Source organism: Rosa chinensis, chromosome 2 (assembly GCF_002994745.2).
Source record: "Rosa chinensis cultivar Old Blush chromosome 2, RchiOBHm-V2, whole genome shotgun sequence".
In the NCBI taxonomy this organism is placed as follows: domain Eukaryota; kingdom Viridiplantae; phylum Streptophyta; class Magnoliopsida; order Rosales; family Rosaceae; genus Rosa; species Rosa chinensis.
The window spans coordinates 13,898,311-14,042,409 of NC_037089.1; the positions used below are offsets into that span (position 1 = coordinate 13,898,311).

At 39.2% G+C, this 144,099-nt stretch overlaps 8 protein-coding genes and 6 long non-coding RNA genes across 22 annotated transcripts in view; 7 read left to right on the forward strand and 7 right to left on the reverse strand.

Annotated features, from left to right (window-relative positions):
- The window catches only part of LOC121051135, a 3,324-nt gene extending 1,189 nt beyond the window's left edge, over positions 1–2,135 (reverse strand). The window contains exons 1-2 of one of the 2 annotated variants that reach the window (XM_040513152.1): positions 869–2,135; positions 1–736 (exon numbers count right to left, since the gene is read on the reverse strand). The exon at positions 1–736 is cut by the window's left edge and continues 154 nt beyond it. In XM_040513152.1, coding sequence (XP_040369086.1) covers positions 1–736; positions 869–1,997 — 1,865 coding nt within the window. In that variant the 5' untranslated portion in view covers positions 1,998–2,135. The other variant, XM_040513151.1, reaches the window with a different exon arrangement.
- An 18,527-nt stretch (positions 2,136–20,662) lies between these two features.
- LOC112183735 lies at positions 20,663–21,325 on the reverse strand. Its single transcript, XM_024322074.1, has one exon. The coding sequence runs from the start codon at positions 21,323–21,325 to the stop codon at positions 20,663–20,665; it is 663 nt and encodes a 220-aa protein (XP_024177842.1).
- Positions 21,326–39,130: 17,805 nt separating this feature from the next.
- Positions 39,131–42,927, reverse strand: LOC112185855. Its single transcript, XR_005805647.1, has 7 exons — positions 42,662–42,927; positions 42,492–42,546; positions 42,300–42,379; positions 42,131–42,180; positions 41,365–41,508; positions 40,653–40,721; positions 39,131–39,417 (listed from the first exon to the last, which is right to left on the reverse strand). It is a non-coding gene; the product is annotated as an uncharacterized LOC112185855 (long non-coding RNA).
- Positions 42,928–51,122: 8,195 nt separating this feature from the next.
- Positions 51,123–54,089, forward strand: LOC112187912 (probable serine/threonine-protein kinase ifkB). The gene is made up of 7 exons (XM_024326878.2): positions 51,123–51,253; positions 51,684–51,757; positions 51,845–51,899; positions 52,000–52,117; positions 52,208–52,378; positions 52,966–53,144; positions 53,249–54,089. Exons 1-7 carry the CDS (start codon positions 51,226–51,228, stop codon positions 53,701–53,703), a joined length of 1,080 nt encoding a protein of 359 aa, XP_024182646.1. The 5' UTR covers positions 51,123–51,225; the 3' UTR covers positions 53,704–54,089.
- Positions 54,090–79,666: 25,577 nt separating this feature from the next.
- On the forward strand, positions 79,667–80,752 carry LOC121051622 (eukaryotic translation initiation factor 2-alpha kinase 3-like). Its single transcript, XM_040514307.1, has 4 exons — positions 79,667–79,850; positions 80,254–80,327; positions 80,419–80,473; positions 80,600–80,752. Exons 1-4 carry the CDS (start codon positions 79,820–79,822, stop codon positions 80,731–80,733), a joined length of 294 nt encoding a protein of 97 aa, XP_040370241.1. The 5' UTR covers positions 79,667–79,819; the 3' UTR covers positions 80,734–80,752.
- Positions 80,753–87,719: 6,967 nt separating this feature from the next.
- LOC121051624 lies at positions 87,720–89,697 on the forward strand. Its single transcript, XR_005806272.1, has 2 exons — positions 87,720–87,998; positions 89,530–89,697. It is a non-coding gene; the product is annotated as an uncharacterized LOC121051624 (long non-coding RNA).
- A 3,431-nt stretch (positions 89,698–93,128) lies between these two features.
- Positions 93,129–95,249, reverse strand: LOC112187914. Its single transcript, XR_002931251.2, has 2 exons — positions 94,902–95,249; positions 93,129–93,604 (listed from the first exon to the last, which is right to left on the reverse strand). It is a non-coding gene; the product is annotated as an uncharacterized LOC112187914 (long non-coding RNA).
- Positions 95,250–95,910: 661 nt separating this feature from the next.
- Positions 95,911–97,005, reverse strand: LOC121051621. Of its 2 annotated transcripts, none has more exons than XR_005806270.1 (2): positions 96,610–97,005; positions 95,911–96,310 (listed from the first exon to the last, which is right to left on the reverse strand). XR_005806270.1 is itself a non-coding variant. In XM_040514306.1 (2 exons), exons 1-2 carry the CDS (start codon positions 96,869–96,871, stop codon positions 96,241–96,243), a joined length of 531 nt encoding a protein of 176 aa, XP_040370240.1. In that variant the 5' UTR covers positions 96,872–97,005; the 3' UTR covers positions 95,911–96,240. The 2 variants fall into 2 exon arrangements, 1 of the variants encoding a protein (XP_040370240.1); XM_040514306.1 differs by having other exon boundaries at positions 96,411–97,005.
- Positions 97,006–112,542: 15,537 nt separating this feature from the next.
- On the forward strand, positions 112,543–115,940 carry LOC112187913 (eukaryotic translation initiation factor 2-alpha kinase 3-like). The gene is made up of 7 exons (XM_024326879.2): positions 112,543–112,667; positions 113,098–113,171; positions 113,259–113,313; positions 113,414–113,531; positions 113,622–113,792; positions 114,379–114,557; positions 114,662–115,940. The coding sequence occupies exons 1-7, from the start codon at positions 112,640–112,642 to the stop codon at positions 115,114–115,116; spliced, it is 1,080 nt and encodes a 359-aa protein (XP_024182647.1). The 5' UTR covers positions 112,543–112,639; the 3' UTR covers positions 115,117–115,940.
- On the reverse strand, positions 113,816–116,838 carry LOC121051623. The gene is made up of 4 exons (XR_005806271.1): positions 116,580–116,838; positions 115,936–116,046; positions 114,415–114,457; positions 113,816–114,204 (listed from the first exon to the last, which is right to left on the reverse strand). It is a non-coding gene; the product is annotated as an uncharacterized LOC121051623 (long non-coding RNA).
- Positions 116,839–117,657: 819 nt separating this feature from the next.
- On the forward strand, positions 117,658–120,865 carry LOC112189665 (eukaryotic translation initiation factor 2-alpha kinase 3). 2 transcript variants are annotated; one of them, XM_024329013.2, is made up of 8 exons: positions 117,658–117,794; positions 118,215–118,288; positions 118,374–118,428; positions 118,559–118,688; positions 118,775–118,829; positions 118,951–119,048; positions 119,405–119,583; positions 119,718–120,865. In XM_024329013.2, the coding sequence occupies exons 1-8, from the start codon at positions 117,764–117,766 to the stop codon at positions 120,056–120,058; spliced, it is 963 nt and encodes a 320-aa protein (XP_024184781.1). In that variant the 5' UTR covers positions 117,658–117,763; the 3' UTR covers positions 120,059–120,865. The 2 variants fall into 2 exon arrangements, with proteins under 2 accessions (XP_024184781.1, XP_024184782.1); XM_024329014.2 differs by lacking the exons at positions 118,215–118,288; positions 118,374–118,428 and having other exon boundaries at positions 117,664–117,794.
- LOC112189666 lies at positions 119,045–123,679 on the reverse strand. Its single transcript, XR_002932031.2, has 5 exons — positions 123,457–123,679; positions 122,501–122,643; positions 120,873–120,931; positions 119,626–119,965; positions 119,045–119,225 (listed from the first exon to the last, which is right to left on the reverse strand). It is a non-coding gene; the product is annotated as an uncharacterized LOC112189666 (long non-coding RNA).
- Positions 123,680–126,446: 2,767 nt separating this feature from the next.
- On the forward strand, positions 126,447–128,275 carry LOC112189188. Of its 6 annotated transcripts, XR_002931769.2 has the most exons (4): positions 126,451–126,996; positions 127,498–127,584; positions 127,738–127,904; positions 128,001–128,275. It is a non-coding gene; the product is annotated as an uncharacterized LOC112189188 (long non-coding RNA). The 6 variants fall into 6 exon arrangements; XR_005807202.1 differs by having other exon boundaries at positions 126,447–127,655; XR_002931766.2 differs by having other exon boundaries at positions 126,450–126,996; positions 127,498–127,904.
- Positions 128,276–136,836: 8,561 nt separating this feature from the next.
- LOC121051177 (secreted RxLR effector protein 161-like) lies at positions 136,837–137,598 on the forward strand. The gene has a single exon (XM_040513266.1). It carries the CDS (start codon positions 136,837–136,839, stop codon positions 137,596–137,598), a length of 762 nt encoding a protein of 253 aa, XP_040369200.1.
- The last annotated feature ends 6,501 nt before the right edge of the window (positions 137,599–144,099 follow it).

Consider the following 144,099-nt stretch of genomic DNA (forward strand, 5'->3'; position numbering starts at 1 on the left):
CTGCTTCCACTACGCCTTCTTTCTTTGATGACAGGTTTTTTCAGCTTAAGTGGACGGATGAAAGCGACGTGAGAATCTAAAGAGTCTCCATCATCCTCTAGAATGTCGACTGGATGAGCCTGACGGTCCTTATCTGGGAGCGAAGCCCTATCAGGAAGCGCAGGGACATTGGTGCTACATTCGACTTCACAAGCAATCACATTCTGGCGACGAGGCGCAGCGCGGTTGACGTCCTTGTCTTCTTTTGCTTTCAGAGGCTTGTGCAGGGCTCTACTAGTAGGCGCTACTCTCGTCATCTTCACTGGTGTAGAATGATACACTTTAGACCACCAATCAACATAGTCTCGGGTAACCATATACTCCGTGATAGCACTCTGGATCGGCAACGTTACCTCACAGTTAGTGTCCATTCTAGTGCAAGAATCCCAATGCAAATAAATCAAAGCTAGTACGCTGGTGCGAATGTCATTCTTAAGGCTGCCAGGAATGTCTTGGACATAACCAAACTGTCGACTAAACCGATGTGGACTGTATGGCTGAACGACTCGTCGGTTATCCTGCCTTAGAGAAAGGTACCCGGATCGAAGGCTGATAAGATATATCAAGTCTAAATGGGAGATGTTACTGCGGTTGATAATCACTCTGCTCTCTGAAAATACCCTGGCAAATACACCCATCTTCACATTATCACATGTGTCGAACAAAGAAAGAGCCTGTGAGTCTCCAAAATGCCTAGCTGAAAGTTCTCCGGAGAAGCGAACCATACGGGGCCTTAGGTCGTTGGGAAGTGGAGACTGAAAGTGGGTGCCGAAGTACTCTGCTAGCCATGCATAAATATAATGAAAAGGAAGAGCAGCCGAGCAATTACCTGGATCGCTGGAAACAGAAAGCTCGTTCAAACCCTGATAGATGCTGGCCAGCACTGGTACCGCTAGGCAAAACTGTACACCCTGTGACATTTTGCTGGCGACTTTGAATACTCCTGGACGAATCAAGCCGGTGTTGTCTCCAGGTAAAACAAACAGGCACAACCAACAAGCAAGAAAAGCGGCCAAGTAGGTGGACTCTATATCTTCACCTTCTACGCCTAAGTCCTCAAAGACTGCGAGGTCTGCAGAAGTACGTTGTCGGATTTCATGGATCCTGCCAGATGGATTAAATACATTCGGGGGCGGATCTCTTTTGTTCCTGGTGCTTTTGTTTGGAGGCCTCTTGTAGCGCAAAGCTCCTCTATACCAATATCGTATCCAGGAAGTTATTTTCACCTTCTGCCCTTGGCTTTCTTTGCAGAGCTTATGGTAGGCGAGAAACAAATAACGGCAGCTCTGTTGACTCCCTTTGCTCGTTGCAGAAAGCTCTTCAGCAGCTGGGACAACCTCATCATAGAATCGTCCGGCAATGGGTAAACCTCCAAGTTGGTCCAAATCCCAGAGGGAGATAGACATTTCCCCGTTAGAAGTGTGGAGGGTATTCGTCACGGGACACCAGTACTCGCAGAAGGCTCGTATGACAGCTGCAACACGGTCATAGCTGAATAGTGAGGCGAATATAGCTCGATAGAGGCCAGTCTCCCGGGTAAGCTTGCCATTCCTGCTTAAGATATCTTCTACCCATTCCCAGTAGAACTCTGTGTAAGAGAAGCCTCCATTTGCGCGAAATGCATTGCTCCACTTCACTGAACCGTTGCGTACACGATCGCTGAGAAGCTTGAATGGGGTCTGAGGAGTGTTCTGATCATGATGCGAAGACTTCAGCAACAGTACATGCGAGTTTTGTTGGTCTCTTCCAGATCTCGGTTGTCGGAACATAGCCAGCTGGCGAGGCACTACATGAGTCCACTGGATGATGTGAGCTGAAGGGTCATAAGGAGGGACATCGATCGCTTGAGGCCCAGTCAACGATGGGTGCACTTGCAGAGTAGTTCCATCATTTTGAGCATCCTCCGGATCCTCGAGGATGGTGATTGTCCCTTTCTTGAAGCACTTGAAGAAAGCCATGGCCACGAAAGGACAGAAATCGCGATCGCAAGTGTCTGACGATGTACGCGAAGCCTAACCGCTTTTGGTGGATCCTACCACGCACAAAGGTGGAGGAATCCAAGCGTTTAGGACGTCCACGTTCTTCTCCTTGATGTCGATAGACGTCCGCGTTCTTCTCTCTGTGAGCCGCCAAATACGCGAAGCCTAACCGCTTTTGGTGGACCCTACCACGCACAAAGGTGGAGGGATCCAAGCGTTTAGGACGTCCACGTTCTTCTCCTTGATGTCGATAAACACGCAAAGCCTAATTGCTTTTGGCGGACCCTGCCACGCACAAGAGTGGAGGAATCCAAGCGCTTAGGTCGTCTGCGTTCTTCAATGATCGCCAAAACCCTACAAAAAAGAAGCAATATATATATTGACATACATATGAAGCTTTGCGACATTAAAAGGGGTGATGCCATGAAAAAGGAAAAAAATATATATATACATATATATATATATATATATATAATCATGCAAGAAGAAGAAAAGAATATGTCATGGAATTATATTTTGATTAGGTCAAGGCAGGTTATGACAATAATAAAAAAGGGACATAAGGCCAGACCTCAGCTTGATGACTTGCGGAACTGAAGGCAAGAAATTAGCAACAAGAAGCAGCAAATAAAGAAGCAAGTTGGCGTTCTACAATTGTCACCACAATTCTGAAAAAAAATTTAAGTAATTGTTAGAGTACACATATACTGTGCGAGGTAAAAAAAAAATTCCTTCTGTGAACATGAATGAGCAATTAATCATGCCACTGCAAGTTTACATGTGTGATGTGAAGAGAAATTCCAGGGGCTGCAGTGTTGCACATGCATAAATATGAGTGTGTGATCAAGTGCATAAATATGAGTCTGCACGTGCAAGCTTCCAATTATATATGTTCATGTCAGAAAGAAGGAAACATGGAATCATGATATTATGAATCTGGCAGTATATATGCATGTACGGTGCCGGAAAAAAAAAAAAAAAAAAAAAAAAAAAAGGGTTGATATCATGAGAAAATATGTGGGGGCAGGTGATAAAGAATGATTAAGAGTAGGAATGAGTCATGGCATCATGGTTTGCACATATCTTGTTTGTATGTTCAGACCATACAAGGAGGAACATGGATAATTGAATGACGTCAGGGCATGTATGACAAGACGATAATCAAAATATTGATTAAAAGAGGCGAGCAATGGACGTACAACTAGTTACCTTTCCCACTACCAATAAGTCGCGCAAACTCAAGGTTCGAGGTTGAGAAGCAGCACGTCAGTAGCAGCAAGTTCCTGTCAGGAAAAAAAAAAAAACAGAGAAAAGAAAAAAAGTTAGCACAGACTGTATCGATTAACTCGGTTATTAACAAAAAAAATTGAGTGAAGACAAATCACCTTAATTGCTCGATGATCTTCTGCAACACCAAAGACAAAAAGCAAGAAAGCAAGGAACGTGAGAATTGATAGTCGATTCCAAGAGTTGCTGTTGCTGAAGAAGACGGGTTAGAAAAGTAGGTGTGAGGAGGCCGTCCTTTTATGTTGAAAGTCTAGGGTTTTTCACTTCATTAATTTCCTAGTTGAGACTAGAAAAATATGGCAGAAATCCTAAATTTTCTGTTATATATGGCAATAATGTTTTGAGTGCAGAAATTTTGTGAGTAAATATTTTATTCTGAAAAAATCAAAGATTTATTCAGTAAATATTCTTATATTATGGGATTTGTCACATGCCCATTTGAAGTCCTTGCCATATTTACAAAATTAAATCCTGATTGCGAGAGAATCCCTACAAAAAAAAAATTTCGAGAGAATCTCTAAGAAATTAAATCGAGATTCCAAAGGAATCTCTACAACTTTGGAGTTCTACAAGCCAGCTCCATTAAAGCAAAGCATTGCGACAAGCTAAAATGGAAAAGCCGTCAAAGTCAAGGTGACAAAAAAAAAAAAAAAAAAAAAAAAAAAAGTCAAAATTCAAACTTCAAGTCACACTTCCAACACGTGACAACCACATGTTTACAGCGCACCTTGAAGTGGGGGCATTTGTAGACACCAAAAATTTAATGAAAATAAATTCATTAAATAATTCGGTCAACACTCAAAATTATGACTGAACAAATTTAGTCGGCATGTGGGTCCCACAAAATGTCCACGTGGCTTGTGAGTCAGCAAAATCACACAGACTCAGAGAATGACACTTGGCGACACATGAAAGGCCCGACGGCAATAAATGAATTTGCTCCGGCTAAATCAATTGATATTAAAACGGATCAATCAAATTAAATAAATTGATTCCAAGTCAAATCAAGTATTAAATCTTGTCTGCTGATTAGATATCAATTTGTAATCAGGACGACAATCAGTCATCAAATTAATTGGCTGATTCCTTAAATAGTCGTGATTAAACCAGCTAATTAACGCTGATTGGTTTGATTATGTTATTAAGGAAAATGTGATTAAAATCAGTCATTAAATTGGTTGGCTAATTCCTTAATGATCGTGATTAAATTAGTTAATTGACGTTGATTAATTTGATTACGTAATTAAGGAAAATACAATTAATTACGTGTCATCATGTCATTCCAAATTGGAAGAGACGCCGACACTATAAATACCCCTTCTCAAATCAAGAGAAGGACTTCAGCCAGAAAAGAGAAGAAAATACTCTCAAAATTCCTGAAGCCTCCCAAGCTCGTGTGAAGAACCCTCAAGCTGCCAAATAGCCGGTTCATCACCAACCTCAAGCCAAAGCACTCGTCACGTGTCGACTCTCGTGACCATCTTCCAACTCAAGATCAAGCGTCAAGCCCTTGAGTGAAATTCATCGTCGGAGATCGAATCAGAGGATTACCATCGGAGATCGAATCAGAGGATTACCAAAGATTGTAACCCGCACTTGAATTAATAAAATATATTATTTTTGTACACGTGTCTGTATCTTGTTTGCTTTCAGATTTTCGTGTTTACAACAATATCTTCATGATCTATATAGTCATAGCCAATATTAAAATCAGTAAATAATAATGAGCCATGGTTGTTGTTTTGCACACGCACGAAGAGAATGATGATGATGTATTCATGTATCCAAGATATATTTGATGGTTTTATAACCTCTTTCGATATGCTTTAACCAATTTGGTTGCTTGCTAATTCTTCAGGTGGACTACAATTATTTCATCTGTCATTGACGTTCACATATGATATTGAAGAGAGGTCGATTGTATCTTGAGGTGAAGAGAAATTTAACCTATAAGAATATTTAATTAACAATTTCATATAGAAAGCATTTAATTCTTATTTTATTTTTGTAAAATCTTCTTTATTTTTACTTTTATTTATTTATTAATGAGGGATATAGATGAAAGTTTGATGACAAAAAAAATATAAGAGGTGTGCAGTATATAAAACTTTTCGAATGAAAATCATGGTTTTTCATGTATTTTTTTTTTTAAATATTATACTATTTTTTCAACTCACCATTACATCCGGACTTCATAGACCTCCAATTTGTTATCATGTTATCTACACCTCTCTAATTTTCCCAAGTTGCCCATCGTCTAATAAAATCAATGAATGCCTTTTTTAGGAGGTTTTATTCATAGCTCCAACATTGGTAGTTGGACCTCCTTCAATTCTTGAACATAGTGCAGTATCTTTCAACTTCCAGAAAAAGAAAAAGAAAAAAAAGAATAATTGAAATAGAGAAACAAAGTAAGAGTTAGAAAACTTGGGAATAGAAGGCTACAGGAGATTTATGAACATTACGATCATACATTTCAAATGCTGCACAAAGCCTATGATTAGGCATTATAGTTAGATTATCAAAACAAACAGTACTCAACATAATCTGCATCACCTTCAATTTCCAGACAAAATGAAAAACAAGAATTATATAGGGAAACAATATAAGAGATAGAAAGCTTGAGAAAAGAGGAGCACAGGAGGCTATGAGCATTATGATCATACATTTCAAATGACGCACAAAGACTATGGTCAGACAATATAATCAGATTACCAGAACAAACAATAATCGTTATTGTTTGCAGCATCTTTAAACTTCCAGACAAGATGAAAGAAACTACATATACACAATATAAAAGGTAGAAGCTTGGGAGAAAAAGTGTTAAAGAATAAGCACCTGAACATTCACAACAAGAATAGATGGGACGTAGAATACATAAAAAAAGTCTCCAGGGTAGTCATCTCTCTCCATGTTGTTTTTATGTGTGTGTGTAAAGGGCCCTTCCACTAAGGGATCACTTTCTTTGGCCATTTTAAGGGATCCCTTGTGGGATCCATTTTTCAATTATATATCGGCATCTCAACCGTCCACTTCTTAAGACTTCATGAATAGATCACTTATGCAAAGTTTCAGCCGAATCGATGATCATTAAGGCATTTATAATTGCAATTTACAATTCTAAACATGAACGGTTCAGTTTGACAAATTTGGTTCGTCCATTAATTTGATATAATTCTATATTTTAATGGCTATCAATTTGGCTGAAAACTTGTAGAAGTGATCTACTCATATACAGGTAAGAACTAAACGGTCGAGATCCCAATATATGATCTAAAAGTGATAAGCGATCCCTTAAAATGGCCAAAAAAATGGATCACTCACCAGAAGGGCTTGTATGTGTGTGTGTGTGTGTGTGTGTATACATATATATATATATATATATATAGCTTATTAGACCCATTTTTCGGCTACGCATCGACATCTCTATCATTCAATCTTTAGGCCTACATGAGTAGATCACCTCTGTAAATTTTCAGCCAAATTGATAATCGTTAAGACATTCATAACAGTGTGTTGATACCCAAATTTCCACAAGTTCAAATTTAAGGAGTGACAAGCAAAGGGGATGAGTGATCAACCTCGTGACCTAATTAGGCCTTCAAGCAAGCCCACTTCATGTCAAAAGGAGGCCCTCTAGTTAGCAAGAGATACGACAAGCCAGAACATTCAAATGACTAACATGCATTTTTAAAGAAGCTTACACGCTTATTTACCATACGATGCACGTAGACCCAAGCTACGTTTTGGGGCTTATACGTACGGAAGGGTGTGGTGTGGAAGGTAACAGATTCTGTGAGGCCTGTTGTTAAGATAAGGACCATCAACAATTTTGGGCTTGGGGGCCAAAAATTCATGCTTGAGGGGTTCAAATCTTAACAAAGGCTAGTAGAGAGATGAAAGCAGGCCCAGTAAAATACAAAGCCCATTAGAATTATCTCCTTACCGAAAGCCCATTACAACGGTCTCTAGCCCGAGCCCGTTGAAACCATCTTCTTCCCCAAACTAGAATGTCGTTCTATCAAAATTATTGCTGGGATTAGTGCTTCACCATTTCTGGCAAGAACCTAGAATCTATGGAGAAGCTTTCTGATTCATATACCCAGCAATCCCGTTTCAATTTCCAATAGCCTTCAAATTTTGTGATCATAGTTTACAATAGCATAAAATAAGGGATTAGAATCCCTCAAAGATCACAGCAGTGCATAATCTAGGATCTTCACCACCCTATGCCTATACCACCGACCTTCACCCTCATAGTCACCCTTTTGGTTTCATGGAGAAAACAAAATTTGAGAGCTTTAGGATTATCCCACCAAAACTAAGAATACCACTTCAAAACCCTCGGTTCTTAGCATGAATCTTCCCCGCCTATCTCCGCTATAAAAAGCGAGTTCACTGCCGTTGGAAACCAGACCATACCAACCCAAAAACATCAAGCAAGAGATCAAGCTTCATCTCTGAATCCCTAACCATCAATTCGCCCAATCTACCCAAAACCTAGAACCATGCCATTGTTGGAACTCTCTCTGCTAAACTCTCAGGCATCTAGCTCCCACAACATATCCACCTATAAGCTCTGTTCCTATGAAACTAACTCCAATCGATGTTGTTATCATCTAATTGAATTGTTGTTGTTATCATCTAATCCAATCGCTGCTGTTATTATCTAGTCCAATCGCTGCTGTTATTTTCTAGCTGGTCACAACGAAGTTGTTCTCAGGTCCAACCTTTAATCAATTTTGGGCCTCGTCAAGCTTAATCAAGAGGGCCCTGCTGCAAAAGATCCAAAACACAAAATTGCCCTCACATTTTGGCGACTCCGCTGGGGACTAGGCTGTGACTCTAGCTGGTGGTTTCTTCCTCACTGCAACGTATCTCAAGCTACAATATTTTAACAGCAGTAGATCCCAATCTATCCCTAAGGCTCTGTTCATGGGATCAAGAACCATTGCGGAAAATAATTTTGCAAACACACACCCCCCAGTCATTGCAAACATCAATGCATTACACATTCTAACCTAATTCTTTACCATATCACCCTTGTCAAGCTTGTTTACAAAACCTACTCCTTTAGTAAACCTTACCAGCAACATGGAAAAATCTCAATCTTTATTTGCTAACACTCGCAATATATCTTACATTCTAGAAATCATTTACCTTTTGCAGCTTCTCATCACTACAAACACATTTACTTTTTAAATAAAGGCTTAAGTTAGCTCAGCATACTCATTCTTAAGCCATCTGTTAATGTTAGTGATCCGTGGGATCTCAAGTTAGCTTTAGAGAGAGAGAGAGAGTGACACGAGATGTATAGTGGTTCATCTCCCGCCTTAGCGGGAAACTACGTCCACTTGAATGTCACACTAGTGTGTTGAGCCTTGCGCCCAAGGGGATTACAAAAGATGCAATGGGATGTGTTGAGTTGTGGGAGGAGTCTCCTTTTATAGGGGAAGGAGGCTCCTCATTTACATTTTCTTAGATGTGGGACTCAAAGTTACTATTCTAGTCTAGAGAAGCATATTGTGGAGGCAACTTGGCAAGGCCGGGAAGGTGGCTTCCCAGCGACGGATTTGCCACTTCCGGATACCGTAGCGTAGCTTGAACATAGGGCTACAAGATACATGTCTCGGTTGGGCCTCACCATGGCTTGTGGGTGTCCCAAAGAGGGTGTTACTTATGCTTGGTGAGATAGCAAACTAGTGTCACTAGTAGAGGTATGTACAAGTCCCCGAAGTCCCCAAGTAAGAGGAGCTTTTTGGTTGGGGAGTTATAATCATGAAGTCATCAAGCATAAGTAACCGGGCGGCACGGAGCCCTTACAAGTCCCCAAACTCTGTAAGCAAGAAGGGACTCGTTAACCTGCACAAGAAAGACAAAAAAACACAGGCATATGTAGAATGCTCGTTGCATTAGGCAACAAATGTGAGTTGCATTGATATGCGTTGTCATATATGAACGTATAGGGTCTGTGATACATGTTGATGTATACACGCGAATGGTGCCGAGTACGATCGATTATGACGTACAAACTCGAGAACGCGTATGGTCGTGTGAGCATATGGATTTCATATGATAAATGTAAGTTGCATGAGCGCTGCGAAGGTAAACGTTTGTAATTCGTGAATGATGAATACGTGAACGCTTGTGTTTGTTTGGTTGTCGCTCGCATTAATGGAAAGCGAAAAGAATTCAATTTGTCGCAAGCGACAAATGGTAGAAGAATTCAATGTTCCATTAACGTGTGGTGTGTCGAGTAGGCATGTGTAAAGCTCGAGGATTGTCGGGAAGGCATGAGCGGCGAGCTCGGGGGTGCCGGGAAGGCATGAGCGGCGAGCTCGGGGGTGCCGGGAAGGCATGAGCGGGAGATCGATAGTTGCCGGGAAGGCATGAGCGGTAAGCTCGAGGGTACCGGGAAGGCATGAGCGGAAGCTCGGGGGTGCCGGGAAGGCATGAGCGGAAGCTCAGGGGTGCCGGGAAGGCATGAGCGGTAACTCGGGGGTTCCGGGAAGGCATGAGCGGAAGCTCGGGGTTGCCGGGAAGGCATAAGAGGTAAGCTCGGGGGTACCGGGAAGGCATGAGCGGAAGCTCGGGGGTGCCGGGAAGGCATGAGCGAAAGCTCGTTGGTTGACGGGAAGGCATGAGCGGTAAGCTCGAGGGTGCCGGGAAGGCATGAGCGGAAGCTCGGGGTTCCCGGGAAGGCATGAGCGAAAGCTCGTTGGTTGCCGGGAAGGCAGGAGCGGTAAGCTCGAGGGTGCCGGGAAGGCTTGAGCGGAAGCTCGGGGGTGCCGGGAAGGCATGAGCGGAAGCTCGAGGGTGCCGGGAAGGCATGAGCGGAAGCTCGGGGTTGCCGGGAAGGCATGAGCGGAAGCTCGGGGTTGCCGGGAAGGCATGAGCAGTAAGCTCAGGGGTGCCGGGAAGGCATGAGCGGAAACTCAAGGGTGCCGCGAAGGCATGAGAGGTAAGCTCGTGAGCGGAAGCTCATGGTGCCAGGAAGGCATGAGCGGAAGGTCGTGAGCTTGAAGCTCAAGGGTGCCGCGAAGGTATGAGCGGTAAGCTTGTGAGCGGAAGCTCGGGGGTTGCCGGGAAGGCATGAGCGGAAGCTCGTGAGCGTGAAGCTCAAGGGTGCCGCGAAGGCATGAGCGGTAGCTTGTGGTGCCGGGAAGGCATGAGAGCGGAAGCTCGGGGATGCCGCTGGGGCGAGAGCAGGACAGCTAGTGGATGCAGCTGAGGTGAGAGCTCGAGGATGCCGCTGAGGCGAGAGCAAGACAGCTCGGTGGTACCGCTGCGGCGAGAGCGTGAGAGCTCGTGGATGCCGCTGAGCCGAGAGCACGATAGCTCGGCCACCGCTGCGGCGAGAGCGTGAGAGCTCGTGGATGCCGCTGAGCCGAGAGCACGATAGCTCGGCGGTACCGCTGCGGCGAGAGCGTGAGAGCTCGAGGATGCCGCTGAACCGAGGGTACGACAGCTCGGCGGTACCGCTGAGGTGAGAGCGTGAGAGCTCGAGGATGCTGCTGAGGTGAGAGCGTGAGAGCTCGAGGATGCCATTGAGGTGAGAGCACGACAGCTCGGCGGTACCGCTGCAGCGAGAGCGTGAGAGCTCGTGGATGCCGTTGAGTCGAGAGCACGATAGCTCAGCGGTACCGCTGTGGCGAGAGCGTGAGAGCTCGAGGATGCTGCTGATCCGAGAGTACGACAGCTTGGCGGTACCGCTGCAGCGAGAGTGTGAGAGCTCGAGGATGCCGCTGAGGTGAGAGCGTGAGATCTCAAGGATGCCACTGAGGCTAGAGTACGACAGATCGGCGGTACCGCTGCGGCGAGAGCGTGAGAGCTTGAGGATGCCGCTGAGGCTTTAACGGGTAGCTCGAATGTGATGCCCTGAGGCATGAGCGTGACCGTTGCTAATTATGCTGGGCTGTATGTACAAGTCCCCGAAGTCCCCAGTCAAGGAGGGTGTTCTTGCGGGTTGATACCAAAGCGTAGCTTTGTGCCATATATCAAGCATAATTAGTGCGAGTGCGTCGTCCATCTAGAATTGGTTGGAGCGAACGCTTTTGCCCTTTCGGGTGGGCCCCTGCTAGGCCCGCCAGGGAGTCCCCCACTCCCCAGCCACGACGGACCTCCGGATGGTCAGTAAATTGTTTGTTGAGGGGGAGCTGCACGGAGCAGAGGGTGTTGGGTAGCAAGCCCAATCTTTGGTACCCAAGTGTAGGGGTTAACTGCCGGATCAATGGCTGCCGTGGGCTGTGTTAACTAGTCCCATTACTATTTCTCAGAGGAGAAACTTGACTGCAATGCTGCGTAGCGGTCATTGTCATTATGAGTCATTGCCTTACCGCCTGGCGGTGACCACAGACTCGTAAAGTTTGTACTTGTATGAAACATGACAAACAAATAGAGCAAGTAATAAAATTTTGTTTGAGTGACCCATACTTATTTAATTGAGTTGCAATTAAAATAGAAGCATGGCACATGTGTATAGCATGTACTTGTAGTAAAGTTGCTAATAACATTTTATATTTGTTGTAAACATGCTTTAGAGATCATTAAGATCGATATTTGAAGCATGGCATATCTAGCATGTAAGGCCTAGAAAGTGTTGCCAAATGTAAGAAATGTTGTAGGCATGCTTTTAAAAGTAATAAAAGCATAGCCATGGCTCTAATTGCAAGAGCGTAAAAGATAAGATAGAGTTACTTATCTTATGCCGATTTGGAGGCTAGCGGAGTTGGCCGAGCGTGACGGTCCATTGTTCCGACGAAACATCATAGTAGAAGGCTAATGATTTCGCTGACTGAAATGGTGCTTGTGCCTCCTTAACATAAGAGAAATGATTAGTAATCAATCCGTGTAATTTAATTGATTAAACATGTGTATATGTAGCCTCATGTTACGATGTTAAAAATGCTGCAACTCTAATTGCTATCTCACATATACGCACAACGTTAATTTACAGTTACACGCTTTGAATGTCATAAGCATGGCCATGTGCAAGTTTTGTAAGTAAGGCCATGTCCATGAGGTCAATAAAATATGGCGGCAAGTCTTGGCTAAAATGGCAGATCATGCACACAAAGCTTGTAAGTGTGTGATGTTATTTAGTATCGTACCATGCTGGAAGGTGTAAAAGAGCACAAATGAGAAGCAGGCACATACTTTAGATGTTTAATGCTAGTTGAAGCATGAATAATGAGCTAATCTTTGATGCATGCACAACAGCTATTCGCTAGAAGAGGACAAAAGAGTGGCCACTGATGCTTTGTGCTTAATTTGAAAGCAAAAAATAAAAAAATATATGGCGTGATCTGTGCATCAGAGTATAGCAAGCTAAACACGTTAACCTCATGATATTGAAGTTTTATAATGCCCGGAAAATATATGTCGTTACTTGCAATGTGCACGGGTGTATGCACATAATAGTTACTGAGAGAGTAGCTGATGCCTTTAGTAAAGAGTATTCATTCTGTCAGTGGGCACATGGGGTGAAAAGACTTGACAGACTAAGAGAGTGTGCATGAGAAGTCAATTATGCTTTTTTGTTAATGATGCATGCAGACACATGCATGGATATCCAGAGGCATGGTGAGTACTCCCTTCTGATAGCTTGGACATATATATATATATATAAATGTCCAGAGACATGTATGAATGCCATACCGCACCGCTAACACAGGCATATATGTATAATTTATGTGCTTCTGCCATATGCATGTTTGGTATAAAAGTTCTGACACACAACTATTCACTTGATGTGTATGTATCCATAGCTGATGGAAATGGCACATGTGTGCAATCATATAAACATAAATATATGTGAGGTGTGTGTGTGGACAGGTGTCCCATGTGGTAAGTGTATGTGTGCACAAATAGGGATATAACAGAAGCATGTGGTGCTTGTGGGTGTATGACGCAGAAAAACTTAGCATTTTTCTTTTATCATGAGCTGCTGCCGTCTGTGGGCAGTCGACGAAGCAAGATCGAATTTGATCTCTCCGATGAGAAGGCCGGTGCTAATGAGAGATGGCCCTGGGGTTGACCGGAGGAGTAGAGCTTTGCTCACATCGGAGGTGGAAGGCCAGCGGAGGAAGCTCGTCCAGTAGGCCCGGAGTTCGGCGGAGCTCGGGTTCGGCGGTGCTTGAGCTCAACGGAGGAAGAAGGCCGGCGGAACTTCGCAGCAGGCCCGGAGTTCGGTGGTGCTTGAGCTCAGCGGAGGTTTTTCGCTGGTCAGCGGAGGAAGAAGACCGGCGGAACTCAGCTAGCGGAGCTCGTAGTGGTGTTGTGGCTGGTGGTGCCTTTAGTCAGCTGGAGCAGTTTTGTCAAGCGGTGGAGCTTGTCAACGGTTCTCTTGGCCAGCAGAGGAGCAGTGATGCCCAGCGGAGGAGTTGGAGCTTTGGATCATCAACGGAGCATGAACGGTAGAGCTCGTTGATGGAGCTAGTGGGTTGTCCGGCTGAGAGGCTCGCTGGAGGTGCCTAGCAGAGGTTTTGCCGCTGGTTGTGGTTGGCGGTGAGGCCTGGCTGGCGGTGTTTTTTAGCCAGCGGCGGAGCGAAGCGTTTGGCCAACGGAGCTATTCATCAGTGGTTAAGCGGAACTTTTGGCCGGCGGAGGATTAGCCGCTGGCTGTGGTCAGCAGGGCTTTGGCAGAGATGGTTCTTCGGTAGAGAACTCTCGGTGGTGGCTCCTTAGCTAGCAGTTGCTCCTAGCGGTGGACATCAGCGGATCATGGACGGCGGAGCTCTTGGCCAGCGGTAATGATTGGCTAGAGATGTTTGTTGAACTTTGTTCGTGGTGGAGCTTTGTTTTAGCAGTTGCCGCCGATGACACCCAGCAGCAAAAGCCTTGGTTGGCTGTGTTTTCTTGAAGTTCGGCGGCGCCGCTGATTGAAGCGAGGCTGGTGTGGCTGCAAGGCCGCTAGACATGACCAAAAATGGAGGCTAGGTGTCCAAAGCAAATCTCTGGGTGTCCAGAGATGATTTGACCTCAAATATATATATTTTTTTTTAAATTACCGCCGAAGATGGGTAATATTTGCCACTGGGGCAGTGTGCCGCTGATCTTGGCATAGGGGCTTGACATCCAAGTTTTTTTTTTTTTTTGAGTTCAGCGTTGATTGTTGTTGACCACGTTTGTTCGACGTTGACCGAACTTGTTCAGCCCTGAAGGGCGTAGACCGGCTCAAGTTATGAGTGGGTGTAGTGTTGACTTTTCTTTAACTTGAAACGTTGCACTGGGAACAAATTTATGTTGAAAAAATTTTGTTACCGCCAAGGATGGGGCTGGGTGCAATGCTTGCCAGCAGTTTATATAATAATTCAAAGGGGAAAAAAAAGAAAATGGCAGTGAGCAATTTTGATAACTCAAAGAAGAGAAGAAAGAACTCTTTTGAGCTTCGTTAAGATGACTTAACTCAATGGTAAGTGACGAAGCCTTTGTGTTGGCTTCCCACAGACGGCGCCAATGTTAACGTTAGTGATCCGTGGGATCTCTAGTTAGCTTTAGAGAGAGAGAGATAGAGTGACAAGAGATGTATAGTGGTTTATTTCCCGCCTTAGCGAGAAATTACGTCCACTTGAATGTCACACTAGTGTGTTGAGCCTTGCGGCCCAAGGGGATTACAAAAGATGTAATGGGATGTGTTGAGTTGTGGGAGGAGTCTCCTTTTATAGGGGAAGGAGGCTCCCTCATTTACATTTTCTTAGATGTGGGACTCAAAGTTACTATTCTAGTCTAGAGAAGCATATTGTAGAAGCATTTGCGACTTCCGGATACCGTAGAGTAGCTTGAACATAGGGCTACAAGATGCATGTCTCGTTTGGGCCTCACCATGGCTTGTGGATGTCCCAAAGAGGGTGTTACTTATGCTTGGTGAGATAGCAAACTAGTGTCACTAGTAGAGGTATGTACACCATCCTCCACTGTGAAAGTAATTGGAAGCCTAGAATAAAAGAGCATACATTCAAGCATCATGCAAACTTGGGGGTTTTGCTTAATGAAGTTAAAAAAACATGCTGTGATTTTACCACGGCTTCCTCAATTTCACAGCAATGTACCATGATACAAACAAACAAAAAATTCATGCTGTTGTTCCATGATAAGATGAGAGTTTGCTTCAAACATCCAAGCTTTTGATGTCACAACACTGCCAGCTATACACCAAGCAGAATATCAATTTAGTTAAAAATGATGCAAACAAGCTTAGTCAGGAAATACTTTATTTTATTCTCACTTTAAAAAACTTGGATTCATTTTTTCCGCTCTTTTACCCTCTTATGAGCTCTGATATACACTAGAAAAATATATTAGTACAAGAGTGGTTTATTTTCTCCAAGAGCTAAGATTTGGGTATTGAAAAAAAAATCACATCTTTTCATGTTCCTTCTATGGAACTAGGCTGTGACTCATGCAAACTCCGTCTTCCAATTGCAACGTCCCTATCAAAGTCACAATATTCAGAAGCTGTGACTTTGATTAAGAAGCAAAACTTCTATTTAAAATATACACAAAAGACAAGCACAGTCCTCTTGGTGTCAAACGGAGAGAACATCCAATCATGCTAAGATGCCATGCATGTCAATATGCATGGGGCAGATAGTTGCTGATGTAACTGACAGAACCCGACCCAAGTTTCACCCCGAAACCAGGATAAGAGCCTGTGGGGCCCACTTTAAGTGAAATCCTACCGAAAAATCAACAGAACCTCCCCTAAAATGGGCTACCCAAAATTTTACAAAACCTGGACATGCTTAAAACTAAACTCACACTCCTAGATACATTCCAATATTTACATTCCAAGTGAAAATGTTACATTCCGATAGTACAAGTGTCACCTTAACATCACTACGATAATAGATTCTCAAACATTAACATTCTCCAAAGTAAACTGGTTATCAGAACAGACATACACAACTAAGCCGATATCATACAAGGTAGGTTAAGTAATAACCTACGGACAAAACGGAAGCGCTAATTCCTATGCCTCAAGTTCCTGGACGCGATCTCAGTAAATCTGAAATCTAGGCATTTGAAAAACGAAGGGCCCAGGGGAAAACATTTAAAATATGTTAGAGTGAGTGGACGAAACTAAAATAAATTATGAAATTAATGCTTGAATGCGTTCCCATTTTCTCGTTAACAAAAACGAACATGCAGCGAGATTTATAAAACAATTCCAACTCATTCCTTTGAAAACCATCCTTTCAGGAAACATCGTTCGATGACTAGAAAGGACTGCTATCTAGTCATCTCATGCCATCTGGAGGGGACTGCCGCCCAGATGACGCAACAAAGGGGACTGCCGACCGGATTTAGGAGGCGGTGGTTAGAGGGGATGTTGAGGAAAAATTGCACACTGTGAGCGTAAATGTCACCCAACATAATTTCACTCGTATTCATTTAGTGAATAGAGTTTTTATTATTTTGGGTTCGACCCATTCAAAACAGAATGTGTCTCTTAATTACAATCCCTTGTTACAGGGAAACACCCTTTGATTCCATTTATGAAGAAACCAATATGTGTTTGTTTGTTTTTGCGGCTGCACCCGGATATTTGAATGGGTTGCCTACGTACCCTTGGAGAGGGATCAAGCCACTCGTAGTTCAAGAGTTCCGATGAGTGGATGACTCATTAGAGGGCTTTGATTTTGGAATTAGAATAGTGTTTGGGACGAATTTGGTTTAAGTGGACCAGGTATTCGATTTTGTGTTTAGCTCGCGGTTGTATCTAGATTAGTTTGTTTCTAGATTGCCTACATACCCTTTGCGGGATCAAACCACATGTAGTTCCGGCTTTTGAGATTTAAATGGGTAGATGACCCATTTATCTTGAATTTGTGTTTGGGGAAGGGTTTAAAGCCCTTGAATTTGGTTTGGACTTTATTTGTGTGATTTGGCATGGATTTGATTTTTGTGGTGTTGGGAGAATTTGACTGGAGTCAGTGATTCATTTGGGATTAGTTGAATTTGACTGGTGGAGTCAGGGATTTTGTTTGGAGTTGCGGTTGCATCTAGTGGGTCACTAGAATGCCTACATACCCTATGAAGGGATCAAACCACTGTAGTTCAATAGTTCCGATGAGTGGATGACTCATTAGAGGGCTTTGATTTTGGAATTAGAGTAGTGTTTGGGACGAATTTGGTTTAAGTGGACCAGGGATTCGATTTTGTGTTTAGCTCGCGGTTGTATCTAGATTAGTTTGTTTCTAGATTGCCTACATACCCTTTGCGGGATCAAACCACATGTAGTTCCGGCTTTTGAGATTTAAATGGGTAGATGACCCATTTATCTTGAATTTGTGTTTGGGGAAGGGTTTAAAGCCCTTGAATTTGGTTTGGACTTTATTTGTGTGATTTAGGAATGAATTTGATGCAGGTGGAGCCGTAGCTTGGCGTTGAAGCCCTGCACAGGGATCACTTTGGAGCAGCTTCCCCACTGTTGTGAACTCAGGAACTTTGCAGGACCGTACTTGACGTGAACTGGCAGCCACCAAGCATTCACCTGACATACTCATTTTTGCCACCCATATGCAGGACGCACCGCGATACAGGCATCAAAAACAAGTATGGTGAACCCCTTTGAACTTGAAGCTTGCTTCCGCCACCTATACGCAGGACGCACCGCAGTATAGGCATCGAAAGCAAGTGCAGCATGGAGTGACACCACGGCTGTGAATGAGGGCTTGATGTCGACTTTGTGTCTTGCCCGGAAGCTGTTGCTGAGATTTGTGAGGGTGACAGCAACGAGGGACTCTTAGAGAGAGGATAGACCATCAACTTCTTGTTTGGAGTGCTCATAGTCTTACATGATCATCTATTTAGCTTTCTGTAATCATATAATGTAGAACAAAGAGAACACTTGAGTGAAAATGATAATTGACAGCATATAGAAAAAATTATACCCACTGCTCTATGTTTATAGCTTCTCGTGGTCTATTCTTAGCTTTGACTTATTCTTCTCTTCTTCCCTTCCTCTTCTTTCTCTGCTCCTGCGTTTTTCCCCTCTGCTCTCTCTCTCTCTCTCTTTTTTCTTCTTTCGTTGCCTCTCTGCCCTCTCTTTTTGTTTTTCTGCTCTCTAGTCCCCCATTTTATAGGGACTTGGGATCAGCTAGAGATAAGCTTCGAGCATATCCAAACTTTGAATTCGAATGGATTCCATAAACTTTGAATTTCAAATATGCTATCCTGAGCTCCGTTGAGGTTGTTAGTTTCTTTCATTTCAACGTGGCTAATTTGTGAGCTGCCATAATTGCATTTGAATCTCCAAGCGGTGCAGTCAATCCCATTTTGTGGATAAGTCAATCTGATTTTGCATGACCAGACTTGCTTTTGAAACACCATCCTCTTTCTTTCCAACGTGGGGTTGATTCCATGCTTATCCCTTAGCGATTATTTCCTTGGAATGTCTAACAAAACTAGAGTCCATTTATGATGAACCCACTAGGAGTTAAAACTCTTCAGATAAGAAGAGTTGAACACTTTTGTTTTAAAAGCTTCGTGCTTCTGCTCAACACGTGAGCTACAAACTGCTGATCATCATCCCTTTTTTTTAAAAAAAAAAAATTTTAAATTTTGTTTGCAATAAACTCCATCAACTGCAAGTACCATTTGAATTCCCAAGATAGCGTGATAATATCATCACAAGAAATGTGGAGTAAATCCAGCTCTCCCAAACTTGGACGTCACTCTCATGCGTTGTGTTTGCCTTTTTTTTTTTTTTTTCAACAGGGGACTCCCGACTAACCACAGGTAGTTAGAGGGGACTGCCAACTAACTACCTCATATCATCTGGAGGGGACTGCCGACCAGATGACTCATCGGAGGGGACTGCCGACCAGGATATAGTCTGGAGGGGACTGCCGACTAAACTATTACCTAGAGGGGACTGCCGACTAGGTACTGTACGCATGTGCCGAAACTAGTCTCCTTGCCAACTCCTTTCTTTAAATTCTTTTCTTTTCACAAAAATCACATTTACTCAAATAATAATCCATTATAAATTTAATACTGTGCTGCATGCATTATTTAAATAGAACAAAAGTCCACTCACTGGTGAGTCTCGCAGCTAACCCTGCTGCCTGCCTGTGTCCTCTTCGCTCGAGGGATCAGTACCTCCTTAGCAAATGGACAGGATATAGTTAACCTCAATAAGGAATTAATCTGAGAAACAATGCTTAATCCTTCGGAAATTAATACTCATTACATATAATTCTTCTAACGACCAAATTCTCCAATTTAGGATTCAATTCTCAATTTCAGAATTTTCTTAATGATTTCCACGTCCTCAATGAAACTTTAACCTTCACAAGGATCGATTCGGTAACTAGTCAATTTAATTCCAAATTCTCCAATTTCTCCACCAACAATTAGCCAACAAGGTTACAACAAAACATTTTCTTCCAAATTCCCAATTTCTCTTTTGACATTTGAAACCCATTTTACTTCTCCAACCTCTCAACAATCTCAACTCATCACTAAAAATATGACAACAAGTTTTCAACCCAAGATTAAAATCTTAACACCCTTAGAACCACTCCCAACATCAAAACTCCAAGGAAACTCACTATCCAAATAACCTTAAATCTAACACAAAATTCATAGATTAAATCTAACAGTTTCTATACCTGCAACAACAACCAAATTCAAGTAGAAATGTCCGGAAAAATCAAACAAGAACCCATGAATGCGACAGTTACTGTTCACAGTCTCAAACACCTTCAAATCTTCCTCCACCGATCAAAACGAGCAGCAACAAGGTTAGGAACATGTTCAGCACTTCCCCAACAACCAAAACCCCAAAGAATCCGGCCGGAAATCGCAGGAAACCAGAGATCAAAGCAAAAATCCAATTTTTCCCATTTCTGGAAATTCCTCTTCAAACTCAAAAATCCATGGTACCCAAAAGGAAAAACTTACATGACTAGGTAGAGAAGGAGGAGAGGATCACGCCATGCCAAACGGTTCGTCCTGGGGTGGCCAGACGGCGACGAAATCGCCGGAAAACCAAAAACGGCGAAAAGGAGAAGAAAGGAGGAGGGGGAGGTCAGGTCTGTCCCGATTTGGCAGCTTGACTTCTCTCTCCTCAATCCCAAAATGGAATTCTTTAAAAAAAAACCACTATGAATAGTAACTTCCCTTTTTGGTCACAACTTTCCCGATAAAACTCCGATTTAAACAAACTACGTGCGCACAAACTCGATTTTTCGTATACTACGGCATTCACAAAGAAATTCCCTAATTTACCGAACTCAAGAAAAAGTCACTCCTCGGTCAATAATGGTAAAAATGTAACTAGTAAAAATTTTAAGGTACAGAGCATTACAATCTCCCCTCCTTATAAAATTTCGTCCTCGAAATTGTACCTGTCATGGAAAAAGATGTGGGTACTGCTTCCTCATTTGCTCCTCTGGTTCCCAAGTAGCTTCTTCAATAAGATGATTCCTCCACAATACCTTAACCAAAGGTATAACCTTACTTCGGAGTACCTGCTCACGACGATCAAGGATCTGCACTAGTTCTTCTTCATATGATAGATCTTCTCTAAGTGTAATGGGTTGAGTTGGTAACACATGTGAAGGATCAGCTATGTACTTGCGGAGCATGGATACATGGAAGACATCATGTAATCTAGATAGTTGTGGGGGTAAGGCCAAGCGATAAGCAACAAGACCAACTCGTTCCTCAATTTCATAGGGACCAATATACCTTAGACTTAGTTTCCCACGTTTACCAAACCTTACCACACCCTTCCAAGGAGATAACTTCAAAAATACCCAATCACCAACTTGGAATTCAAGAATCTTCCTGCGGTTATCAGCATAGTTATTTTGTCTACTTTGAGCCATCTTGAGCCTCTCTCTAATCACCTTAATTTTATCTGTTGTGATTTTAATAATTTCAGGACCAATAAGTTGTCTTTCTCCCACTTCATCCCAACACAAGGAGGTCCTACACTGTTTCCCATATAAAGCTTCATAGGGAGCCATACCAATGCTCGAGTGGTAACTGTTGTTATACGCAAACTTCATCAAAGCCAGGTGCTTATCCCAACTTCCTTTAAATTGTAGAGCACAAGCCCTCAACATGTCTTCCAAAGTCTGTATAGTTCACTCAGATTGCCCATAAGTTTGAGGGTGGAAAGCGGTGCTAAATTGTAGTTTTGTCCCCAAAAGTTTGTGAACCTTCCTCCAAAACTTTGATGTGAAGCGAGCATCGCGATCGAAAACAATGGACTCGGGCACACCGTGAAGCTTTATAATCTCATCCACATACAGCTTTGCTAATTTGTCCATACTAAAGGTTTCCTTAACCGCCAGAAAATGCGCGGATTTGGTGAGTCGATCCACAATCACCCAAATACCATCATTTCCATCCTGAGTACGAGGTAACTTATAAATGAAGTCCATTGTGAGATGTTCCCTTTTCCATTCCAGAATTGGCAAAGGTTGTAACAAACCCGACGGCTTCTGCCTTTCCGCCTTCACTTGTTGACACACTAAGCATTTACTCACAAAGGCTGCAATTTCTCTTTTCATGTTTGGCCACCAATAATATTCCTTGAGAGTTCGGTACATTTTTGTACCACCAGGATGTAGAGCATATGCGGAATTATGAGCTTCATTAAGTATTTCTTGTTTAAGCGGTTCAACATTAGGAACACAGAGTCTTTTTCCATACATTAAAGTCCCATCTCTTCGAATAGAGAAATCAGGCTGCCAACCGCCACGAACACCTTCTTTGATTCCCTCAATTCTTGGGTCAAGAGACTGTGCTTCCCGTATTTTATCAATGAATACTGGTTTCACATGAAAACTAGCCACCAGAGTACCAACCTCATCAACCGATAACACAACCCCAGTAGACCTCAACTCTGACAATAGGGGTACTCGAGTGGCCCTTAAAATGACAAAGTCACAGAGAGGTTTCTACTGACTGCATCCGCCTTACCGGGATGATACTCGATGGTACAATCATAGTCTTCAATCAATTCCATCCATCTTCGTTGTCTTAAATTTAAATTTGGTTGTGCAAACACATATTTGAGGCTTTTATGGTCTGTGAAAATCTGACATCTGGCTCCATACAGATAATGCCTCCACAACTTAAGAGCAAACACAATAGCTGCCAACTCTAAATCATGGATTGGGTAATTCAACTCATGCGGCTTCAATTGCCTAGAAGCATAAGTAATTACGTTACCATGCTGCATTAAGACACATCCCAAACCTTGTCTAGAGGCATCACTGTAAATTACATACTCCCCACAATCATCAGGCAAGGCTAGAATTGGAGCACTAGTCAAACGAGTCTTGAGTTCTTGAAAGCTCCACTCACAATTTTCAGACCAAATAAATCTGACTCCCTTTCTAGTTAACTTGGTAAGAGGAGCGGCGATTCTAGAAAAATTTTGCACAAAACGTCGATAATAACCAGCAAGACCCAAGAAACTACAAATTTCCGTCACACTGGTAGGTCATTCCCAATTCAACACCACCTTAACTTTTTGTGGATCAACGCTAATACCTGCAGCTGAAATAACATAACCCAAGAATGTCACATGGTCGAGCCAAAACTCACACTTACTAAATTTAGCATACAATTGGTGTATCCTCAGAGTCTCTAACACAATACTCAAATGCTCAGCATGTAACTCCTCAATCTTAGAGTAAACCAAAATGTCATCAATAAACACTATCACAAAGCGATCAAGGTACGGGTGAAACACCCTGTTCATAAGATCCATAAAAGCAGCAGGTGCATTTGTCAACCCAAAAGGCATAACAAGGAACTCATAATGACCATTACGTGATTGAAAAGCAGTTTTGGCTACATCCTCCTCCTTAATTCGTAACTGATGATATCCAGACCTCAAATCAATCTTTGAGAATACTTTAGCATGCCTCAACTGGTCAAACAAATCATCAACGCAGGGCAAGGGATATTTATTCCTTATAGTCACCCTGTTTAGTTTCCGATAATCAATACAAAGCCTTAATGTACCATCTTTTTTCTTCACAAACAACACAGGTGCACCCCAGGGTGATACCCGTATAAACCCTTTATTAGTTAACTCCTGTAACTGTATGTACAACTCCTTCAGTTCCGCCGGTGCCATTCTATAAGGTGCTTGAGAGATGGGTGTTGTACCTGGAAGTAAATCAATGGTAAAGTCTATCTCTCGCACCGGGGGCAAACCAGACAATTCATCTGGAAATACATCTGGATAGTCACCAACAATCGGAATTTGGCTAAGATCCATAACTTGTGCATCTGTATTCACCAAATGTGCCAAATAAGCTTGGCAACCCTTACTCAACATCTTCGTAGCAGTTAAAGCTGAGATTATGCAAGATGGGAGAACCTCCTGTTCACCATAAAAGGTGACAATTGGCTTATCCAGACTCCGAAACAACACCGTACTACAAAAACAATCCACTAAGGCGTGATGCATCCGAAGGAAATCCATCCCCAGGATTACGTCGAACTCCACTAACTCAAATGGAATCAAATCCGCCTCTAAGGAAACTCCTACAAACACTCCACAAAAACGATATTCCCATTCAATTCTATGAATTTCTCCTGATGGTAAAACAACATGCCATTCTTCAAGAAGAAGAGATGAGGGCACATTAGCAAAGAAAGCAAACCTCCTAGACATAAAAGAATGAGAGGCTCCAGGGTCAATCAAAATGAAAGCCGGTTGGCCAAAAATAATTTACGTACCCATAATGACGTTCAGTGCAGTGCGACCCTCCTGTTGGGTCATAGCATGAAGACGACCACGGGTCACTGGACGCCCTCTCTGTCCTCGACCCGGCTGTGTGCTGCTCCTGCTTGACAAACTGCCACTAGAACCTGTACTAGCAGCACCCACAGTGGTCTGACCCACAGTCTGATCAGATGTAGTGAGGACTCCCTGGGTTAACTGAGGGCAATCCCTCCTTTAGTGGCCCCACTGGCCACACTGGTAACAAGTTCCCACACCTGACTGACACTGGCCCATATGGTACCTACCACAAGTGGCACACTGGGGATAGTCTCTCAGAATCGGCTGTCTACTAGAAACTCCACTGGGACCAGCAGTGCCACCCCTAGACTGCCTTCTACCAAACTGTCCAGGCCTCCTAAAGCGTCCCCTGAATTGCTGTCAAGAGCTAGAGTATGAACTATTCAGTCTACTGCTCAATCTACTGCCTGATGACGATGTAGAACCCAAACTAGATGCAATTCTCTTGGATGGCCCCTGGCTGGGACCGCCACTCTCCAAAGGTCAGGAACTGTCTAGGTATCTGGCCTCACATCTCATAGCAGCCTCCACAGCTAGTTTAAAAGTCAGGAAATCGTGAGGCGCCAACCAATCTCGATAAATAGGTAGGAGACCATTAATAAACTGCTCAACCTTCAACTTTTCTGTCTCCACTAACTCAGGTGCATACCGAGATAAAGCAATGAAATGCTCCTGATACTGAAGCATGGTCATCTCTTTAGTCTGCTTTAACTGCATGAAACTAAGTCGTAGATGATGCTGGGATGCCTGATTATAATATCGATTCGAGAACTCCACCTTGAACTCTTCCCAAGTCATGGCAGTTGGGTCAAAACCCATATTCTTGGTACCCTGCTACCACATCCATGCATCCCTGTCTAAGAGATCAATAGCCAAAGGAACCCTCCTAACAGCTGGACAACCCAAGGACTCGAATACTCTCTCCATCCGAGTAATCCAATCTCCTTCTACAGACTTCGTACGAGCATTGGAAAAAGTATACGCCCTATGGCGTCTGGCACGCTCCACTGTATAGTCAGTACTAGGATTAGGGAGTGCCGTTGTAAAATGCTCAAAAAACCGCTCCACGGTCCGTATCAATCCATGAGGGACCTGCTCATCATCACCCTCACCAGCAGGTGAAGGGTCCCTACCAGCACGAGATCTACGTCCACATCTCATTCCACCTGAAATTATCCACGATTTAATTGCACCAAAGGTATTTACACCAATAACAATCATCTTACACACTTCATATGTACATCAGCAGCGAAGAGTATATGATGGGGAACCGCTGCAGTCGGGCCATCACTCGGGAGGTATTGAATACAATCAAGTATGTAAGAAACTATAACAAGATATCGGCCACAGAATCCAATAACCTAGTGCTCTGATACCAACTGACAGAACCCGACCCAAGTTTCACCCCGAAACCCGGATAAGAGCCTGTGGGACCCACTTTAAGTGAAATTCTACTGAAAAATCAACAGAACCTCCCCTAAAATGGGCTACCCAAAATTTTACAAAACCTGGACATGCTAAAAACTAAACTCACACTCTTAGATACATTCCAATATTTACATTCCAAGTGAAAATGTTACATTCCGATAGCACAAGTGTCACCTTAACTTCACTACGATAATAGATTCTCAAACATTTACATTCTCCAAAGTAAACTGGTTATCAGAGCAAACATACACAGCTAAGCCGATATCATACAAGGTAGGTTAAGTAATAACCTACGGACAAAACAGAAGCGCTAATTCCTATGCCTCAAGTTCCCGGACGCGAACTCGGTAAATCTGAAATCTGGGCATTTGAAAAATAAAGGGCCCAGGGGAAAACATTTAAAATATGTTAGAGTGAGTGGACGAAACTAAAATAAATTATGAAATTAATGCTTGAATGCGTTCCCATTTTCTCGTTAACAAAAACGAACATGCAGCGAGATTTATAAAACAATTCCAACTCATTCCTTTGAAAACCATGCTTTCAAGAAACATCATTCGATGACTAGAGAGGACTGCTGTCTAGTCATCTCATGCCATCTGGAGGGGACTGCCGCCTAGATGACGCAACGGAGGGGACTGCCGACCGGATTTAGGAGGTGGTGGTTAGAGGGGACTGCTGACTAACCACAGGTAGTTAGAGGGGACTGCCGACTAACTACCTCATATCATCTGGAGGGGACTGCTGACCAGATGACTCACCGGAGGGGACTGCCGACCGGGATATAGTCTGGAGGGGACTGCCAACCAGACTATTACCTAGAGGGGACTGCCAACTAGGTATTGTACGCATGCGCCAAAACTAGCCTCCTTGCCAACTCTTTTCTTTAAATTCTTTTCTTTTCACAAAAATCACATTTACTCAAATAATAATCCATTTTAAATTTAATACTGTGCTGCATGCATTATTTAAATAGAACAAAAGTCCACTCACTGGTGAGTCTTGCAACTAACCCTGCTGCCTGCCTGTGTCCTCTTCGCTCGAGGGATCAGTACGTCTTGTAGCAAATGGACAGAATATAGTTAACCTCAATAAGGAATTAATCTGAGAAACAATGCTTAATCCTTCGGAAATTAATACTCATTACACATAATTCTTCTAACGACCAAATTCTCCAATTTAGGATTCAATTCTCTATGTCAGAATTTTCTTAATGATTTCCACTTCCTCAATGAAACTTTAACCTTCACAAGGATTGATTTGGTAACTAGTGAATTTAATTCCAACTCCTTAACTATACTTAACCACCAAATTATAAAATTATTCCCTTTTCAAAATTTCCAAATTCTTTCTCCAATTTCTCCACCAACAATTAGCCAACAAGGTTACAACAAAACATTTTCTTCCAAATTCCCAATTTCTCTTTTGACATTTGAAACCCATTTTACTTCTCCAACCTCTCAACAATCTCAACTCATCACTAAAAATATGACAACAAGTTCTCAACCCAAGATTAAAATCTTAACACCCTTAGAACCACACCCAACATCAAAACTCCAAGGAAACTCACTATCCAAACAACCTTAAATCTAACACAAAATTCATAGATTAAATCTAACAGTTTCTATACCTGCAACAACAACCAAATTCAAGTAGAAATGTCCGGAAAAATCAAACAAGAACCCATGAATGCGACAGTTACTGTTCACAGTCTCAAACACCTTCAAATCTTCCTCCACCGATCAAAACGAGCAGCAACAAGGTTAGGAACACGTTCAGCACTTCCCCAACAACCAAAACCCCAAAGATTCCGGCCAGAAATCGCCGGAAACCAGAGATCAAAGCAAAAATCCAATTTTTCCCATTTCTGGAAATTCCTCTTCAAACTCAAAAATCCATGGTACCCAAAATGAAAAACTTACATGACTAGGTAGAGAAGGAGGAGAGGATCACGCCATGCCAAACGGTTCGTCCTGGGGTGGCTGGACGGCCACGAAATCACCGGAAAACCAAAAACGGCAAAAAGGAGAAGAAAAGAGGAGGGGGAGGTCGGGTCTGTCCCGATTTGGCAGCTTGACTTCTCTCTCCTCAATCCCAAAATGGAATTCTTTAAAAAAAAACCACTATGAATAGTAACTTTCCTTTTTTGTCACAACTTTCCCGATAAAACTTCGATTTAAACAAACTACGTGTCCACAAACTCGATTTTTTGTATACTACGGCATTCACAAAGAAATTCCCTAATTTACCGAACTCAAGAAAAATTCACTCCTCAATCAATAATGGTAAAAATGTAACTAGTAAAAATTTTAAGGTATGGGGCCTTACAGTAACTTGTATCCACTAATGAAGTTGACATTTCATCTTCAATGGAATACTGATCCAATCTGAGGTAAGATCATGAACCAGTTACAAAGGAGATTCTGAAAAGCTGGAAAAGACATTCATGATGCAGTAATATATATATATATATTGACAAATAATTATTCAAGTATGCCCCAAGCCTTCAGATGCTGTAGTTTAATTACTCAAGCAAACAGGCACATTCCTAAGATCAATCTTCAAGCCATCATTGTTACAACACAAGTAGGTTGCATGCCTTTTTTGTAATCAAGCACTCAACACCATTAGCTTCATTAAGTAAAAAGCTTCTCAGTATAAAAACCAAAATGCACAAAACCAAATTCCAAAATTTCCATCATTAGGAACCATTTACCCTCATTTGTTATATAGTCAGCGTTAACATAAAAGCTCCTCAATAATCATGCTGACATAGTCATACCCATTTTTACCTACCCATGCTTATCTTTTCTTCTTATTAGCATTCAAGGTCCATATGCTAGACATCCTGATAACCACTACTGAGATCTTGCCAGCCTTAGTATTAGAATCTTTTATTATTGTGTATATATTAAGGCTACACATTGAGCACAGAGTAAAACAAGCACAGCAACAAACCAACATGCAAGGAAAATATATCATCCGAAACTAAGTCCTCATTCCATATAAATTCACTTTTTAATGCCATACCCTTAACTAGGCATTATTTCACCGATGAGTTAGAACTAAGTTTCATCTTTATTATCACCGTTTTCCTAAATCAACTAAAAGATCATAATTAGAAGTATCCTTTTCGAGCAAGCTAACAAGCCAACAAGCAAAGCCTTATGCCATTGTTAAAGGTGGTTGTGTTCCATTTAAATCAGTAGTCATGCTTAAGAATATTTAAAAGAGCTGTCATTACCAAATCACATATCCAAGGCTGAAGATTCTCAAATTCTCCAGGTTAACAATTATATCATTCTCATGCCAATTCGAATGACTTGATAATGACAAAGCAAGCGAGCTTCTTTTAGGGGGATTAATGCGAATCAAAGAAAGTTAGCATCTGTACTATACATTCTTACCTGGGGGCTGAGTTGCTGGAATTTATTGCCAGAATGAAGCTTTGTTTTCCAGTTTTCAATTATTGATGCTCCTATAAAAGAAAACCAAAAGAAGTGTGCCATGGTCATTTAATCAACAACTTAGCCGCTATAAAAACAAAGTGATCAAGATGTGAAATTAAAGGTACTTCTTCAAAGTGAAGCCAAGCCAAGTTAGTTAAGACCCATGCCGAATATTGGATCAAACTTCAAAAGAATCATAAGGGTATGCAAAGAATATTCAATCATGCCAAAGCCAAGAAAATAAAGGGGTCATCGGTAGACACACAAAAAAGAGTTACCAAGAGCTAATGAAACTCCTGAGTCATCTATTCATGCTCTTTCCTAAGAAATGCTGTCTCAAGCCATGCCTATGCCAAATATCAAGCTAGCTTACAAAAATATGAGCTACTGTGAACTTTCTTTAAACCCAAAACCATAGTCAAACACACAAATCTTAGTAAACCTACTCTAGCTAACACTTGATCTCCTAGCCATGTTATTGCACCACCATGAATTCTTTCAAACTAGTAGATTTCATAGCCAAAATTTGAGCTGCTGTTAACATTCCCTTAGTTACTGCTAGTAATTTAGTACTATACATGGCACCAAGGTCCTCCATTCAAGCCTGAAAATAAGTACCAAGAGTTAGTTTAGCACTTAAGCTTTTATTCATGCTCTTTCCCAAGGTATACTGTCTCAAGCCAAGCCAACTCCAAATATCAACCAACTTGTAGAGTTATGAGCTGCTGTAAACTTTTCCTAAACTATTATCAGTTATTCAATATTATAACACTAAGATTTTCCATTAAGCCTAAAATCATGTACCAAGAGCTAATCAATCTATTCATGCTCTTTTAGGAGAGTTCCTCTCTCAAGACATTTTTCTGCCAAATATGAAACTAGCTTATAGAATTATAGTAGAAAAATCATGTATATAATAAGCAATAAAGCCAAGCAACATGCAAAGCAACAGCTATCAAATTTCAAGACTTTATTGCTCATATCACAGCATGCTTTTTCCAACCACCAATTGAGTGCTACAACTACCCTCCTCATTTTTGAAGAACCTAAACCAATTTGAACTTATTCCTAAGCCTCCTGACTTGATACACATTTACGCAAGCATACATATCATTGTCAAGATAGAGAAATATTATGTCCAAAGTTATCGTACCACGGGGATTAGTGGCTAACCCATAATCCTCGGGTGGTTGGAACTAAAGTCACTAAGCAAACAAAAGCAAAAGAAAAAGAAAATAAATAAAAATGCTATTCTAAGGCACCAAGCCTTAACAATGCTCGTCTTTGGTTTTCACCAAAGCCTAATCAAAACTAAGAGCCTAGTGATGGCTATTTACAATGAGATAGAAATTGTCATTCAAAATTGTGATTTTAATTTTCTAAAAGACTAAGTCAAAAACTAAATTAACAACAACAATTAAAAACAAAGAAAAAATAAAAATAAAAGAGAGATAGATTTGGGTACTAGGGATCACTCTATAACAATTTCAATGCAACGAACACATTTCAAGCAAACAAATAATATATCTTCATGAGAAGCAAATCCCATACTTAATGCCGGTCAAGGCCACTAAGCCGAATTTCCTTAAGTGTATTCACATTTTTGGTTAGGACAAATATGAACTCTCTAACTCAGGAATTAGTACCTTATCAGGGCTACCAAAACATGAACTAAGGCGTAGAGCTCTAGAAATTAGGGATTTAAGCATGCAATAGTTACAACCTAAAATGTAACGATTACTTAGTTCTCTACCTAATGCCGGTTAAGGCCACTAAGTCAATTTCTCTAATTTGGTATCCATTCTTCTGACTAAGGCAAGAATGAACTCTCTAACCCTAATCATTATGCCTTGTTATGGCCACAATGTGTAGGATTAAAAGCGAAGGGCACAAGAAAATAGAAACTTAGGCAATCATTCATTCTCGATTAAGCAACTACTTGACACACCACACTAATTACATGAAGCTAGTGAACAAAAGAACCACTAATTGTATCACACAACAAAAATCTCAAAACATAACAAAGAGAATGGTCAATTCCCTAAAATTTATGCATCAAGAATCAATTAACATAGTAATTATAGTGCACCCATATGAAAATACATTATTTACCACTTGAAAATATGTTCATTACATCAAAATTGAGCTAGAGTTAGAAACCCTAGCTCCCAAAAGTAATTACTCACAACCCATATTAACGAACATCAAAATTACAAAATTCAAATAGCAAAGAGTAGAGAAGTGTAGGAGAAAACAAAGATATTCACAAATAGCTATGAAGTTAGCATGACTAGCCTTGATTTACAACCCCACAAAATATCCAAATCTTGAATCTTGTAGAGATTGAGCTCCTTGATAGATCCTTGAAGCTTTGTCTGAGTAGGTATTCAAATCTCAAAATAAAATAGAAAGAAAAGAGGAAAAATTGAGGAGAAGGATGGGAAAGAGAGCAGCCCAAAGGGATGCCTCTGTTTTTGGTGTGGCTACTGTTCGTCTCCCCCCTAGTGAATAGGCTTGGTCCTCTATATATATGGGGTTGTGGTGATGCGATCTAAAGGCTGAGAAAAGAGGATTAGAATGGATCGGTGGCTATAAATGCAAGAGAAACAAAATGGAATAGGCTAGCTGCACGTGTCGAGAGAGTAAGGACATAAATGAATAATTGGTCAAAGAAAACAAAACTGCATGCTACACGTGGGTGGTAGTGCAATGTTAGCTTGATTAATTAAGTTATTAATCATTTGATGAATTAATTAACTAAGCAACATTTGTTTTCCTCTTTTCTTCATTTTTTGTTTGTTTTCTTTTTCACGTCCCACAATCTCAAGACGCCTCAGTTGACTGCAGTTGACCGGTGTCACCAATTTCGTCCTTGTGTTGAAAGTTCCGATTTGCACAATTTTGCACCATTTCCACTTGATTTCTGCAACTCCGCTTATTTTCTACAAAATAAATAAAAATAAATTAATTACATGTTAATTAACTTAAGGATTAGCTTAATTCATGTATTTTGAATGCAATTACGTGCATATAAATGCATATAATCACCTCCCTATTTCAAAATGGCATCTCAAATCTTTGCAAAGACACTTAGGGGCTGAGTGATTAAGACCTTGCTCATGGTTACTATAGTTACTGCTGTGCTTGAGGTTGTTATATGATGTTTTCTATCTCCTTCATTGCCAAAGTGAAGTTGCTATCAGCAAATGCTCCATATTCAGATCAAGGCATGGCAATCTCATCCAAAAAAAAGAGAAAATTCTTATAGGAAAGTTTAAAGAATATTTGAAGAAGTCACAATAAATGCAGGCATCATTACTCCAAAATACCTTCAAGCCTCACTTCTATACCATAGTGATTAAGGTCCTCATTGACCAAGCAAAGCTCAAGTTTACAAATGCAATCAAGATATTCAAAAAAAAAAAAAAACAAATCAAAGACAATACATGCATATATAAATTCAGGAACCGTCACATGCTATGATTTCAATATCAGGCTTATACCTACTCTTAACTCAAATTCATGCCAACTCCATGCTAATTCCAAGCTTGTGCTCATGCCACCCAAACATCATGCCAAGTACATGCCCATGCCAAGCTCATGCTCAAGCCAAGCAGATCCACGACCAAAAGGAACATACCAAGCCTTTAAGCAAGTTTCATGCGAGGCAAAAAAAAAAAAATCCAAGCAAGCATGATACTATGCATATAAGCATCAAACATACATGCAAAGTCATGCCAAGCTCCTCCCTAAGGTCGTGCATCTCCCACAGAACATATGAGGGTCATGCCAAGCAATTATGCTCATTCTTTTCAATATCTAATCGCTCTCAATTGATCACTCAAAATACTTAAGGTAGCCACAAGATCAAGCTACCAAAGCACATGCCCAAGCTACCAAAGCACATGCCCAAGCAAAGCTACTACATGCTTAAATAACTCTAAGCAGGCAAAATAAAGAAATCAAAACCAAGCAAAGAAGACTTTACATGCCAAGCTACATGCATTTTAATTTGTAGATTACAACATGAATGCGAGCCTCATCTAGCAAACTGTGACTAGCATTAACAAACATACCAAATTTATCTAGTAAAAACACATTCCCTCAAGTAAAATAAGCATTTCTCTCTATTTTATTATAAGCAACAGCAAGTTTAGATCTCTCATCATCACCCAAATTCTTTTACTAATAATCTCTTCATTGTCTTTTGCAGTGTTCTAAAAAACGGCTGCCTACGCGTTGGGCGGCGAGAGACCGAGGCGAGTATTGGCTAAATGGAGCTCCTAGGCGGAATGGATTTAGGCGGCCGCCTGGACGTCCATCTGGGTAGCTGTGCGGCTGGGCGAGTTTCAATTTCTTTTTCTTTCTTTTTTTGCGACACCGAAACCCCAAATCGACCAGACCTAATATGCTGAACACCTAAACCATTCGATCCCCACAACTCGTATTCGCTCTCCCCACCAAGCCACCACATCTCTGCACAACTCCTCCACCGCAGCTCCACCGAGCCTCTGCTCCCCCGCTTTATCTCAGCCTCAAACTCCCTCTGCTCCCCTCAAGCTATCACAGCTTTCCCCCAAGCCACCCCCAACTTCCCTTTAAATCAAGATCTTCAAATCTGAGAATTGAAACCTTGTTTTTGTGAAGTTATTCACGAGGTGATTGAACAATGAGAAGAAATATGAGACTGGAGGGTGGTGGCTACTGGTTTTGCGCAAGAGAGGAAGCAAAGATGACAATGAACATTGCTGAGAGAGAGAGAGAGAGAGAGAGAGAGAGAGAGAGAGAGAGAGAGAGAGAGAGAGGGATGGCTGCTCTTTGTCGAGAGAGAGAGAATGAGAGAGAGAGAGAGAGGATAGATGTGCAAGTGGCTGCATAATTAGAAGCATAATTGAATATGTTTGAAACTTTGAATATGTCAGGCGGCGTGTAAGGCTTCCATGTTTCCCATACTAATTATATTAATATTCAATGGAGAATGGAGATAGAGAGGAAGAGTTGGAGGGACAGAGATAACTTTTGTCTTTCATGTATTCTTTTTTTGACGGAGAATATAATAAATGAATTGTCTTCCCCTCTTCCCTATGTTCCCTCTTTTAATTCATTGGTTTTGTTTGTGGGCAAGGAAACTTGGAATAGAATATAATTTTATAGAATATCTTATTATTTATAAGTTATAATAAGTATTCATATATTAGGCTATATCACTCATATATATATATATATATATATATATATATGATATAAAAATATAAAAAAAATATAAAAATACAAAACCGCCTAAGCGCCGCCTAGACTCCCGCCTAGGTGCTTGGGCGCTCCTCCCCAGCCCACCGCCCGACTAATGCCTAGCGATTTTTAGAACCTTGGTCTTGTGGTATTTGTTTGCATCTAGTTATTCTTTTCGATTTTAGCTTGAGCTCTTGTACCCAACACATTTCGATCTTAATTAGCTAGCTTTTCACAACTTGTTTCCTTTATTTCTCATTCTACCAATTGACAACCCTTGATCTATAAGGACTCCTGCACAAGCCTCAGTTACTTACCCACAATTGTTTGGACAAAAACAAGTCAAAATATACCAAAACAAAGCCATGGAAATCAAGCAAAACAGTTCAAGCAAAGCTATGACATAGTATTAGCTTAGTAGATAATACCAAATGCTTCAGCAATTATTCCCATATCTTATTTCGTTCAAGCAAAGTTTCCAAGCAGTCTTTGTTCACTCTTAAGCAACAACTATCAAAATCGTCAACTGAAGCCAAGCAAGAAGATCAATGCTAGAATGGTTTAAATACCAAAAGTATCGCTCTACTCCAACTACTACCATGCTAAGATCAAGACTGCTATTTTGTCAAACAAAAAAAAAACAAGAGCATATAAGTTTGAAATTGGTGGAGCTTCACGATGAGCAATCCGAATGCAATATCAAGAGTCATTCACATTCAGTCAGTTGTTCAAATTGTTGAGCACATTCAAATCCCAGCGGTAAATACAGAAGAAACTTATCGGTACCATCAAACATCAGAAACGGTCAATTTGAAGACAATTGGGAATTCTGACAGATTCAAATACCACGCCAAGCAAAATACTATAGATCGCATATGCTGATGCCTATCATGATTATCATGATGCATTGTGCTGCTAAAATAATCAGGAGAGTAAGGAAAAGAACACGTGGCTTACAGATTGTGAGGCTTCAAATTCAATCACAGCAACTAACAAGACAGGAGACAATCACGGCAGCAAACCAATATACATTGAAATAACAACGAGCAGTCAATGAATTTTAAGGGATATGGCGACAACAGCTACAACACAGAAAATCCTAACCAGACCTGCTGAAGCACCAATGTTGATCCATACTCCAATATCAACATAAGAAAGAGGAGATTTTGACTAGCTACTAATGTTTCAATTCAGAAAAGACGAGACAAGCCAAGCAAACTCTGTTATACTTTACACTTAGCAATTGGGCCTCAATTTCAGAATTTGATTATATGGCCCATTACAAAGTTCTTCATGGCCCATATAATCAAGGGGGCTAATGTTGATACCCAAATTTCCACAAGTTCAAATTTAACGAGTGACAAGCAAAGGGGACGAGTCATCAACCTCGTGACCTAATTAGGCCTTCAAGCAAGCCCACTTCATGTCAAAAGGAGGCCCTCTAGTTAGCAAGAGATACGACAAGCCAGAACATTCAAATGTCTAACATGCATTTTTAAAGAAGCTGACACGCTTATTTACAGTGCGATGCACGTAGACCCAAGCTACATTTTGGGGCTTATACGGAAGGGTGTGGTGTGGAAGGTAACGGATTTTGTGAGGCCTGTTGTTAAGATAAGGCCCATCAACAATTTTGGGCTTAGGGGCCAAAATTCATGCTTGAGGGGTTAAAATCTTAACAAAGGCTTGTAGAGAGATGAAAGTAGGCCCAGCAAAACTCAAAGCCCATTAGAATTATCTCCTTACCAAAAGCCCATTACAACAGTCTGTAGCCCAAGCCCGTTGAAACCATCTTCTTCCCCAAACTAGAATGTCGTTCTATCAAAATTGCTACTGGGATTAGTGCTCCACCATTTCTGGTAAGAACCCAGAATCTATGGAGAAGCTTTTTGATTCATATACCCAGCAATCTCGTTTCAATTTCCAATAGCCCTCAAACTTTGTGATCACATTTACAATAGCAAAAAATAAGGGATTAGAATCCCTAAAAGATCACAGCAGCACATAATTTGGGATCTTCACCGCCCTATGCCTATACCACCGACCTTTACCCTCATAGTCAGAATCAGCTTTCACCCTTTTGGTTTCATGGAGAAAACAAAAGTTGAGAGCTTTAGGATTATCCCACCAAAACTAAGAATACCACTTCGAAACTCCCGGTTCTTAGCACGAATCTTCCCCGCCCATCTCTGCTATAAAAAGTGAGTTCGCTGCCGTTGGAAACCAGACCATACCAACCCAAAAACATCAAGCAAGAGATCAAGCTTCATCTCTGAATCCCTAACCATCAATTCCCCCAATCTACCCAAAACCCAGAACCATGCCATTGCTGGAACTCTCTCTGCTAAACTTCCAGGCATCTAGCTCCCACACCATATCCACCTATAAGCTCTGTTCCTGTGCAACTAACTCCAATCACTGATGTTATCATCTAATCCAATCGTTGTTGTTATCATCTAACCCAATCGCTGCTGTTATTATCTAGTCCAATCACTCATGTTATTTTCTAGCTGGTCACAACGTAGTTGTTCTCAGGTCCAACCTTTGATCAATTTTGGGCCTAGTCTCGCTTAATCAAGAGGGCCCTGCTACAAAAGATCTAAAACAAAAAATTGCGCTTACATAGTGATATACAATTATAAACATGAACAGTTAAGGTTGGACAAATTTAGTTCGTCCATTGACTTAATCTAGTTCAATACCTTAACGATCATCAATTTGGCTAAAAATTTTCAGAAATGATCTATACATTATGACCAAGAAACTGAACAGTCGAGATACCAAAATGCGATCGAAAAGTGGGAGGATCAAGAGAGGACATCCTTATTTTAAGAATTTGAGGATTTTTACAATTTTACACTAGTTTATGATCTAATTCAATGATTTCAACCATTGATCCTTTAGATTCCTATGCAAGAATTATGTCTACAAAAAATCAACCAAATCCATAATCATTTGGTCACTCAAAATTGTGTAAACAAATATAGTTCGTTAGATAAAATTAAAACGATAATTGTGCTAATCAAACCGTTAAAAATTTTCCTATTTGGCTAATTTTTTGTATGATTCATATATTTTTGTATTAAAATACATCCTAAAACTAAAAACGTCCTCACTTTAAGAGTTTAAGGACTTCCTCTCTTGATCCTCCCTATATGTATCTGATATTGAATATCTAAATTGAAATTGAGCTAAATATTGGTTTCCAACCCTATAGTTTAGATCTGAAATCAATTCAAACCTTGAACTTTCAATTTCACAAAAAAAAACTCTGCGTTATCATTGTTGTAAATTGCCGTTTTGAATTCCTTAATGATCATCAATTTAGCTGAAATTTTGCATAGATGATCTATAAATTAGGACTTGAAAACTAAACGGTTAAGATGTAAATGTATGATTGAAAACTGGGGAAAAAATGGAAATCCGTACCTTTTTCTTAGGTACGGACGTTCACACCTGAGAATGGCTGTATATATATATATATATATATATATAGAGAGAGAGAGAGAGAGAAAGAGAGAGAGCCTTTCAGAAGCGGACGTTAGCAACCCAGAAAAAGTGCTGACGTCGCTCCTCCTGGCTGCATCAGCACCAACAGGCCAAGCCACGATGTCAACCCTCTTCTTGCTGCTGGACTCGTCGATGAAGGGTACGAAATCAACCTTGATGGTGCTTCCATTGTTTCAAGCGAGCTTGCCGCGCATCGCTGAGAATCCGATCACCTTCACCTTCGTGTTGATGGTTATGCCGTCTGAGATGTCCAGAGCCTTCATCCGGCAGAAAAAATGCCGCCATCGACACCTGATCGAGGTCAGAGGAGCGACGTCGGCACTTTTTCTGGGTTGCGGACGTCTGCTTCTGATCGGTCCTGTATGTGTGTGTGCTCACCTTCTATTATTTATAGAATTAAAGGGATTCAAAGCTGGTTGGGATTAAAGGGATTCAAACACTATGCCAAAAAAGCTATCAAACGACAGAGGAGATCTGTCGTCTGATTAAAAAAATTTCTGTTGTCTAGTACAGTGCCGTCTCTTGGGGCATCAAACGACAGATTTCCTCTGTCGTCTTATTTATCAGACGACAAAAATTTGTTAGGTCTTCTGTTGTCTGATGAAATCGAGACATGAGGCTAGTGAATTCAAACGACAGATAAATGTCGTGTGATCTAGAAACAAATAACAGTTCCTTAGAATTTCTGTGGTCTGAATGGACTTATAATAATAGTTAAGTGTTGTTTTATTCCAGTTCAATAACAGTTAACTGTCATTCTTATTCAGTTTAGAATACAATTATCTATCGTCTTTAGTCACCTACGATAACATTTATATGTTGTTTTATATGCATTATAGTCACAGATAAGTGTACATTGAACTTAGTTAATACTACATTTATTTACCGTTTGAGTTTAGTCACATATGACAGTTAAATGACGTTTAAAGGGAATATAAATAATAGTTGTCTGTGGTTTTTATTAACTTATAGTAATAGTTATCTGTTGTGGCATATATCTTGGAATTACAATTAAGTGTGGTTTAAAAGTTGGTAAGGTTACATTTATCTATTATTGTGGTTTATACTCTACAACAATTAGCTGAAGGTTGAAGAGCACAGACAGGACAATTATTTGTTGCTTGAAGCTAATTTGAGCGACAGTTAAATGTTGTTTCATTTTCGACTCTGTCTTTGTTTTGACATGAAGACGACAATTATCTGTTGTTTGAGTGTCCAAATATGAACACATTTTTTCTTGTTTCTGTTGTTCTTTGACGCGTCCAACAACATCATTTTGTTGTTGCTTTCTATTCCAGATGTCATACTCGTATCCCTGTTGTGCCATAATCATGTAAATCTGGGAACAACACAATGCATTCATCAATATTTGATCATCAATCTGTTCCTGCAGCTATATATACATACATCCATCCATCATGGAGCTAAACTTAATAAACATCAGTTCAATAACCCATAGCAATTGGCATGATCAACAAATGTAACCCAAAAAACACTGATATCTCATACTACTGATCATAAACTGTACTTGCAGGCCAAAAATAGATACTTAGACCAACTGCATAACTAGTTAATATGGGTTATAGTGATGCATGTCCAAAATTAGAATCTTCTCGACACACTAGCTTTGTTGAAATTGGCTGACATACTTTGCCCACTCGGCCCGGACCTGATCAATGTCTTTTTGTGTGTAGAAGTGATTTGCTTTCCTTTCCCACTGCAAGTATTAAACAAAAAAAATACAAGTTAATGTGAATGGATGTGTTTCACAACAGTAATCAGAATTGGAAGGAGTTGATATTTATATATATATATATATATATACCAGAAATACTACCCGCGCTTTGCTGCGGAATTTGTTCTTGTGAGTAAATTAGAAAAATAACATACAAAAGGAAAATCATCACATTTCATTCAAATAGTGAAAACAGTTTTCATACATCTTAGATTTTAGCTGCAGTCTATTCGAAAGGAGATGATGCAAACATGCTAGCTGCATAAAAAGGCTAGCTATTCTAGTTGCAGCTTTACAAAAAGGATATAAGAGATAGATTAATCTATCAAAAGGAGCTGCTGGAGTGTATTTAAGGAGACAAAGTACTCCAGTTGGTTGTTTCAGTTGCAGCTTTGTAAAATGCTGGTGTTGGTTAAAAAAAGTGACTGCTCCGATTGGAGTTGTAGTTGCATCTGCACGAAATTGATTAGTCTAGTAAAAGCTATAACATAGCTATTTCAATTCAATTGTTTTTGTGTTTTAGCAGCTGACAATGGTGATGATGATGATGATGTAGTTCCATGTTTTTCTGCTTGCCTGTCACTTTAAAACAAAGTTGATTCTTCAAAGTGAACAAACAGTAGATGAACCATAACTTTAATTAATTCTGGATACAAAAACAGTCGGTCTAAATTTGTAACCAGAAATAGTCGGTCTAAATTTGTAACCGGTAGTGCAGATTCAAAGAAACTATTAATGTATATTAGTTTTAATGTTTAACCAAAATTGATCATTTCACTGAAACATGCTACATAGAGTTCACAGACTATTAATATGGATTAGTTTCACTCTGTTCTTCTCTTTTGAAGGAGAGATCATGATAAGGGAAACCGCTTTAAAGCAACAAATGCAAATCTTCTCTTAGATTTATTTCATTTATGCCCTGGACCCAAAAAAAAAAACATATGTACAGAAGTACAGAACTCAAACATTTGCACATCAAATAACACATGAATAGCTTTGGCATATGATACCAACAGATCGAGAGAGAGAAATTGGTAAATAGGTAGCAAGTAAAAGAAGCGAAAATTAACAAAGTTTATATGCACACTCATAGTCAACAGCTTTAAGCACTTCATACATTGCTGTCTTTATTTATCACAAATAATCCTAAAGATACAACAAAAACTCTGGAGGCATGCTTTTAATTTGACCAAGTAAAAGTTATTATCAATTACCTGAAATAACTTGGGCAAAATCCATCCACTTTCAAGGTCAATCTCCAATATCTTCATGACCTCCATAACCTGTCAGAGAGAGACTTATAGGATACTTTGGAAAACAATAATGGAACATAAAGGGATTAATAGATTTGTTAAATGGTGAGAAGTAGACTGAAACCAGAGACCTAATAACAAACTCTACTGCATGTTTTATGAATGAAAAGAAAAAAAAATTAAAACTTCATCATTATAGTATACTAAAGAGCAGTTCATGAATCAAAAATGTATGTCATTATGAAAAACACATACTAGTATGATCATAAAAGCAAAAAAAAAAACCAAAAAAAAAAATCAAAAGCTTGAAACTCAGATTAAGGAAACATAAAAATCAAATAAAAAAGATGCAAAGATGAAATCAATGTTTAAAAACCGAGTAACACCTTTGAAAAGCAAACAATTATCCACATTATACATGAAAATCATCAGAGAAAAGCTATCACTTGGAAGAGCAAAAGTTATTACCTTTAATTAAAGAAAAGTTAACAATCATTTGCTTGTAGAACCATTCTAATACTATTCTGATATATCACCAATACACCAAATTCACCTATTCTAATACTATTTTGATATATCATCATTTACTTTTTCTTTTTCAAAAAGAAAAAGTACAGTGTCGAAACATTGATTTCTTATTCCTTAAGAAGCTAAAATGTAAGAATGTACATACATATAAGGATTGGAACTTCCACTGCGGTTTCTCATCCTTGATGCCAATAAATCAGCCATCTGCTCTATCTCGGGAAGAAATTTAAGACCGTGATAGTTCACCCCGCACCTCAGCCTGTTGATTTCTTGAGGAACATTGACATACCTGAAACAAAAAAGGCATGATATTGTAAGGTTAAATATAGTTGAGTCATTCCCTAATAGCTTAAGCTTATATCTAGAAAAAATATTACAGCTTTACCAAATCAAAAATCAGATTTCATAATAGAAAAGCAGCATGTAAATCTTTTTTTTCTTTGAACCAAAATGCAGCTACAATAATACAAATAGATACTTTAGAAGAGATTAATAAATACTGTCACTATAATTTACTGAGATTTAAAGAGTGTTATTTAGGACTTCTATTTGCACAGAAGAAGTACAATGTAATGACAATTACAGATCATTATAGAGATTAAAACATGAAATTTGCAAAAATTGAGCAGCACCTATCTATAGAGAAACATCAACTCATATCACCTAAAGCTCTCATATATAAAATTAATGGACACAGAGAAGAACACAAAGAACTATGGCTTATATGTAGACCACATCTAACCTCAGTTTACAGATTATATAGTTGATTTCTAATGTTTAACATGCTTTATTTATTTGATCGGTCCTTTCCATAACCATATGAATGATGTCCGCATCATTCCAATCTTTTACCTCTATTTAAACAACCAGTTTCTACATGAATTAAAATAAAAAATAAAAAATAAAATTACCAAGTTCATTCGTTCTGATGACAAAAACCGATTCAATCTTTTGACTATAGCTGCAAATACATACAATAAATTTATCACTTAAAGAATCAAAACTACACAATCAAACATGAAACAAACCATACCCAAAACTTAATTTGACCAAAAAACAACACAATCAAAAACACACAACCACGAAACCCTCAACTTCCATCCACAGATCAGAGCTTTAAAGAAAACCCAGACAATATTCTTATACAGCTGCAATCGGACCTGAGAATCACGCGAGAAATTAATCATATAGTTTTATTTATATTAGAAACCGATTGAAACAGTAAGTACCATCTCATTTCGAATAGATAAAGTAAACTGCAGATTATTATACCAGTCCTTATTGTGGTGTAGTATGCTTCTAGAAAAGATCCTTGGATTGCCTCGTTCTGTGTAAGAGAAATGGGACATAAAAAGTATCTGTTAGCTGAATGATGGTAATTATTGAGGTATGATAATGAGTTGCTGCTATAATTAGATTGTGAAGGGAATGGTAGCTATTACCTTCTCATTAACTAAAACAAACTGAAGACCATTGTTTCTAGGAACAGGTCTGTATTTCTTCACTCTCCACACCCTGCAGACTCGCCCTTTGATTTGTAGGTCAGTTTGTAAAGGCTGGATATCTCGTATTCAAATGATTGCCATTGTGGGTATCACCTGTCAATAATGAATAATAATGCAAGTAAGTAGTTATTAGAGAAAGCAAAAGAAAAAAAAAAAAAGGAAGAGGAAACAGGTGCTGAATATGTTATAAAAGAAATAATATTTTGAAACCAATTCAGTATAGTGACAACTATAGAATGGAATTTAAAGTTACGTGCAATAGAGAATAACAAATCTAGTAGTACCAAAAATTTTACAAAAGCAAACACACAATTCAAATGTGATCGTACCCTTACTTGCAATGGCATCATGCTGATCATACACAAAACTAAACTAAAATGCACCCAATACTTTAAGCTATGCTCGAGGAGTATCAATTGATTAGCTCTTTTTGTGGCATTCTAATTATTTTATGCTGCAATCTAATCTATATAGTCACAAATAACAAAGATCTTAGAAAAGTAAAGGTTTTTTTTTTTTTTTTTGTGAACCAAGGTCTTGAATGAAAACAAAATTGCACTTCAAATCATTATAGGTGGAAAAACCCTGGATTACTGAGTAGCAGCAAAAAATGGAAAAAAGCAAGAACAAAAGTGATGAGATTTCTTGTTGCTTGTTACTTGTGCTGAATATATGAAGCTACCAAGCATGGAATGCTTAATTTCTTTTCTTGCACTGTTATTCACCATTTTCCTCATTCACCTTTCCTCTGTCCCATTGAAGTTATAGTCACATTACTTTCCTTGACAATCACACAAAATTTCTGATCCTATGAATATTACTGGTCTTTCAATCCAAACACTGACACCCACATCGAAAAGATCAATCAAGTGGCACAAACAAATCAAATAAACACTATGATCATACTCACAATACTTGGTTTCACACCATATAAACAAATTGAGTGTAATACCTTCAATGTTTCGGCACATATATATTGCACATGTATTTCAGATATGACGCAATGCAAAACAACTAACACATTAACATGTGTTGGCATTCTAACAGATATAAGATTTAAAGAAGCTAAAGAAATAAGTCAGTAAACAAGCAAGTTCTCCAAATTGAATGATAATAGCAAAGTGACTAGAAGAAGCACGATTGAAGAATATGACAGAATACCAATTCAGTTATTCCAAACAATATTACAAATGAAATCTCCCACATTGAAATTCCAAATGAAAAAATATAAACCTGTCAAAGATAGTAGCAGAATGCTAATTTCATTGGCAAATGATGCCTTTTTCCTTTTGCAGTAATATAGGATATAAAAATATATAAAGTCCTACTAACCTTCTTCAGAAACCCGGCTATTGCTACCGTTCAACAATTCTGGTGTCATCCATGGAAGCTTTCCTCGCACATCACCAGATACCAAAGTATTGTGATTGATTCTTGATAATCCACAATCTCCAACCTAAAGAGTAAATAATTCCAAGTACAGGTTAAGAACTCCTTTGAATCAATAATTCCAAGTATAGGTCAGTAACAACTAACAACAACACATGACAGCGTCCAAATTGAATTCATAGAATTGAGGTAAGAATGCACAAAAGAATAAGAATGTTTTGTCTTTTGGCTCTCTCAAGCTACTGCCTAGATGGCACATAAGAGGGTCTGTGCTGCATTTATATATAATGCCAGTGCTTTTGGAACATTGACTAAAGTTAATGCATGTTGTTTTATTATCTGCAGCTACATGATTGCTTTATGCAAGTAAAAGATTACAAAGAAAGACTTAAAAGAAGTGAAGATAAACTTTGGGTTGGTGATTTTGTTCCTCTTAAGATTAATGTACAGGAAAAGATCAATTTGAGAGGGGGGAAAAAAAAGGTATCATTTTAGAAAATGTAATGGTGAAGAATAATAATAATTTTTTTTTTTACAAATATCCACAAGCTGAAGTAAAAACTATCTAGAATTTTGGTCAACTTCTTTTGAACCGACCGGTTTTGAATATCAAGTTCTTTTGTACCTTAAAATGAACGCGGAGATCGCTGCCTCTTGCTTTGCAGGCTGATTCATCATTGCAAAACAATAAAAACCATTAGATTTTCAAAAACACTCAAACTCATACTAATAAGCCCACGAAAACAACACATTGGTTAAACTACAAATTACTTACACTTGGTATTGTTGTCCGGCTCTTGCGAATACTTCACCTGCAAAAAACCCAGTAACCCAATCTCATAAGAATTTGAACCCACCAACACAAAACCACAGATTCAATGACCCATACATTTTGATTTTGGACTAAAAACATATAAAACATGCTTCATTTTCACTGCTTCTGAAACCCAGAAAACCAAAACTATCTAGAATTTTGGTCAACTTCTGAGTCAAAGAAGCTATCAAATTCCTGTTTCAGTAATAGAACAACTAGGGTTTATATTTGGTCATTTGGATGCCTAAAACACAAACATGCTATCAGATTGGTATCAATTATGCTATCCTAATTATGCTATCAGATTCACAGCAAAACACAAGCATCCTATCCTAATTGCAAACGGCATTAAATCCTAATTGCAATTATATCATTTTGAGTCTTTTGATTGTCTGCAATTATACCATCAACATCAAATGCAAATCCGAAATCGAACCCATTACCCATTACCCATTTCAATTTTTCAACTATACCATTATGGCATTACCTTAGTTAAAAACCAACAAGAATACAAGATCAAATGGAAATCGATTATTTACTGATTGGAAATTGATTATTTACAAGAATACAAGATTAGAAATCGATTATTTACAGATCAAGAGGAGGATCGGAGGAGCCTTCGGACATCACAGAGGAGGAGAAGAAAACGGAGAGGGAGAGAGAGATGGTGAGATACCTGGAGGCGGAGCCGCGGAGACGGGTTGCTGGTGGGGATTGAAAGACTGGAGGTGGTGGCCAGTGGGGCTTGAAAGGCTGGAGGCCCAGATCGGAGGCCGGAGATGGGTTGCCGAGTTGGGAGAACTCCAAGTCTCCAATCGAGTTGGCGAGTTCAGTGATGGGGGAGCAGAGATGTGTCGCTGCCCGTCAAATGGAAATCGATTATTTACTGATTGGAAATTGATTATTTACAAGAATACAAGATTAGAAATCGATTATTTACAGATCAAGAGGAGGATCGGATGAGCCTTCGGCCGTCACGGAGGAGGAGAAGAAAACGGAGAGGGAGAAAGATGGTGAGATACCTGGAGGCGGAGCCGCGGAGATGGGTTGCTGGTGGGGATTGAAAGACTGGAGGCGATGGCCAGTGTGTAACGTCCTGGACCTAAATTTTACCGTTTACTAGTCATTTGGAAGGGAAACGATAATTTCTTTCACTTTTTACTTGTTTAGATACTTTTAGTTGCCCTAAAAGTTGACTTTTCGTTCTGGTCAAAATTTGATGAAACTTCCTTCATGAAAATTGTAGAGGACGTTAAACCGAGCGCGTGCATATGTGGTGCGTAAAAATGGGAGTTCGTATGTGAAAGTTATAAGCGAAAGATTAAAGTTACTGTTTACGGTTACTGTTCATGAGTTTCTATAAATAGCCGAGTTACTGTGGTAAGTTTCCATTTTTGGAAACCTACCCGGCTCTTTCTCTCTCCTCTCCCCCGACCCCTTCTTCCCTTCTGTCCGGTTTCTTCTTCCTCTGATATCTCCCTTCTCCGGCCGACCCACGACGGAATCTGGGCACCGGCAAGCTCGTCTCCTCCTCCTTGTCACGCCTGTGGTGGTGTTTTGCGGCGGCTCGACCGGAGGAGCTCGAAATTGAGCTGCGAAGATTACGGTAGCCGAACGGAGGTTTCATCGATTTCCGGCGATTCCGGCCACCAAACTGGCGTCGAAGGATCGGTTTTTGCCAAGGATCATTTCGCCCCTATCCTCGAGTCAAGATTTTCAGTGTGGAGTACGAATCGAAGATTTCAAATCCTAGGGTTCTTGGGATTTTCTGGAAAAATTTCACCAGCCGGTTTCGACTGTTTAAAGGTAAAATTGATCAGTGTGTTGAGTAGGTGCTACTGTCAAAATATGGTGGCCATCGGAGGTAGTGGCCGCCGGCGCGTGAGGCCCACGTGCTGCCACTGTTGGCGGCGCGTGGAGGCGTGTGTGGGCAGTGTTTTAATTTCAGTTTTTAGCCCTTTAAATTGTATAAATGTTGTGGAGCTTGTATGTGAAGTTTGGTGAATTTTGGAAGAGTTTGGATATGTTTGTGAATTCCCAAAGTTTGGAAGTTTTGGTTGTCGAATTGTGGGAATCCGACCTTCGGGTTTCCTTTGTTCCGATATGGAATACTTTAATCGACGAAGATAGATTAATGGTGAAGTTTGGATTGAATCCGGAAAGAAATGGAGATGTGGGATTTCGTAGGGTTTTGGGATTCAGTATAGAATCGTACTTGTTTATCGAATTATTGTTTACGGAATATAATTGTGTACAGGACGAGGTACTGACCCATCGCTTGACGAGGATCCTTACGCTTGGGTACCACGTTAGCCGCATACTGTGAGTGGACTTTTATTTTTCAAAGAATGATGCATGCATTTATTTAATTGGTTCCAAGGTTATAATTTGTTTATCATATTACTTTTCCGAGCATATGGTTATTTTTCAGAAATGGTTTTGGTTATTTGAGTATTTGAAGATTTTATGGCGTGCGGGGTCACGTCATTGGATTATGCTTATCTTCTCTTATTTATTTATTTCCGATGTGATTTCCGGATTTATACTATTTATATTATATTTATATTCGGCGATTTGAGATTTTCGAAATGAGATTTCGATGGAGTTAGTCTTTATATTTATTTATCTCCTATTTATTTTTGAACTTGAGATTATCTTGGCGTGTGGGACACGTCGTTGGAAATTCATTTACGAGAGTTGGGGAAGTTTTATGGATTTATGAGGTTTTTGGATTTTCTTTTGCCATACTTTGGGTGACTTATCATTGCTAACTTTGATCTTCTGCCTTTGTGGCAGGTGATGGGATCACAGAAGCCCTCCGCCTTTGTGGTGCTGATTACTGTCTCTGTGACAGTAATTCTGAAGCCCAGTATCCTATCGCTACACTTAGTGGCGTAAGGATATATTGCGGGAGTAATGGGAGTACTTTAGCCCGGGAGGCTATCACCCGAGCCTGGGTGGCTCACTCGTATGGCTATCGTCTTCCCCTACTCATTATACTATTTTCGACTAGCGGGGCTAGTCCGATTTATTTTAGCCAGCGGGGCTGGTTTTATTTCCTTGAGTATCAGAGTTTTAACCTTTTCTTTTAATCGTTTGTGACTAGCGGGGCTAGTCGGTTTTCATGAGCGGAACTCCTCTTGTTTTATTTTCGTTAATCATTGCATGCATCGGGAACTTTTTAAAGAAATAAATATGGGAAAGTATAAAATTCCTTTTGTTTGAAATTGTTTATTTTTCTCCACTCACGCTAACGTTCTTTTATGTACTTTCCCCTGGGCCCTTCAGTTTCAAATGCCCAGTTCGCAGTGTAGCTGTTCGGCTTTAGGAGTTGAGGCTTAGCACCACCGCTGTCATCTATCCCTCGTAGGTTACTTGCTAACCTACTATGTGTATCGTTGTTTTTTTGGTTCTAGACTGCTCTGATAACCTTGAGATTTTTTTGTATTAATATTGTAACCTATGACTTGGTTGTAATTTGAGTTAATTGGATAATTTGATACTCTAAATTGTGGAGTTGTGCGGTTTTGGGAGCAGGGTGGCTCCAGGAGTTTTGGGAGGGTTGTTTAGAAGTGAAATTGAAATTCTACTGGTTTTGGATTGCCCATTTTTAAGGGAGGTTATGCCGAAATTTTTGGTAAACCTTCTTTAAAGGTAGGTCCCGCAGGGCCACTTCGGATTCCAGGGTGGAATTCGGGGCGGACCCTGTCACAGTGGGTCTTGAAAGGCTGGAGGCCCAGATCGGAGGCCGGAGATGGATTGCTGGTTCTAGCCTTGCACTCTTGCAAGTTGCCGAGTCGGGAGAACTCCAAGTCTCCAATCGAGTTGGCGAGGTCAGCGATGGGGGAGCAGAGATGTGTAGCTGCCCGTCTTGCAACCGCCGTCGATCATCGATTCATCAAGGAGATTAGGAGAGAAATCTGGGTGAGAGAGGACTGGGTTTCAGAAATTAGATTTGATTTGAGAGATGGCCGATTTTTGAGAGGTATAGAGTTTCTGGTTGGTAAGAGAGTTTAGACAGAGAGGTAATGTTTGTGGGAATATTGAAAAACACGAAGCTGCTAGGTTTTGTGTTATGTCAAAACAGACTTCAAATAAAAAAAGTCAAACTCACCTTATTCAAACAATAGAATTTCTTAGCTCTGTTGTCTGAATAGTTTTACATTCACTGGTCATCGATAGGGTTTGGGCATTTAGGAGGGAAAAGACTTATTCTTGTTGGAGGGAAATCTAAACGTTTTGCTAAGAAAATTTTCATTTTTTCAGACGACATTTAAGTGTCGTCTGAGTCTGACCATATCTTCAAAATGAAACAAGCATGGCTTCTCATTGTATTCAGACAACACATTTAATTTATGTGTCGTCTGAGTTTAGTCTGAAACACTCAGACGACAGAAAATGACTATTCTGTCGTCTGAACTCTGTTGTCTGATAGCTTTTTTGGCATAGTGAAAGCTGGTTGTGGTTTGAGTCGGGTTTTAGAATGTGTTTCTGGTTTAGGGATTCTAGCTTGGATTGATTGGAAGAAATGCTTCATCTTGAAGAAGAAGAATTCAAAGTAGGTTCTAGGTTTTGAGAATCCATGGCAGAACTAGTAGAGTAGGATTCAAATCTTTGTTTTTAGAATTGTGTGTGGGCTTAAGCTAAACACTAAACTGGGTGGCTTTATTATCCAATTTAATTAGAAGGAGGATGTGATAATTAGCCAATTTTAAGTTATGTGGTGAAATTGAGTTAGAGGCTTGGTGATGTGTTCTGAGGTGATTAGTGGCGGAGATGAGTGATGGAGCTAAGCTGGATAATTGGACTGTTGTGATGGAATGATAATATGTTATTTTCTATCAAATCAATGACTAGTTCTTGAATGACAGTTTCAATTTTTCTTGATTTGGGATTGTGTTACGGGATAATGTCGTGAAATGGGAGGTGTAATTGGGTTTCTGGGTTAGAATAGGGGCAGGCGCAATTTTAGAATTTTTCCTGGTAGGTGGGGCCCACATGATCTGACATGGCATGCCTCATCAACGAGTTAACGACTCCAATTGACGGATGGTTGACGAAATGATTTATTAGACGAGATTTGATAACACATGGGTGTTTTTGATGAAATTGAAAGTTCAGGGACTGAATTGATTTCAGACCTCAACTACAGGGTAGTAACCAGTATTTAACCCATTGAAATTTACGGTATAATTTGGAAATGTAATACTGAAATTCAAAGACACAAGGGGTTTACGTTGGAGGAGAAGGTTTTCTCCAAGTTGAAGACTATGTACTACTGTTCGTGAAGGTAAGATGATTTTTGGGGGAACTTTTGTGTCCGTGTTGGTAATTTGACATGAGTTGACAGAGTCAACTATAACTTAAAAAAAAAAAAAAATCCAAATATCAATTTTAGAGGTATGAACAATGTTCAAAAAATCGGCCTAGGGCCGCCTAGGAGGCGCCTAGGCGCTAGGCGGCAAGGAACAGCTCCGATTTTGGCCTAGGCGTTTCCCTTAGGCGCTGGGCGCCTAGGCGGGCTAGGCGGGGACTAGGCGGGCTAGGCGGTGGTGCTAGGCGGTGCTAGGCGGGGACTAGGCGGTGCTAGGCGGAGCCTAGGCGGTCATAAACCCTAATTTATTCTATATTTTGACTATTTTTATATTTATAATTAATTTTTAGACTTTAAATATTATCATTTATATTATTATATGTCATTAAAATAATTTAAAAATTAAATAAAAAAAACCGCCTGGTCCCCGCCTAGGCGCTAGTCCCTGGGTCACCGCCCGACTAGCGCCTAGCATTTTTTAGAACCTTGGGTATGAATGACCTTCCCTTTACATTTTGGATGGACTAAGTAAAAAACCGAGCATCTGATTATGTTGCGTAACTATGCAAACGATTAGTATAGTTTATTTTTCATTTAAAACTACAATGTAGTCATGAATATATTATGAATGCAATTTGCAATCCCATTTTGTTCGGATAAACATTGAGTAGAGGTTTTTCAAATTCTAAAGACGTCTGAAGTCCAAGATCATTTAATGCGTAAGAAATGTGATCTATGGTAAAGAAAACAATGGTAACTTTACCAAAATAAAACTACACGTGTGCCACCCAATTTGGATGCGGACCCGGAGCAAAAAAGTAACCCGACCCGATCGTGAGGCTTTATAAACCTGCCTCCTCATTTTCAAAATTGAGCCAAACAGTAAAGCCAGAGCCAAAACACTCCTCTCTCTCCCTCTCGCCGTGATTTGAAATTAGGTTTTTTTTTTTCTCAGTGAGCTCAGTTCTAGAAGCAAGATTCACAATGGAAGTCGAAAATTCACAGATTTTAAGTATGTTTTCTCGATTTCGAAATTATGATTTTTGCCTCTGTTTTTGATTGTGGTGCATGTAGATCGTTCATTCAATCAAATTGTGAATTGAAACGTTTGAAACTTGGATCAATTTATGATTTCTTTCTTTTTGTTCGATTTCGAGGAATTTACAGTTGAAGTGTGCTTTGGATCTCAATTTTGCTTCATAATCTATAGTGTGATTTCATGTTTAATTGGAATTTGTTGCTTTGAGATCTAGTGAATTCGTAGTGTTTCTGGATAGTTCTGGTTTATATTTACGGGCGGTTCACGAAATCCATAATTTGAGATCAATGATTTTCTATTTAGCTGAGAAGAAGCACTTGAATTTATCAGGTCTATGTTGGTGAATTGGTACATTTGTTCATAATTTGAATATTTCACACTAATTTGCTACTGCTTTGCGTAGATCTCCCTGCTGAAATCAAATGTCTAGAGTCTGATGTAGTAATTCACAGCTACCAAATGTCTACAGTGGATGAGGTAATTAACTCCTTAATCATCATATACTTGCTAATGACGTCCATTGTTAAATGGTTTTATGGATTCTTTTGGTAATTTTGGATGCAGAATGTATACTCTAGGTTCAGTTCCGACTACGATTTGGACACCGAAGAATATCTTGGTAATCAAATTACAATTTAGTTCGGTTTCGAAAACTTTGTTTGAAATTGCTTCGTAAGATTAAACTGAGGCTTACTATTTCCACTTCTATTCATTTTAAGGAAGTGGAGCAAATGGAGTTGTAGTTTGCTGCAAGAACCGGTTGGATGAAAAAACGTATGCTATAAAGAAAATCTCAGTATTCGTTGATGAGGATTTCCCATTTGATGAACTCATGAGGTACTAAACTTAAGCCTAAGATTCGTTTGTAATATGACAATTTCTGATTTGTATTCAGTGATATTTACATAAATTGCTTAATTTTTTTAGGGAGGCTGTCATTTTATCCAAGTTCAATAACCCTGCAATTGTCCGATACCATTCGGTATGGATTGAACCTACTTTTGTTGGCATAACTGGAGATCCTCAAATACCAACGGAAGAGCATCCAGTTGAGACAGACCAACCATGCCTGTACATTCAGCAGGAGCTATGTGACTGGTAATTATCACTCCTCAGTTAAAGCAACAGATTCATATCTATCACTCATTTACTAATCTATTCTGCACATTTATCATTGATACATTTTTCATCTAAGCAACAAGTAACTTTGGTTTTATCAGAAAATGAATTCCACTGATAACTTTCAATCACCTTATAACGAATAGGATAGCAATGGGCCTTGTCAGAACATTGCTCGGTAATTCCGAGTGAGCGGCAAAAAGAGTACCCCATCGTAAAAACTTTGAAAATGAAACTACATACTATCCTCCATTTCTCCCTACCACTCTTAAGATAAAGGGAGGGAGAGAATGATTTCATTTCAAGCAACTAATTTCTAAAACCTTTTTGCACCCAAGATAACTTACTACTTCAGTCTACAGACAAACGATTTTGACTTAGTCTTTTGTTCCTGCAAGCAAAATAATGCAGTTATTAGACAAATAAAAAAATTGCATGAGATTCACATTATTGTGAGTAATAGCATAGTTCAATTGAAGGTGCAATTGCCTGCACTGGTAACCTTTTATCTTGAAATTTACATAAATTTATGGAGTTAACACTCTGCTGTTGTTGTGCTAATGAAGCACGGTAGAGCAAAAGATGAAGGCTGGAGCACTTACGCCGGAAGAATGTGCACACATTTTCTTGGAAACCGCAAAAGGCCTGAAACACATTCATGGTCACAATATCATGCATGGAGACATTAAGAAGGCAAATATATTCTTCAGCAACGGCCTGCTGAAAATTGGAGATTTTGGCCTCGGTGAGTTCACTTTTGGTTTTACATTGAATAGAACCAAGACTTAACAAGAGACGCCAGGTATCATTGGGACCTAATTAACACTTCTACTACTTACTGTTCTGCAGCCCAGGAAATAGGCGATGGTACAAATGAGATTAAAACCAAACCTCCATACTCAGCACCTGATGAACTGGTTAATGCAAAAGCTGATGTGTTTAGTTTGGGTATTCTGCTGGTTGAGATGCTACTTAACAGTACTGGAGGACATAAAGCATCTGAGGTAATTCGTATGCTGACAAAACGAGGAAAAGCAGAGCTTCCTGACAGCTGGCCTGATGGCTTACTAAAGACATGGGTGATGAGGATGCTAAAAAAGGAACCATCACAGAGACCTTCATCATCAAGGATAATGAAGAAGAAAGTAGAAATAGAGGATGCTATTCTCAAGTTTCATCTGAAAAAGAAGCAGAAGGTACATGCCACTGCCGAAAAGCAGATTGAAGGTATGCAGCACAAACACAGGAAGCCTAAGAATGTCAAAGGTAAAGTTCAAAGACACAGAAGGCATAGTCTACTGTAATTGTCAGTTGCTGTCATTCTTCTTCAACAAAAACATACGGTAAAAGTTCAAAGTACTTGATAGGGTAAACATCAAATGATTTAACAGTTTCATGCACGAGGGTTTCTATGGACGAGATCTATGTTTTGGTTCTATTGGAGAACTTTAAATACAATCGATAATGGTCACAAATGGAGGATGTACTGATGTAGGGGAATCAAGAAATTATGTTAGACAATATATTGGTTTATTACAATGTAAGCTTTGAATTCTGACTGCCTTTATTCTAATTTTCAAATATTGGTATATATCCTATAGGTATATTCACTCTATTGACATAATGGTGTATGTGGAATCCGAAGTTTTACTGTTAAGACTCATTATATTCTTATTTTCCGAGTAACAATGATGACTACATATTAAGCTTTTCGCTCTCATGTTTTGTCTCCTCCTTTTCTTTCCCTAACAGTGGTTTAACCATTTTAAGATACAATGTGAGCATCCTAATAGGTTGTGCTACCACAGATTTTATCAACTGATTATTCTGAACTCTGAAATGCTTTAAGCTAACATGACATATGGCATAATAACTTGAGCTAACAACAAAACATGCAATCTATTTCAGTTCTTTTTGTGAGGATAATGGAAAGTAAATATAGAAAGTCTGTGGTTACCTACTCTAGAGAGCCATACCATTGCTATTAAATGTAAATTTTCAATTTGTTGACAAAATTTCTTTATCACAAAGTAGAGTGGAGGAGCTAATTTATCAATAGAATGGGAAAGAAGAAATCACTTACCATCCGAAAGAGCTTCAACGACCTCATCTCTTGCTACATTCAGCGCTCTTAACAGTATACCTATGTTCGTGACTTCTTTGGGCTTGATCCCTGAGCAGCAGAGTAAGCTGGCTTCATCCACAAAATAAGGCAGAGCAAACCGCTATGTTATCTACATGTTTCAGATACTATTTTCATCTAAGCTACGAGGCACCATTCTAATTTGCAATTTGGAACTAAAAAGTACTCTGATTTGCAATTTAAAGAGAACTTGGGATATCTAGAAGCTTGTAGTCTTTCCCTACAAGCTAGAAAGTGTTGGAGGATTATAAAATTTTTTTTGACTCTTTTAGGGTCCAAGCCTCGACAGTATAGCTAAACAGTTTAAGAAGATTGACAAAAAAGGATCAAATTTTCTTTGGAGATTACTGACTTATGATCTGCCCAGTTTGCTAATATATTCGGGAACAATTAACCCCATATGCCCCAGATGCAATGAATATGGAGAACCAGTAGAACACTAACAGCTTCTTTGCGCTTGGGTGGGTTATAAAAAGAAAACATCACTGCAAATGAAAACTGGGATTTACTGAGATTCCATATATTTAATGAATAAGGAGAAAATAATTACCTCTATTAGACTGGTTATGGTTGGCTGCGGATCTGAAGCTGGAAAAAGTGAAACCCATCATCATCATCTTGGAGAGTCAATCGTCAAGAGTTTTTGGTGCTCATCAAAGAATTGGGTCTTCAAGCGATGCCTTCTCTGAACAAGGAGTTTCTCATTTGTTGTTCTGGGCGATCTTGGGGCTTCCCTATGGGCCAGTAGCGTCTAAACAATATTGTTTGTCCAATTCCTCCCGTATCCCTGCAAAAAATGAAGAATTGTTATCCAATTGACCAATTTTCAAGTCCATTATGAAGGTATTAATTGTGCACCATTACCTCTATGCGATGTTAGGGAAGGACTAGATTAGTCATCAAAAAGGGGAAGTGACAAATTTGACAATTTTCTCAACATTATAAACTCGAACACAGTCACGATTTTTATTTTTATTTTTATTTTTTTTAAGAATAAGGGATTAGTGTTAAAGTAAAATGATAATTGGAATTGGTCTACTCATTTCATTTCATAGTTCCTTTATATAGGGATAGAATTACAACGGAAATATTGATTACATTAATGATACTAAATGCTGATTGATCCGTAATTGTGCTGATTGATGGTAATTACCGATTCCTTGATTCTCTCTCCATCAGTTGCTTTGACGAAGGCACACAATATGTTTTTCCTTTAACACTCCCCCTTGTGCCAAGTCAAAGATGAAATGGTGCATGAGTTGTTGCCTCACTAAAAACCTTGTCAAGTAACAATAAAAACCCTGTGGGACAAAAATAAACCTTGGTTGAAGGAAAAGAGCACAACGCACCTTCTACATTTGAGGCTGACATGTGTGTGTTAGACTTCTCCTGACGTCTACACCTCCCCCTGATACTTGCATTAATCAAGGGAGTTTGGAAAGACTTCGCATTCCTATGTTTTTCACATGTTTCTCAAATGTGGCCTTGGGCAATGATTTGGTGAACAAATTTGCCACATTCTTCTCAGACCTTACTTGATTTATTTGAATCTTGAGGAGAGCCTGTTGTTGCTGATTATAGAACAACTTTGGCGATATGTGTTTTGTGTTATCACCCTTAATATAACCTAACTTCATCTGTTCGATGCAAGCTGCATTGTGTTCATAAATGCAAGTAGGCTCTTCAGTGGTAAAACTCAAACCACTAGTCCTCCGAATATGTGTAATGATAGTTCTTAACCATACACACTCACGAACCACCTCATGTAGAGCAATGATCTCAGAGTGGTTCGAGGAGGTAGCCACAATGGTTTGCTTGGTTGATCTCCAAGATATCGCCTTGTTCCCATTGGTAAATACATAACTAGTTTGGGAACGACCTTTATGTGGGTCAAAGAGGTACCCAGCATCAGCAAAACCAACCAAAACTTCATTTGGCATTTCGGTGTAGTGAGTGGCGTTTTCGCCATAAACATTTCCTTTAGGGATTGCAGTTCCATTTGCGGTCTCTCTTGTCTCTCTGTAGGAGAAGAACAGTCCCAAGTCAATGGTTTCTTTTAGGTATCGGAAAATGTTCTTGATACCATTCTAGTGACGCTGCGGTGGCGCTGAGCTAAATCTAGCTAACAAGTTCATTGAGAATGCAATGTCTGGTCGAGTACATTGGGCTAAGTACAATAATGCGCCTATTGCACTTAGATAGGGAATTTCAGCTCTCAACACCTCTTCGTCATCTTCCTTTGGACGAAATGGATCTTTCTTTGCATCCAATCTTCGACCGATCATGGGAGTGCTAGCAGGATGCGCTTTGTCCATGTTAAATTGCCTGCCTTTTGGACATATGCAGACTGGTGGATTAGTATTCCACAAACTAGGTGTTCTAGTTCAAGGCCTAGACAGAATCAAGTTTTCCCAAGATCCTTCATCTCAAATTCGGATTTCAAGTAGCTCGCGGTTTCTCTGATTTCATCAAGAGTACCTATTATGTTCATATCATCGACATATGCTGCTACAATTGCAAATCCGGAACTTGTTTTCTTTATGAATACGCAGGGGCATAATTCATCGTTCTTATATTCCTTCCCAATCAAGTAGTCACTTAGACGGGTATACCACATCCGCCAGGATTGTTTCAATCTGTAAAGTGAGCGTTTCAACCTCATTGCAAACGCACTCCGTGGTTTAGAGTCACTTGACTTGGGTAATGTAAGACCATCAGGCACTTTCATATATATCTCTGAATCTATATCCCCATAGAGATATGCAGTAACCACATCTATAAGCTGCATTTCCAGTTCTTTGGAAACTACTAAGCTAACTAAGTAGCGGAATGTTATAATGTCCATTTTGGGAGAGAATGTCTCCTCGTAGTCAATTCCAGGGTGTTGTGAGAAACCTTGTGCCACAAGGCGAGCCTTGTACCTTAGGACTTCATTCTTCTCATTACGCTTTCTGATAAAGGTCCATTTATGTCCTACAAGCTTTACACTTGGTGGGGTTAGCACTACCGGACCAAATACCTGTCTCTTTGTCAGAGAATCTAATTCTGCCTGGATTGCTTCTTTCCATTTAGGCCAATCTGCTCTTTGTTGACATTTTGCAACAGGGCGTGATTCGATATCATCGTGCTCTATGATTCCTTGAGCAACAGTATATATCATCAATGTGTATGGAAGATCTTTCTATCAACTCAAACGCACTCTAATATCTTCTGAGATTTCTTTGTTCTCTGGAATCATTTTTAACATCGGAGCGTCCTCTACTATTGATTCATGGACATTACTATAATCAGAGACAATCTCATGAGAGGGATTCTATACATTGATGATTGGTTTGTGCCTTACTCATCCTCTTCTTCCTTGGGTGAGTGTCAATCGAACCAAGTGACCTCCCCCTCTTCCTTGGGGAGCCATGACCTCAACCACACCTCCACTAAGTGAGGTTGCAATGCCTCTATCTATGGCACCGTGCCCCTTGTTGGGGACTTCTAACCTTGCAGGCACATTTGCAGCTGGTATATGTGATCTCGTCACTTTTGCAATATCAGTAAACGCATCAGGCATCGAATCTGATACGTTCTGAAGATCTATTATTCTTTTCACTTCATTGTCACTTTGTGAAGTGTGAGGATCAAAATGAGACAGAGTGGGGACAAACCACGACAATTCCTATCGTTCCCTTGGAAAATCCTTTTTCCTATCTCCCCCTAACGACGGGAAGACTGTCTCATCAAAGTGACAATCCGCAAATCTAGCGGTAAAGAGATCGCCTGTCAAGGGTTCCAAATAGCAGATAATCGTTGGAGATTCGTATCCAACATAAATACTTTATCGTCTCTGAGGACCCATTTTGATGCGCTGTGGGGGTGCAATAGGCACATATACTACTCAACCAAATATGCGTAAGTCAGGCTCATATCCAGTTACCAACTGGTACGCAGAAAATGGTTGGCTAGCAATGGGTCTGAAACGAATAAGTAAAGCTGCATGCAATATTGCATAACCCCAGGCAGATATAGGTAGCTTGGTGCGCATAACCAATGCTCTAGCCACCATCTGTAGCCTTTTGATGGTGGCTTCTGCGATACCGTTTTGTGTATGCACATGGGGTACATGATGCTCTACATCGATCCCAATAGGCATGCAATATTCATCAAATGCTTTTGATGTAAACTCTCTAATGTTATCAAGCCTTATAGACTTGATAGGGTGATCAGGGTGGTGAGCCCTTAAACGTATAATCTGTGTTAGGAGTTTTACAGCATTTCTTGTGGACAATAAAGCGACATGTGACCAGTGTGTCGAAGCATCCACTAGAACCATAAAGTACTTGAATGGTCCGCATTCTGGATGGATAGGTCCACAGATATGTCCTTGTATCCTTTGTAAGAATTGAATGTTTTATGTTATATCTTTAGCATAGGGAGGTCTCGATCCTGTTTTTGCTAAAGAGCAGGCTTTGCAAAACGAGTGATGTGCCTTTGAAATAGTCAATGAGGCATAATGGGAGAGTGGTAGTGCTTCTGGTACTTCAGAAGGCAATGACTACATTTGAGCAGTACTAGAACCGACACCGTGCAGTGTGAAGGATTTTTGTCCCATTTTATTTTTCACTCAAAAGAAGGGATGTCCTTATGAGTTCGTTAAAATACGGATCATCATGTCAAGACCGGGGTACCCTAGGTGGTCATGCCAAAGCCTGTATGAGTCAGTGTCCCACATTTCACTGTTGGTGACAGTGTAGGATTCAATGATCTGAATCGTAGTGAGGTACAGTTGACTAGATTGACTCATAAGTTTCTCTAAAATGCGTTTCCTTCCACATTCATTAGAGGTAATATAAATGTATTCAGTTCCATTCTCACAGTGTGTTTTTACATGATAACCGTTGGCACGAATGTCTTTGAAACTTAACAAGGTTCGATTAGCTCTTGGTGCATACAGAGCGTCTTTGACTTTAAATATATCTCAGATTCTTTAGAGTATTTCTATTTTAGTAGAATGATAATCTTTTCATTCTAATAATAATTTTTTCTCTAGATGTATTGCTTTACATCTTTATATTGCAATTTCGAACCATGTAAATATGTGTATAGAAAATAAATTTGAATAAATTCAGTGCTTCAGAATAAAATTCGAAATTTATTAATAAGCCAATGATCAGCAAATCAAGGTCTTTGTTCACAAATCTAATACATCAAACCATTCTTTAAGACCAAATAATAGTCTAATTAAAAATGAGGCATTATGCCTTCACAACTATCTTTGGAAAATAAAATGAATAAAGCAGATCAGTCAAGATTGAGAGCAACCATTGACTTAGCAAGTTCCTCTTTGCCATTGAAGTCTGCAATTGTAAGGTTGACATTTAGGTCATGACCTCCTTCTTCCATATAGTGAGCCTCTTGTTCTTTAGACTCTCTATAGCTCTTGTAATTGGCTGCTACTCTGTTGTTTGCTTGGCAGTTCTTGTACCAATGCCCAATGAATCCACACCTATAGCATGGTTCATTGTCAACTCTTTCCTTTTGCATCTTGTTTCCATGATCCCCATGTCCCTTACCACGTGGTGCATGGTTGCCACGTGGGTAGGGATTATCACGTCTAAACCCCTTTGCATTTGAGTTCTTTCTACCTTTCTTTTTCCCATAATTAGCCTCGGGAATTTTCTTTGTCCTAGTGGGCCTGGCATTGTTGTTTAAGAGAATCTCATTATGTCTCTCAGCCACTTGCAGAAGGCTTATCAACTTATTGAAGGTTGTGATTCTTTTGTTGTCATACTCCAACTGATACTGGTTCGCTAGTATAAAAGCTGAAGTAGGAAAGGTGGTAAGAGTCTTATAGATCATATCATTTTCTGTGATTTCCCTTCCACAAAAATTGAGACGTGCTTTTAAGCGCAACATGTCCTTGTTGAAGTCATTGACCTTTTTATAGTCAAGCAAGCGGATTCCATTCCACTGAATAGCTAGTTCTGGGAGTAAAGTGTCATGAATGTTCCCAAAACGTCCTTTAAGGGTATCCCACAATTCTTTGGGTGTCTTCAACTGAAGGTACTCCCAGCGTAAGCTAGGATCAATATATCACCTCAGAAACATTAAGGCATCTGCTTTCACCTTATTAGATAATTCATCATCTTTGGGGTTAGTAATGGTGGCAGTGTAGTCTTTTGCCACAAAGGCAGTTTCTACATTGGAAACCCAACGGTGGTACTCAAGTCCTTCTGAGTCCAAGATGTCAAATTCAGGTCGAGTTGGATCAGTCATCTACATAAACAAGAAAGAAGATATAAATTACGCAGTTGTAAAGACATCCACGTAAATTATTTTCCAAAAAAAAAAATGTGAATTAGATTTCAAGACCAAGATTCGTAATGGTCACATTTTTTTTCGATGCTACATGAAAATGCATTATCACGGTAAGTATGTATGTATAATGCTCATGAATTTTCATTATCATGGCAAAATGGAGTTTATATGCTCTATAGCATTCTAAACAAGTAATAATTATAGCACGTAATAAATAATAAAAACAAAGCATATATTAAAATAAATTACATGGCATGCTCAAATTTCACAAATATATACCAAAATATATGCTACACATAATGATAGCAATAATATATCATGCGTAAAATAAAATATAAACAATAGCATAATATAAAGACATGCGTAGGAATAATTATTTAAGAGTAAATAAAATTCACAAAACATGCTCACAATTGCGTAAATAATATATAACAAGATATATATGTCATGTTCAAAAATAAAGTATAAACTATAGCATAATTAAAACATGCTTAAACATAATTATGTAAAACATAAATAACAAAACATGCTTAAAAAGATCAAAATTATCTAACTAAACATGCTCAAAAGTTCTAACTATAAATAATGAAAATATACCATAGTATGAAAATAAATAAAAGAGAACATACTTGGTCGCGAGAAAATAAAACAATCCTAGCGCACGCGCGTATTGATGCAGGCTTGCGTAGCGATGTTTTTGGGCTTGAGAAAACTGGGCCGTTTCCTCTTCTTTTCAGCAGTAGGCCACGGGCCTTGTTCTTTTTTTTTTTTCTTTTTTTTTTTATGTCTGGGCCGGGGGGCGAGGGGCCTCTTTTTTTTTCTCTGGGCCGAAAAGCCTGTTTCTTTATCCTTTTTTTTTTCTGGGCCGCAGAGGCCTGTTTTTCTCTCTCTTTTTTTTTTTTTTCCCGTCGCGTTTCTTCCCTCTCTCCTTCTTCCTCCGTTCTGGGTTTCTGTCTTCCCTTGTTTTCTGGTTTACAGATGGTGCAGATGGTTGGGTAGCGTAGGGATCTACGGCCGGTGGTAGAGACTGGGTCGAGATCAGTGGGTCTCAAGGGCGGCGCCGGTGGTCTGGGAAGCCGGTTGATCGAGTCGGTCGTCGAATTTCGATTTAGAGCTGAGTCAACGTTGCTGTCAAGGTGCGGTCTGATGCGCGCTGCTGGGATCACTGGACTGCTGGAAGAGAGGCTGGTGTGAGCTGTGATGGAGGTCGGTTCGGACGAGGCCGCGCCGGTGATTGGTGGGCTGCTAGAAGTGCTGATGATCGACGCTGAGAGACGAGGCCGGAGCCGTGCGATGCAGGTGGGAGGCCAGACTCAAGTCTGGAGGCTGAGGCAGGGTGTGCAGCGCTAGACAAAGGCTGGGGGCGGTCTGGGTTGAGGTCGAGATCTGAAGATGAAGGCCGGTGTAGGGGAGAGGACCGGTGAAGGCTAGCGGCGGGGCTCTAGCCCGATCTAGACTGAATATTTTTTTTTTTTTTGGGTGGCGGCAGAAAAAAGAAAATTTCTAGGGTTTGTTTTTCTTTTTTCGACGGAAAGAAAATAGAAAACTAAGTTTTTTTTCTTCTAAGGTTTTTTCTTTGGCTATTGACTCTGAGCGTGCGGATAATGTGTTAAAGTAAAATGACAATTGGAATTGGTCTACTCATTTCATTTCATAGTCCCTTTATATAGGGATAGAATTACAACGGAAATATCGATTACATTAATGATACTAAATGCTGATTGATCCATAATTGTGCTGATTGATGGTAATTACTGATTCCTTGATTCTCTCTCCATCAGTTGCTTTGACGAAGGCACACAATATGTTTTTCCTTTAACAATTAGACGATATTAGCTCCTCGGAGGCAGACGATGTAGGAAACTTGTCCCACCCTCAAACCCGAAGGCGAAGGGTCTGCCCCACTCTGAGAACCCACCGCCCGTCCCCCTATTCAATTTATTAATAATAAAAAGAAAAAAAATACAAAGTCCAAATAAAGAAGAAAAAAGTCAACGAAAGAGGAGAGAAGGGGAAGTACTTCCCCCTCATGTACAATTCTAAAATAAAGAAACAGCCATGAAATTAAAAGGCTAGCACCCAAAATATGCCAAATTTTCCCTTGCAGCTTCATGCAGTTGATCATGTAGCTAACCTTGCGCACAACTTCCTAGAAATATAAGCCTCTGACAAGGCGTGAGCAATAATAACAAACCAACAGGATCATCTCGGCAACCATAATAACTTCCTTCATCATGCCACTTACAGGCATTAAATGAGCAACCATTTATCAAAATGAAAAACGATAATTTGGGAGTCCCAAAAAATCAGCTTGCCAGTACCTGTGAAGCTTATATACACTGTTGCAATCGTTTAGAAATAACATTCTAAGCAAGTTTGGGAGCAGACACAAGCTATGAATGACCAGAGACTCTTCAGTACACGGCCCATGTGCAACAACTCTGATTGGTTACACTATGTGGGTCCACATGTTTTGCACATGTTTTGATTGCCCAGTCGACGTATCATATGCCCAAATTTCACCACGTACGTCGTGCATGTCCACCCTCCGTGTAATGAAGAATTTTCGATGAACGACTTGATACTAGAGCTAAGGTAGAACAAACTATAATATGGTACTACACCAACAATTTATCCAAAAGTAGGATAATAGGAATAAGATACAGAAAGTTGCAAATAGTTTTAGAATTGTTATAGCAATTGAGCCAATTATGTCAAAATAAACAAGTAGTTTTATCAGGGTTCTAAAAATCGGCCTAGGCGGCCGACTAGGCGGCTGTAGGCCGTTCCGATTATGGCCTAGTCAATCGAGCTAGGCGTGAGGGAGAAAATTGGCCGCCTAGGCGGGCTGGGCGGCTCCTAGGCGGGTTGGGCGGCCCCGGCTTGGCGTTGGGCGGTCGGCAACTAGGCGGACTGATGCAAATCATAACCACATCTCTCTCCACCAACCTCTCACTCCCGCCGCTTCTCCTCCTCCACATCCGAATCACTGCCGTATGTAACGCCCCAAGCTGGTAATCTTGGCGACCTGATCGATTTCTTTATCAAGAGCGTGTAACCAAGCCAGAACGAAGCCGGAAAGGTTGCCGGTAATGATGAACAAGGCAGAGCCGTAGCTACCCAGAACCGCAAACCATCAAAACCTAATCCAAACTGAAAACTAATTACTTAGACATGTAGAGGAAGACGAGGGGAGGAGATTCCATACCACAGGTAGTCTAAAAGGTGACCGGAACAGACGGGGATTGCAGAGCTCACCGGAGAAGTTTCGGAGCTTCCAGTCATTGCTTCTCTGTTCACCGTCGATGCATGGACGATCTGAGGGTGCAAGGAGGTAGGCGACGCAGAGACGAAGAAGTGGGTGCCCGCGTGCAGTCGTGGGGTGGCCGGAAGTGGAATTTCTGGTCGGGTCGCGCTGTGTCTCGGGTCAGAGAGCACCTCTCGGGTCAGAGAGCACCGAGCTCTCTCTCCCCCTTTCTCTCGAAATTTCATGTATTCTCCCACTGTTCACCAAGTCATATAGATGTGTCCAATTGATAATGGATGGCTAGGATCAAGACGTGGAGACGATGGATGGCTAGGATCGCTCCACCCATTTTCTATTTCCTTAATTAATTTCCAAAATCTCAAAACTTCGGTAAATCACTATAAAATAGTTTAAAAAATTAAAATAATTAAAAACCGCCTAGTCCCCGCCTAGGCCCCTAGGCGCTAGTCCCCGGGTCACCGCCCGACTAGCGCCTAGCGTTTTTTAGAACCTTGAGTTTTATTGTACTTAGTTTGGCCACACATAAAGAGCGCAGTGCCAACAAATTAGAGAGAGATTTGTTCCATTAAAAAATTAAGTTAATATAAAATTATTTTGGTTACAAATGATTCAGTCGAAGCTTCAGTTTATTAATGTGTAAAAATATAAGACCTATTATTAGTTTTGAATCTTTTGATTAAGGAATAAAAAAAGAAGAAGAGTAAAACGAAATGGGGGTTTTCTCGTCGCATGTTGTGTGGTAAAGAAAAAGGTAACAAGACAGTTTAATTATTGACGAAATAGAAAAATGTTCAAATTTTAATAAACAAAACCAATTATAAATAAATAAATTAAAGACCCGTGCGGACCCGCAACGAGAAAGGAACCCGACCCGAGCGTCAGCCTTTATATACCTCCTCCGCATTTTCAAAACTAGAGCCAAACAGACTCAATCTTTTTTTTTATTTTTTATTTTTAATTAAATAGAGGATTATGACATATTAGTTCCTCTGCCACAGTCAATTTGGGGTGACGAGCGCCCACCCACAATCTTGAAAGAAAGGGGGACATCACAACCGGGAACCCACCGCCCGTCCCTCTATTTTATTTTATTAATAAAGGAAAAGAAAACACAAGAAGAGAGGGGGACAAGAACCAAAATCTCTCTGAAAACAAAATGAAATAAAGTACTCAAAGTGAGCACTGAGCTAAAATAGTTACAAACTAATGAATAGAGCAATCATGCAGCAGAACCCACCTTTGCATGAAATCTATCAAGCACTTCAGAATTAGCTAATGCGAAAATTCGGTAAACCTTGCAAATTGTGAACAAAGGCAGTTGAAGCACAAGGAGGGCAAGAGTCCCACCAATAATTCCCCTCATGATCCACCCCATAGTTAGCTAAGCAATCAGCCACTTGATTCCCTTCTCGATAAATATGTGAAAACTGAATCTGCATAGAGGAGAGAATGGTACAACAATTGACCTAATCAACACTTAGACGCCAAGGGACTGAGCAATTTTTATTGGCAAGAAAGTGAATTGTTATTGCTGAATCACACTCAAACCAGAGAGAAGTCCATCCTTTTCCTGATGCTATTGAAACTGCATGAATAATGGCTTGAAGCTCTGCTTCTAGGGCAGTAGCAATACTAATGGAACCAGCAAAACAACCCATAAAATTAGCCAAGTGATCACGAAAAATACCTCCATAGCCCTTGAGTCCTGGCGTCCCACGAGCAGCACCATCTGTATTAACGTTTAACTGAAAAGCACAAGGAGCATGCCAAATTACGTCACAAATTTGATGGGTTCTTGAGGCTCTATCGCTGATTCCAAGAGCGTTGAAAATACAAAGCTCATCTACTGAGTTACACATAATTCCTAAACCCCAAAAATCAACCTCTCAAATTTGTTGCTTGATAGAGTGAATCAAATAATTAGTAGTTAAGTGACGCTCATCAAAACGAATAGAATTTCTAGCTTCCCAAAGAGAGTAGAAGCCAACTCCCATCATTCCCTACCATAGCAATTGCAATTGAGTACCAAAACCATGTTGCAGTGGGTAAGAGAAGAAATCCTATATATCCAGGAAAGGATTACTGACTTTAAACCAAGATAAAACTGCAAACCAGACCTTCATAGAGAAAGAGCACTAAAAAAAAAGGTAGTGGGCTGTCTCAGCAGATGCATGACAGAGAGAGCACATAGAAGTAAAAGAAAAGCCTCGCTGAAGTAAGAGATCATATGTTAAAAGCTCACCATGAAGAAATTCCCATAAAGTAACAGAGTTTCGAGGACGAAAGCATTGTCGCCAAACCCATCTATCCCAAAGAACAATTGCCTGTTTACTCCTCTTGAACTCATAGGCTATAGATAAAGATAAACTCCCATCAGAAGAATCCAACCACACCAGCTTATCCTCCATGTCTGAATAAGGAAGCCTAACAGCTGAAATATCTGACCAAAGTGCAGCAAGATCAGCAATCAAATTTGTAGAGCAATGCCAAGAGCCATCTCTGATGAAATCAGAAACTTTGGCACATAATAATTTGCCAAGCTGATGCACAATACCCAATCTATCAACAATTGAACCATTAAGCCAATTACCATGCCAAAAATTAATTGATCGACCATTGCCCACTAACCATTTAGAGCTGTAGAAAATATCCATAAACAAGGAGCGCATGCCAGGCCAAATAGATGATTTTTTATAGTAAGAACATGGCTGACCTGAACGTTGAAGAAACTGAGCAGAAAAAAAAAAGCAGCCGCTGGTGTACACTTAGTTAAGAAATCCCAAAATTTTTTTAGGAGGAAAGCCTTATTAAGAGCCATAATATTACGAATTCCAAGACCACCCTCCTTCAATGGAGCACAACACTTTTTCCAAGAGACTGGATAATAGGCTCTAGAAGACACATTGCCGGTCCAAATAAAATTCCTCATCCAATTTCTAACTTGTTGTAATACAATCCTTGGCCAAGCATAAATTGTGAAACTATGGGAAAGCATACTAACTACCACATAATTTACCAGAGTTACCCATCCTGCCATGGAAAAAGAATGCCCTCTCCAATTAGACATAACATTACGAATTCGATCAGCCAAGACTTGGAAGTAAATTCGCTTTGGTCGGCCAACAAAAATTGGCACACCAAGGTACATGAAGGGCAATTTACCCACTGAAACACCCAACCAAGAATATATTAGAGTACGACGATGAAGAGCTGACTTCCCCAAATAAACATGAGACTTGGTTTTGTTCACCAACTAACCCAAGTTGAGTCCATACTCCTCAAAGAAAGCCATAAGATTTAGTAGGCTTCTTTTATCTCCCTTACAAAAAACCATTATATCATTAGCAAATAAAACATGAGAAGAGACTTTCACAGCATGAGGAGAGGATATAGCTTGGACATGCCCCATATCAACCAGACGCAAGATACCATGGCTAAGAACCTCTTCAGCAAGGCAAAAAAGAAGTGGAGATAGTGAATCACCTTGTCGAACTCCACGGCTACAACTAAAAAATCCCACTGGAGAGCCATTAAATAAGACAGAGAGCCGAGCTGAAGCCAATATAGAACTAATCCAATCTACAAAATTTGCATGAAAACCAAAAGCATTAAGGACCCTTCGAAGGAAGTCCCAATTCAGAGTATCAAAGCCTTTTGCTACATCAAACTTAATAGCAACATTCCTGATTACACGCATTTTTATACGTGTAATTATATCTAAAATACTAGAATTAAGCTAATCCTCGAGTCAATTATTATATAATTAATTCATTTTTATTTATTGTGTAGAAAATAAGCGGAGTTGCGGAAACGAGAGAAAATGGTACAAAAGTGGAGCAAATTGGAGTTTTCGACGAGGAGACGAAATTGTCGACACGGTCAACCATGGTCAATGCAAGTTTGAGAGCGAAACCCGACTAGTCCCTTGACAATATATATGGAAATATTCGAGATTGTGGAAGTGGAGAAGAAAGAAAAATAGAAAAGAAGAAGAAAATTACAGAAAATAAAGAAAAGGTTTTGTATTAATTGATCATTAGCTTGATTATTTAATACCTCCAGCCATTAACATGCAGCAGTAGACCTTAGTTTAATTAAGCTTTACACTTAATTAAGCTTTGGTTTCAATTGAGAAGTCTGCCGCCATCACGTGCCCAAACCATTTCTTCCTTTCTTCTTGTCCACTCCCATACTAACACGTGGCAACCCTACTCCCTTCACTTTGGCCAATCGATCTCAGCCTCAGATGTTGATATATATCTGCAATATATTTATGAGAGAAGGAGGAGAACCACATCCCTACCAACAGCAGCCGCACTACACCAAAACAGGGGGCAGCCTTTGGGCTGCTCTCATTCTCCTTCTCATCCATTTTTCCTCTTTTCTTTCTATTTTATTTTGAGATTTGAAGGATTTACTCACCCAAAGCTTCAAGGATTCATCAAAGGCCTCTATCTCTACAAGATTCAAGACTTGGGGTAATTGTGGGAGTTGTAATTCAAGACTAGTCATGCTAGCTTTTTAGCTATTTGTGATTATTCTTGTTTTCTCCTACACTTCACTACTCTTTTCTCTTTGAATTTTGTATCTTTGATGTTCATAATTATGGGTTGTGAGTAATTTTCTTGTTGGGGGTTAGGGTTGTGTCCCTAACCCAAATTTTGTGTAAAAGATGTTTAATTTAATGTAATGATGCAATTTTCATATGATGGATGCTTATATCTATTTTTGTTGGGTTAAAATGCATGTCTAGGAGCCTAGTTAACTCTAGGGTGTGTATTTTGAGCATGTCTAGGATGGAGTTAGAGGCTTGCACTACTAGAATTATGGCCCCAGACATCGGCCAAAAACCGATGAGAAACAAAAACCCGACCGATGTCTTTGTAGGTGATGAGAAAGATCCGGAAAATACAGACATCGGTTTTTAGCCGATGTCTAGTATTCGTGTAGACATCGGTTCCTAATTATAAATCGATGTAAATAGGTTTAAAAGATAACAAACTCATATGTTTTACTATTGTTAAACCCACATTTTATTGTATTTAATGCTTAAAGAAATATAGATTACACAACACAAGTTTGCGTTTTAACATCGTTATTGATTTAAGAACCGATGACTGATACTGTTACAGACATCGGTTCCCATTTTGGAACTGATGTCTGGTACTCAGTAACATATCGTTTTCGACAAAATATCGATGTCTGTATATTTTAGTAACATCGATTTACATTTTGGAACTGATGTCTGGTACTCAGTAACATATCGTTTTCGACAAAAAATCGATGTCTGTATATTTCAGTAACATCGATTTTCATTTTGGAACTGATGTATCTGTATTACTAGACATCAGTTTTTATGGTTAAAATTGATTTCAACTTTATATCTAGACATCATACTAGAAAGTACGTCCGCGCGATGTTGCGGGTTTAGGCGATAAGAGTAGTAATCACAATCTTATAATGTTTGCCGAATATGCTATCGTTTTACATATCATAAAAGTTGGTTCACAAACTTTTTCACTAACTCTTACAAACTCTCTCTAATTCTTCCATTATCAAATCTATACATTCCTCCATTTCTACCTTACATATCACCAGCCTCTTCCACATTGTAAGTTGAATTAGATGCAATAGAATACTTCTGTGTGGCTGAAAATTCCAGCATATGACCAACATATATATAATCTCCTCCATTTTGGCTACAAGGGATGAATATGCCATAGCCAACAATTCCATAGTCAAAGCTTTGTTTTCTTTTCTTCTTTTACGTTTGCTCTTCTCTTCATGAAAAGTATCTACACAACTGCAAAATTCAAAAATCAATGATCAATTCATGACAAAACAAACATAACAAAAATCAATCACTGTATATCACTCACTACTACAATAAGTTAATCAGATGACAGACATTTTGTGTTGTGTGATGACCAGCCTCACTGTGGTCTAAACGAGTGTTGTGTGATTGAAAAATCACACAACGGTGATTTCACCGTTGTGTGACAATACTTTGCTCAACAGAATACCTGTTTCCGTTGTGTGAATTTTGCGCAGGCATGTGTCTGCCATGGCATGCGCGGGGATGTGTCGACACATTTAGACAACAGAAGAAGGAATTCACTGTTGTCTGAGATTCATAACACACAATAGATATTACTCCTTCTTTGTTGTCTGAGATTCATAACACACAACAGCTATATTGTTTATTTGTTGTCTCAGATAAGTATCAGACAACTACAAAGAAATTATATCTCTTGTCTGTTGATTGATTCAGACAACAGGGATAATTTTATTTCTGTTGTGTGTTATGAACCTCACACAACATAATTTTGTTATTTTCTGTTGTTGGTTGTTAGTTCACACAACAACTATATTGTCTTAACTGTGGTGTGAATGTTGTAATCGAATTGGCTAATATCTAGTAACTGTTGTATGAGAAGCCTTAATTTTGAATCCTTTTACAGTCAGACAACATATTATTTTGCATTGTGTTGTATGAGATCAATGCTAGGTGAATTGTACAAATCTATTAGAGATTATTACCGATGAACAATAATTTTATATTAATGCTAAAAGTAGCTTTGATACATCAAACAAACTCTAATTGATTCACCATATACAACTTTATAAGCATTTAAACATTTCATTGAACTATGCCTTCCAATTTCATAACCTATACAAGATTGTGTTCAATCCTCACCCACAAGTAATGCTGCAATACGAGCAATCCAATTTCCATCTTGTGCTTGAGGATTTTGATGGGCAAGTTCATTATCTTGTGCAGCATTAGCTCTAGATTCATCTTCTACATGGAATCTTAGGCCTGAATCCATAGCCAACTTAGATGCCAAGGACAGTTGCAGCAGCTGCCTTTGCTGCTGGGTCAGCATCAATGTACGTAACCTTTCCATTCCCTCCATGCATGTTAGTAGGAAGCTGAAAAGTAGCAAATAAGCTCAGTCAGCAAGGCTTGATGCCTTGATGTATATAATGTGATATTTGAATCAAACTGTATGTTCAAGTATGGAAATCTTAGGTAGCTACTAGTTTATTGACAAAATCCCTGTACACAAGGGTATAGCAAACATAGCTAGGCTGTGAAAATCCACATTTATCACTTTTTTAGTAACATGCTTCTTAATGGTGTATAATTCTCTGTTAATCAAATTGAATGATATGCAAGATGAAAATCACAATCAATGTAAACTTAACATTTCACTACTCAAATGCCAGACTTTTAGTGAAAGACCACCACAGAATTTTGCACAATGATGGCATGATTTCCAGTATGCTAAGACAGTCACAACTTAAGGAGAGAGACAAACCTGATGTGTTACCTATCTCGCAGCCAAAACTAATTAAAAAATAAATGCACATTGATTTGGGAATTTGCAGCAACGATAGATATATATGCATGCACCCAAGCTTCTCCAAATTCTAATAGAATGACGAAGCAGAGGTGTAAACTGGATCATCAATTATATCCAGCTCATATATGCTTCATGGAACCACTCAAGCATATCATGCTAGGCACAAAGTATGTGTACATGTCATGTCTGGAAAAAGCCATTAGACATGTTGTGCCATGTATTTTGAAACCTGTTTGAAAGATGGTTTGTACAGCACTAGCGCCATCTTAACTTGTTTTCCATCTCTATTACCTTAGTTTGTTCTTTTTTTTTTTTTTTTTTCCGTGTACATAATACTTATAAGTCATTATAACTGAATGTATAACATTAACTTCTTTTAGGCACTGCCAGTACACTACTGTTTGTACTCTTTCAGTTTTTAATATATATATATATATATATATATATATATATCTCGTGTCAGGTAAAAACCGTAAAATGAAAAATATATTCTACTGAAGGAAAACTGAAATTTAATAAAACAAAAAAAGATAATGTACACAAGTTGATAAGAGATCCACTTCACTAGTTTGTTGTCCACAGAAAAGTATGATACTAAATGACTAGACAATAAAACTTACTGATGAAAGAAGAGACTCTTCTCTTTCTGTCATAGGTCCAAGAAGTGTTTGAAAATCTGCTTGAACATTTGCTTGTATTTGTCCTTTTCCTTGTGATTTCAATTTTTGAACTCTAAAACCAAGAAAATGATTAAAAGCAGCTAATGCACATCCACCGTGTAAATGGTGTTCAAGCCCGAGTGCATTTCCCTGTAATCACACTGTAGGTTTTAGCAATAGGCAAGCAGAGCTATCTGAGCTTCTTTTTTTCTTTTTTCTTTTTTATCGTTTCTTTTTTAGCAAATAGTTATTTGAACAATTCTCTAGTGTGATATTAATAACTGTCTCAATAGAAATTAAACAGATACCTCAAGTGCAGAATTGTAGAGTTCCTCCTCAATGTGTTTTTGGATAGTTATTTGAACAAAATATTAGACGTCATCAAATATTGCTTGAGTTTTGGCCCCGGATACCTCTACGCTTATCTGATTACAAATGTGTGATTGTTATGTGGTATAAATCAATTAACATCTACAGAAGTTATGACCATTTAAATTAAAAATTTGTTTATCATATATAAAGCTTCTAGTGCCATGTAGGGAATATAAAGTAGTGACCTCCCATTATAATAAATAGAAGCTTCCATATAGAACTAAAACTTTTACTTGTCGTCATCATACCTTTAATTCTCCAACCTCGGTACTTGAAGTAGTAGAAGTAATAGACAAGTCTTCAGATTGAGTAGAGGATACTCTGTGCCTACATTGAAGAAAACTACGGTTTACAAAAGTACTTGCAGATTGCAGTAAGCAGAAATCTAAAACCACAAATCATGTAAGAACGAAGCACAAAATAGTAAAGCAACTATATGTACCTGACAATACAGCACATATAGTAGGAAGATACATGAGACTTTTCCTGTAAAATAAAATCAAAAAATTTAGGAAAATCAAATACTGCAAGATAAACAACTCCACCTAGTAATCAAAACCAGTAAAGACCCAGGAAACCCTAAATCTAGTTGCAATCATTAGACAAACAAACCACATATTCCTTTGTTATGGCACTGTTTCACAGCAAGAAGTAACTGCACAACCACCATAATAAATTTGCCAAGAGGAGCAATAGATGGTAAAACAACTTAAACTTACTGGGGATTGAGAGAGAAAGAGATACCTGAAAAGCCAACCATTTCTTTTCGATAAGAATGAGAAGCACACACAATATACATAGATACAGCCCCTCCAAATAATTCCAAAGCCCTTATTATGACAATTGAAACATGCATCATCCACTCATAGCAAGGCCAATGTAACAAATAGATCAGTTGTGCACTACCAAGATAAGTTTTTAATAAGGGGACACTAAAAATGCCGAAAACCAAGTTAGATATAGAGCTAATGGGGCCTTAAAAATGCAGCCTTTTTGCAAAGAATCTATCGTGTTTCCATAGTACTTGTACTAAATCAGGACTTCCACAATTCTAAGGGCAATTCTATGAGTTCACGGATTACCCATATAGCTCTGTTAACTCATTAGACCGAAATTTCCAAATAAAATTAACATCTTGAATTCTTAAAAAAATCAACCTGAACCTGAATCACAATATGTGCAAACCCAATCAAAATCCTACATTCAATTAGTTTAAGCTAATTGCAGAAACTGGAAACCAATATTGGAAATCGATGCCATACATAAACCCCAACCCTAAAGCTGAATTTATCATCCATTAGATCAAAGCAAAGAGAAACCAATCATCTGCGTTAGAGAGAGAAAGAGAGAGGCGAAAAGGAACCTGGAGTCCTAAAGCTTGGCGGTAGACTTCTTCTCGACGCCGAGAACAATGGTGTCCGTGCCACGGACGCCGATGGCAGCGTTACCCTTTCGCACGGCTTCGAGGGCGTGCTCGACCTAGAAGAGCTGGTCGTCAGGAGAAAAGACTGTAATGGCCCTATTGTGCCTCACCATCTTTCTTCTTCTACTCTATTGCTTTCTTCTTCTTCCTCATGTAGATTATTCAAGAAGTATTGTCTCACAAGATGAGCTGCTTTATCCGTCTCTTGCCAAAACTGCAGGAAAACTCAATTAGAATTTCAATGTTGAGCCCCGTTCAATGAAATTGGAATGAACCTGGAAGGGCCAAAGGTGAGGGTGATCGATGGAGTCACCGCGCTTGAAATAAACCTTGACTGAAGAAGTGTCAGAGACCTAAAACCTCTTCTGTATCTCGGACGAGGAGGAGAGAGAAAGTAGATCTGGGACACTCTATCTCCTCCATCATTGAAGAGGATTTGGATTTCAGGGGATAAAGAATAGAAGCAAGGAGATCGAGAGACTGAGAGAGGTTTCAGGAAAGAGGGGTTTCGCCGAGGAAGAGAGAGATAGAGAAGGGAGGGCCTGGAATCGCGATTGAGAAAGCTCGAGAGGGGTTAGGTTTCGTTTTGTTTTGTTTTTCTTCTTCTTCAGACACGATGTGGCAAGGACTGGGTGAGGGCACAATTAAACTAGAATTTCTAAAGTCGCTCACACAACAGAAACTTCACCAACTGTCGTATGAGTGCACTACATAAAAATCAAAATGCCAAAACATGGAGGGAAACATGGTGCCTACAATATTTTGAGCCAAAATGTTGCCGCTCAGTTCTAAGTTCACACAACAGAAAAAATTTAAATCTGTTGTCTGATGACCAAAGCTTACACTAGGCCTATATAGGGGAAGACATTCAAGCAAGCTTACTCAAATCATGGTGCTTAGTTTTTCAATCACACCGGAAATAATGAAACCCGTTGTACCTAATAGCCCAGTTTTTAGTGTTTCGAGAGCCAACCAAGACTCCAAAGTGGAGGAAAATTTGCGGTTAAATTTTTTAACACTTAGACGACAGACAATACTTAATTCCGTTGTGTAATGTAGTTTTGATAAAAAAGTTATCACTTTGTTGACATTCACACAACAGAATATTTCTAATACCGTTGTATAATCGAGCTTACTTAAACACACAACAGATGATTTCTGTTCTGTTGTGTGATTAGTGTTGTGTGATTAACTTTTTGTAGTAGTGACTAAAAATACAATCTTCCAATTACAAAATAAAACTCAATTCCCAATTTCCGAAACCCAGATAGTTAAGGTAAACCTTCACCTATTTGAAAGTCAATCTTTAATCACAAATTAATAAGACTGATCCATAGCTAGTCAATCATGAAAAATACAAATTAATCTTAAAGTTTCATGTACACATGTGATTGCTCCAACCAACCAAATTACCAAGTAAAAGAAAACAAAGTACAGCAAACCTTTCTCTCTTCTGCCAACATTAGCTCCAGTTCATAAGTGTCCTTCTTTCCCTCTGTGCTAGGTGTCTCATTCTGAAAGAGAGGCTACATTAGCTCCTAGCATGTCAACGAAACAAGTTCTGAACACTAGAGAAATAAACAACCAAAAAGTTATTCTGCAAAGGCAGAGATGCTAATTAATCAAGACAAGTATTAGAATCAAGGAGCAAATAGTAACGGCTCCAACGAATGCCTATGCACCCAACCTTAAAAAACAGAGACTCACCCATATTAAAAACTTCATTTGTTCTCAGATTCTTTCAACCCAGACAGCTCCTCTCTGAGTCCAGCATCTAGGTTGAGTTACCATTTTAGTAAAAACAAACATTTTAGAAACAAAGGAAGTAGGGAAGTATATATACACTCTCTGAATATGCCACAAAACAACGTAAAAAACTAGAAATGTCTTTAGTAACTAACTTACATACATATCATATATAAGTAAACTGTCTTCAAACTGACTTTGGAATGTTAAGTGTAGTAACAAAGACATGGGTAGAACACAGCAGGGCAATGTACATTTAAAAAAAAAAAAACTGGGACTTTGGGTTTAGATTAACACAACACAACTACATCTGGAGTTGACTAAGTGACACAGCAAACACAATTAACCATCATTGCCATACCAAAGCAACACGCAATCAAAACTTGCCTTGATTTACAAAGTCAGGTTGGCTGCTCGTGCTACCAGCGCCGCTGCCATGGAGGAGGGTCTGGTGTAAGGTGCTGATGGATGAGATGCTTCTCTGGGACTGCACAGCGCTGTTGTCCAAATCATACTTGCTGCTGCTCCAAAAATCATCCGATATGCCAGGTCTCTTCACCGACCGCCCTTGAATTTTCAATCCCTTTGAAGGCTCGTCGACAGCAATAATCGGTGTGGGTTTCATGCAACATCCAAAACAACCACTGCTCTGTTAAAAACTGGGTTAAACCATATGTACCCCAATTTCCACCAACAAAGCACCATAGTGTATTGATACCACAGTAACCATTCTCAATATGTAAACCACTAAACTAATCCTGCTTCCCTTCTCTCTCAACCCATTTTGAAAAAGAAAAAAATATATATCAATCAAAATGGGCAAGTAGTAAACACAATTATTAATGCTTCTTCCAAAGTCCAAACATATATAAGTTACTACATGTTAACCATCAATGGGTTAAACCATATATAAGTTACTCCATCAATGGGTTGAGAGAATCTAAGACCAAATGAAGTTTTTAAATATCAACCTTGAAAAACAGAGACTCACCCATATTAAAAACACCAATGAAGTTTCCTCCAACTGTTTCCTACAACTGCAACAGTAGCAAAAGAGATACAACACAGATACATAACTAAAGATACAATCTTCAAAATCTACGATATGAGATCCAAAACCAATACATCAAACAATTCAATGCTTTACCAAAACATATACAAGTCTACAAATGCAACTCAATTTCAAATTTTCAAGTCCAAAGTCAAAACAGAAAGGCAAAAAGTGACTGATGCAATTCGAACCCAGAAATCCAGAAGGACAAAACAGATCACATATCTAATTTTCATCTCATATCAGTCATATGTATAGCGTATAGTAAAAGAAACAGATGCAATTCGAACCCAGAAATCGAAGCAAGAAAGATGGCAGCAACTTACCAAGCTTGAAGTTTCCGAAATCGAGTCGAAAATTGAACTTGAAGCTGCCTCACCTAGTAGAGTTCGAGCCAAACCCAGACTTGAAGATTGAAAATTGAATACCCAGAAGCAGAAATTAAGAGGAAGCCATAAATCGATTAAAGAGTGAAGACCCAGAAGCAGAAATTAAGAGAAACAGAAACCCAGACTCACCGCGCACCGTCAGTCCATCACGGCGTCACCGTCGAAGAAGAAAAAGGCGTCGTGCGGCCGTGCCAGAGAGAGACACAGAGAGAGAGAGAGAGAGAGAGAGAGAGGAGAGCGGGGTTGCGGGAGAGAGAAAGGCGAGCTTTAGAACCATGCTGGCACTTGGTGCTCGAAGTCGCACCAATCAAGGAGGATAAACTCCTTGGAGGCAGGTTGGACCAGTTGGGGTTCAGATCTCGGAGCAACGATGTGGTGGCGTTGGAAGAGAAGCACAGGCAAAGGCGATGGCGCCGGTGAGGGGACGGAGGCAGTAGTTCAATGAGGGAGAGACAGTAGCCGTGGAAAGAGAGCAGGAGAGGGAGGAGAGCGCTAGGGTTTAAGAGAAGAGCGAGAGAGAAAGAGCTGAACGCAGAGAATGAGCTCAGGTTAGAGAATGAGCTCAGGTCGGGGACGCAAAGGAGGCAGTCAGAGACTCAGAGTGAGAGTCTATCGATTAGGGTTCGAAAGTTTTTAGATAAAGTGACTAAGTGTTGGGGGAATTAAAATTTTAGACCCCGCGTTTCTCAAACTTTTAAACTTAGTCCCTCCGCGTTTTTGTAAATTTTTCGTACGAAACTTTTCTCATCGGTTTCTTTGGTGACTGATGTCCATAATAACAATAGAAATCGGTTTCTTCACAAACTGATGTTAACATGATTTTTAACATCAGGTGCAATCTTGACCGATTTAATAGTGGTGATGTCTAATGACATTATTCTAGTAGTGTTGACCCCCTCTGATTCCTAAGCTAGAAACCTTCAATTTCGTATTCGAGGGGTTATAAGCATGGTGATTTACACCCGTTGCGTGATTGTGCAGGCGGGTCGCTTAGTAGTCTTATTCCTCTATCTCTACGCCTCGTGATGTGAATTAGTGACCCTTGAACCGGCTCTAATTCATGTCAAGTGAGTTCCTACGGCCCTTGAACCGGAGTAGGAATACCATGAAAGGGAATTTCGGTCCTTGAGCCTTGAACTGCCTTGGATACGACTACAGCCAAAGTAGGAGATTTGCATCTACATTATATTAGCTTCCGACACATAGAATTTAGGTGAAGGAACCTCCCTAACACCCGACATTCTCATTTATATTGTTTACACTTTTATTAATTTCTTTGCATTTTTATTAGTTGCTTTACATTTCATTACTTTTTGTTAATCTAAAATCAACTCTCAAAATATTGAACTCCAACTCATTGTAAATATTCATCACTAGGCTCTTAGTTTTGATTAGGCTTTGGTGAAAATCAAAGCCGAGCATTGCTAAGGCTTGGTGCCTTAGATTAACATTTTTATTTATTTTCTTTTTCTTTTCGTTGTTTGCTAAGTGTCTTTATTTCCGATTACCCAAGGATTGTGGGTTACCCACTAATCCCCGTGGTACGATAAACTTTGGGCATAATATTTCCCTATCTTGACAATGATACGTACACTTGCGTAAATGTGTATCAAGTCAATTCCCTCCACGACATTTAGTATCCAACAAGTTAACACACTCAGAAGTCAGAAAAATGCAATCAGAGATTTGTCTTCCTTTCAAAAAAGCAAATTGATTCGGCAATATAATCCTGGAAGCAATAGGAGCAAGATGGTATGCCAGTATGCGAGTAATAATTTTAAAAGAAAAATTAGCCATAGCAATGGGCCGAAATTGAGTGATAACATTAGCTTCTTGAACCTTTGGAATGAGCGCCACAAAGCAGGAATTTAGATTAGGCAATATATAACCTGACTGAAAGAAAGATCTAACAGCACGGACCACATCCAACCCAACTACATCCCAACAAGCCTGGAAAAAATGACCAAACTACCCATCCGGACCTGGGGCACTATCAGCAGTCATGGAAAATATAACATTTTTGACATCTTCTGCAGAAGGAATAGCAAGTAAAGAGCCATTTTCTGAGTCTGAAACTATGGAAGGAATAATATTTTCAACCAAACCTGTATCAACAATATTTCCATCATCTGAAAAGGCACTTGTGCTGAACAACATGATCACGCAAAATATTAACATCATCCACCAAGTCATTCCCAATGCGAAGAGAAGTGATAGAGGAGCGTGCTCTTCGAATTTTTGCCAAAGTATGGAAATAGCCAGTATTTTTGTCACCTTCCCTAACCCATCTCACCCTTGCCTTCTCTGCCCAGAATTTTTCCTGAACCAATAAAGCATTTGATAAAGCATCCTAGGCTAGAAGCTCCTCAACATGACGCACTTCAGTAAACCCATCAAGAGATATGGCTAGTTGAATTTTTTCAAGGGCAGTGCGTGCACTATCCACAGCGGTATGAACATTACCGAAGACATTAACATTCCACTCCTTCAGAATAGGTTTTAAAAGCTTAAGCTTCCTTTGTAGAATAAACGTAGGACAACCACATACCTCAAAGGATTGCCATGCTACTTGAACAATTTTAAGAAAATCTGAGTGCCCCAACCAAAGCTTCTGAAAACGGACCCCCTCTCTCTCTCTCTCTGGTTTGAATTAGGTTTTCTTCAGGAGCTCAGTGGAAGAATCGGAGCAAGCCACAATGGAAGTCGCGAATCCTATTCCAATTCCATGTATGTTCACCGATCTCAATTTCTCGTTTCCTTGCGTTACTTGTTGTTGCTCCTTGTAAATCGATTCCTACGATCAAATTCTGCTTCAAAATGCTTTGATGACTTGATAAAATGATCTGATATGATTTTTAGGATTCCTGAGTTTCTCTGTGATTTGGATTCTAATTGAGCTGAAGACTATCCAGTGTGGTTTACTGCTTATTTGAATTACGTTTCCTTGAGATCTAGTGAATTCGCTGTGCTTCTGGATACTTGTGTGTTAGATTTGGAGGTTTTTCGTGAAATGCAACATTTGAGATTAGCGATTCAACTTCAAAAACAAAGAAAAAAAAAATCTCTAACGATTGGTTTGGCTCTAGAGGAAATAATAGTGTAGTAATTGTATTTGCTGATGCTTTTTTAGATGTGCCGCCGAGAATTGCATGTCCCGACACTGGAGTCACTATCCAGACCTACCAGGTGTCTAATGTTGATATGGTAAGAAAGTATTAAAATCATTTAGTTGCTATTTACATAATTTTGTTGTTGTTTTCTGTACTTGTTTTGATTTTTGGTACTTTGGATGTAGAGAACCTACTCCAAATTTCGCTCTGAGTATGATGTGGCAGCAGAAGAGTGTATTGGTAATAAATTGGAATTAAGTTTTTGTTTTCGGATTACCTCTTATAAAACTGAATTTATTCATACTCACACCAAGTTTATTCATAGTTTCACACTATTTGCTTATTTATACTGTCATACATTTCTAGGGGCTGGCGCATTCGGCGTTGTCGTTCGATGCAAGAACCTGATAGACAACCAAACCTATGCCATAAAGAAAATATTAATTGGTAACAGGGGCAATATTGATGAATATGGCAACTATAGAGACCTATTAAGGTAGCAAGGTTAAGCTACAATTTTAGTTACTTTGTCATTCTGTGTGTTTTGTATATATAAATCATCCAAGTACATACTTGAGTGCAGGGAGTCTATCATTTTAGCCACATTTGATCATCCTGCTGTTGTTCGGTATCACTCGGTAATTTGCAACATTTGACCCTTTCGTATTTTGTCTTTTGTATTTTGAGTTCTTGATTTATATATGAAGACTAACATCTAGTAGCAATTTCTGATGATCATTTGCAGTAGTTTGAAGTTTATAAATAAGGTTTGTCAGTATCGTTATGGTAGCATTAGCATGTTTTCATCTCCTAAGGTCAACCAACTAGTTCTAGTTTTCTATGCCCAATAAACTTCCAGTAAAATCAGAGAAGACGATGTTTTATATAGAGTTATTTAAGCTAAATGTACATTTATGTCATTCGGATTTTATTTGCAAAGAGCTTTGGGTTTGGACTATAATATCCTCGACTTCCTGAATGTGATTCATCTACGGGGGGAAAAGGTTCAGTTTAACAAGTAATGAATGAATAGGTTGATCTAGATAAATTACAAGTCCCACGCAGGTTTTAATCTAGGTTGATCTAGATAAGTGTTTGAGCCCAAAAGTAATTTTGGCAAGATCTTTTAGTGGATTTAGCACAGCGGGCCGATATCGGCGGCCCAAAAATAAGCCTACTTGGGTTTGGGTTACAGCTTCGCCCATTCCGTAATCCATAAGGAAAACGAAACCTTATTGGAATCAAGTAGCAGAGATTGAATAGGGAACTTCAATCAATAATCCTTCTGCAGCAAGGAACAGTCGAAGACCTAGGTATAAGTACTAGGATTCGAGGACATAACAAAGACCTCTCTCGAATCAACTAATCCCAGCGATTACAAAGTCTCCCCGGAGCAAACCTTCAACCTAGTTGAAACCCGGTGACCGCACGCCAGTTCTAGTCTCCTCGCGAGCCGACTGTCAGCATCACCAGATCAACCCGGCGACCGTGCTTCCAGTCCTAGTCTCCTCGCGAGCCAACTGCTAGTACTACTGCCACCGATACAACCAGCGAAGCAAGGGTAACGCCCTCGCAACCCAGCGAAGCTAAAGTCACGCTTTAGCAAAACCCGTGCTTTCTCCAAACTTCCCAGTGATTGCTCTACTTAGTCTACGATACTAAGTATTAATTCGGTGACGTGAAGAGATCACACCCAAAGTCCTTATCCGTAAGGCAAGAAGTCCTTTCCCAGAAGGCTAGAGAAGAACCCTGTGACGAGGTTGGTGCTCTCCTCGTCCACAGCGCTTGAAGAAGAAGTCAGGTCAAGGGACTACCCCGACGACTGCACCCCACGGTGCTGGCACGCCTGCGCAAACACGCTCAAAAGAGACAGTTTGCACCCCTACAGGATTTACGCGTCAAACATTTTAGCACGCCTAGTGGGACCTGTAATAGTGTCTCTTCGTGAACGCAGCCATTGGGAAGTCGAGCGAAAACCCTTACCAAAAGGTTTACGCTAACTGCTCAAGACACAAGACCTCCAGTTGCAGACCGCACTCTCGCATGGACTGTCGTGGTCTTTCTGAAGAACAAGTAATTCAACGATTCTCTCATCCTGCTCAATCATCCGACATGTCTACTGAACAGGAAGAGAATCACCTGGCCACTACTGAGAGCCAGAATGTTACTGCTCAACAAGCCGGCGCTGCCGTCAATGTTGTCACTACCGCTGTTCCTAATACAGTGAAAAGTGGAGGAAGAGAGGCTTTTGTCGCGAAGCCTATTCCAGAAGGAGCGACCTCGGAGGTGAGGTTCGCGATCATCATGGAGAACATTGAAAATCACCGCAAGAAGATACTCGCTGATTTTGAAAGGGAACAAGCGAAGACTAACCAGCGCATGCTCGAGTTAAACAAACGCATCACCCAACATGCAGAAGATACCCAACAACAGATCGCACAATCAGAAAGTGCAGTAAGGGCTCATGTCACGGGTGTCGCTAGTGAGCATAGTCAGCACCAAAAAGAGATCCTGGCGGCCATCGCGGGCCAAACTCAGCAGACTGCATCAGATATGGCAGGTCTTCGCAAGGACGGCGCTAGCCTCGCAACCGAGGTGGCCATGCAGAGAGCCGAGCTGAACCAAGCAAGAGAAGTGCTGAACAAGGCTTTAGGGGACCCTAATGCTCTCCTCGGTTCTCTTGGCCAGCCATCTGGCTCTAGCAAGTACGTACCGCCTAATCAGCGAGAGAAAGCTAGCAGCAGCACCGCTACACAGGCCGCAACCGTTGGCACTACGCCACAGAAAGGCAAAGAGCAAGCTCTGGTTATCAGTGGCAGCAAAGAAAAGGTCACCTCGGCAGACGGACAGACCACCAGACAGAAGCATCCAACGTCGAGGGTTATTGGAACCGCATCTGGTTCTACCACTTTTATCCAATATGATAGCGATGGGGCAGAAAATGTGTATCAGGAGCTACCAGGAAGCTATTATGGTATCGACCAGACGGGCAACCCGGTTAAGATAACAGCCTTGGCAAAAGAAATGCCCATCCCAGCAGTAACTCTTCAGCCACCAGCTACAACCCACGTGGTACATGTAGGAGAAGGAGTAGGGGCTTTAAACCAGGCACTACCCTTACAGGCTGCCTGCTATACTATGGCAACACCTCCTCCTCCACCCCCGGGTCCGGAGTATGTGAGACGCGACGAAGTAGAGGAGATGATCAGGGTGGCTAATCCTAGGACCCAGGTGGATGGGGTCTACGAGGGACCTTTCCCTCCGCATGTGATGCTCGCGCCCTTTCTCAGGGGTTATAAAAATATCATATTTTCTACTTTTTCAGGAGAAGATACAGAGAACGCGGCAACACATCTAGCCAGGTTTAGGGTACAATGCGGCCAGTACCAGAACGATGACATCCTCAAATGCAGGATCTTTGGTACTTCTCTCTCAGGAGCTGCCTTTAGGTGGTTTTCCAAACTTCGGCCAGGGACCGTCGCAGATTGGCCTGCATGGAAAAGCTGTTCCGAGAAACCTTTGGAGCCATTGAGCCTGAGGTTGACTTGGCTTCTCTCACTCAGATGGCCCAACAGCCTACAGAGTCTGATGTGGCCTATCTTCAGCGCTTCCAAATTCAGAAAGCCAAGCTGAATGTCATCTGCCCGAGAAGGAGTTAGTCAAGCTGGCGGTCAAGGGCTTGGAACCTCGCCAACGGAAAAAGCAACATGGCAGTATGATCCAATCAATGGGAGAACTCATCACAGAGGTAGGCAGCTTTGAACATTTCCTCAGAGAAACAGACGCCAGGAAGAATGCGTCTAAAAGGACATATGTGCCAGGAAAGCATAGCACCGTAGTGGCCCTGAGCTACCAGCCAGCTACCTATGACCCTTACTACCATCACCACACTGAGGAAGTGGTTCAAGATGACGATGAGGAAGAGGAAAGTGATGTCACTGCTTACGAGCTGACCGGGAGGAAGAATCCAGCCCTGAAGCAGCTGAAAATATCCAAAGAACCTGTCAAATTCAAATCCATGGCCTTCACCAAACCTGAGTTCGCGACATATACTTACGATGCCAATAAGGCACATGAGATTTTGGATGAGATGATCGCCGCGAAGATGGTGAAGACCGATTTTGGGCCTTTTCCTAGACCGGACCAACTGAAAGGGAAGAAGTACTGCAAATTCCATAACTTGTGGAACCACAATACTGCAGACTGTGTGAAACTCAAAGACCAGATCCAGGTATGGCTCAATAATGGTAGTTTGCAGGTGGAAGCTCCAGTACAGGTGACAACGCTTGTAGATTTGAACCCTTTTCCTGACACCGGGATCAATATGGTCTATGTGGACTGGTCCAGACAGTCACAGAGGAAACCAACCTTGGATTTAAATACCAAGGGGCGCGAAGGAAAGTCTACGGAGGATGAGATCCCTGCACAGCAGACAGCTAAATCAGTGGGGAAAGCCTCACCAGTGATCCTATGCTCACGATGCAAAGAAGAGTGTGGCATCCAAGTGTCACATGAAGAGGTCGAGCAGACATTTCGCTTTGGTTCTCTCCAGCCCATTAAGTGGGCCTCGCCATCATGGAACTATCAGCCTTCTAGCCCAAGAGACAAGGAGAGCGCGGAGTCGCCACCATCCCCCAAGGACTCCAACTTCTTTAGGAAATTGAAAGCAACGGCGGTTGATCATAAACAAGCGGAGAAGGCCGCGAACGAAAGAAATGGCGTTCTAACCAAACCCTACATCCCACCTACTTCAGCTGCCACCATCAAGGAAGGAAAGTGGTACACTAGGGAAAAAGGGAAGGCAGTGGAAATAAGCTCTTCCAGGAAAAGGAAACTGCAACGCATGTTCGGGGAAGTCAAGCGCGCTCTAGAGGCTCTAGATCAGGGCCTGATCAAGCCTTCGCAATTAGTCAAATCGCCGGAGCAGTATCAGAAGGAAATGGAGGCACTCGCTGCCAAGCCATTAGTGGCTCCCCGCAGCCTCCAGAAACAAGCAACAGGGGCAGATAAGCCTAGTGTTTTTTGCAGGATCACTGAAGAAAGGATATTTCTGCCAACTAGAACTGCAACTTCACCGGCAAGGCGACCTCATGTTAGGCGCAGGTTATTTCGCGAAGAACCAGAAGCTAAACCTTCGGTTTTCAAGAGACTGGGGGGCAAGGAACATACTACCGAAACCTTACAGTAGAGGCCAAAAAGGGTCCAGAGTGTAGTGGTCGCCTCCCCCAAGGTCAGCGCAGAAGGGGAACCGAAGCCAGGCTCACCCAAACAGACACCTGTGGTACTGGAACGCGAGCAGTGTGAGGTCAAAGGCCTTACAGAGGAGTCGTTGGTGGATCAGTTGGCTAAGTAGTTCAACATTGACACCCCTTCCAAAGAGCCCAAGCTTACTCTAGACGATGATATGAAGGAGACCGACGTGGCTGATACGTCTTGCAATATGGTTTACGTGCTTCCCGTGCGGTATGCACTGCCAGTCGCCACTCAGGAATGCGTCGAAACTGGGGAAAACAGTGTGCAACCCTTGCAGATCACATCAGCGGTCATGACACCTGTGGAAAAAGCGGCTTCGCTTGAGACGGAGGATGCTCATAGCAAAGAATTCTTCATGAGCTTTACCAAGCCAACACCTGCGATGGTCTAGCATATGAGACCTCTATATATAACTGCAGACGTTGGTGGCATCAAGGTTAGCAAGATCATGGTAGATACCGGCGCTGCCGTTAATGTGGTCACTACCAGAACCATGCACTTGCTCGGAATCAAGAGGGAGAAGATCCAATCCACATCCTTTACGCACAAGAACTTCGCGGGGACTGTGACAAAGACCTTGGGACTTCTTTTCTTGCGCATCAAGGTTGGCCCAGCTGAGGGAGTTTATGCTTTCTTTGTGACAGATTGTTATGCGGCCTACAGTGTTATTCTGGGCCGAGACTGGATCCATAGGAGCTATTGTGTTCCGTCGACTCTCCATCAGGAGCTCGTTATGTGGAACCGGAAGACAGATGAGGCGGAGGTAATTAAAGCGGACCCTGGTCCATTTCCCGTTTCCGCGAACTATGTAGATGCCAGGTACTATTTAGAGCCTATCACTCCATTACAGGTCGGTGGCATCGATGACAAAGGCCGCCCCACAGGGGTGACGGCCTCTAAATTGGCACAGTGGGGGCTGACGCACGTAAAAGAAGGCTTGGAAAGGCCTGGCCACGCTGTGCCCAAACCCTTAAATGATTAATGGATTACGACCTTCCAGAAGGGGGGATAGAGGCCTTCCACTCACTGTATGAAAGACTATCATCGTACTTAGTGGAAAAAGAGGCCTACGATCGGATCGCGACCTTAGAGGTCGTCCATGAAGAGCTCTCTGACCAGGAACAAGAGGCTAAGGTAGATATTCAGCTCGCTCCAGCAGCGCTGGACGATACACCTCCTAAAGTCAGAGATCCTACCGAGAAAGTCAATCTCGGAACAGCAGATGAGCCTATGGAAGTGGCCATCAGCGCTTACTTAGAGCCTAGCGAGAAACGGAGGCTCATCGATTTATTACATGAAATCAAAGACTGCTTCGTGGAGAAGTATGAGGATATGCCAGGCCTGTCACCGGACTTAGTTTGCCATCAACTACCAACACTCCCTAACAAGAGGTCGGTGAAACAAGAGCCGCGACGAATGAATTCTGAAACCCAAGTCCTCGTCAAAGAGGAAGTCGAAAAAATGCATAAATCAGGCATTATCAGGGTAGCCAAGTACAATAAGTGGCTATCTAATATCATGCAAGTTCGCAAGAAGAATGGCAAGATGAGGGTCTACTGTAACAACCCGAAATTTTAATTATATATTAGGTCATGTGATAATATTTTCTTTACTAGCTTGTGTGTGTGTGTGTGTTCGAGAAGTCTATTACCTATTACATGTAGCTTGTGAGGAAGCTAGTTTTACTCAATTGGTTTAAACATTTTCGGATGAGACCTTATAAACCCAATCAATGAATCTCTTATTAGTCATTGTTCGTATCCAAATGTGAGTAAGTATTCTATTTGGGTGATTATGCAAAGTTAGGAATTATAGGTGTTGTTGAACCTGTAGACTAAGCTAGCTAGTAGCTTGAGGTGGCATCACTCAATTTATAGCTCAAGCTCTATTTATCCATCATTAAAACTTCTAGTCTACTGCTATCACATGGATATCCCAAGATTGTAGAAATAAAGCTTATTTTCTTCCTATATGTTTTTATATATAACCTTGGTCATTAAGTTATAAAGGGATAACAGCTTTCATACCTATCTCTGCAATACTTACTGATGAAGGCTTCTATTAAGAGATAAGATTGTACAAGTATATCTATTGATTAAGTCATTAAGTGATAGGTATGGACAAACACATCTATATGCAGATTTTATTGTTTTGCTTGATGCCCAAGAACCTAACTAGTATAAATAGCAACTATCTACTTGATTCTTATACACACTACAATGAGAGCAATAGGAAAACAGAACGTGAGTGAGGGAGATAGAGAGAAAGGAGTAGGATAGAAAGAAAGAAATAAACAGAAAGGAAAGGAAACAAAAGAAGAAAAAAGACACTGGGAGAAAGAAAAGGATATGTGAGAATGAAAATAGAGAGGGAAGAAGAGAAAAGGAAAGGGGTAGAAGAAAGAGAAGGGAAGGCATGATTACAAAGATTAGTTTTGGAGAATTAGATTTGGGATTCAAAGAAGGCAAGCATAGAAGCAGATTAAGATGATAAGAAACTTGGTTTTCTTAAGGTGGGTGTCTTGAGTAAATTCTTAGGTTGCTTTTTGGGTTAGATTTCTTATTTTGTCTTAACAACAAGAGGTTAGAGTGATCAAAGAACATATATGCATCAGTTTAACAACCTTAGACTGAGCAGTAACCTCAAACATTAGTTTGTAGGCATTGGAGAAAGCTAGAACAAGTTTCTGCATTATAATCATTTAGTTAATTTTGAGCAACCATATCCTTTGATCTAGACTTTCATTTTAGAAACCATTTGCATGTGTTGAAAGCTTATAATGTAAGCTTGATATCTATATAGTTTTGTACAATTTCATTAAAGACTCATTGGTTAAGTTTGAGGCTAAAAAACAGAGGTCAGCAATCTGTTGTTTTTGACACAGTTTTCTTTTCACTAAAAACTGTACATTTCGGCTGGATATTTGAAGTTGGTGTCTTCATGAAAGTTTCAGTAGACATCTCAAAGATCATTTCAGAATTGAAATCTCATGAGGAAATTTTTCGAAGTTGAGGGTCTGCATCAGGAAATTCTGCAATTTTCATTATGTTTCTGTTTGTTCCATTTCGTTTCAATAGTTTCCTGTATTCAAACTTATTTAGGTCGACCACCAACTGAACATAGAGATTCTTCTATTTTTAACAAAACTTGTGACGCTATTTACTGAATTCATTTGAGATACTTATGTCATTGTGAAATCAGTTTTTCGCGTCAGTTTTCCTTCACAATAAATCTGCAAGACGTTTTTGGTTAGTTATTTAGCATTTCAAATGAAATCTAAATGGCTTGAGATTTTAGGTACCATTTTCTTTAGACATAAGCTCGATATTGAAGTATGTTCCTAAGGCAGAATCATAGCTTTGTGTTTAAAATAAATTATGTGTTTATGCATAGGAAATGTGAATTGTACTTTGATATTTACTTTTTATGCAGGAACATGTATCTATACAATAGCTTGAAATCCAGGTAGGGGGATCTGGGAACCTCTACTCAATTGTATTGTATGCATATATGTTGCTTGACATGTTTGTTGTGGAATGAATGAATATTTGATGCAATTACATTGCGAAGTATATGTTATCAATTGATGCATCATCCATTGAGTACATATGAAGTATAAGGGTGGTGATGGTGATATGTGTAATGTTAGCAATATAAGAAAGTTTGAAATTTATCTTTTGCCTAGTTGAGTCCATAACCTCAGCAGGTACCAGATCCCAGGTATGCCCATTGTTAATGTGCAATTAGTATAGGATTGAAAGGGTAATTCGGGACTAGCGAAAGGGGCATGGACAAGATGACTAGCAAAAGAGGGTTAGGGGGATTGATTTTGGGTGGGGGTTAGTTCATATAGTTGAGTATTCTGAGTCACCTTTGTGGTAAAATACATGGTATGGGACATGTAAGCTCAGTTTATTCTGCTGTGTGAATTATCGGGAATAGAACATGCATTCATGCATACCATATGATGATTGTTTGGTTATCTTTTATGTGAAGAGAAATAGCTCCCTACTGAGCCACAGGTTGAGCTCACCCCTTAACAGTCTTGCAGGTTATTAAACACAAAAACTATGAAGATTAGTGATCGAAAGCAATTAGAGTTAGTTGGAGTTTTGTATATGTAAGATCATTATTCCGGAAGTGAGTACTCTTAGTGATCTTGAGTTGGATTTATCCTTATACCGAAATGAGAAGTCAATTCCATTATCAAAGTGTCGATTTTATTTTTTCTATTCGTTTATTTTTATTTTTACTCACACCTTGGATTTCGGGAAATATTTAAAAAAAATTGACCCGGGTTCGGGGCGTGACATCTGCGTTGACTACAGAGACCTTAATGTCGCTACACATAAAGACTTCTACCCCATGCCGGTCGCGGATATGTTAGTAGACGCTGTAGCAGGACATGAATTATTATCTTTCATGGATGGCACCGCAGGGTATCACCAGATCCAAAATCCAAAAGGGGCCAGACATGCTAGTCTCAAATGGATGCATTGTGGCCTGGTATAACATGCGGTAGAGGGCTCCTAACACTGGTTGCCCAAGCCCGATGTTGCGGCCGTTGTAGAGGGCCGTCGCCAGGAGAGTCCAAGTACCAATGGGCTTGCAGGAAGAGGTGCAGAATATGAACTTGCAGAGCCAATACTCCAGGAAGGCAATTCCGCCGGTCGCATTGTGTTCCCGGCTGTAATACGCCAACCATCGCGGGTAAGAGCCGCTATGGGCGCTTCGACCATGCTGGGCCATGGTCGAAGTGAAGTTGACAGAATCGAATTGACCATGCACATAGGGTTCGCCATCGATGGGCAGGACAGAGATGGCGAGAATATCCAACAGAGTAATACTCATTTGACCAAATCTAAAGTCAAATGTGTTGGTGGCGGTATTCCAGAAACAAAGGAAAGCAGCGAGCGGCGAGTGATTGCCACCGCGAGGAAGATTGAAACATAGGTCGATAGTATGCGTGATACCTGCTGCGTTCTAGCGAGCCAGATCCCGCGCCCGCGTTGCGCAATACCAAGAAGTCTCTGCTGCCCTAATGGAGGACGGCCAATGCCCTATTTTGGCTCGATGGTTTTGGGCGCCCCAGCTACTGAAATCTCCAGGAGTCCTTCGGAGGACTGGAATGGGCCGACGAACTGGTAGGCCGTAGAGAGCGATAGTGTCGGCTGGAATAGCATCTTGTGGCGCTGGACCCAGTCCGGTTTGATGGTCGGAGAATCAAAGGAGCAGGGGTCGATGGATAGGTGTTTGGAGACGAATGTGGACACCGATGTTGGTTCCCCAAGTGTGGGCAACTTTTTCGTTTAACTCTTCCTCTTGATCGATGACTATTTTCTTTGGGGGAGACATTTCTGGGTTTCTGCGAAGGAGGTAGCGGAAGAAATGGATTTTTTTGGGTTTAAGAGATTAGAAGGGTTTCTGATGTGACAGGTCTCGCGGCCGTGGGTTTAAATAAGGAATTTTGTGAGGGAAACGATATGACAGAAAGGCGTTTTGCAAATAAAAGGACACAACCTTCATTAATGACATCGGTTCAAGCGTCCGACGCGTCGTTTTAGTCCCCTTCAATCAGTTACATCTTCATGGGCCTGCTTTCGGGGCCTGGGGGGCAATTTTTGAGCCCAAAAGTAATTTTGGCAAGATCCTTTAGTGGATTTAGCACAGCAGGCCGATACCGGCGGCCCTAAAATAAGCCTACCTAGGTTTGAGTTACAGCTTCGCCCATTCCGTAATCCTTAAGGAAAACGAAACCTTATTGGAGTCAAGTAGCAAAGATTGAATAGGGAACTTCAATCAATAATCCTTCTGCAGTAAGGAACAGTCGAAGACCTAGGTATAAGTACTAGGATTCGAGGACATAACAAAGACCTCTCTCGAATCAACTAATTCCAGCGATTACAAAGCCTCCCCGGAGTAAACCTTCAACCTCGTTGAAACCCGGTGACCGCACGCCAGTCCTAGTCTCCTCGCGAGCTGACTGTCAGCATCACCAGATCAACCCGGCGACCATGTTTCCAGTCCTAGTCTCCTCGCGAGCCGACTGCTAGTACTACTGCCACCGATACAACCAGCGAAGCAAGGGTAACGCCCTCGCAACCCAGCGAAGCTAAAGTCACGCTTTAGCAAAACCCGTGCTTTCTCCAAACTTCCCAGTGATTGCTCTACTTAGTCTACGATACTAAGTATTAATTCGGTGACGCGAAGAGATCACACCCAATGTCCTTATCCGTAAGGCAAGAAGTCCTTTCCCAGAAGGCTAGAGAAGAACCCTGTGACGAGGTTGGTGCTCTCCTCGTCCACAGCGCTTGAAGAAGAAGTCAGGTCAAGGGACTACCCCGACGACTGCACCCCACGGTGCTGGCACACCTGCGCAAACACGCTCAAAAGAGACAGTTTGCACCCCTACAGGATTTACGCGTCAAACAATAAGTTTCCAATTTTATGAACATTCATTGTGTTTCTTTAACCAAAATGCTTTAAATCTAAAAGGTTTATGAGTGGATTAAGTTAGGAAAATTAGTATGAAATACTACCGATCTGGGATTAGAGCCATAAATAGGTACACTACAAGAAAAGCAGAGGGGGAACCACCACAGGTGGTCGAGTTGGTAAGAGCCTCCAGGTGTGGAACCCCCACACCGGGGTTCGAATCCCGCTGACGCTTATTGGAGTTAAATCCCAATATATTCTTGGTGGCCAGGGGGGAGGAAGCGTTCTGACAAGATCCCCCGAGCACGGATTAGTTTCTAGGCCTAAGAAGCTTTTGAGGACACTGTGTGATTGACAAATCAAAAAAAAGAAAAGCAGAGGGAAATGCTTGAATCATAGCAAAATTTAAAAAAAAATACGGTCCAATTTTGAACAAATTCTATTACCTGGTTCTTGATTATAGTCCAAACTAGTTAGTGTGCCCACGCTTTGCTGCGGGTTTTATAGTTGATTAATATACAGTAGTTTGGTTGTTTTTTATTGTAAAAAAAAAAAATCGTAACCCGTTGCTCATAAAGACTAAATATCCACATGATGTTCTATAAAATCCAAACTTGGAAGATGTTTTTGTTACCCTGCAACAATTAGAAGTATACATCATAAAGTCATTCATATACTACAATCACATACCGAAGAAACAAAAAACAAACAAAACTGAAATCCAGTTTTACAATTGACTACAAAGAACTTGGATGAACTTTCCTGAACATGATTTTGATCCAATGGCTTCACTCTCTCTGACTCGGTTGTTCACCAGCCACAAATGTTTACATTTAGCATATGTATTCCAATATGGTATGAATGCATTAAAAAAATTAAAAGAAAATAAATAAATAAAACTATAAGGAAAAGAAACTACCTAATGAACTGAATTGATAAGGCGGATCACAAATTTAGGAAATAATAATGCAAATTATTTATAAAAAAAAATGTTCTTGTTCTTGATATATTTGCAGACAGTACATATTGATAAAACTGAAAACTAATTTATATAGTGAGGCCAAAGCAAGAGCCAAGATCTACATTACAACTAAACTGCAAGTTTGAGGAGACAAATACTGATTATCATGCATCAAAAAACACCTAGAATAGACCTAAGGCTAACACAGCTTACAAACATTGGCTTTTCTCATTTTTAAACTCCATATTTTTTAAGCCAAAGTTCATTAGAAAATTGAAATGGTTAGCACAATAATGACATCTTCTTTTGAGCCAAATTATGTATACAAAAATTATTTAAGCCAAAGTTCATTTTGTATACTATTACTGCAATTTCCTCTAAGCCTTGCCACGACTTTTTTTGATAGTCTTTAACAGCTACTTCTTTCCCAGCTAGCCAACCCTGAGAGTACTTCCAAAATTGCACACATTTGGTCTTACTCAGCCAACTATGAACCATTACTTCACCATCTAGAACTATAGGAGCTATATTACCTTGTACACAGCACCAATCCACCTTGTCCAAGCTTGTTTGAATCTGAAAAGTCATTGGTAGCTTTCCTTATAGTAGCTAGATCAATGAACAACAGCTCTTCAGAACTTTCCATTTTGTCTTCTTCTATGATTGTGACTCCAGTGGGGTTTAAAATTCAGGTAAAAGTCCATGCTGGCTTCTTTCTTCATCTGCAGCAAGGTTAGAATTATAGATAACTTTTAGTTGGTAATCCTAGAAAATTATATTATAATTAAAGAGTATCAAAGATAGACAGCACAAAGTACAATAAAAACTGCTGATAGTATAATGGATACACTTATGACAAACTCCTTCCAAGTCTTCCCCTTGTCCCCTGTCAATTAGTTCTTGGTGAATTGATAGCATGTGTAATCAATTTATTGCAAAGTACAGATGATTATCAATAGAAAAGAAGAGCATTTGAAGTCCCTAACCTTTGGAATATATTGCTTGTTTACAATGATTATCAATACATTCAAGTAAACTCCTGAATATATTGCTTGTTTATAATGAATATATGCTTGTTTATAAAAGCACGCTATTGAAGACGTTGCGACATATATATGTCAGGGTAATCATATAAAAGCACATATACAATTTAAGTTAAGTTTGTTGGATTCATTTTAAAGAAACATTGCCAAATAACAAACATCTAAGGAAAAGAGACAATATATTAGTCATCAGAGTAATATTATTTTCTTGAACAAAAAAAGGCATCAGCATGATGATGGCCTATACATATAGTAGCATTACAAATCACAAAAGATCCATAAACATATACACTCATGTTCTGGACATGTAATGAGGGTCAAAAACCGGTAACTGTTGTCTTGATATTAACTCCAAACTCCAGGTCATGCAGTCTTTGCCATATCAATTGCGACACACAAAGTTGCCTATAGAGGCAACTGAAGGCTTGATTAAACCCTTACTAAGCCCCAAGTTTCGAAACCAATCAAATAGCTCCTAATTCCTCAACTATTCCACATCTATAAGGCATATAACGTTACTTGATAATCAACAGCCAACACAGCTTTAAAGTTCAGATGTCATAATATTCAGGCTTCAGATATCATAATATTTAGCTACAAACAGAATTTTAGAGTTGCCCCAAGGAGACGGGCTAAAAGGCCTCCCTAGTCCCTACCAGCTTATAATCCTCGAAAATTCCTCTACGAAAAGTAACTTCAAGACAATGTAGCAAGACCCAAAAAGGAACAGGGAAGGCAAAAATTCACCTAAAATGTAATTGAAAACAAAATCTTGGTGTTGAAATACCTTACACTTCCAACATTAACAAACCCTTTGAGCAAACCCACACAGTTAAAACCACCCAATGCTCAATTCTTCCTAACAAACCTAAAAAATCATCATAATCAACACCCAAAAAAAAAAAAAAACATCTTTACACAACCATGGCTTCAAGAAAGTAAATTAACAAAATGGGTATTGAAAATTAAAGCAGACCTGATGACATTTTTGCCATGTGGGTAGTAAAGAAGACCCAAAGGATGAGCCTTCTCGTAGTGAAGCTTGTACCTTCCCTCAGTGGGTCTTGAAATAGATCTTAAGCCCCAGTTACAGACGATCGGTGTTGGTCGACGAAGACAATCAAAACAAAGAAGAGCATAGTTTGCTCTTTGTCAATCTGTTCCTCTCTCACCCACTATCTGTTTCTGCAGCAACGAAAGGAAGCCACGCAAGAATTCGGCGGTGGCTCAGCTGATGAACAGGTGTCAGTGGCATTTCAGTAAAATAGTGAACAGAAAGGGTCAAAAAAGTCATGTCACTGTTCATTTTGTTTGTCCTTTTGCTGTTTGCGTTTTAGTATAGTTATAATATATGCACAGCCTTCATAGGTACCTCTCTCATTTTCTGAAGAAGGCATAAAAAATTGAAAAATAAATATGGTTCGGCTCCATGATTAAGAGCCTCCAATACGTTCACTACTATGTAAAATGTAAGTCACCAATAAGTAAAATAGGTTGGTATTATCAATGTAAGGAAGCAAGGACTGCCATAAAGCAGATTGAAGATCCCTTGATGGGTAGACCTATAAAACAAACCGTGAAGATAGTATCTTGAATAGCTTTGACCTGGACGAGTAAAAACAGATCGTGATAGTAATCCTTATGGATATCAAGATTAAAAGAGTTCCGACAAAGCATGATCCCACTAGCAAAACATATAGGTGGAGTGTCACGAAACACATCCAACTCTACAGGTTTCATCTTTTATTCAAAAATACTTGGTATGCTCTTGGTTTCCAAAAAGCAAACAATGTCAGGGAATGCATTTTCTTCAGCCAGATGGATTAATCCACAAAATCAGGCCGGGCAATTCCAAGATATAATCTTCACATTTCAGATTCTCTGTTAGACTACCCAGCAGGGCATTTAGATTTTTAGATTATCTATGCCATGAGGCAGAAATTCAGCAGCTGCTGTACTACAGTATATAAACAAACCAAGACAAGCAAACACAAAAAACTAAAGAATAACAATGGCAGGGGCACAGACTACTGCAAATGTCAATTGTATTAATTATTGGCTTCTGCAGCAAAAACACAGGGTTAAAGTTCAAAGTGATAGTTTAGTCACTAAAACCTTTGGAAACCTTTGGCTTCTGAAGCAAGCATGATTCGAATTAAGAGAAATATTTAAGAAATATTTAGCAATATAATCGAGAGGACGAGACGAAACATGGCCCAAACGACGATGCCAAAGGTTGGTAGAGGACATGGTGAGGTGACAGGCAGGTTGAATGGGTGATGAATGATGTGGTTTGGTCGTGGTTTTCTCCGTCGCTAATGCCACCAAATAATAGAGACCGTCACGTTGCTTACCCAAACCAATCGTTCTCTTCGAAACCAGATCCTGCAAAATACACCAATATGGAAAAAAAGTCACGGAACAATTCAAGCCCCTTGTCAGACGACTGACCGATAACAGATCAACTTTGAATGTAGGCACACACAATACATCACGCAGGTAATACACAGAATTCAGAGGCAATGATCCTTTTGCAAAAATATTAGCCTTCTCTCCGCTCGGTAATAACACAGGAGGTAATGAACAATTTTTACTCTTATGCGAAAATAATTTAGGAGATGAAGAGATGTGATCTGTCGCCCCGCTGTCAATGATCCAACTGCGGGAAGCGATCTTAGATAAACCTGAAGAATAGGACTGATTGGGCTTGTTGCTCCTAATAGCCATGGCAGCTGAATGTGATTGAGGACTAGAAGAATCATCAGATCCTTTGTGATTCAAAATAGCCAAAACTTGCTGAAGTTGTTGTTTGGATAGAGGATTGCAACCGGAGGAACCGTATTGCCGATTAGATTGATTTGGTCGATTATGTTGATTGAACACTATCACCAAGGCCGGATGATCAGAATGATCAATGAAAAATGATTTGAAATTTTGATTTCCCATGGAGACGAGATCGAGGATTGTTGTACGAGATATAGGATACAACGGAATGAGAATAAAATTTGTTGCACTAGAGACAAGGTGCAGCGGCTATGGAGTCAGGATTCTAGTCCTGCTCTGATACCATGAAAAGAGGATATTTTTCTAGATGATGATCATTCATTCACGTATCAAGGTTATAAACAGTTTACAAGAAAGAGAGTACCTATTCTACAAGGAAGCAAATCTCTACAATTAAGGAGAAAATAAGGCAGCAAATAACTATGTATAACTAAGCTAAACTACTTTCCTATTATACATGATACACAATATTTACTTTCCTAACAGTTTTCATCCAAGAGGACTTCCTAAGACACTCGGTAATTGTCCCAGAGGGAAGATGAAGGGAAATGAAGAAATGTCAACTTTGAAAATGAAGGGGAAAAAAAAAAAAGAATAAAGAACAAGCAGCAGGTACTCCATAAAGATGAACTGTAGGATTTTAGAAGCCATCAACAAGCCAAAAATGACTCAGGTTACTAATGCTTTGAATTCCGACGACCTTTATTCTGTTTTGCAGGTATTGGTCTTATCTTATACTATAGGCCTATAGATATATTCACTATTTTGGGAGGGTTTTGTCTCCCCTACTTATAATTCAAAACTGACAAAATGATGTACGTGGAATCGTACTGTTAAGACTCATGTTTATATATTCTTATTTCCAATTAACAATCATGACTTCTTATTAACCTTTGAAATCTCATGTTTTTAATATCCTCCATTATCACCTCCTTTGCTTTCTCAAAGCAGTTTAAGATCAAATGTGAGCCTCCTAACAGGTTGTGCTACTATAAATTCTAAAATTCAATACTCTGAATTCTTAAATGCTTTCATACCATAAAATAGGGTTAAATATAGTGACAAGCCATACAATACATTTCCATTTTATGTGTCAGGACAATGGAAATAATGTGGTTACCTATTCTAGGGAGCAGTAGCATTGCTATTAACAGTAAGTTGAATCTTTTGAAAAAATAAAATGTATATCAATAGGCAGAGTGGACGAGCTAATTTATCATCGATCAGAGTTGGAAAAGAAAAGAATCACTTACCACCCAAAAGAGCTTCACCTCTTGCTACGTTCAACGCTCAGAACAGTATAGCTATGTTTTGTGACTTCTTTGGGTTAACCCATGAGAAATGGAGTAAGCCGGCTTCATCCACAAAATCAGGCAGGGACATTCCATGACATTATCTACATGTATGAGATTTCCTGTTAGAAGGGCTTCTTTCATTATACAGTTATACTTATTGAAGAGATCCCTAAATTTAGACTATTTAATTCAGGTAAATGCAATTGATTTCTTATTGACGCTATGGCTTTTCAATCCCATATACTGATACTGATATGCGAATCCTTCGAGTCCTTTCATGCTCACCATGGTGGACAAAGTGCCGTCTTATTTGCCTAGCATTAATTATATCTCTCTATATAATTATCATAACATGGAAGATAACCTCGAAAGCACTAGTGGTTATCATCTCTGTACGTTATCTAATGGCGCAAATCACTTGTTTAAGCGTGTTTGGCAATATTATCGACATTATAAACACGATCACGATGATCATGATGAATATCTACACGGCTGCAATGGATTACTTCTGTTATTGAAATCGGGAACTTATCAGTTTTATGTTTGCAATCCCATTACCACACAACAAGTCCCCGTACCTAAAGCTTGTGTCCACCAAAACCATGAGCATTTTTGTGCTGCCTTGGCTTTTGACCCTTCTGAATCTCCTCAACACTAATGAGTTGGGAGGATTGATTACTCTGAATCCGTTTCATCTACCTCAAACTCTGTCATGTTTGACATATTTTCATCTAAATATGGACAGTGGGTTCGACATAGATTGCAACTTGACCCAGGTTTTACTGAGGGGTTCGAAAAGGTAAATCTGTGCATGCAATTTTTTTACTTGCGGGGCAAGTTATATAGCTTAGCCATGTCATGGAAGATTTTATGCATTGACCTCAAAACTGTTGAAGCTTCAGCCCTTGAACTTCCTGTCCCGGAGGCCAATAAGAACGGAGCGATGGAATGTCTTGGGGTGTCGATGGACCTTCTCTGCTATATAAAGCGTATGCTATCCAGTAAGTTTCACGATCTGGTAGTTTGGTACTTTGATGATCATTGTGAATCTAGTGAATGGACTCGCAGATATAATGTCAGTTGCGGCTTGTTGGGATGTGGAATAAAGTATCAAAGGGTATGATTATGACGATACCGTCGAACCCTATGCAATAAGTCCTAGTTCTGATGTCTTGTTCTTTGGCACTCCCAGCGTGATTAGTTGCTAGTTGCTACCTACCACCTCAAAAGCAAAAAGTACAAACCCGTGTGGCAACTATCTTCCTCTAAAATTGCACCTGATTACTTCTGGGTATTGCGTGCTTGCTTCGTACCTTTCTACCAGTTGGGAAACAAAGCCGTGGTTCCTGAGGGGAAGGGCATAGAAATCTTGACTGCAGAAGCACAATGTGAAGAAGAGAAAGATGTTGACAAAGTTGAAGTGATAAACGTCAAATTATGTGATCGTCATAAAAAGCCGTTGCCACCGTTGATTTATCCTAGCGAAATTACTGAAATGTATTTGGAATTTGAGTGTCCCAATTAAGGCTCGTATTTGTTATAAAGAATGAAATGTTTTTAGTTATATATGTAATCGATCAAAAGCTGTTTGAAATTTTGCAGGTTTTCAAACATTTGCTTCAATGGATAACTTCAAAGACACTCGGTAATGGTCAAAGAATGAGGTTGCGGGGGAATGAAGAAATTATGTAAGAAAAATTGCTGACTCTGTTACAGTGTCAACTTTGAAGATGACAAAAAGAATTAAAAGCACGCACCAAGCCTAGAATGACTTGTGTAGCCTTTATTTTGTTTTTCAAGTATTGGTCACATATATTCACTTTTTTGAGAGAGTTTTGCTTTAATTTCTCTACTGCTTGTAATTCAAAACAAACCGCCTGACATAATGGATATCTTTCGAATCATACTGTTAGACTGTTTTATTTTCTTATTTTCCAATAACAGTGATGACTTCTTATTAATCTTTTATTATACTCCTCATTTTGCCCAAAGAGAGGTTTAAGATACAATGTGAGCCTCCGAACATATGCTTTGATATCTCACGGTGTAGGCTAATACATAGTATGCTTAGAACAAGACATAAATGATTTCAGTAAAAGCAAGGTTTTACCCCCTGTCACTCTGATTCTCAACAAGCTGAGAAGGGCCATAGGGCTTCTTGGTGTCTGCTACAGATTAGATATTACCAAATTCGGCTCCAAATGGCAAGTTTGCAATGGGAAGATGATTGGGTCCTATGATTGGTGAAGCAAACAGGAAGTTGAAGGATTGATCATATTATGCCTTTCATCAATAATTATATGTGGCTGTTTGACGCGTAAATCCTGTAGGGGTGCAAACTGTCTCTTTTGCTGATGTGATTGCGCAGGCGTGCCAGCACCGTGGGGTGCAGTCGTCGGAGAATCCCTTAACCTGACTTCTTGATCAAACGATGTGGACGAGGAGAGCACCAACCTCGTCACAAGGTCCTTTTCTCTGTCTTCCGAAAAAGGACTTCTTGCCTTACTGGTAAGGGCTTTGGTTGTGGTCTCTTGCGTTCACGTATCGATACTTAGTGTTGTAGACTAAGCAGAGCAATCACTGGGAAGTTGTGAGAAAGCACGGGTTTTGCTAAAGCGTGACTTTAGCTTCGCTAGGTTGCGAGGGCGTTACCCTTGCTTCGCTGGTTGTGTCGGTGGCAGTAGTACTGGCAGTCGGCTTGCGAGGAGACTAGGACTGGAAGCATGATCGCCGGGTTTCAACGAGGTTGAAGGTTTGCTCCGGGGAGGCTTTGTAATCGTTGGGATTAGTTGATTTGAAAGAGATCCACTTATGTATCGTCTTTAGCCTCTATATATAGGCTACTGCAGATTCAGCTTCCTAAGAGGAATGAAATACTATATTTTAGGCCACAGTTATTGGCCTTGAATCAAATCAAAACTCTTAATAGTTTTGATAACTATCGTATAGATACTCTGTCGTAGCAATCTTCTAGGCAAGATTAATTACCTTCTGGAGTTCTAGACATAATCTTTTTGGCTGCGAGCTATTGGATATGCATTAATTGCATATATATCTCTTCGCGGCTTCGCAAAGAGTTCTCGCGGGGACTCTATAATCATTAATTGCATGGGCAAGCATTTGGTTGCTTACATATGATTGGCTGATGAATGATGGCCCACCATGCTATTCCTTAATTGTCTCACCATACAAAAGTATATACATACCTTAATCAATAAGATTCCATTCTTGCACGTTCTCCTTAATTGCATGGGAATCTTGGCTTCTTCCTCAATTGGCCCACCGTTGGACCTACCATGCATGAGCAACTATGTGTACATATATAATCATACTTGCAATCAAGATGATTGATTCCTGCCCAAACTGCTCGCGCTCTTGATGGCTTGCATAATCTTCCCGTCTCGCACAATCTTGACAACCAAGTAAATCACCATTAATTATCAAATATATTGATAATTAAATGGTAAATCAATGAATATTCAGATTTGCTTCGAGATTGCTTGATTTCCAAGTAGGCTTTATTTAGCCTCTAAACAATATTTTCCAAGCTTATCGAAAATATATCGCTTGGGCCACGGATATTGGCCCGGTTTCCTCGAGTCCCCTTTGTCGGGAAAAAAAATGTTATTTTGGGTTCAAACATTGCCCCCCAGACCTCGAAGTCAAAGTTCCCCGTCTTGATTGAAGATGTCTTGACTTAGCACTTTGTTCTTACGATAACGTCGTTCTAAAGCCACTTGAATTGGTTTAATTTGAAATCACTTACAGATTAAGCATAGGCCTCTGAATAGGCCATGAATCATGAATGTCACCCTATGTTAAGATAACAGAGATGCTTCCATCAATAAAAGGCCACAGTTATTGGCCTTGTTGGGATTAAGACACTTAAACAAGTCTTAATTATATTAAACTCATGCCACAAAATCTTTGAAATGCCTCACGGGTACGTGCCCCCCATGCGAAGAATTAAACGAGGCTGTCTTTGATCGCGAATGAATAGCCTTCGCCGCCCCTAGAAGCTTCGCCGAGTGTATCTCATAGTGAACCAACGTCTTCCCTCGCGAACCATGCCTTTCATTGCCTCGCGAAGCGCATGCTTTTCCAAGTCAAGCGAACATGCCCAAATGCTCTGCCCGATGATCATGCATGAATCATGACTATAAACATCCTTAGTATTTGCTGACACCACACTTGCTCGCGGCAACTAAACCGCAGGGCTTTTAATGAAAATGCATCAAGCCACTATACTGGCTCACTGTGAAGTGTCCATAATTATGCCAAGCATCTTCGCAAATCGCGAGTAATCTGCAGCCTATGTATATACCATGCAGAGTGATATATGCACGAATGAATTGTAGCTCCAATCAAGAATGGGAAGCATAATTCCTTTAAATCATGAATAATTATGTGGCTCAAGTATCATGATCATGCCCCCTTTATATATATTTTAGCCCCTTCAAACCAAGACACCACATTTATGCTTTCAGTTGCTACCATGAGGCTGTTGTGACGTGGTCTTTCATTGAAGAATCATCAACCATGAATAGTCATGAACAGAACACGCAGCGATCAAATGAAGCTAGCATCATGTCTAGCCAAAACTTGCTCATGACGTGAAGTTGCCTCTGACTAGGCCACTTATTAGCTTATGTATAATTTGCCAGAGCAAAGCTAGGCTTGTGAACAATAGTGAGCGACCAAAATATCTAACCACCCTAGACTTGGATTCAGATATGCTGGGCTATATAACTCGGGCCTCTTCCCAAAGAAAATGAAAAAACACTTCCTTCCTCAACAAAGGAATAGTATGATTTTGTGCGTATGCCTTGACATTAATTGGAGTATAATTGCGAAGCATTATATGGGATAAAGAACCTGGAAAATTTGTCCACTTCTCAGCAATATTATCAACTTGGGGAAAAGACACCTTTCTTCAAGTTCTGCACCTTTGTCATGAAGCGACGTTCTCTTTGTCAGCTTTGCCCCCCAGCATGAACGTATAATACTCGAACAGATTTCCAGGCATTTAAACACAGCTAGACAGAGAGTATGAGGCAATAAAGGAACCTGAAAGCTGAAGATCCTTAGTCTCTGTTCCAGGATCTTGAAATCCTGGTTAAAGAACATCACGCGCCACCTAAATCTGTCCTTTTCCAAGCAAGATTTTGTGTTACTCCCCAACCTGCCATCTTGAGTGTTTCATTGCAGAGTCCCCAGATTTTCCCTCTTCGTTCAAAAGGTGATCATCATCATTCTACTGGAGCCGATTGTGGTCTTATTCCCCAGCTTGTACTTACTGCACATGACTCTTTGAATAAATAATTCTACTGCTACCAAGGTTTCTATCAACTTCTTCTCAATTATAAGCTTAAGAAAGTTCCTCTGTACACCTCATATTTTCTTTGTTGTCTCCGGAAGATTGCAGAAGGATGATGGCCTAATCATACACTTCTTATAAAGCTGAAGCCACTCAGTAGGCATTCCAATAAATACGCAAGCGAAAAGCCACAAGTTGGCTCTGCAACTCTGAAACCTGCAAGAGGGTTAGAGCTACGCAGTGTCCTTCTCTGCAAATCAGTGCATACTGCCACTATAATTGGCATTAAATCATCTCACAAAGTAAAATCTTGGCAAAAATTCATGGCCACAAGTATTGGCCTGGGTGATACTAAAAGATGTAAACAAGTCTCATGCCACAGAATTTTGAAATCCCTCCCCCATATATACATACACAGGTGTATAATATATTTCCAGGAATTTAAAATTTCAGCAACATGATTGAAGAACATGACCTGTCTTCGTCCAAGCAGGACTTTGTGTTGTCCCCCCCAGTGCGCAGCCTTGTGCATATCATTGCATAGTCCCCAAACTTTCAGGACTGCCAATAAGAGCTAGAGACCAAAGAACCATATATATTTCTCTTTGTACAGGTCCTCTGTAGGCACTTGATATTTATAACCGGACCACAACGATACCATCGCTGCTATACTTGGGGAAAATATTTTCCATCACCTCGTTGCAATTCAGAATTCTGCCTTGGTGAGAAGAAACAATTAGCTGCTACCATGCTTAACTGCATTGAAAACGAGTGCCGCGTTCTAAAATTTTATCAACCCAACAACTCTGATGCACCTCCAGCTAGGCGCTGCATCGCATACCCCGCAATCGTAGAAGCCCATGAAGCCGAATCTCTCTCAGGCATTCCATCAAACACTTTGTGGGCATATTTCAGATTCTCAGATTTTTGATGAATGCTCAAGAGAAATAGCCTCCAGAAGATCAATTAATCAGCAGACCGTTACCATCAATCAACTCTTGGATATGGAGTACCTTACAGTTCGATTTTGTCTTCTTCTCGCTGCCAGAGTAAACTCTTCCGGAATTCGCTTGAAAGTCTTCCGCTTGGTTCTACCTCAGCTTCTGCCACAGTGATTGGCAGAAGGTTGTCCGCTGAAGACCACTCGCTGGCTTTTAGATCGACTTCGCCAGACTGTGCATAGCTTGCAAAGTGCTTCGCCGGATCAAACCTCACTGGCGAGGCTTAGGCCAAGTGCACTCAGCGAGCTCTGCTTCTTGCGATAATGTTCCTTGCGAGCGTTCGCTTCACTTGATCAATGCGCGCTAGAAAAGCATTCGCGAAGTATTCTTCGCTAGAACTCGCTTCGCTCGCGGGCACTCGCTCGCGGCCAGTCTTCGCGCCAATTTGCTCGCGGGGTATTGGCTTCGCGGCCAGTCGCTGATGCGCCGCATAACTCTCTTTTTGTATTTTCATTTTTCTATTTTTTTTAATTTTATTTTTATTTTTTATATACTAACTAAAAGAAAGATGCAAACTGCAAATTAAAAGCAAAGAAAGAAGCTAGCAACAGTGCGTTTGGCTAACCTCTAGAAGGCTATGGGGGAGGCCACCTATGCTTCACTCCAAGCTCCAATGCATCAAAATTTATAGCATGGGTTTTCATCTTGTGAGAGCTTGTAGGAAAATAACAAAGATACTTCGCGTCAAAAACTTGAAAGAAATTTGGCTCATAGGAGGAGTGATATTGCCCCCCAAGTATCTTTGTTGGTTGACGAAGCATGATCTTCAATTGCAGTTTTGGAGATGATAATGTCCCAAAATCGGCTTTGTCGCCAACTACCATGTCATAGAACATGGTGTCTTCAGAATAAGCCACAAATTGGCTTTTGCATTTAACCACTTGTTCAAGGAATTTAAACTGCTGTATATGATTTTTGGAACCAATAATTAAATTATAATTCTCATCATACTCATCATATATTGGCTCCATGTTGAAATCATATTTAGAAGCTAGCTAGCTTCTGCTTATTAATTAAACTTGTGCTCTCTAAGACCTAAGAGGCTAATACTGTCATATCAACCCAGCCACCCAGCCAAGGGTACTTGTTGCTGCGGGTGCGTTGGAGTGCTGCCTATGGCTGAACTTCTAGGGTGATAATGACAGTCGATCATGGTCGTTGTCATCATCATCATCTTCGTCCCAAGGTATGATATAAAAACGAAGAAAAATTACAATTGATCATTCAGATCATGAAGTATTATAAGATGGATTGATAGAGGAGTAATATGTAGTTTTAGTATCGGTCGATCTCAAACTATCTACAAAATCAAGCTGTCATTTTTATACGATGTAAGGTGCCCCATCATCACGATCGATCTTGGGCACCTTGGAGAGACCATAGACATATGATTAATTGATTAAGATTAATCACGCATTAAAAGATTATGTCAATATGAATTGCTGGAGTAAATGATCGGCCAAATCAAGCCGAGTATTAGGGTGATTTGGTTTGGTTTGATTTTCATCGAGCTTAATTAGTTGTATTCAAGTTTAGGTAGATTAATTTGTAAATAACTTTGCAAATTGTTCAAATTGATTATTCCGAACTCCCTCCTCAACGAACCTCAAACTGATAGACATATCACAATTTAAAAAGTGAGTTCAACATTGGGTGTGCAACTCCGATCCGCTATTTGCTGAGAGATTGAAAGGTTTGAAATTGTTCAATATTTTGTTTACTTGCGTGACAGGTTATTTAGCATATCTTTCATGTTCACGGAACTTATAGTGCATATTGACCTGAATATTGGTGATGTTGGACTCCCTGTCCAGGACTAGGAGGATGAAAGGACTGGTGAGATGGGATGTCTTGGGGTGTCATTAAACCGTTTCTGACTCTACGTTATATGAAGCGCCATAAGCATTGGATAAGCGCTAAGCGTTATGATCATGATTTGAAGCTTTGAACCTTCTCTGTAATCCTAATGATCAGCTTCGTAACCTACGGCATACTTGGAACCTAAATTGCTTGAGATTTCTGGTTGTAAAGCCTATGAGGTTGTTTGAATGATGTGCAATAAGTCTGGAGCTGCCTTAGGTCTTGCTCGATCTTTGGCATACCTACTGGTTGTTCTTTCCCTTTCTATACATCGACCAATTTGAATGGTAGACTACTTCCTTTTCCTGTAAACAGCTATGGTCATTGATACTTTACCTTCTATGAATTTCTTAAGATCCAGTTGTAAGATCTGAACCTTCATATGCGTGTGCATGTGTACACATTGATATCCAAATAATTTGTTATCCATAAATTGATTGTAAAATTCAAGAATCGATGTCCAATTTAAAATCAGCATTTTATTTCAAAATGCCTTAGATCACTTTCAATTCTTGAACATACAATATGAGAAAAAGGTGATGACAAAACCTTTTCAAAGAAAAAAAAGGTGATGATAAAACTGAAACTAAATAAACCTTAATTGAATTTGACCTACTACATAGTTTGACATTATAAGACGAGTAATTGTAAAGACCATGTGTAGGAAAGGTGCATGTAAATCAGTTACAAAAAATAAAAATAAATAAATAAATAAATAAATAATAATAAATAAATAAATAAAAGGGTAAGTCTAGAAGATTGACCCCTACCATGAACCAATTATAATTAGGAACCATGCCTGAACCCTAGTCCCTAGTCTACTAGAAACGGGTTTCTTGGGAGATTTCCAATATACCTAGAAAACAATACATTTAGGCGCCCTGCCTCTCTCTCTCTCTCTCTGGTGACCCTCTTGTCAATTGTGTTGTAAATTACTGCTTTTTAAAGTAGCATCACAAACTGAATTGGGAATGGGGAATTTATATGAGGAATTGTGGGCGGAGATTTTTAGTAGATTATCAACGGAGAAAGACTTGGTGACATGCATGAAGGTGTCGAAGTCATGGCACCGAATATCATCTGATGTTTGGGCGCGGAGATTTTGGGCGCAATCGGCTCCTTTGGGTCTATACTTCCGCACCATCCAGACTCCGTTGAGTCCTGACATGCGTAGCCCCACGGACAAGGAGCCATCTTATTTGCCTCGCATGAATTATATCTCTCTATATAATTATCATGTCATGGAAGATAACCTTGAAAGCACACGCACTTCTGTCTCTAGTTTCTTTAATGATTCAACTGGCGCTTTTAGGAGATCAAAGAGAAAGTGGCAGATATATAGATATTATGAATGGGATGATGGTGAAGATGATCTTGATGAGTATTTAGATTGTTGCAATGGATTACTTCTGTTATTGAAGTCGGGAACTTATCAGTTCTATGTGTGCAACCCCATCACCACACAACAAGTCCCCGTACCTAAAGCCTGTGTCCACCAAAACCATGAGCATTTTTGTGCTGCCTTGGCTTTTGACCCTTCGGAATCTCCTCATCACTATAGAGTTGTGAGGATTGATTACTCTGAATCCGTTTCATCAAACTCAAACTCTGCCCTGCTTGATATCTTTTGGTCTGAATACGGACAGTGGGTTAGACATAGGTTGCAACTTGACCCAGGTTTTACTGAGGGGTTTGAGAAGGTGAAGTTGTGCAGGCAATTTGTTTACATGCGGGGCAAGTTATACAGCATAGCCATGTCATGGAAGCTTTTATGCATTGACCTCAAAACTGTTGAAGCTTCGACCCTTGAACTTCCTCTTCATGATGCCGATAAGACCGGAGCAATGGGATGTCTCGGTGTGTCGATGGACCTTCTATGCTATATAAAGCGTATGCATGATACTTCTGATGATCTGCACGATCTGGTAGTTTGGTACTACGATGATCGTTGTGAATCTGGTGAATGGATTCTTAGATATAGTGTTTCTTGCTGCTTGTTGGGATGTGCAATTAAGTATCAAGGGTTTAAGTATGATGATACCGTGGAGCCTTATGCTATAAGTTCAAGTTCTGATGTTTTGTTCTTTGGCACTTCCAATTTGATTTGTTGCTACCATCTCAAAAGCGAAAAGATCAAATTCGTGTGTCATGCCGATTGCTGTACAATAGATACACCTGGTAATTTCTGGATATTGCGTGCTTTCTTCGTACCTTTCTTCCAGTTCCGAAAGAGAAATAGCGGTTCTACTCTCTTGTAAGTTCAAATACCCCTCTCCCTTTCTGGCTCTTTTATTGTTAATTTTTCCATAAACCTGTTATATGTGTAAAGAGATGGTCAAAGTCAACAGAGATAATAGTCAAAGTTAGTATAAATAGGGACTCTTTTCCTCTACTGATTTACTGTAAGCAATTAGGGCCTTTTGTAAAAAGTAACTCTCAGATATTTCTTTGCTTCCTCTGTTTTCTCTTCATCTTCATAGTTTCACCATCTTCATCAAAAACTCAACAATATGGTCTTTGGTTCTTTTACTTTTCTACCAAAGCCTGCCTTGAGTTTTGCAACTTAATTAATTACCCCTCATTGGTTACAAGTTTTAAAAGACTAAACATACCAATCGATTGTAACTTAGATCCATAAGAAACTGGCCATTTAGATAAGGGACTCCCCAAATCACTAACATGTATATATAAGTTCTCTGGAATTAATTGAAAAACTGAAACTAACATGTTGTAATTTGCACTCTTGACCTCTGTTCATATTTTTCCTATTAAACAGACCAATGGTTTCAGAGGACACAGAGATTTTGACTGCAGAAACAGTATGTGAAGAAATGAAAGATGATGAATATGTTGAAGTGATAAACGTTAATTTATGTGATCGTCATCAAGAGCCATTGCCGCCGTTGATTTATCCTAGTGAAATTACTGAAATGCATGTGGAGTTTAGTCATCCGGAGACTTCAAGTTCCGATGAAGAATGAAATGCTTTATGATCGAGTACATGCATTAGTTGTGGAGGTGTTTCTACTTTTTAACCAGACAATACTTGGACTGTGCCAACTAGCTATGTCCGCTCAGAATGTCAATTTGAAATTTTGCAACAATATATATTCTTGTAGAATTGTTGGATTGATGAACAGAATTTTATTTGCACCTACGTACCTTGATGAAGACATCTTCATTCAGCTCGACCATGGAGATGGTATGCATTTCTGATCAATTGGCCGGCCTCTTATGATGCTATGAGATTCCAGGGGGTGATATATGTTATGTATTTCTTTCATCCCTTGTCAAATTCTGGTGGTCCGTTTAGGTTTCGGGGGTGGAGCTCCCATTTCTTGCAATTTGGGGTTTTTGTTTGTTGACAAGATTATCTATCTGCTCCTTCTTAACCCGTGCATGGCCGTGGACCTTACGCTCGCAATTACTTTTTTCTTTTTCTCCTAGTTTAGAAGTGAATGAAAAGAGAAATTTTAAATACACACCCTCAATTACTTAATGCACATCCCTTATATTTTTTGTCTCATTGTTTCATCAAACTTCCATCTATGCCCCTCCTCATTAAATAAGTAAATGAGAAAAAAAAATTTAATTAGTGAATCTGTCATTAAACTTTTTTAATTAGTGAATCTGTCGAATCGGAACCTGTCATTGTTTCATCAAACTTCCATCTATGTCCCTCCTCATTAAAAGTGAATCTGTCGAACCGGAACCGTTCGTATTTATTGTTGTAAATTGCAGTTTTGAATGCCTTAAAGATCACCAATTTGGCCAAAATTTTGTAGAGATGATCTATACATTAGGACCTAAAAACTTAACGGTTAAGATGTAAATGTGTGATCGGAAAGTGGGAAAAAAATGGAAATCCATACCTTTTGCTTAGGTACGAATGTCCACACCCAAGAAGCTCTGTGTGTGTGTGTGTGTGTGTCATATTGACTATCTAAATTGAAATTGGGCTAAATATTGGTTACTACCCTATAGTTTAGGTCTGAAATCAATTCAGTCCTGAACTTTTAATTTCATCATAAACACTCCTGCGTTATCAAATCTCGTCTAATAGGTCATTCCATCAATCATCCGTCACTTGCAGCTGTTAACTCGCTGACGAGGCATGCCATGTCAGATCATGTGGACCCACCTATTAGGTAAAATTTCAAAATTGCTCCTGCCTCTATTCTAACCCAGAAAACCCAATTACACCTCCCATTTAATGATGTTATCCTGTAACACAATCCCAAATTGAGAAAAATTGAAACCTAATCCTCTTGCTTTGAACAAGGGCATAAAAGAATTAGGTGTGACCGCTGGGCTACTCTTCAAGATGTTTGGCGACCGCCAGTGATGAATCGGAGAATTCAAAATTTCCAAGCTGATGAAGATGACCTAGTTTCACTGGGAGTCAGCGAAGATGAGGGAGAGACGCATCTGGTTTTTGGACTGTCGCCGGTTGTTGGAACTGAAAATCGCTTAGTGGTTCAGCAAGGGGAGAAGAATTAATTGCGTGCTATCTGACAGAAAAGAGTTGGATCCGCTAAGGAAGGAGGAGTGGTGTCCGCTCTGCTTCGAAGAAGGAGATCCCTGGTGCCCAGATCAAATTTTTGGGTGCCTAGAATATATATATATATATATATATATATAGCCGTTCAGAAGCAGACGTCCGCAACCTAGAAAAAGTGTGGATGTTGCTCCTTCGGGCTGCATCAAGTGCCGACAGGCAGTGCTACTCGTGCCGAAAGGAACCAGGCCACGATGTCGACCCTCTTCTTGCTGCTAGACTTGTCGATGAAGATTCTAAGTCTACCTTGATGGTGCCTCCATGGTTTCAGGAGAGCTTTCCGCGCATCGCTGAGAATCCAATTGCCTTTGCCTTCTAGTTGATGACTATGTCGTTCGGGATGTCCAGACCCTTCGTCGGGCAACAGAAACACCGCCATCGACGCTTGATCGAGGCCGGAGGAACGACGTCAGCACTTTTTTTTAGGTTGCGGACGTTCGCTTTTGATTGGTCCTATATGTGTGTGTGCTCACCTTCTAGTATTTATAGAATTAAAGGGATTTAAAGCCGGTTATGGTTTGAGTCAGGTTTTAGTATTTGTTTCTGGTTTAGGGATTCTAGCTTGGAATGATTGGTAGAAATGCTTCGTCTTGAAGAAGAAGAATTCAAAGTAGGTTCTGGGTTTTGAGAATCCATGGAGAACTAGTAGAGTAGGATTCAAAGCTTTGTTTTTAGAATTGTGTGTGGGCTTAAGCTACACACTAAACTGGGTGGCTTTATTATCCAATTCAATTAGAAGGAGGATGTGATAATTAGCCAATTTTAAGTGATGTGGTGAAATTGAGTTGGAGGCTTGGTGATATGTTCTGAGGTGATTAGTGGCGAAGAGGAGTGATGGAGCTAAGCTGGATAATTGGACTGTTGTGATGGAATGATAATCTATTATTTTCTATCAAATCGATGACTAGTTCTTGAATGACAGCTTCAATTTTTCTAGATTTGGGATTGTGTTACGGGATAATGTTGTGAAATGGGAGGTGTAATTCGGTTTTTGGGTTAGAATAGGGGCAAGGACAATTTTAGAATTTTTCCTGGTAGGTGGGGGCCACATGATCTGACGTGGCATGCCTCATTAGCGAGTTAACGACTCCAATTGACGAATGATTGACGAAATGCCCTATTAGACGAGATTTAATAACACTTGGGTGTTTTTGATGAAATTGAAAGTTCAGGGACTAAATTGATTTCAGACCTCAACAATAAGATAGTAACCAGTATTTAACCCATTGAAATTTATGATATAATCTAGAAATGTAATACTGAAATTCAAAGACACAGGGGGTTTATGTTGGAGGAGAAGGTTTTCTCCAAGTTGAACATGTTCGTGAAGGTAAGAAGATTTTGGGGGAACTTTTGTGTCCATGTTGGTAATTTGACATGAATTGACAAAGTCAACTATAACTTGAAAAAAAAAAAAATCCAAATGTCAATTTTAGAGATATGAATGACCTTCCCTTTACATTTTTAGATGGACTAAGTAAAAAACCGAGTATGTGATTTTTCATTTAAAACTACAATGCAGTCATGAATATATTATGAATGCAATTTGCAATCCCATTTTGTTCGGATAAACATTGAGTAGAGGTTTTTCAAATTCTAAAGACGTCTGAAGTCCAAGATCATTTAATGCGTAAGAAATGTGATCTATGGTAAAGAAAACAATGGTAACTTTACCAAAATAAAACTACACGTGTGCCAAGACCCAATTTGGATGCGGACCCGGAGCAAAAAAGTAACCCGACCCGATCGTGAGGCTTTATAAACCTGCCTCCTCATTTTCAAAATTGAGCCAAACAGTAAAGCCAGAGCCAAAACACTCCTCTCTCTCCCTCTCGCCGTGATTTGAAATTAGGTTTTTTTTTTTTCTCAGTGAGCTCAGTTCTAGAAGCAAGATTCACAATGGAAGTCGAAAATTCACAGATTTTAAGTATGTTTTCTCGATTTCGAAATTATGATTTTTGCCTCTGTTTTTGATTGTGGTGCATGTAGATCGTTCATTCAATCAAATTGTGAATTGAAACGTTTGAAACTTGGATCAATTTATGATTTCTTTCTTTTTGTTCGATTTCGAGGAATTTACAGTTGAAGTGTGCTTTGGATCTCAATTTTGCTTCATAATCTATAGTGTGATTTCATGTTTAATTGGAATTTGTTGCTTTGAGATCTAGTGAATTCGTAGTGTTTCTGGATAGTTCTGGTTTATATTTACGGGCGGTTCACGAAATCCATAATTTGAGATCAATGATTTTCTATTTAGCTGAGAAGAAGCACTTGAATTTATCAGGTCTATGTTGGTGAATTGGTACATTTGTTCATAATTTGAATATTTCACACTAATTTGCTACTGCTTTGCGTAGATCTCCCTGCTGAAATCAAATGTCTAGAGTCTGATGTAGTAATTCACAGCTACCAAATGTCTACAGTGGATGAGGTAATTAACTCCTTAATCATCATATACTTGCTAATGACGTCCATTGTTAAATGGTTTTATGGATTCTTTTGGTAATTTTGGATGCAGAATGTATACTCTAGGTTCAGTTCCGACTACGATTTGGACACCGAAGAATATCTTGGTAATCAAATTACAATTTAGTTCGGTTTCGAAAACTTTGTTTGAAATTGCTTCGTAAGATTAAACTGAGGCTTACTATTTCCACTTCTATTCATTTTAAGGAAGTGGAGCAAATGGAGTTGTAGTTTGCTGCAAGAACCGGTTGGATGAAAAAACGTATGCTATAAAGAAAATCTCAGTATTCGTTGATGAGGATTTCCCATTTGATGAACTCATGAGGTACTAAACTTAAGCCTAAGATTCGTTTGTAATATGACAATTTCTGATTTGTATTCAGTGATATTTACATAAATTGCTTAATTTTTTTAGGGAGGCTGTCATTTTATCCAAGTTCAATAACCCTGCAATTGTCCGATACCATTCGGTATGGATTGAACCTACTTTTGTTGGCATAACTGGAGATCCTCAAATACCAACGGAAGAGCATCCAGTTGAGACAGACCAACCATGCCTGTACATTCAGCAGGAGCTATGTGACTGGTAATTATCACTCCTCAGTTAAAGCAACAGATTCATATCTATCACTCATTTACTAATCTATTCTGCACATTTATCATTGATACATTTTTCATCTAAGCAACAAGTAACTTTGGTTTTATCAGAAAATGAATTCCACTGATAACTTTCAATCACCTTATAACGAATAGGATAGCAATGGGCCTTGTCAGAACATTGCTCGGTAATTCCGAGTGAGAGGCAAAAAGAGTACCCCATCGTAAAAACTTTGAAAATGAAACTACATACTATCCTCCATTTCTCCCTACCACTCTTAAGATAAAGGGAGGGAGAGAATGATTTCATTTCAAGCAACTAATTTCTAAAACCTTTTTGCACCCAAGATAACTTACTACTTCAGTCTACAGACAAACGATTTTGACTTAGTCTTTTGTTCCTGCAAGCAAAATAATGCAGTTATTAGACAAATAAAAAATTGCATGAGATCCACATTATAGTGAGTAATAGCATAGTTCAATTGAAGGTGCAATTGACTGCACCAGTAACCTTTTATCTTGAAATTTACATAAATTTATGGAGTTAACACTTTGCTGTTGTTATGCTAACGAAGCACGGTAGAGCAAAAGATGAAGGCTGGAGCACTTACGCTGGAAGATTGTGCACACATTTTCTTGGAAACCGCAAAAGGCCTGAAACACATTCATGGTCACAATATCATGCATGGAGACATTAAGAAGGCTAATATATTCTTCAGCAATGGCCTGCTGAAAATTGGAGATTTTGGCCTCGGTGAGTTCACTTTTGGTTTTACATTGAATAGAACCAAGACTTAACTAGAGATGCCAAGTAACATTGGGACCTAATTAACACTTCTACTACTTAATGTTCTGCAGCCCAGGAAATAGGCGATGGTACAAATGAGATTAAAACCAGACCTCCATACTCAGCACCTGATGAACTGGTTAATGCAAAAGCTGATGTGTTTAGTTTGGGTATTCTGCTGGTTGAAATGCTACTCAACAGTACTGGAGGACATAAAGCATCTGAGGTCATTCGGCTGCTGACAAAACGAGGAAAAGCAGAGCTTCCTGACAGCTGGCCTGATGGCCTACTAAAGACATGGGTGATGAGGATGCTAAAAAAGGAACCATCACAGAGACCTTCATCATCAAGGATAAGGAAGAAGAAAGCAGAAATAGAGGGTGCTATTCTCAAGTTTCATCTGAAAAAGAAGCAGAAGGTGCATGATACTGCCGAAAAGCAGATTGAAGGTATGCAGCGCAAACACAGAAAGCCTAAGAATGTCAAAGGTAAAGTTCAAAGACACAGAAGGTATAGTCTACTGTAATTGTCAGTTGCAGTCATTCTTCTTCAGCAAAAGCATACGGTAAAAGTTCAAAGTACTTGATAGGGTAAACATCAAATCATTTAAAAGTTTTCATGCATGAGGATTTCTATGGACGAGATCTATGTTTTGGTTCTACTGGAGAACTTTAAATACAATCGATAATGGTCACAAATGGAGGATGTACTGATGTAGGGGAATCAAGAAATTATGTCAGACAATGTGCTGTTTTATTACAATGTAAACTTTGAATTCTGACTGCCTTTATTCTAATTTCCAAATATTGGTATATATCCTATAGGTATATTCACTCTATTGAGAGGTTTTTCTTTCTTTCTGTCCTACTTATATTCAAAAATGACATAATGGTGTATGTGGGAATTATACTTTTAGACTCATTATATTCTTATTTTCCAAGTAACAACGATGACTTTTTATTAAGCTTTTCACTCATGTTTTATCTCCTCCTTTTCTTTCCCTAACAGTGGTTTAACTGTTTAAGATACAATGTCAGCATCCTAATACGTTATGCTACCACAGATTTTATCAACTAATTATTCTGAAGTCTGAACTCTGAAATGCTTTAAGCTAACATGACATATGGCATAATAACTTGAGCTAACAACAAACCATGCAATCTATTTCAGTTCTTTTAGTCAGGACAATGGAAAGTAAATATAGAAAGTATGTGGTTACCAACTCTAGAGAGCCAAACCATTGCTATTAAATGTAAATTTTCAATTTGTTGACAAAATTTCTTTAGCACTAAGTAGAGTGGAGGAGCTAATTTATCAATAGAATGGGAAAGAAGAAATCACTTACCATCTGAAAGAGCTTCAACGACCTCATCTCTCGCTACATTCAGTGGTCTTCACAGTATACCTATGTTTGTGATTTCTTTGGGTTTGATCCATGAGCAGCAGAGTAAGCTGGCTTCATCCACAAAATAAGGCAGAGCAATCCGCTATGTTATCTACATGTTTCAGATACTATTTTCATCTAAGCTACGAGGCACAATTCTAATTTGCAGTTTGGAACTCAAAAGTACTCTGATTTGCAATTTAAAGAGAACTTGGGATATCTAGAAGCTTGTAGTCTTTCCCTACAAGCTAAAAAGTGTTGGAGGATTATACAAAATTATTTGGCTCTTTTTGGGTCCAAGCTTCGACAGTATAGCTAAACAGCGTAACATGATTGATTCATTTACAAAAAGGGATCAAATTTTCTTTGGAGATTACTGACTTATCATATGATCTGCGCAGTTTGCTAAATTTATTTAGGAACAATTAACCACATATGCCCCAGATCCAATGAATACGAAGAACCAGTAGTACACTTACAGATTCTTTGTGCTTGGGTGGGTTATAAAGTAATAAAAAGAAAACATCACTGCAAATGAAAAGTGGAATTTACTGAGATTCCATTTATATAATTAATTATATAATGCATAAGGAGAAAATAGTTACCTCTATTAGACTGGTTATGGTTGGCTGCCGATCTGAAGCTGGAAAAGTGGAACCAAGAGAGTCAATCATCAAGAGAGTTTTTGGTGCTTATCAAAGAATAGGGTCTTCAAGCGATGCCTCTTCTCTGAACAAGGAGTTTCTCATTTGTTGTTCTGGGCCTTCTTGCGGTTTCCCTATGGGCTAGTAACATCTAAACCGTATTATTTGTCCAATTCTTCATGTTTCACTGCAAAAATGAAGAAGTGTTATTCAATTTTTAAGTCAATTATGAAGGTATTAATTATGCACCATTCTGGTCCTCAATACCTTTATGTGATGTTAGGGAAGGACTAGATTAGTTACCAAAAAGGGGAAGTGCCAAATTTGACAATTTTCTTAACATTATAAACACGACCACAATGATTATGATAAGTATATACACGGTTATACTAGGTTATTTCTGTAATCGTTTAAAAATGACATTGTAAACAAGTTTGGGAGCAGACACAAGCCACAGATGACTTGATACTAGAGGTAAGGTAGAACAAACTATCATATGGTACTACACTAGCAATTTGTCAAAAAGTAGGATAATAAGGATAAGATACAGAAAGTCGCAAATAGTTTTAGAATTGTTATAGCAATTGAACCAATTATGTCAAAGTAATCAAGTCGTTTTATTGTACTTGGTTTGGCCACACATAAAGAGCGCAACGCCAACAATGTAGAGATAGATTTGTTCCAATAAAAAATTAGAGTTAATATAAAATTATTTTGGTTACAAATGATTCGGTCGGAGCTTCAGTTTATTAATGTGCAAAAATATAAGACCTATCATAAGAGTAAAACGAAATGGGGGTTTTCTCGTCGCACGCCACACAAGGTAAGAAGACAGTTTAATTATTGATGATTTGATGAAGTAGAAAAATGTTCAAATTTTAATAAACAAAACCAATTATAAATAAATAAATAAAACTATAGAGTAAAGACCCGCGTTTCAAAAAGAGAGTAAAGACCCGTGCGGACCCGCACCGAGAAAGGAACCCGACCCGAGCGTCAGCCTTTATATCCTCCGCATTTTCAAAACCAGAGCCAAAGAGCCAAACAGACTCAATCGCTCCCTCTCTCTCTCTCTCTCTCTCTCTCTCTCTCGTTTGAATTAGGTTTTCCTCAGGAGCTCAGTGGAAGAATCGGAGCAAGCCACAATGGAAGTCGTGAATCCTATTGCAATTCCATGTATGTTCACCGATCTCAATTTCTCGTTTGCTTGCTTTACTTGTTGTTGCTCCTTGTAAATCGATTCCTACGATCAAATTCTGCTTCAAAATGCTTTGATAATTTGATAAAATGATCTGATATTTCTTTCCTTTAGTTCGATTTTGAGGATTCCTGAGTTTCTCTGTGATTTGGATCCTAATTGAGCTGAAGACTATGCAGTGTGGTTTACTGCTTATTTGAATTTCGTTTGCTTGAGATCTAGTGAATTCGCTGTGCTTCTGGATACTTGTGTGTTAGATTTGGAGGTTTTTCATGAAATGCAACATTTGAGATTAGCGATTCAACTTGAAAAAAAAATATAAAAAAATCTCTAACGATTGGTTTGGCTCTAGAGGAAGAGATATAGTGTAGTAATTGTATTTGCTAATGCTTGTTTAGATGTGCCGCCGGGAATTATATGTCCTGACACTGGAGTCACTATCCAGACCTACCAGGTGTCTAATGTTGATGACGTAAGAAAGTATCATTTAGTTGCTATTTACATAATTTTGTTGTTGTTTTCTGTACTTATTTTGATTTTTGGTACTTTGGATGTAGAGAACCTACTCCAAGTTTAGCTCTGAGTATGATGTGGCAGCAGAAGAGTTTATTGGTAATAAATTGAAATTAAGTTTTTGTTTTCGGATTACCTCTTATAAAACTGAATTTATTCATACACTCTCACACTATGTTTATTCATAGTTTCATACTATTTGCTTATTTATACTGTTATACATTTCAAGGGGCTGGCGCATTCGGCGTGGTCGTTCGATGCAAGAACCTGATAGACAACCAAACTTATGCCATAAAGAAAATATCAATTGGCAACAGGGACAATACTGATGGATATGGCAACTATAGAGACCTATTAAGGTAGCAAGATTAAGCTACAATTTTAGTTACTCTGTCATTCTGTGTGTTTTGTATATATAAATCATCCAAGAACATACTGAGTGCAGGGAGTCTATCATTTTAGCCACATTTGATCATCCTGCTGTTGTTCGGTATCACTCGGTAATTTGCAACATTTGAGTATTTGACCCTTTCGTATTTTGCCTTTTGTATTTTGAGTTCTTGATTTATATATGAAGACTAACATCTATTATCTCTTATTCTTTTCCTTTTTCTGGTTTAGACCTGGATGGAGTGCACTTTTGTTGGCACTACTGGAGGTGAACCTGATATTGTGGAAACCAATCCATGTCTTTACATACAACAGCAACTATGTGAGAGGTAATCGCCACTCCTCATTAGAAGCAAGAGATTCATATAGCCTTAAAATGCATACATGAGTTGCTTATCTGCTCTGCATGTTTATAACTCTTCATTTAAAGCAACAAGTTCTTGTAACCTCTTTGCATACAAGATTCACTATTAGCATTCCATGATTCTTGTTCTAGTCTTTGTTTCCTGCAAGTAAAGTCACAAAATCATTAGATTGAATGATTGATAAGGAACTGCATGGAATTCACTATGGAAACAAGTAATACACGGTTCAATCTGAAGTTGCAATTGACTGCATTCGCAACATTTTATCTTGAAATTTAAATATTAATATTGAGTTAACACTACTGTTGTCTTTTTTACAGCACGTTGGAGCAAAAGATGAGGAGTGCCGAACTTTCAAAGGAAGAATGTGCATATATTTTCTCACAGGTGGCACGCGGCCTAGCACACATCCACAGTCACAACATAATGCATGGTGATCTTGGCAGAGGAAATATATTCTTGAACAAGAACCAAGCAAAAATTGGAGACTTTGGACTCTGTAAGTCAACTTTTGGCATTGCAATCTAGAACTAAGAGTTACCGTAACGTGAACTGGTAGTTTAAAACTTGACTAGAGAATGCCAAGTCTGTTAAGAGTGTCCTGACTGACACTTCTCTTTTTATGGTCTGCAGCCCGGATCATAGGTGAAGGTGATGATCTAATTCATTTAGGAAATCCCCCACCTCCATACGCTGCAGCTGATAAATGTGTCAATGCAAAAGCGGATGTCTACAGTCTGGGGATTCTGCTGGTGCAGATGTTTCTCAACATCAGAACAGATTCAGAAGCATCAAAGGTGTTTCCTGACCTGAAAAAAGAAGAACCAGTGTTTCCTGCCTACTGGCCTAACGGTGTGCTGAAGACTTGGGTGACAAACATGCTGAAAAAAAATCCATCAGAAAGACCATCATCATCAGATATCGTGGAGAACCTACGCAAGATAGAGGATGCTATTCAGGAGTTTGATTCTTAAAGCAACAGCAGGTATTGGGCATCTGAGACATTCTAGGAGATATTCTTCAATGCTAAGAACATGTCATTTCAGCTATGATAACTGTAAATCTCAATTTCATTCCTATAACGCAATTAATCAGCTTTGTATGGTGTGCCGTGGGCATGTGATACATGATATTCTAAGAGACATGAAATATTGATCAATAGAGAAGCTATGATTGAACTCCGAAATGAAAGCAGTAGCAATTTCTGATGATCATTTGCAGTAGTTTGTAGTTTATAAATAAGGTTTGTCAGTATCCTTGTGGTAGCACTGGCATGTTTTCATCTCCTAAGTTCAACCAACTAGTTCTAGCTTTCTGTGGCCAATAAACATCCAGTAAAGTCAGAGAAGACGATGTTTTATATAGAGTTATTTCAGCTAAATGTACATTTATGTCCTTTGGATTTTATATGCGAAGAGCTTTGGGTTTGGACTATAATGTCCTCGAATTCCTGAATGTGATTCATCTACGGGGGAAAAGGTTCAGTTTAACTAGTAATGAATGAATAGGTTGATCCAGATGGATTACAAGTCCCATGCAGGTTTCAATCTAGGTTGATCTAGATAAGTTTCCAATTTTATGAACATTAATTGTGTTGCTTTAACCAAAATGCTTTAAATCTAAAAGGTTTATGAGTGGATTAAGTTAGGAAAATTAGTATGAAATACTACTGATCTGGGGTCAGAGCCACAAATAGGTACACTACAAGAAAAGCAGAGGGAAATGCTTGAAGCATAGCAGAATTTAACACAAAAAAAAAATGATCCAATTTTGAACAAATTCTATTACCTGGTTCTTGATTATAGTCCAAATATATGCACAGCCTTCATAGGTACCTCTCTCATTTTCTGAAGAAGACATAAAAAATTGAAAATTAAATATGGTTCAGCTCCATGATTAAGAGCCTCCAATACGTTCACTAATATGTAAAATGCAAGTCCCCAATAAGTAAAATAGATTGGTATTATCAATGTAAGGAAGCAAGGACTGCCATAAAGCAGATTGAAGATACCTTGATGGGTAGACCTATAAAACAAACCGTGAAGATATTATCTTGAATAGCTTTGACCTGGACGAGTAAAAACAGATCGTGATAGTAATCCTTATGGATATCAAGATTAAAAGAGTTCCGACAAAGCATGATCCCACTAGCAAAACATATAGGTGGAGTGTCATGAAACACATCCAACTCTACAGGTTTCATCTTTAATTCAAAAATTCTTGGTATGCTCTTGGTTTCCAAAAAGCAAACAATGTCAGGGAATGCATTTTCTTCAGCCAGCTGCTGGATTAATCCACAAAATCAGGCCGGGCAATTCCAAGATATAATCTTTACATTTCAGATTCTCTATTAGACTACCCAGCAGGGCATTTAGATGTTTAGATTATCTATGCGATGAGGCAGAAATTCAGCAGCAGCTGTACTACAGTATATAAACAAACCAAGACAAGCAAACACAAAAAACTAAAGAATAACAATGGCAGGGGCACAGACTACTGCAAATGCCATGCCAATTCTATTAATTATTGGCTTCTGCAGCAAAAACACGGGGTTAAAGTTCAAAGTGATAGTTTAGTCACTATAACTTTTGGAAATTTTTCATCCAAGAGGACTTCTAAGACACTCAGTAATTGTCCCAGAAGGAAGATGCAGGGAAATTAAGAAATTATATCTGAAAAGCTGCTGATCTATTAAAATGTCAACTTTGAAGATGAAAGGGAAAAAAAAAAAAAATAACAATAAAGAATAAAGAACAAGCAGCAGGTACTCCATAAAGATGAACTGTAGGATTTTAGAAACCATCAACAAGCCAAAAATGACTCAGGTTACTAATGCTTTGAATTCCGACTACCTTTATTCTGTTTTGCAGGTATTGGTCTTATCTTATACTATAGGCCTATAGATATATTCACTATTTTGGGAGGGTTTTGTCTCCCCTACTTATAATTCAAAACTGACAAAATGATGTATGTGGAATCGTACTGTTAGACTCATGTTTATATATTCTTATTTCCAAGCAACAATCATGACTTCTTATTAACCTTTGAAATCTCATGTTTTTAATATCCTCCATTATCTCCTCCTTTGCTTTCTCAAAGCAGTTTAAGATAAAATGTGAGCCTCCTAACAGATTGTGCTACTATAAATTCTAGAATTCAATACTCTGAATTCTCAAATGCTTTCATACCATAAAACAGGGTTAAATATTGTGAGCTTACAACAAGCCATACAATACATTTCCATTTTTAGTGTCAGGACAATGGAAATAAAGTATGTGCATGGTTACCTATTCTAGGGAGCAGTAGCATTGCTATTAACAGTAAGTTGAATCTTTTGAAAAAATAAAATGTATATCAATAGACAAAGTGGACGAGCTAATTTATCATCAGAATTGGAAAAGAAAAGAATCACTTACCACCCAAAAGAGCTTCACCTCTTGCTACATTCAACGCTCAGAACAGTATAGCTATGTTTTGTGACTTCTTTGGGTTAACCCATGAGAAATGGAGTAAGCCGGCTTCATCCACAAAATCAGGCAGGGACATTCCATGACATTATCTACGTGTATGAGATTTCCTGTTAGAAGGGCTTCTTTCATTATACAGTTATACTTATTGAAGAGATCCCTAAATTTAGACTATTTAATTCAGGTAAATGCAATTGATTTCTTATTGACGGTAAGGCTTTTCAATCCCACATACTGATATGGTCTTTCTGTGAGCATTAGTTAGTACTCTAATTTGTAATCTGAAGAGAACTTAAGAGATCTACAAGCTTTTAATTTTTCCCTACTAGCTAAACAGTGTTGGAGGATCATGCAAAATCCTGACTCTTTTTGGGTCTCAAAGCAAGGTATATCCACTGAATCACTGATTTTAGACACGCTTAGAAGAGCCACAAGGTTTCTTGGGCATGAGGCTAGGCTGCTACAGGCTAGAGATATTAAAAATTCTTGGGTGGGCAAGATGGTTCGGTTTGGCCACGGGATCTCAAGGGTAATCAACTATAGTGTTCGATCAGACATTGTATTGGACCAAATAATAGCATCCATCACAGAGAGTTTTCAATAGCTGCTCGAAATTAACATGGAAGAGTGACAAAAACTTGCAAAAGTGAAAAATTATCGGTTTTTGTTTGGAGAAAACTCATTAGTGCTCTGCCCTTTTAGCAAAATCTATCCAGCAAAAATAAACTAGCAAAATCAGCCGTAATTACTTTTTTGTTCTTTGGTAAAAGGTGTAGTGGTGAGTGGTTTGGAACATCATCACTGGGCTATAAAGTTGGAAAACAAAACATTACTAGAATCCAAAAATGGGATTTACTGAGATTTCATTCATGATAATAAGGAAAAAAAAAAAAAGGGATCATCACCTCCATTTGATTGGTTGGCTGCGGATCTGAAACTGGAATCAGTCCATCATCATCATCTTGCAGAGTCGTCAAGACTGAGCCTTTTGAGCTTATCAAAGGAGGGAGGGATTGCCTGCATCATCATCATCGAAAATTATGGTCATGAATGATCCCTCGTATTGATTATTTTTTTTTTTCTCGATGATGGTTAACAACCTCGATTATATCTGAACCAAAGTTAAGTCGTAAAAAGAATAAAAAATTACACACAAGTGTCATTTTGAGATTTTAATTAGTCATAACGCCACCTAATTTTTCTTGTATAAATAAGGTCATTTTCATCTTCAACTTATTTTTGTCTTGACTATTTTGCCCCTCTACAAACAAAACAAACAGTCTCTCTCTCTAATCAAAACGGTTTCTCTCTCCCTCTCTCTAAAATCCAACTGCAATTCTCTCCCTCCCTCACTCTCTCAGCCATGAACCGCCGTGCACGAACCACCCACCGGTCCTCGTCGAACCCGTCTGAGCCTTTCCTCAAGCACCTAATACCGGGGCAAGTTATATAGCTTAGCCAAATTCGACTTCGCGGTTGTCTCCTTCCCCTGACTCCAGTCTCCCAAGGATCACTATCGCTGCCGACGCATTCCCTTACTTCTCCCACATATCGACAACGACGACATCGTCTCCGCCTTCAAAGGAAACTCCAACCCAGCGACAATCCCAGCGAAATCTTGTCGATCTCTCTCCAGCGTCACCGAACTAGAACTCTAATATGGAAAGTAAAACTTGACGAGACTCGGCCGATCCGGTGTGCTGTCAAAGCCATCCAAGATGAAAACTCATACCTTAACTGCATCGTCTTCACTGGCAACAACGACTTCTCCCCTGACTCATTGACCGCCCGAGCTGCATGTCGATCGCTTTTGGAAAGCTTTTTGGTTGCATATTTTCTTTAGCTGAATTTCAGTTCAAATTGAGATTATTGCTGCATAAGGAACAATTGAGATGGACGAACTGTGAAATTTATTTTTTTGATGTGCTAATTTTTTGTTGTCAATTTACTTAGGTCGATTGCAAATTAAACATATTATGATCCAACGCAATTTTTGTTTTTATTCTCACCCTGAATATGTATGGTAGCATGATTCTTGTAGGCAATTGTTAATTGGGAGGTATTGTATAGCTTTCGTCCAGTTTATCGTACCATTTTATAAGTTTTAGTTTTATATTAGAGTTTTACAATGTGATCTTATTTATGTGGATTCATTTAGCAGTTTGAAATTTCTTTTCGTAGCACCACGCAATTTCAACCTATTTGATTTGAAATATGCTAGTCTTTTGCCTTCTTTCTCCCAATTTGTTCTTGATCTCTATTAGATCAAATGATGATCGCTTGGTGCCCGTATATTGTTGTAGATTGATTGTAGTTTTCTTATCGAGATAGATTATAATTGTAGCAGAGAATGAGAATTGCTTAACTTTCTGTTAAGAAGGATTGTAGTTTTGTTCCAGTTTGATGGATGAATGTGATGATTACTTTATCAAGTCCTTGTTGTGTTTGGTTGAAATCGGAGTGTTTTGATTCAAGTATTTGATATTGTAAATTTATAGTTGTTTTAATGTTTTGTCAGAGTAGCTTTTGTATTGGTTGGCAATAGATTTCTCAGTCATTGGGAGTAACTTTGTTAGTCTCGCTGAATAGTTTTCTCAGTCTCTATGAGTAGTTTTGTTTTACTTAGTAGTAGTTTTTGGTGTTAGTGAAAATAACTTTTGTTATTTGTCAGAGTAGTTTTTGGCATTGATGAGAGTAACTTTTGTTGTTGTCTTGTTGGTGACAATAGCTATTTTTGTTGAGTAGCTTTAGTTTGTGGGAGAGTAGCTTTTGGTGTTGGTGACAGTAACTTTTGTTTCTGGTAATAATAGTTTTTGGTGTTGGTGACAGTAACTTTTGTTTCTGGTAATAATAGTTTTTGTTGCTGGTGAGAGTAGATTTGTGGTGCTGATGTCAGTAGCTTTCTAGTGTTTGTGACAGTTGTTTTTATTGGTGGGGATAGTAGTTTTTAATTTTGGGGAACGTAGCTTTTGTTGCTGACAATAGCTTTTGTGACCTTGCAGGAGGTCGCCGGAAATCTCACAAGAGTAGTTTTTGGTATTAGTGATACTAGTTTTTTTCCTACTTGGTAGTAGCTTTTAGTTTTTGTAATAGTAGCTTTTAGTGGTAGTCAAAATAATTTTTGTTCTGCGTGTTTGTGAGAGTAGGTTTTAGTGTTGGTCAGTGTAGTTTTTGTTCTGCTTGATAGTAGCTTTTGGTGATCGTGAGAGTAGCTTTTGTTACTGGAGATAGTAGTTTTTTTGTTGTTGTGAAAGTAGCTTTTTGTGTTGGTGACAGTTGTTTTTGATTTTGGGGAGCGTATCCTTTGTTGATGACAGTATCTTTTGTTTCTGGTAATAGTAGCTTTTGTGACATCGCTGGAGGTCAACGAAAATCTCATCAGAGTAGCTTTTATTGCTAGTGACAACTTTTGATTTTGGGGGGACGTATACTTTGTTATTGACAGTAGCTTTTGTTGCTGGTGACAGTAGCTTTTGTGACATCGCCGGAGGTTGCCGGAAATCTCACCAGAGTAGTTTTTGTTGTCAGTAACAGTAGCTTTTGGTATAAGCGATAGTAGCTTTTATGGTAACCGGAGACCTCGCCGGTGTTGGCCATAAGTCGAGACCCGCTGGCGTTGGTCGGAAGTCGTTGGAGACCAGCTGGAGTTGGCTGGAGATCCCGCCGGAGGTCCGCCAAAGAAGAGAGAGAAATATTGCTGACTTTTTACTCTAGTGGCATTTATGTAAATATGTTGGTCTTTATATCTTAAATTTAATGGGCTAATAATAAAAGAGGTCATTTTAAAGTGCCTTATTATAATTTAGTTAACACAAATGTTTCCATGATAATTCAGGTCACCTCTTAATAACCTACCACTACAATTAAGCGTAATTACTAAAGATGCCACTGGCACCTCTCCCTCTCTCCCGTTATCTAATCCCATCTGAACCCCTCTCTCTCTCTCCCTAAATTTCTCTCCCAATCTCATAATGCGATTGCAATCGCCGCTATCTGAGTCACTGTTTCTGAATTCGTCGAGGTTTGATCGGACTAGGAGTTTATGACATCGCAGTGGCGACGGAGGAGAGGCTAGGTTAAGGTTTGAGTTTTCGGGAGCTATCTGCTCGAAATCGGTGACAATGGCGCCGAGGCTCGGTTCCAGCGACGCATTAGACTTCAAGTTCCTTCTCTTTCTGGTAGAAATTTACGATCCCATCGCTGTGCTTGTCTACTTGATTGTTCTATAATCTCGCCGTCAGATTCACGCCTTGGTTTTCAGATCAACGCATGATAGATTTCCGATTCATTCTTTTCACGATTCGGCAAATTTTTTCGCGATATAAGTGTGGTGAGAGAAATGAACGGCGGCGGAGAGGGGCTCGCGGCTCCGGCGATGGCGCCGCTCGACTGAAAGTTTTCTCAAGTTTTTGGAGAACAGACCGTCAGCGAGGAAGTTCAGGAAGGTACTCTTCTCGATTCTCTCCTTTCATTTTCGGTTGAGTTAGAGATTTCATTGTTTCTTGTCATACTCATTCTCATTAATACTCATTGCAATTTTCACTTGTTGGATGATTAGCTTTAAATTGATATTAGGTGAGGTATTCATGTCTAGAATAAGAATTGTCGTACTCCAATGAAATTAAGATGAATTAAAGTGGGGTTTAGCTAGTTTGATTATAGACGGAAGCACTTAAACTTTAGTCTGCACGGTTTATCATATATATGGTTTAGTTAATGGTTGTTTGCTCTGTGGCTAATCATCGATGAAATATTTGGAATTATCTACTTGGTGTGTTTTTCCAGCGCTGTATTGGTGCGCTTGAAGTATATTGGATTTGATTCTAAAAATTGTTGGTAGACAAATTTCCTTTATACATATGTAGTTTCAGGCCTTTATGATTACTGACTCTTCAAATTGGTGACTAGCTTCTGAGTTGTCATGTGTTGTTATTTTGATCTTGTAGATTGATGTTTATTCGTTTAGGATTGTTATATGGGAATTGCTTACTGGCGATGAACCTATACAGATATGCATTGTGCTTCTATAATTGGTAAGGACCAATGTTTTGGAGGCTTATGATCTATTTGTGTATCGTGAATGATTCCTTCCATTTTACATTTGGTAGGTTCACTTATATAGGTTACTGTTATCATTTTTTTAATATATGCACACCAATCTTAGAGAAGCTTCACCTTATGTGCAGATATAAATTTGATTTCAATTTCATTTATTGCTTGGAATTGTGGTCACTATCGTCTACTTCATATTTGTGTGTGTGTGTCAAATTATCTTTATGAAGTGTCAATTATGTGGCTCTTACCGGCAATGCTTCATGATACCCAATAGGAGCTATGATGGCATGACCGCAATGTGAGTTTAGCTATTTACTGATTTTACTCTACGGAACTTAATTATATCGTTGTTTTGTCTTTAGCAGTGTTGAACTGACTTTGGCTTCCTTTACAGGTTTTTCTTATTTTGGTTGGGGACTATGGTACTCTGATATCAAAGCCCAGCTTTCCTTTTGAAGACGTGTATATAAATTAATCATGAGTACCATGGTGAAAGCTATGTCATGAGATATAGCTTTCTGCTTCCAAATTAGATCTAGACTACTGCACCAATTTTTGTTATTTTTCATTTTCAGCATATGCTTCTTTATGTCAGATGTTATAGCCAGGGACATCAGATAATTATATGCCCGGCTGATGCTTTCGTCAAATGTAAAAAGTGATTCATTATCTATACAAACATTTTCATCATTTTATTTTGGCTATGTAGAGCACAGTAGCCTAATAAACCTCATACTTGACTGGTGTTATTGTTTAGATCATATATGACATTAAGATTTGCTTTAGCTATCGCATTTTACTATCTTTGCATATAGGGACAAACGTTGTCTTATTGAATAAGCTTATGATGTTTCATAACCTGGTCAAGTCATTGACCATGTCACTGTCTTTGGTCAAGTCACTGACCATGGCCAAGTTGCATGTCACTTATTATGTCGCTGTCAATCTCTAGCCAAGTCACTAACCATATCACTACAAATACCTGACAAAGTCACTGTTAACCTCCAACAAAGTCACTAATCATGTCGCTGTTAATTCCTGGCCAATTTATCGACTACGTCACTGGCTATGTCATTGGTCAAGTTACTGTTAGCCTCCAATCACCGACAAAGTCACTGATCATGTCACTAGCCAAGTTGCATGTCACTTTCCATGTCATTGTTATACACGTCACTGACCATGTCACTTGCAATGTATGTAACTGATCATGTCACTTACAATGTATGTGACTGACTATGTCACTAACGTTGTCATTGACATGGCATGTGACTTCACTGGCCAAATCACTAGCTGACCTGTGACGTCGCTGTCAATTCCCAGTCAAGTTACTAGCACATGTCACTGGCTATGTCATTGGTTAAGTTACTGTTAACCTCAAGTCACCTACAAAGTCACTGACCATGTCACTAAGCAAGTTGCATGTCATTTACTATGTCACTGTCAATTCCTGGCCATGTTACTGTTCATGTCACAGGCTTTGTCACTGGAAATTGTAAACTCGAGCTTATTAGATCAATTAGTTTTTATATCTTTTTATCGTGTCACTGTTATGTTTAGTTTTTCTTAATGAAACATTATTTTTAGACTCTTTATAGCAATTCAAGTTTTAGGCATCTTCTGAATTGACCAAGTCATTATCATTGGCCATGTCATATTGCATGTCACTGGCCAAGTCACAGAATGTCACTAAAAATTATAATATACATGTTAACTTGTCTGTACATTTATATGTACATTACAACTACAATATTAATATTGGTCAACAACTTTATATATCATGGAGTAAACTTTGGATTTGCAATTGTAGCAGTTTATGTCGATGACATGAACCTAATTGGAACTCTAGATGAGTTAAAGGAAACTGCTAAGTACTTGAAATCCGAATTTGAGATGAAAGATCTTGGGAAAACATGGTTTTGCCTTGGACTAGAACTCAAGCACCGTAGTGATGGGATTATGATCCATCAGTCAGCATATACTCAAAAATTATTAAGGCGCTTTAATGAATATAAAGCAAAGCCTGTGAGTACTCCGATGATCGGTTGTAGTCTTGAGCCTGAAAAAGATCCGTTTCGTCCAAAGGATGAGGACGATGACTTATTAGAGGCTGAAGTGCCCTATCTAAGTGCAATAGGCGCATTATTGTACTTAGCTCAATGCACAAGACCGGACATCTCATTAGCAGTGAACTTGTTAGCTCGACACAGTTTTGCGCCAACACGCCGCCATTGGATTGGCATAAAGACAATCTTTCGATACTTGAGAGGTACAATTGATATGGGCTTGTTCTATCCCTACAGAGAAAAAATAAATAACAGAAGTGTGGGATTAGGGATGGCAATAATCCCCATAGGGTAGGGTACCCATCGAGTATTCGACCCTAATGGGGAAAAATTTGGGGGAAATCGGGTAACGGGGATGGGGATCCCCAGTATTCGAATTCTGAAATCGGGTATGGGGTGGGGATGGTATTTTGATCCCCATCCCCATACCCACCCAATAAGAATTATCTAAAATATATATATATATATATATTATATATTTTTTTGATATTATTTATAAATATATATCTATGTAAACTTCATCTTTTTGTCAATAGTTAAATTTTGTCAATATATTTTTGATATTATTCAATTCACCTTGTTCGAGTGAATGAGTAAGTTGTTAGGTTACACTAAGCAGTTGATTGTGGAATTTTTTTGTCGAATGCAGACTTTTATTGTTTTTTTTAAGCGAGACTTATATTTGTTTTTGTTTGATTGAAATAAAAAAATTTATTTTATGTTGATGTTTGATTTTAACTTCATAGTTTACAATCGATAATTATTTGAATGAATTTTTATATAATAAATTAGTAATATTGTTAACGGGGATTGGGGCGGGTACGGGGACCTAATCCCCAATGGGGACGGGGACGGGGAATCCTCAGTTTCTTATTACGGGGATTGGGCCGGGTAAGGGGATGAGGAATGAAGTCGGGTATGGGGATGGTAATTTAATCCCCTTACCCTACCCTCCCCATTGCCATCCCTATGTGGGATCGGACTCCACAAGGCAAAACGCCATCTTCCGTGCTCCTCCTCCCTTCCATCAAAATGACAACGATGTCTTAATGAGTTTTGCTGATGCAGGGTATCTCTCTAACCCTCATAAAGGTCGCTCCCAAACGGGTTATCTCTTTACCATGGGAAGCACTGCGATATCTTGGAGGTCTACAAAGCAGACTCTTGTTGCTACTTCCTCAAATCATTCAGAGATTATCGCTCTACATGAAGCCGTGCAAGAATGCATATGGCTAAGGTCTGTAGTTAGACACATTCGAGGAACTTGTGGTTTGAAGTCTACTACAAATGAACCTACATGCATTTATGAAGATAATGCAGCTTATATTGAGCAAATGAAGTTAGGTTTCATCAAGGGCGACAACACCAAGCATATATCGCCTAAGTTCTTTTACAATCAGCAACAACAAACACTTCTAAATATTGAAGTGAATCAAATCCGTTAAGAGGATAATGTAGCGGACTTGTTTACCAAGTCGTTACCTAAATCCACCTTCGAGAAACATGTGAAGAGCATCGGATTAAGAAAGTTATCCGAACTCCCATAATTGTAGAAATCAGGGGGAGACCTTGACATCAGGGGGAGGTATGATGTCTACATGTTCGATCTCGAAGAGTGAAGGACGTGTTGTGCTCTTTTTGCCCTTTGACCAGGGTTATTTTTGTCCCACATGATTTTTGTTACCTGGCAAGGTTTTTAGTGAGGCAACGATCAAAACGTCATCATCGAGTTTGAGCGGCACAAGGGGGAGTGTGGAAGGATGTCGACTACTCCACATTCACACGAGTTGTGCTCTTTTTCTCCTTAGACCAAGGTTGTTTTTTCCCACAGGGTTTTTATTACTTGGCAAGGTTTTTGACGAGGCAACTTAAAAGCGCATTGCAGAGGCAACACTATTGACATGGAATATCCAAGGGGGAGTGTTGTAAATGATAATGATTATTCATGCAATAGGTATTGCTTAATGTATGTGATTGGCAGACTCGTAATGTATGCGATTGACAGACTCGTAATGTATGCGATTGACATACTTATAATATGCGATTGATTAGTATAGCTATTGTGTATTTCCTTTTGTATACATGATGTAACCCTATATAAACCTCATGGTGAGATGAATACAATACAATTAGTCAATTCTCTACAACAGAAGCGAGTATTGGACTCCTTATGGGATGAGCCCGGCTTGGGTTTATTGGCCAATATAAATAGGGAGCAAAGTCCCTGTATTCATCACTGGTTTATAGCATATAGTTCAGCCCCATTCTGAAGCTTTTGGTGTTGACATACAGATGGCTCTTGCTCCAGTTTGCTACTATTCAATCCTCGTTCCAGTTGCACAAGATGTCCAACCTAGGCCAAGCTGTTTCTGCAGGGATCCAGAGCATCATTGATCCAGGTCGAGTCCTAGTGCTAATAGGAAAACTATTCTGCAGTTTGGTGTGGATGTTGTGCAGTTGGTTTTAATTGTTCTTGATATGTTGTTGTATGAATTGATCTTGTGGCTGATGTGAATTGTTATTGCATCATGTAGATTGACAAATGGTATCAGAGCTTAGGAATTTCATAAAACACATATCATGCATTTTTGTTTAGAAAACCATACTGTGAAAATTATTTTCCGGTTTTAGTACTAATCCAATTCATTAAGTAAAAAGGCCCAAACCCGAGTCCAGAATTAAAAATATTACCGTTAGAACATAACGGTCACTTGTGCTTTAGGGATCGGATTGATTTAGGGCTCACTGAGTTAAATTCTCAGTTATGGGGATTCTAGACCCCTCTTTAGAATTGATCCGATCATGAGGAAAGGTTGAAATTTGCTGCTTGTTTTCTTTTGCTTCCGCTATAAAATAATTGTTGCAGCGCTGTAGCAGAGGCCAAGGTATGTTCATTGAGAATCTCAGAACTTGTTTTTGAATTTCTGCATATGGAAAGGGTTGTCATATGGATTACTGTTTAGCATATGGAAAGGGTTGTCATAATCATATTTGGAATGCTTGATCATGCAAATTGATGGAATTCTGCATATATGGTTGAATGCTTTACTGTGATTGTGTGATATGAAGTGTGAAATTGAGAATTATGTGGTTACTGTGATGATGAGATATGATTGAGTATTGTTTGTTTAAGTATGCTGTGAATCTTTAGTTAACAATTAGGAATATGTCTCCCAACATTAAATTTGTAGTATTGTTATTTTCATAGCATGTATGCAAATTAATAAGTTCATATGAGAAACTGAACATAAGGTTATTAATTTTAGTTTTGCATGATTCTTGGAAAATTATATTGATTATTTTGCACAAAGCAAATCTTCACTGTCGTTTTTCAAAATTTGAGTATTAACAAAACTAAAACTTGTGTTACTGCATTTAAATTGCACTTATATTTTGTCTTCCAAAGAAGTTGTTCACTGTGTAATTTTGAATGCAGAATAGCATCATATGTAATCACAACTATCTATTTAGATACCTTGAAGCTTTTCTTGTCCAAAGATTTTGACTGGTTCAAGGAATGACTGATTTTTGTAAAATGCAGTATGGTGATTTAGAACTTTAGAATGTTGGGTTTTATACCACAAAGGTGTTACTTGATATTATTTCAGTTATGGGGTTTTATAGAAAACTAATCATGTATCTGCATAAATTTTAAAAACTAAATGACTGCTTGTGAATTTTATGCCTTTTACTTCATCTTGTTTTGTGTTATTCAAATACATGATTTTGTTTTAAAAGTTAACACACAAATAAAAGTTTCTGCAGAATCTTTTTTTTTTTTCTTTTTTTTTTTTCTGTGTTTTTAGGGCTAAATGTGGTCACTATAGGCCAAATTCAGTTGCTTAATGGATGGAATTATAAGAAGTGGAGAAATCAAGTTGAATTTTATCTTTCTATGCATCAAAACATGGATCTTTGCTTGATTGAGGAACAACCATTAGAGCTAGACACTGAGAGAACAGAAGAAGATAGAAAATATTATAAGGAGTGGTATAGCTACAACAGGAAGGCTAAGAATGTGATAAGAACCTCTATGTCTGACACTGTGAGGGGCTCAATTATTGAGCCAGAGCTTGCCATGGATTTCCTAGAGGCCATAGGAGATAAGTATCAGGAGAGTGACAAAACTGAGGCTGCTAGGCTATCCAAAAGATTTAATGAGCTAGAGTTTTCAGGAAAAGGAAGTGTGAGGGAGCACATTATGGAGCTGATTGACCTTAACTCGAGGCTGAGGGATTTAGACATGGGAGTTAAAGACTCTCAGGTTGTGCATGTGACACTTTAGTCACTGCCGAACACCTACAGTAACTTGAGAACCTCATACCATGACCAAGAGTCTAACTGGGACCTGAACAAGTTGATTTCTATATGTGTAGTAGAGGAAGAGAGAATTAAAAAAGAAGGCAAACCAGCTACTGCAGTCAACCTAGTTGAAAAGCCTAAGTGGAAGAAAAAAAACAAACTTAAGGCTAAGAAAACTACCACCACTAAAGTACCTGGCAAACCTGCAGAACATAAAGCTGAGAAACCTTTTAAGTTTAAGTGCTATTTTTGCAAGAAAATAGGGCACATGAAGAGAGATTGCAGTGGTTTCAAGGCTTTGATGATAAAGAATGGTGAGTCTTTTCCAAATTCTGTCTTTTCTCTATAAGTTAATTTTGTTAATATAGCATCTCACTCTTACTGGTTAGACTCAGGTTCACCTATACACATTACAAATTCCTTGCAGGGTTTAACAAACAGGAGGACACCAAAGAAAAGTGAGGTCCAAGTCTGTGTGGGAAATGGTTCGAGAGTAGCAGTTAAGGCCATTGGGACCCTGAAGATTGATTTAGGCTTAGGAAATTTTCTTTTTCTAGATAGTGTTTATTATATTCCTTCCTTGAAAAGGAATTTGATTTCAATAGGTCTTTTAGTTAAGATTGGTTGCAAACTCATTATTGATTTTAGTGGAATAAAGTTGTTTCAGGGTACAAATTATCTTGGCTGTGGTGTGTTTATGCATGATTATTTGAAATTAAATTGTTATGTTGCTCAACAGGAGATTATGTTGATTGAAAATAATCAAAACACTATAAAGAATAACACTGTCACAGGTACAAAAAGAACTTTGTTCAATAATAAGTCTGCAAATATATGGCATAGAAGATTAGGCCATATATCCAAAGAAAGACTGAAAACACTCGAGAAAAATAAAATTTTACCTGCATTGGATTATACAGATTTGAATGACTGCATTGAGTGTTTTAAAGGGAAATTGACAAACTTCATAAAGAAAAAGGCCTTAAGAAGTCAAAACCTATTAGAACTAATACATACAGACATATGTGGTCCATTTAAACACAAAACTATCTGTGGAAATTTTTACTTCATCACATTTATAGACGATTTTTCTAGGTACTGTTATATCTATTTACTGTCAGAAAAATCACAAGCTCTAGATGCATTCAAAATTTATAAAGCTGAAGTTGAATTGCAGCTAGAAAAGAAAATAAAGTTAGTGAGATCTGATAAGGGAGGAGAGTTCCATGGTAAACACACTGAAGCAGGTTAGCAAAAGGGTCCTTTTTCACTTTATTTACAGGAAAATGGCATTAAGGCTCAGTACACAAGTCCCTATAATTCTACCCAAAATAGAGTAGCAGAAAGGAAAAATAGGACTTTGTTCAACATGGTGAGAAGTATGATGTGCACTACAGGTCTACCTATATTTTTATGGGGTGAAGCTCTTTAGACTGCAAATTATATTTGCAATAGATCACCTACTAAATCAGTAGACAAGACACCATTTGAGTTGTGGTGTGGAAGGCAACCTAGCTTGCATCACTGCCATGTGTGGGGATGCAAGGCTGAGGCAAAGTTGCCAAATGCACTGACACAGAAGCTTGAATCCAAAACAGTCGGTTGCCATTTTATTGGCTACTGTGAGAAATCTAAAGGCTACAGGTTCTATGTAGTTCAAAATTTTACCAGAACTTTTGAAACTCATCAAGCAAAATTTTTGGATGAAGGTTACAGTAATACTAATTTTGAAGACTTGTCTTTAGAGTTAGAAGAAATTAATGAAAACAAAAATTTACAGAATATCTTGCCTTTAATTCAGTCAAATAATGCAGATACAGAAACTCAAATCCAAAATCAAGTTTTAGAAGAACCAGTAGCCCTAGAACCTCATATAGATGAACCTATGAATGATGTCCATTTAGAGAATAACCCTGCAGAAGAACAAATTCCACCTCAGCCTAGGAGATCACAAAGAGAAAGAAGACCAGTATATGGGGAAGAGAGTGATTTTATAGTATACCTGCAAGAAACGGATATCCTAGGTGAAGATAATGATCCTTCAAGCTTCAAGCATGCTGTTGAGAGCCATGAAGTTGAAGAATGGCAGGAGGCTATGAAGGCTGAAATCGAGTCAATGAAGCAAAACTATGTATGGGAATTGGTTAAACCAAACCCAAACCAAAAACCAATAGGCTGCAGGTGGGTGTTTAAGACAAAGAGAGATGTAAATGGTAATATAGAAAGGCATAAAGCCAGGCTAGTAGCTAAGGGTTTCACACAAAAAGAAGGCATAGACTATACTGAAACTTTCTCTCCAGTTTCAACTAAAGACTCATTTAGGATTATAATGGCTCTAGTAGCTCATTATAATATGGAGCTGCATTAAATGGATGTGATCGAAAATAGCTTTTTTGAATGGAGTGTTAGATGAGGTCATATATATGAAAAAACCTGAAGGTTTTGTGAAAATAGGAAAAGAAGATCATGTATGTAAATTGAAAAGATCAATTTATGGGCTTAAGCAGGCTTCTAGACAATGGTATAAGAAATTTGATTCAGTGATTTTATCTTTTGGCTTTTCAGAAAATATTGTAGATGAATGTGTATACATTAAGACAGTTGGGAATAATTTTATTTTTCTTATATTGTATGTGGATGATATTCTTTTAGCTAGTACTGACATTAAATTGCTTAAAGATACTAAATCTTTTCTATCTAAAAATTTTGACATGAAAGATTTGGGTGAGGCATCCTATGTTTTAGGAATTGAAATTAAGAGAGATAGGTTACAAGTCTTATTAGGCTTATCTCAACACGTACAATTACATCACAAAAGTGTTGAAGAGATTTGGTCTGGAGTCTTGTGCATCAGGTGATGCACCTATGTCAAAGGGTGACAAACTGTCCAAAAACAAAAATTCTAAAAATGGGGGGAAGATGTCTGATATGGAAAGCAAGCCTTATGCTAGGTTGATTGGTAGCCTAATGTATGCACAGGTCTGCACTAGACCTGATTTATCATTTGCAGTTGGAATTTTATCTAGGTTTCAGTCTAATCCTAGTCATGAACACTGGGTTGCAGGAAAAAAAGTACTTAGATATTTGCAAAAAACTAAATCTCACATGTTGGTTTACAGACAAGTTAAGAAGCTTGAACTAGTTGGCTATACTGATTCAGATTTTGCAGGTCATTATCCAGATTCTAAAAAGTTTACATCTGGTTATGTCTTCATGCTTGCAGGAGGGACTGTTGCATGGAAAACCATGAAACAGTCATTGATTTCAACCTCCACCATGCAGGCTGAATTCATAGCTATTTATGAAGGAGTCTGTGAAGGCTTGTGGATCAAAAATTTTTTAATGCATACTAAAGTGTTAAGTTCAATTGTTTCAGATGCATTGAAAATATGTTGTGATAATGAGGCTGCAGTATTTTTTGGTAAAAACTGTAAAAGCTCCAACAAATCTAAACACATAGACTTAAAATTCTATAGTGTTAGAGAAAGAGTGAAGCATGGTGAGATAAATGTTTTGAACATCAATACCAAGTCACAGCTTGCAGACCCTTTCACTAAAGCATTGTCAATTACAAGTTTTCAGAAGCATACCAAGAACATGAGAATTCTATCTGATTTGGAGGCTTGAGTTCAGTGGGAGCCAATTTTAATTTTTAGAATTTATTCCGTGTAAGGATTCTTGTTTCAGTAATTGTCGTTTTTGTTCTTTGCTTGTAAATTTTGGTTCTACTGATTCTGAATAAAATGAAGTATTTCACATATGTGTTCTTTTAGTTTTAGCATTATTCTATTTTCTACAGTCTTGAAAATTACAGTTTTTGAATTTTAAAATATCAATGTGTGTTATCAAGTGAACTTTTCTGCATTGTAGAATGTTACATATACAATTTCAGTTTTCAGTTAAGTAAATACCAGTTCACTTGTGTTTCAGTTTTTGCTGTCAAGATTTTGAATTGTCAAAATCATTCTGTTGGACTGTGAGCATTGGATTTTGCAGGTAGATATACTTATCCAAATTTGTGCTCTTATTATCATTTTGAGCTTATGTGATTGCAGTGTTTGATGTTAGTAATCTTTAATCAATCCGGTTATTTAATCAAAATTGGTTTGAGGTTCTGCATTATTTTCTGCAAATTGACCAAGCTGAATGAGCTATGAGTTTTTGTGCATTTCAGTGCACACTTCAGTTTGTTGTCTATGTGGGGTTATTGGTTCAGTGGTGTTGTGTGCAGACAATGTTAGTCCAAGTGGGAGAATGTTAGAATATGTGGACTTAACATTATCTGAATCACATTGAGATAAAACCAATTGATTTAATCCGATGTAAATAACAAGAAGTACATGAATATAACTCTAATTATGGTTATCCATTGAGGAGTATGTCTCTTAATAGAAGTAGGAAGCTCATTAGTAATTAACCTGAATTACATCGAGTATTTGTGATAAACAACAAGTCTCCTATTAAGATAAACATGAAGCGAGTATTGAACTCCTTATGGGATGAGTCCGGCTTGGGTTTATTGGCCAATATAAATAGGGAGCAAAGTCCCTGTATTCATCACCAGTTTATAGCATATAGTTCAGCCCCATTCTGAAGCTTTTGGTGTTGACATACAGAAGGCTCTTGCTCCAGTTTGTTGCTATCCAATCCTCGTTCCAGTTGCACAAGATGTCCAACCTAGGCCAAGCTGTTTCTGCAGGGATCCAAAGCATCATTGATCCAGGTCGAGTCCTAGTGCTACTAGGAAAACTATTCTGCAGTTTGGTGTGGATGTTGTGCAGCTGGTTTAAATTGTTCTTGATATGTTGTTGTATGAATTGATCTTGTGGTTGATGTGAATTGTTATTGCATCATGTAGATTGACATGCTATGCATGTATTAGCCCACACTGTGATATATCAAAGCATATTTTAGAATTCTGATCTAATACATTTTCTAGTAGCACAACCTGTTAGGAGGCTCACATTGTATCTTAAACCACTCTTTGGACAAAATGAGGAGTATAATGAAAGATTAATAAGAAGTCATCACTATTATTGGAAAATAAGAAAATAAAACAGTCTAACAGTATGATTCGAAAGATATCCATTATGTCAGGCGATTTGTTTTGAATTACAAGAAGTAGAAGAATTAAAGCAAAACTCTCTCAAAAGAGTAAATATACCTATATAAAGGATAAGATATGACCAATACTTAAAAAAACAAAATAAAGGCTACACTAGTCATTCTAGGCTTGCGTGCTTTTAATTCTTTTTGTCATCTTCAAAGTTGACACTGTAACAGACCAGCAATTTTTCTTACATAATTTCTTCATTCCCCCGCAACCTCATTCTTTGACCATTACCGAGTGTCTTTGAAGTTATCGATTGAAGCAAATGTTTGAAAGCCTGCAAAATTTCAAACAGCTTTTGATTACATATATAACTAAAAGCATTCCATTCTTCATAAGAAATACGAGCCTTAATTGGGACACTCAAATTCCAAATACATTTCAGTAATTTCGCTAGGATAAATCAACGGTGGCAGCGGCTTTTTATGACGATCACATAGTTTGACGTTTATCACTTCAACTTTGTCAACATCTTTCTCTTCTTCACATTGTGCTTCTGCAGTCAAGATTTCTATGCCCTTCCCCTCAGGAACCACTGCTTTGTTTCCCAACTGGTAGAAAGGTACGAAGCAAGCACGCAATGCCCAGAAGTAATCTGGTACAATTTTAGAGGGAGATAGGTGACACACGGGCTTGTACTTTTCGCTTTTGAGGTGGTAGCAACTAATCAAGTTGGGAGTGCCAAAGAACAAGACATCAGAACTAGGACTTATTGCGTAGGGTTCCACAGTATCATCATAATCATACCCTTGATACTTTATTCCATAACCCAACAAGCCGCAACTAACATTATATCTGCGAGTCCATTCACTAGATTCACAACGATCATCATAGTACCAAACTACCAGATCGTGAAACCTACTGGAAGGCATACGCTTTATACGCTTTATATAGCAGAGAAGGTCCATCGACACCCCAAGACATCCCATCGCTCCGTTCTTATTGGCCTCCGGGACAGGAAGTTCAAGGGCTGAAGCTTCAACAGTTTTGAGGTCAATGCATAAAATCTTCCAGGACATGGCTAAGCTATATAACTTGCCCCGCAAGTAAAAAAATTGCCTGCACAGCTTTACCTTTTCGAACCCCTCAGTAAAACCTGGGTCGAGTTGCAACCTGTGTCTTACCCACTGTCCGTATTTAGATGAAAATATGTCAAACATGACAGAGTTTGAGGTAGATGAAACGGATTCAGAGTAATCAATCCTCACAACTCTGTAGTGCCGAGGAGATTCAGAAGGATCAAAAGCCAAGGCAGCACAAAACTGCTCATGGTTTTGGTGGACACAAGCTTTAGGTACGGGGACTTGTTGTGTGATAATGGGATTGCACACATAAAACTGATAAGTTCCCGATTTCAATAACAGAAGCAATCCATTGCAGCCGTGTAGATACTGATCATCATGATCATCGTGACCATGTTTATAATGTCGATAAAATTGCCACCGTCGCTTATAGCCCTCAAACAGGTCACTTAAGCCATTAAATAACGTACCGAGATGATAACCACTGGTGCTTTCGAGGTTATCATCCATGTTATGATAATTATATAGTGAGATATAATTAATGCTAGGCAAATAAGACGGCACCTTGTCCACCATGGTGAGCATGCAAGGACTCGAAGGATTCTGGATGGTGCGAAAGTAAACACCCAAAGGAGGCGACTGCGCCCAAAATCTCCTCACCCAAAGATCTGATGCTATTCTGTGCCATAACTTGGACACGCTCATGCATGGCACCAAGTCTTTCTCAGATGACAGTCTACCCAAGATCTCAACCCACAAATCCTCGCATAAATTCCCCATTCGCAATTCAAGTGCGATGTTAGAAAAGCAATAACGTACAAATTAAAAGAACGAGAGAGAGAGAGAGAGGCTGATTGTATAGCTAGGTTTTGTTTCTTAGGGGTGGATATATAGGAAGTTCCCATAGAATCCCTTTGAGAAATTTTATTAGCACAACCCCAATTCATTAATACACAACTCTCAAAATTTTTTGTCCAATTTTTTTTTCATGAACTTCCTCTTTCACCCCTTACTCACTTTCTCCCTTCCTCTCTCTCTGCCTATAACCTGAAGTTGATTTTCTCAACTCATCAATCTCTCTCTTCTCTCTTCTGAAATTGATTTCCGCCAATCATGTCTCTCTTTTTCTCTCTTTCCTTTTGTTCTGGACTCTTAGGCGGAAGTATATAGTTACATGAGTTGCGTCTTGATCTTTATTACTTATAGTCAAATATTTCAGAATATCTATTGTACAAAATACTGTAAATACAAACAAGCTTATTTAATGCATACATTTAATAAAATGATGGATTCCATGGCCAGGACGAAGAGTGATGAATTGATAAAGAGAAATATTAATGAGGAAAATTCAAACTTCTCTGATGCATCGTTTCGGTTGCTTAAAAGTTTTTTTTTTTTTGTTGAAGGTTAAGATGGTAATTCAAATTTTTTAAAATTTATGGATGTGTTTTAGAGAAACAGAAATTGAGAGAAAATCGTTGTGTATTCTCATTGATAATAAGGGCCACTTTATATAGAGGATTACAATGCATAGAATCCAAATCATAATCATATAAGGAAAGGTTAATCATACATTGAATAAAAATATCTAAATTCTTCTAATTAAACCCTATTACCACTAGGTCAAGTAACCTAGAGTTTGAGCCAGACACACAAATAGGGATTTAATTGAACAGGATGTGTACTAAGTAAAGGACTATGTGTAAATAAAATTTCTCAATCCCTTTTCTAGTAGGACTGGGAAAAAATCAACATACTTGATGGCAAAATTAACCCAATGGGAAGCCCAATAAAAGGGCCCAGAAGAAGAAACAAGACTTTCTACAACTTAATTAGTGTACAAAAATGTAATTAGTGTTCCACACGGCTGATTTTGCTAGTTTATTTTTGCTGAATACTTTTTGCAAAATGGGCAGAGCACTAATGAGTCCTCTCCAAACAAAATCCGATCCATTTTTAATTTTTAATTTTTTTTTTAAATTCTGCATTTCCCTCTGCTTTTCTTGTAGTGTACCTATTTGTGGCTCTGATCAGTGGCGGAACTAGAATGCCAGAATTGGGGAGGTCATTAATATAGTTTACATCATTTTTTTTTTTTTGCAAAGATAGTTTACATGATTTGGAGGGGTCAATCATACATTTTGTAACAGTTTATATATAAAAAATGGAAATTTTTACTCAATTATATACAACCATGTGGAAGCTTGGAGGGGCCATGGCCATCTCAAGCAACAATGAGGCTCCGCCATTGGCTCTGATCCCAGATCAGTATTATTTCATACTAATTTTCCTAACTTAATCCACTCATAAACTTTTTAGATTTAAAGCATTTTGGTTAAAGCAACACAATTAATGTTCATAAAATTGGAAACTTATCTAGATCAACCTAGATTAAAACCTGCGTGGGACTTGTAATCCATCTGGATCAACCTATTCATTCATTACTTGTTAAACTGAACCTTTTCCCCTGTAGATGAATCACATTCAGGAAGTCAAGGATATTATAGTCCAAACCCAAAGCTCTTTGCAAATAAAATCCGAATGACATAAATGTACATTTAGCTGAAATAACTCTATAAAATATCGTCGTCTCTGATTTTACTGGAAGTTTATTGGGCACAGAAAGCTAGAACTAGTTGGTTGACCTTAGGAGATGAAAACATGCTAATGCTACCATAAGGATACTAACAAACCTTATTTATAAACTTCAAACTACTGCAAATGATCATCAGAAATTGCTACTGCTTTCATTTCGGAGTTCAATCATAGCTTTGTAAGATCAAATATGGACATAACACATATCATCATAAAGTAATTGATGATTAGCTTAATATCAATCCTAGTTAACATGGATACAAACAGTAAATCAATACTAGTGACTTAATGAAGTAGTGTATCAATTCATTAAGGATAGTAATCCATTGCTTAGTCTACAAGAAAGGCTACAAGTTGTGATACATTAGGAATCTAACAGTGAAACCTAAATCGACAAGGAATGCTTTAATGGGAAGCTTCTTGAGGTTTAAGTCACCTATATATACAGATGAATTGGTCCCTGATTACTACCGACGTTTTGCATATTGTTCTGTCCATTGAGAAGCTAGTTGGTAAGTAACAGAAGGCCATATTCAGTGTTCGTGTTTGCAGCTGCATAAGATGGAATCCATGCCAATGATTGCTGAAGGTAAGCCTTAATCCTTTTATGATTGTGTGCATATGTTGTGAGCATGTATATGGTTTCTAACAATTGGTATCAGAGCATAGGCTCACATATATCAAAATCGTTTTAGGGTTTTGCAAAACAAATACAAAAAAAAAAAAAAAAGGGTTTTTTGCTTTACGAGCCAAGTAACTGACCAGGTCACTGACCATGTAACTGGTCATGTAACTGATCAAAGTAAGTTACTTAAGTCGATTGCTGCATCTGGTTAATTATCAAATTCACGCTTCCGCTGTGATTTTTAGCAGCAAATTGGGGAAAAAGCAAAAACAGGTTTTTTTGTGAAATTGATTTCGATTCATAGCATGATAATTGAGTTTTTGATTGTGCTCAAGAACACTAGTTGCATTCCCGGCGTGCGTTAGGTTAGAGTAGATGGTGACCGGATGAAATTTACAATTTCTTGATTGTTCTGTGGTTTCTTGGAATCGAAACAATTTTGATTGTGCTTGAATATGCATGATGAATTGATTGATGATATGGTATTGTATCTGTGATTGTGTAAAATTGCATGAAGAACAAAAATCTCCCAAAATTTGTTTACACATTATTAAAATTGACAGATACGAGAGCTTAATTTTCTTACAAGGATGAATCTGGGTAGAATATAAAGTTAAAAGCTCATGAGTTTTGTGGTTTTTTGTTGGCATAAGTGATTATGATGCACAAAGCATTCTTCATTGATGTTGGCAGAAAAACAATGATCAGGTCACTGACCATGTAACTGGTCATGTCACTGACCATGTAACTGGTCAGGTCACTGACCATATAACTGA

What these genes read in the sequence shown, in the direction of transcription:
- LOC112183735 (XM_024322074.1), bottom strand. Translation starts at nt 21,325, where the DNA reads ATGAAGTTTGCGTATAACAACAGTTACCACTCGAGCATTGGTATGGCT.
- LOC112187912 (XM_024326878.2), top strand. Translation starts at nt 51,226, where the DNA reads ATGGAAGTCGAAAATTCACAGATTTTAA. An exon ending in CGAAAATTCACAGATTTTAA is followed by an intron (nt 51,254 to 51,683) that starts GTATGTTTTCTC and finishes TGCTTTGCGTAG; the next exon opens with ATCTCCCTGCTGAAATCAAA. An exon ending in CCATTTGATGAACTCATGAG is followed by an intron (nt 52,118 to 52,207) that starts GTACTAAACTTA and finishes TAATTTTTTTAG; the next exon opens with GGAGGCTGTCATTTTATCCA.
- LOC121051622 (XM_040514307.1), top strand. Translation starts at nt 79,820, where the DNA reads ATGGAAGTCGCGAATCCTATTCCAATTCCAT. An exon ending in AGGTGTCTAATGTTGATATG is followed by an intron (nt 80,328 to 80,418) that starts GTAAGAAAGTAT and finishes CTTTGGATGTAG; the next exon opens with AGAACCTACTCCAAATTTCG. An exon ending in GGCAGCAGAAGAGTGTATTG is followed by an intron (nt 80,474 to 80,599) that starts GTAATAAATTGG and finishes ATACATTTCTAG; the next exon opens with GGGCTGGCGCATTCGGCGTT.
- LOC121051621 (XM_040514306.1), bottom strand. Translation starts at nt 96,871, where the DNA reads ATGGGAAATCAAAATTTCAAATCATTTTTCATTGATCATTCTGATCAT. An exon ending in TATTACCTGCGTGATGTATT is followed by an intron (nt 96,311 to 96,410) that starts GTGTGTGCCTAC and finishes TGTATTTTGCAG; the next exon opens with GATCTGGTTTCGAAGAGAAC.
- LOC112187913 (XM_024326879.2), top strand. Translation starts at nt 112,640, where the DNA reads ATGGAAGTCGAAAATTCACAGATTTTAA. An exon ending in AAATGTCTACAGTGGATGAG is followed by an intron (nt 113,172 to 113,258) that starts GTAATTAACTCC and finishes TTTTGGATGCAG; the next exon opens with AATGTATACTCTAGGTTCAG. An exon ending in CAGCAGGAGCTATGTGACTG is followed by an intron (nt 113,793 to 114,378) that starts GTAATTATCACT and finishes ATGCTAACGAAG; the next exon opens with CACGGTAGAGCAAAAGATGA.
- LOC112189665 (XM_024329013.2), top strand. Translation starts at nt 117,764, where the DNA reads ATGGAAGTCGTGAATCCTATTGCAATTCCAT. An exon ending in GAATCCTATTGCAATTCCAT is followed by an intron (nt 117,795 to 118,214) that starts GTATGTTCACCG and finishes ATGCTTGTTTAG; the next exon opens with ATGTGCCGCCGGGAATTATA. An exon ending in CTGTTGTTCGGTATCACTCG is followed by an intron (nt 118,830 to 118,950) that starts GTAATTTGCAAC and finishes TTTCTGGTTTAG; the next exon opens with ACCTGGATGGAGTGCACTTT.
- LOC121051177 (XM_040513266.1), top strand. Translation starts at nt 136,837, where the DNA reads ATGTCAAAGGGTGACAAACTGTCCAAAAACAAAAATTCTAAAAATGGG.